The sequence below is a fragment of the Dermochelys coriacea genome, chromosome 19, assembly GCF_009764565.3.
Source record: "Dermochelys coriacea isolate rDerCor1 chromosome 19, rDerCor1.pri.v4, whole genome shotgun sequence".
NCBI lineage: Eukaryota > Metazoa > Chordata > Testudines > Dermochelyidae > Dermochelys > Dermochelys coriacea.
This window is the reverse complement of record NC_050086.2, coordinates 9,596,279-9,738,452: the sequence shown is the minus strand read 5'-3', so window position 1 is coordinate 9,738,452 and position 142,174 is coordinate 9,596,279. Positions and strand designations below refer to the sequence as shown.

The following is a 142,174-nucleotide window of genomic DNA, read 5'->3' as shown; positions in this document are numbered from 1 at the left end:
GTGCATTTATTGAGTGCATTGTATCAAAGCAGAAATGCCGTCATTCCTCTTGCTCACTTCATGTCTCTCTCCCGGACCCGAGTGCAACAGCTCACACTGTCCTTCCTGTGACGGGGGCGAAGCTGCCTCTGAACCCTTCTCACACTCAGGATTATTCTACAGGACACTTTGCTTCCAATTTGCCTAGTTATTTGTGGCACCTGTCATACACAAGTCTCTGCTTCTTCCCGGCCCGAAGGACCTCTGTAACTGGAAGACTATTTACACCAGACAGCTTCATGGTAGGGGCCCTAGTTAGAACAAAGAAGTGTCCCAACACAGCTGGGTCTTGCATGGTGGACGGGCCCAAGCCATGCTTTAACCCTGCTCCAGCCCTAGAGCGGGTTCAATTGACAGTCACACATGGAGTACTGGCTCCAGCAGGATGGTGCTAGCACTGGTGGGAGCTTTATGGCAGACAAGGCTGGTGTCGCTAGCAGAATTCAGTCTGCTTTCCCTGACGACTGAGGGCAGGGGTGTCTTCTGAGAACCGTGCTATGCCGACTCCACCATCAGCACTTAGAGCACGGGTCAGCACCATAGCTGGCAGATAAAAACGCCCAGCCAGCACTGCTCAAGGAAATAAGCTAGAACTCTGCTCGTTCCAACCCTGCTCAGACACCGTTGTAGCTACAATGATTTTGTTCCCAGCATGCACAAGGCCCTAAAGAGCTGGAGATGGTTCAAGCTCTCAGCACTGAATGATCAAAGAATCTCCCATGTCAGAGGGCAACCCCTACACAGATCCATGGGTCCTTTTGGAGTATCGGGCCCCAATTCAGCCTGGAACTTATCCATGGGCATAGCTTTAATGACATGATTAGTCCCATTAAAGCCCATGGGACCAGTTACCTGCTGAATTCCACATGCTCAGGAGCCTTGCTGAATTGGGGCCTTAGCAAAACTTTAAGGGGATAGGTTTCACTTCGGCTTCCCTGGCACATCAGCACGGGGGTGGAAGTCCCCATCGAGCCCATCTGAAATAATAAAGGAGCAATGGGGAGGGAGGTCCGGGTAAAGAAAACACATGATTTGCAGCCTGACCTTTGCTTCCGGCAGGGAAAGTGACAGAGGCAGCTGCATGCACTCCGCTCGCAGGGAAGGAAAGAGATCCAAGTGCCATCGGGAGGGCACACAGTGACTAGCAATGGCTGAGCTTTGAGCTTGCTTTTCCTGCTAACAATGCCACCTCCGGGGGATAGTGGGAGCCTCTATGGACTGTGAAAATACCATTGGTATGTTCCTTCTTAAGGGCTTTTTTACTGCTGTTCATGTAGCAACAGGAGACAAAGTGCTGAGCTGGAGAGCAACTTTCTGCACTTCTTCAGTGCCTTCCAGCATAGGATCTCACAGCATGTCCACAACCTGCAGTCACTGAATCCGCTGCAGCTCCTGAGGGAGCTGCCACCCAGAGCAACGGCCCTGGTCAAGGTCAGTCGGGAAGTCAGTGGCAGAAATCAGACTCCAGTGGTCTGATTTTCAGGGCCCTGCTCTAACTGCTAGACTGCACTGTCCATGTACTTGCAGAGATAATCCTAGCCCCTGACCTGGGTGGGTCTCCATACGAGTGAAGGAGACATAAGCCTGGGAGCCAGGAGTCTTAAGTTCTATTCCTACATCTCTGCTACAGAGTCATCGTACATGGCATGGGTAAGCCATGGGTGGGCTGATTTTCAAAGGTGCGGATCCCCCATGCTCCCATTGACGGCAGTAGGAGCCAAGGGCGCCCAGCACCTCTGGAAAAAAAAATTAAAAAAAAAAAATCAGGCTACTAACTTCTCTGAGCTTCTAACTTCAGGCTATTAACTTCACCCCCATCCCCGGCTGCAGTGATCTCAGCTGGTGTGTGTAAAGTGCTTTGGTATCCAGAGCGGGTGGAAGGCACTTGCCAAGAGCAAAGTGCTACCGTCACTGCAGAAAGCTGGGCAGGTCCAGCTGGAGAACAGGGCAACATCAGACACTGCTGATCCCAGCTTTTTGTGCACAAATCAGATGGGACGAGGTGTGAAAACCCCAGCGAGGTATTTCGCACCAGAGTGCTAGGCCCACTCACTTGGTCCTTCCCATGCTTTGCGGTTGTTGGTCAACAGTTGCATGGAGTGAGAACCGGGGAGAGAGAGAGGGTCACCCAGAGCGGGAAATGAAGAATCCCTCAGCAAACTTTCTGGGACAGGAGGGTCCCACGCTGGAAATGCCAAGCTGGAAGAGAACACACAATGTTAAAAACATCCTCTCTTATCGTTAGCTCTGCAGCCCCCCCACCAGCATGAAACTGGAATTCAACCAGCTATTCTGGTAAAGACAAAAGGTGAGTAATAGCAGCAGCCGAGTAGATGGAGATTGTTCCTGCTATTGTCTGGCCCTTTTACCAAACCTTTGACGACAGCCTGCACCTTCCTGGCTGGCAGAGACACACAAGCACACACAGGAACAGTTCCCAACTGCTCTCAAGAGGCTCCCACCACACCAGCCAGCAGCGCAGACAAACAAAGCATGCTGAATCGGATCATGCCTTAGAGCCCCTAGTCACGATCTAACAGCAATCTCAGTTGCTGCTGGATAAGCCAACATTCCTCTCCAGGTACAACAGCAAAGATTTCTGAGGTCTCATCTGCCAGCAATAACCCAGCCAGCTCCATCTTCCCTTAGCAGACTGGAAAAGGGCAGCTCCCGGGACTGGAGCCTTGGAAGCGTGACTGCTTTTGCTGCCCTACCAAATTAAATCCCTAAGTGCTGCGTCTATTCTCAGCTCAGCTGAGCAACAAAGAACTAGAAGCCCTTTTTACTCCAGCCCTGAGCAGCAGTGGTTCAGGCTTACTGCGCACAGACTGCCTCTCTCCACCTCCACCCACTTTCTTATTGTAAAGCAAAGATAGCTTGGCTCGGGTGTACCTGGCATGATATATCAGATTCTGCAGTCTGGGGGCTGCAATAAGTGCTGCCTTTGTCTGAGAGGCTCCAGGAAAATCACCTCCACTTTCATGTGTCATCCTCTGTTCAGAGGGGACCAACTCAATGCGCTTTCCAAGGGAGAATACCCTGCAATTGCTCCCCTCAATGCATTCATCCAATTAGTCCTGCTTTGTGATAGTACTTGGTAGTCACCCCAACAGACACCTTAAAATCCCAGAAAAAACCTGACAAAGGACCCTATACATGTATGGAACTAGATCCTCAGCTGCCATAAGTTAGCCGAGATCCACTGACTTCAATGGAGTTAGCTGGTGTAAATCAGTGTAAGGATCCAGCCCATTGTAAACACATTGGAAAACAATTTTCCAAAGTACCTAAATCCCCCCTCACTTTCAGCTGAATTGGAAAATGTTGCTGATCTCAAATTCCGCTTGCAGTTTCAATCGGATCCCTAGTTCCTCTATTTCCTCTCCTACCTGGTAGGGTAGGTAGGTACTATTGCTTTGCAGTGTAGAACAGCTACCTTCCTTCATCCAGAGGGGGCTGCTTTCACAAGTGAGCGAAGGGATCCCTGTATATAGTGTGCCAAGCTCTTTGAGGTGAAAGGCAATGCAGCAACAGAAGTTATTATGAAACCTGCACAAGAGGCCACCTCTGAGGCAACAAGCTACCTTAAAAGTCCATCTCAAAGTATCCCCTAATATGCACTGGTGAGTAGTGTCATCCACTCCTGCAGTTTTATCGTGTGGCTCATGCTATCTGAGGGTTTTCCTTAAAGCCCCAGCTCCTGGAGTCAGGTGATCATGTGATAATCTCAGTGGGAGGGAGGGAGGGAGGGTTAAACAAGATCTCCAGCCCTCATGTTGGCAGGAAAAATGCTGGAAAATGTGGATTCTAAAGGCTGAAAAGCCAGGGAGTAAATCAGAAGAACCCAACATTTGTTATTTTGTAAATTTATGATTTTTGGTGGGCCTAACATATGAAACACTTGGGATTGGCAATGCTGACAATAATACATTGAAAGGACTCTCATTTGTATGTATATGTACACACGGATATCTACATACCTACAACCCATAACAAAGGATCTTATAAACCGGGAAGGAAGAAGAATAGAAGAGTCCAGAAAGACCACTAAGGACTTCAGGCAGTTCTAATTTACCCCAGATGATCAGGCAAGAAATAATTTGAAAGGCTACACACTAGAAACGTGGGAGAAGAACTGAAGACTGCTGCATTCAGTCGAGACTGCAGGGAGGGGAAGGAGAATGTGTTTTCCAGAGATGGAAGTTTACCTGGACAGCCAGGCCTACAGCCAAACTCCCACAAAAAATGAGAGGAGATCTTTAATGATCAGAAGCAATCAGGATGCCAGTCATTCCAGCACTTCCAGGAGTACAACAGTCCCTCGCCGCAAAGGGTATGTCTACACTGCAATCTGAGGTGTGATTGCAGCACGTTGACATGCTCACAGTAGCATAGCTAAAAAATAACTGTGTAGACACAATTACAAGGGCTGTACAAGCATCTCCGGGACCCTGGGCACATGCTCATGTTGATAGCCTATGCGGCCTGTTTTTAGCCATAGTAGCGTGCGTGAAACTAGCACGAGTAGGTCTACCTATGCTGCAATCGCATGTCAGACAGCAGGGCAGACATACCCAAAGTGAGACATCCTGACTCCTCTGGAAGACAGCCACCCACTGACTCAACTGAATTTTCCAATTCTATTCAGTTTCCCAAGGATACAGTCTCTTGTGAGCTGTCAGCTTGCTGCATTGATGAAAATGAATGCAACTTTTCTTCCTGTAACTTAGTAAAAATTTTACACATTTAACAGAAGCTTTCAAACTTTCTTGCCCAGAGAGACTGCTGGCACTTATAATGCAACAAAGGTTTTGCCCTAGAGAGCACGAGAGGACAGGCTTATAAGATGTGTGTAGAATATTTTGTCATTTTACAAGGCGTACCCTTAAAAAGATGTACGTGTATATCCATTGTGTTCAGAGCAACATTATATAAGGGGCATGGTGAGGCGGCTTTTCAGGGCTGCATCTATACTGACAAAATCCTGACCTGTAATTCTCCACCAGTGCTAGCAATAGTGTAAGATAGACTTGGTTCTCAACTTTTCCAGTTGCGAGTCTGATTTATCTTGCATACCCCAAGTTCTACCTTACTTAAAAACTACTTGCTTACAAAATCAGACAAAAATACAAAAGTGTCACAGCACAGTTACTGAAAAATTGCTAAAAGAAAAGGAGTACTTGTGGCACCTTAGAGACTAACAAATTTATTAGAGCATAAGCTTTTGTGAGCTGTAGCTCACGAAAGCTTATGCTCTAATAAATTTGTTAGTCTCTAAGGTGCCACAAGTACTCCTTTTCTTTTTGCGAATACAGACTAACACGGCTGCTACTCTGAAACCTGAAAAATTGCTGACTTTCCCATTTTTACCATATAATCGTCAAATAAATCAACTGAAATATAAATATTGTATTTACATTTCAGTGTGATACTTCAGCTTGTTTTTCACTTGTGAGCCTCGTCTGAAGACCAAGCCCCAGGGGACAGAGCTGAAGCATGCAACTTAGCTTCATTTGGCCTCCTTTGGCTTGGGACCCCAGGCATCATCCTGCTTGCCAATCTCTAATGCTGACCCTGCACTTACAATCCCTCTAAATCTGTCCTGTGACTCCCCTGGGGCTGCAACTCCCAGGTTGAGAAACACTGATCTAGATGAGTTGATGTAGCACCGGAAGACCTCTGCATACCCGCAGGGGTATGGGAACCCATGGTTGAGAACCACTGAGCTAGAGCATAAAACAGAGTTCAGGTGTTTTTACTACCATGTCATCTCCTAGTCCTTCCCTGACCAGAGTCTGAGGACTCGATAGTTAGAACTCAAGAACGTTCAATACACCTTGAGAACGCCACATCAGATTTTTCCTAGCATGTAGAACGGCTTGACTGCTCGAAGAATATAGTATGGGCCAAGGTGCAAGAGAAACAAAAGCCATATACGACTCTGCCTGTAGTGGGCAAAATAAGACTGGCGGGATGAAAGTGATGGGAAGCTGGGTGGCAACCACTCATCTGGATTCAGAGATTGTTTTTTAAAAGCATTCGGATGCCACAGTGAGCATGCAACATACCCATCTGTTTCTAGGTGCAATTCTACTTGCTTGTTTTAATCCATAAAAGTCCCTTATGATTGGAGGTCAGTATGACTGTCTCACTGCGAGATGAGCTGATGCACCAAAGCTGCGAGTGTCTAAATTTCTATGCCTGGGTGTTGTCTGCTGTTCATTCTGGGTGGAAGGCCCTCCATCTGCAACTAGAGCTTGGGGAGGGGGCAAGGGAGGGGCAGTACTGGTCTATAAATCGAAAACAAAAAGGATCAAGGCAGTGTTTAAGTATTTGAGATTCAAGGTATCTAATCCACAGTAGTCACCTACAGCTTCTCAACAGCACTGATAGGAAGGGGGGGTGCAGGGTAGGAAAGGGAGATGGGTGCTTGCAGTCAATTTCTAAGCACCTAGAGGATAATAGGGTTATAAGGAATAGCCAGCATGGATTTACCGAGAAAAAAAAATCATGCCAAACCAGCCTAATTTCCTTCTTGCCCAGGGTTACTGTCCTAGTGGATGGGGGTGAGTGGGGAGAAGGGCAAAAGGGGGAAGCAGCAGACATGATAGATCTTGATTTTTAGTAAGGCGTTTGAAAGTCCCTCCTGACAGTCTCACAAGCAAACTAGGAAAATGCAGTCTAGATGAAATTACTATAAAGGTGAGTGCACAACTGCTTGAAAGACTAACCAAAGAGTAGTCATCAATGGTGGTTCACTGTCAAATTGTGTGGGTGTACCTAGTGGGATCCCACAGGGGCCAGTCCTGGGTCCAATACTGTTCTATATTGTCATTAATGACTTGAATAACCGAGTGGAGAACATGCTTGTAAAATCTGCAGATGACCCCAAGCTGGGAGATGTTGCAAGCACTTTGGAGGACAGCCTTAGAATTCAGAAGGACTGTGACAAGTTGGAAAATTAGTCTAAATGTAACAAGATGAATTTCAATAAAAGTGCAAAGTACTCCACATTTTGGAAGAAAAAAAAAATCAAATGCACAACTACAAAATGGGGAAGTGCTGGTACTGCTGAAAAGGATCTGGGATTACAGTGAGTCACAAATTGAATGAGTCAACAACGTGATGCAGTCGTAAAAACGGCAAGTATCATTCTGGGGTGTAACAGGAGTTTTGTAAGACAGACATGGGAGGTAACTGTCTGTCCCACTCTACTCAGCACAGGTGAGGCCTCAGCTGGAGTACTGTGTCCAATTCCGGGCATTGCACCATAGGAAAGATGGACAAATTGGAGAGAATCCAGAGGAAAGCAGCAAATATGGCAAGAGGTTTAGAAAACTTGACCTAAAAAACTGAGCATGTTTAGTCTTGAGGAAAGACTACTGAGGGGGATTTCATAAGAGTCTTCAAATATGCTAAAGGCTGTTACACAGAGGACAGGGATCAACTCTTTGTGAGACAGGGTGGGTGAAGTAATATCTTATTGGACCAGCTTCTGGTGGTGAAAGAGACAAGCTTTTGACCTACAGAGAGCACTTCTCTAAGTCTGGGGAAGGTACTCAGTGTTTCAGCTAAATACAAGGCAGAACAGATTATCATAAGTAATTAACACATATTGTAAGAGACCATTCAAGGTGAAGTGGCCTGTTAACACCCCCCCCCCCACTGCAGTCATAGAACAAAAAAGAAAAAAGGGGGGGCGGGGGAGAGAAGGGATTAGTGGTTACAGGTTGTCATAATAAGCCACTATAACCGCCAGTGTCTCCATTCAGTCCATGATTTTATAGTGTCTAAAAGTTGCGAATTTAAGCCCTCAGGCTCATCTTTTGAAGGTTTCGAGCTGCTTTCCTTTGAGAATGTGGACTGAGGTCAGATATGGAGTGATCATTTTGTGAAAAATATTAGCCCATGGAAGATAGGGTGGTTTTGTCTTATTTTTCTGTGCGAGTTCATTCAAGAGCAGAGTGTTTGGTTTCACCCACATAGTTGTTGTTGGGGCATTTAGTGCACTGGATGAGGTACATCACATGTTGTGAAAGGCATGTGTGGAACCCATGGATCTTGAAAGGTGTGTTTTGGGGGGGGGGGGGTCGGGGGAATTGCTCTTCCAAGCAGTGGAGATACATCTGCAAGCTTTGCATCTGTTTGGCAGGCTCTGCTGCCGCTTTGAGTTGGTGCCTCCTGGTCATGGGGAGCTTGATTCCGATGAGCTTGGTTTGAGAAATTTCTTTCAGGAGTGCTTCCCGTGGAATATGGGTTGTAATTGTTTAATGATACTGCGTATGGATTCCAGTGTGGGGTGGTAGGTGACAACTAGGGGTATGTGATCAGAGGTTTTTGGGTCCCCCCCATTAAATAGGTTAGCTTGGGGGGATCCATTCCCTACTGGCATCTATTTCTTGGGTGGTGTCCTTGTTCACTAAAGACAGTTGTAAGTGTGTTAAAAGGTGTACATGCTGGACTTTCTTCTGTAGTATCTGAGTGCTGGCTGTAGATAATAGATTTCTTGGCGTGCTTGGAGTGGTTACTGGATCTGTGAAGGTAGATGAGGCGATGAGTGGGTTTCTTGTATGTAGCTGTCCATAGAGTTCCATTGCTGAAGCTGATCGTGGTGTCCAGGAAGTTGATGCTAGTGGGGAAGTGTTCTAGAGAGTCTGATGGATGGGAGGTGGTTGTTGAAGTTGTGGTGGAAATCTATGAGGAAGTTTAAGTCTTGTGTCCACAGGATGAAAATATCATTGATGCATCTCAGGTATGTCATTGGTTGTATGGTGTGTTTGTCCAGAAGTTCTTCCTCAAGGTGGCCCAGGAAGAAGTTGGTATATTGGGGAGCCACCCTAGTATCAATGGTGTTCCCATGGTTTAGACAAAATGGTTGTTGTTGAATGTAAAATTGTTCTGGATGAGGATGAAATGGAGGAGTTTGGTGATGTGTTTGGGGTGAATATCTGAGTGTTGTCCATTGCCTTGTAGATATTTGAAGCAAGTAGCAGTGCTGTCATTGTGATGGATGCTGGTGTACAGGCAGGGAACATCCATAGTGGCAAGGATGGTGTTCAGAGGGAGTTTTCAGAGTAGCAGCCGTGTTAGTCTGTATTCGCAAAAAGAAAAGCAGTACTTGTGGCACCTTAGAGACTAACAAATTTATTAGAGCATAAGCTTTCGTGAGCTACAGCTCACTTCATCGGATGCTTGTTGATGTTGCTGAGTTTCTGGAGGAAGGCAGTAGTGTCAGCTGGCTCTTTGTGAGGGGAGTGATTTGAGGATAGTTTCTAGGAGTCCTGATATTCTCCTGTAAGAGTCCCACTGTCCTCTGTGTCCACCAGAGGTAGGATAAGAAGTAATGGGCTTAATCTGCAGCAAGGGAGATTCACTTCTAGGATACCACTTCCCGTGACTTCGGTGAGAACTCCAGTGAGACCCATCAAAATGATTTCACTGAACAGGGCTTCACATCAATAAAACCACCACCACAAGTGGGACCATTGTGGCAGTAACAGAGGCCATAGACTGAATGGGTCACCTTGACTCCCCTGGAAATGGTCTTTCTGTGTCACATTGAGGGACATTAGAGGAGCAGCCTGGGGGAAAGCTTGCACTGCTGTATAGAAAATTTCAGGCTCCAGCGCTCACTGAAAACAATAAGTGTAAGAATTCTCTACATGGCCCCAGGGTTTCTATTTTTTTTTTTAAATCTCTCAGCTTCAGTAGCTAAAAAACAAACACACTTAGCGCTTTTCATCAGATAAAGTAAGAGCTAGATCTCATCACCATCAACACCAAAGTGAGGCAATTCAAACCCCAGGCAGACTGGCAAAAATCATGGTCATCATGTGCCATCTTGTGGCCATGCTCCATATTACTCAGAGGGACATTTGAAAGTTTGAGTTACAGCCAATAGAACATGTTAGTTGAACTGGGTAAATATTAGAGTTGGCACAACTATTTATCATTCCTTACACAGTTACCTTCTGTTTTAGTCAGCAGTTTGCCAGCCAATCTGATGCAGTGCAGCCTAGTGAATGGAGCACTGCACAGGGCCTCTGAAGACGTTCTTACTCCTGTCTCTACCACTGGACAGCTGGATGACCTTGGACAAGTCATTTCACCTTTGCACACATCTCTAAAATGGGGATAATGATATTGATCTCCTTCATAAAGCACTTTGAGATCTACAGATGGAAAGCACTGTAAGAGCTGGGTATTATTATTCTAATGTATTTTCATAAATATTCACCAGATAGGTCAGACACACGGAGGTAATTTGTGGCATCCAATATGGGGTGTAACAAATCCTTCTTTGTTAACTGGTGGGACTGTACCTAGAAGAATAACCAGCACTTTGCATCAGCTGCTCACCCCATGACTGAAAAAGAAATGAGGCACAGCACATGCTACTTGGCAACATCTCCTGTGAGCTGTGGGGCCCTGTTAAAATGGTTTGTGTTTAAACATCTTTTGCTAGTTTACCTTGAAGCAGTATCCTTTGTATTCTAGTAGAAGTTCATTACCCTTTTCTCCTCTCTTACAGCTCTTCAGTACAAGTTTAGAAAGACATTTAATTGGCACACACAAGCATAAAAGAATCATGAACACCAATCCTTGGTAGGAAAGAAAAAACTACACAAAAACCTCCCAAGTTTATTATGCAGATTGCACAAGCTTAAATGGACCTTGTACTAACAGTCAATGTTAAGTGGGGAAAAAAGTGCAGCACTTTAAAAGAAGGCAATGTTCCAAGGGGCGGGGCATAATTACTGTAGGTTTCCTCAGACAGGATTTTATCTAAACCACAAAGGAAACGTCTATCATTACGCTGCAATTTAGGAAGGTGCCCTGATTGGCCAATGCATAGAGAAGAGCATTATTTAAATGAACACAGAAAGCAAAAACAAAAGCAAGTAAAGTTCACAACCCCAGCTTTAAAGAGCAACGCCCTACCAATAAATACAGTATGAGCAAGATCAGACTACAGTCTAACATATTGCAAAAAATTAGTGAAATAAAGTAGCTGTGTTAACTTTTGAAAAATGTGGCCTTCATTGCATCACTCACATTAATTTCAGTTTTAAAAGCATTAACCTGTAATACGCATTTGGAACTGATGTAGGTTTAGCATTTTATTTCGTTTGTTGGATGAAAATTTAGTTTGTTTAAAAATCATCACTCAAAAAAATAAATTAAAAATAAGTCAGTCAAGGAATTGGGACAGTTTTGCCTTGAATTAAATCAGTTTTATCCTGTAGCAAAAATGTATACTTTAAGGACCAGGGGGAGGAACGCATTAGCTTATTGATTTTAGCACACAAGTCTTTCACAACTAGATCCATTTTCTCCACTGGAATAGATGAGGTATCGTAGGTCAGGATTTAGATGCATTGGCAAAGATGAAAGATTTCTTTGGTGGAGGGACAGGGGAGTCAGAAGACAAGGAAATAGAATTTATAAAGTTTACAGCTTGTGCTATTCTATACATTAATCATCTCACCCCAGTTGTACTATCCCTCAGTCTGGAACACTCATACCACTAATTTTTTAAATTAAATCATTGGGAGTATTTCTGTAATATTTCCACTCATCACAACTAAGATTTTTTCATCATAATTAGCAGCATTACTGTTGTGCTTAGAAGCCCTAGCCAAGGACCCCAGTGTGCTAGGGAGTCAGTGTCACTTCACATGCCTCCCCAAAAAGAGTCAATTACATCTAACTGGGTCCAGGATCTGTCTAAGCAAGCAACCAATGCTGCCCTCTGACTGGGGAGGCTTTTTTCCAGCTCCAACTTAAAACCAGACTAATTTAAACAATAAAGGTGTCATCTGGGCATTCTGCCCACATACTATACTTGAGGAAGGAGAAGTGCCAGTTATTACCTTTCTTTAATACTTCTCTCCAATCCTCTGCAGTGAGGCTAATGTTGCAAGATGTCATTGCTGAGCTGGTGACAATTTCTACACACATTCAGAACAGTTTGTGGCATCCTTCTGGAATAAGTCTGACTATTCCAATGCACAACACAGACATCCCCCTAGGATGAACCTCCCATTGGTGTGTATTTGAGCATAAGTTAACAGTACAAAGGTCATTCTAATGCAGTGGTTCACAAAATTTTGTATGTGTGACCCCTTTCACACAGGTTTCAGAGTAGCAGCCGTGTTAGTCTAAGGTGCCCCAAGTACTCCTTTTCTTTTTGCGAATAGAGACTAACAAATTTATTTGAGCATAAGCTTTCGTGAGCTACAGCTCACTGCATCCGATGAAGTGAGCTGTAGCTCACGAAAGCTTATGCTCAAATAAATTTGTTAGTCTCTCAGGTGCCACAAGTACTCCTTTTCCCTTTCACACAGCAAGCCTCGTGTGACCCCTCCCCCACCCTGAATTTAAAACAAAAAAAAAAACAAACAAAAAACCCAGCATTTTTTATATTTAACACTATTATAAATGCTGGAGGTGAAATAGGGTGTGGGAGCAGAAGCCGACAGCTTGCAACCCCCACATACTAACTTCGCTACCTCCCAGAGGTGTCACAACCCCCAGTTTGAGAATCTTTGTTCTAACAGGATATGTGTCAGTGACCCAAAAGGGTTGAGGCATCTCGGTCTACAGATACCCTGCTGGGATAGGCTCAAAAGCTTAACAGGATTGGTAACAAGAGAGGGTCTTTCAGAGATTCAAAAGACAGCCCTGGGTGGCAATGACTGAAAATTGTTGCAATCTGATGCCTTCAGTGATATGTACAAGAACATTTTTGTTATCTCAGGCCACTTCTTAATGGTCTTATGCACAAGTTCTCTTACCACCATGACTTAGATCCTCATTAACAGCCTCAGCAGAGAGACCAGGACTGAATGGACATGGCCCATTTCTATTGGTAAGAAAATTAGCTGTTGATCTTTGTCTCTCATCAGTCCCTGCTGTCAGATTTATGACACACTGATGGGAAACCAAAAGAAAAAATTACTGATGTTGTTCTTCTTCCATGAACATAGATAGAATTGGAAGGATTCGATTTTTAATCAGTAAATGTCAGTAGACATCAAATTTCACCATACACACCTACAAACCCATGAAAAAATATTTTCTTCCATAACAAAAATTTACAGATAGGCAAAGAAAAAAAAATGCTGCTTGAGAAGTTACTAGAGTGCGTTTTAAGGCTATTTACTTTGTATATTTTGACACATGATCTTGACAATTTGTGTTTTAACTGTTCTAAAATTTTAACTTTTTGAATCTCACGGTCTTTTGTCTGACCCCTCCATAACTTCTGACAGCTGTGAAAATTTTTTTAAAAAAAGTAAATGCTTAAAAACAAACTGATATTATCCGTCAAAGTTATCAAAAAAATAAAAAATGAACTCTGTCAAGAATGGAGAAGAGACTTCAGGGTTCAAAAGACATCAATCTAGCACCTTTCATAAGCACTAAGTTCATTTAAGAAAATGACATACTAAGAAACCGATACCATTCAATAGTCCTTTCCTGGCAAGCGACTGAACAAACAAAGAAGTCTGTAGTTTAGGTGATGGTTAAATATATAGCCCAATGACACTGACTAGGAAGAAAGTTTCTCTACAGTCTCCAAAAGGTTTCATTTAAATTCTAATTTTATTTCAAAACAGTCATGAACTTAATAAATTACACAATAATTTTCTGCCTTTATAAATTCTTCATAAAATATATTTTACAATTTTAAAGAAAGATTAGAAAGTCTTCTTTCTGAAGTGCTGATGAATATCTTGACTTTTGTGTCATGCTGGTGAATTATTTTGTAGCTGCTACAATAGTTTGATCAAAGGTTTTACAACAAAGATTCAAACCCCCCCCCCCCCAAAAAAAAAACAAACAAAAATCACACAAAAACCACAGACCTCAAGGACTATCATTCAGTGTTAACCAATGAAAAAACTCAGCTTCACCACCACCACTAGGCTAAGCACCATGCGAGGGTCTTATAGGTACCCCCAGCCTTTAAAGTGGCAATCAGTGCAAAGAAACACTTTGGGAAATCAACAGTTCTACCGTATGATCTATTAACTATCACTTTAAATTAATTTCTCAACTAAAGTTAAGAAGCAGGTTCACTGTTCTCCTCTGAAGAGTTTCAGAGGAGATTAAATGATTCACAAAAGGTAAGTGCTAAATATTATTCCAAGACAGAACAACATTTAGGGTACATTAGTGAACAGATTAGTATCCCTGCTTTGGTATTTTGATATTTTTAAAATCTTCAAGAGTTTGTCGTTCTAGCAGGGCACGATCTTTCATCTTACATAACCCTCAAAGCATCAACTTTTCAATGTTGGAATGTTACTAATACATTGTGCAGTAACACTGAACACACAGTCACAGCTTTACCTTCCTCCTTGCACTGTGACTTTGTCTTTAAAGGCAAGCTGGGGCTTCTGATGTACTGATTCAATTTACAAAACATTAACAGAATGAACAGATGACTTCCAATAAGTTCCATTTATTAATTATAAAGTTTAAATTCCAACCTTACCTTTATAGACAAAGTCGCATGCCAGAAAGACGGTGACATCACGATAAGTCTGCTCAAGATGACCAGGGGCCAATTTTCAGTTAGTATAAATCAGCAAAGCACTAATGAAATCTATGCCAATTTATACCAGCTAAGGTTCTGGCCCAATGTGTTCTATCAACATCTCAACACGACAATACATCATCTTTTCCTGAAATCTACTGCCATCTTGCATTTCTATAGCATCTTCAGATTTCTAAATGCTTTAGAACCAATAAGCCATACAATACACCTTTGAAACATGGAAGTATACTCATTGAGAGACACAGAAGTTAAATAACTTGCCTATGGTGACAAAGCAAGTCAAAAATAAAATCCAGGGTTCCTTGTTCCCTGCTAACCCTCTACACCACACTACACTGTGCAAGGACAGAATACAATTGGCTCTTACAAATTCCTAAATGTTTAGAAAAGTGACCAATAACCCTGCTTCATGGTCCCTTCCCTTTTTGTTTTAGGAGCCACAAACTGTACTTTTCATTTCATAAGCATTCACTTCACTCCATTCATGGGGACAGTAAACATTGACTGGTCAGTTTCACTTTCTGATGTTCACACAGCAGCACTAGGGTGTAATGTTTGGATTGCAAGCATTCCAGGGGAATGTTTAATCCCAAATGAGAAGTATTTCATTTTGAAAGTTTTAAAAATTTTGTGAACTTGGTTTTGTAAAAAAAGTTGTTTAAAAGCCCACTGCAACTTTAAGATTTTACTCACCAATTAGACATGACATTTGGATGAGTAACTTTAGTCTCAGGTCTCCTCCCCCAATGATGATAATTTAAAGGGTAAGCAAGCAAGATCATGCACCTGAGCTAGTGTTCATGACACTACTGCAAAGCAGTTTCAGTCTACCCTAGAATGCATCTGCATGGAAGTTCTCCATTAACATATGAATCAGTTTTTGTGAAGATGGATTAAAAGCCTTGACTATTTCAAAACTTTTAGATTTACCATCCAGGATTAAAAATCAAAATGAATAAAAAACACTACCTCTTAATAGGTAGAGAAACAATGCAAAGATTGGTTAAAGTTTTCCACGTAAAAGGTTCAACTGAAGCTGCAACATTTCATTCACACATTGAATTTTATGACTTCGCTCCCACATTTGAAAATGGAGATGCTCACCATTTAAGAAAATCATGATCACATTAAGTGACATAACTGCATCAATGCCAAGAAGAAAGGAAGCACAAGTGACTAACAGATCTGGGTAACAAACAAAAGGGCAAAGAAAAATTGTGTTTCAGTCTTTTTGCAGGGGGAGGAGGAAGAGAGAGTATTATTTTATCTGCTGGATTCCTCTACCAAGTATCTACATTTTCATAAACCAAGTTCATAAAATAACCATTCCGAAAGTGCTCTAGTTGCTACTGGATTATAGATGCACAAGTGCAGGCATGTTAGGAAACTGTAGCCTAAGGTGTTAGAGTATTCAGTTATCAAAATAAAATGAAATTAAATAATTAACGATCTAACGAACAAGCTAGCACGATTGCATAAATCTGTAATTTGATTCCCTCAGCTACAACCTTACTAGGTGGTAAGTGCTCAGCTAAGAAACATCTCAGCACCTTTAAATCTTCTGATCCCTTTGCATTGCATTTGTCTATAAAGTCAAGTTTTAGGCCCTTTTTGTTTACATTTATAGGATATAAAAATAAAAATGTAAAAAACAATTCATTTGGGAGTGAGGAGGAAAGTATGGGATCTGTGAGGAAAATAAATGAAAAGCAATCATCCAGATTCACACCAAATAATTTAAACAAAAGTGGCATTTTCTCTGTATGGAATGCAAACTCACACGCTCAGTCACTCACATATGCATAAATATATACACATAGGTTTACTTTACAAAGCACAAAGGGTTGCATTACCAGCATGCAAACCTCCTCTTCCATGGGAGTTCCTAATACTGTGAGAGGAAACTGGAATGTCTGCAATATTCCATAACATATTTCTGGAAAGCAAGAATATCTCAAAGCATGAATTTTCTTGGACAACTTATATAAATGATCATCTTTACATCCACACTTGAGTACAACATCTTGGTAATGTACATATAAATGTATTTATAACAAAATGGCCAACTCAAATTTACTTTAATTTATGCAAATCAAAAGAAATTCAGTTGGTAAAAACTAAACCCTGAAGTTCTCAGTTCAGGTTTGTTTTGTTTTTTGTTGCCACAAGGCTGCACCATTGTTAAAAAAACAGAAGCAGCTCTGTTGAGAGGATTATGGGTATTTGAGATCACGTGTCCCAGTTGCTGTCTTTAAAAGCAATTTTGACTAATCTGAGTTCTAGTTCAAAAGCATCAGGACGGTCTTGTGGGTTGGCAGCCAGCATTTCCTTAATCAGCTGCTTCATACGGGCATTCATAGATTTCTTCTTTACAGGGATGAGAAGTTCCATTTTGGGGTTTTCTAGAAGTGCCTCCCCAACTGGCACAATCTCTGTCCCTTGCTTCACATAGCTCCCCAAAAGTTCTTTCTTAGTCTCAGTGTCTACGAAGGTGATCCTTTCTAACATTGCCCAAATTATAATTCCCAAAGCAAAAATGTCTGCTTTTGCAGTATAATGTCCTTCCCAGACTTCAGGGGCCATGTAGAAATCAGTCCCACATGCTGTTGAAAGGAAACATTTATTTACATTGACAGGCTCTTCAGGGTTCTGTCCTAAGGCTGAACATACCTTACTTAACCCAAAATCAGCTACTTTCAGAGTGGGTTCTAAGTCACTAGCATCCATTCTGCTTTGTGAGATCAGAATGTTGTCAGGTTTGAGATCACGATGGATAATTTGATTTTTGTGAAGGAAAGCCAGGGCACTGCTGAGTTGAAGCATGAAACTGGTGTTGGTCTTGCGGCTGGGCTTTCTGGATAGCAGGTACTCATTCATATCTCCTCCATCACAGAAATCCATCACAAACCAAAGGTAATAGGCGCTTCTGGGATCAAAGGCTATTTCTCCTTTTAATGAGGTCTCTACAAGCTGTAACAAGGAAGAGAGATTTCATATACCTGTTCAGGAAGCATAATTCACAGAAACAAAGAACTACTGACTGAAAAAATAAAAGAAAGGAACAGAGAGGGAGAGAGAAGTTACATTCTTATCTATTTCATGTAAAATTTAAAAAAAATTTAAATGTCAATTAATTTGACAATCCTACTAATTCTCTGCCTGAAAAACATAGCTCAAACTCCAATTTAAAACCTAGAGCTATGGGCAGATAATAGTATTCCGAAAGATACCCAAGTATCACCTTCCCATCTATTTCAGCTGGGCAGTGTCCCAGCCATTCACCCACTCCAACAACTTTAATCCAAATACAGTGTTTCAGCAGGTAGCATTGGTACAGCACCAAGGAGTTACTTGTTTCTGCTGATGAGACATTATGTAATGGAACTCTGAAACTTACTTTTCACTGCATCTCCACGAATAAGTTCTAACGTACTATCCATGAATAAATTCTAACAAAGAACAATCAATATGCATAGCTAAACAGCAATAGAAACCAACGAGCTTCTGCTTTTGTTGAAGTTATTTTAAAGTAATCACTTATTAACTAGCTATTTTCCCAGATGCATGGAATATATTTGAGCAGGAATTTCCAGTTACTGATTTACATGAAAACTAATGAAACAACTAATCAGCTTTGTTAGTCATAGTTACACAACTATACATTTGCTTCTTCAGCTTGTGAGGTGGCTTTCAGCACATTCTGGAAACTAAGCATTTCAAACCATGTGCGTTAATAATAACCACCACATATTACCAATACATACTGGACTAAGGATCCTTTGAAAGAATTTTCAAAAATCAAAGCAACTGCTAATAGAGCCTTCTAGGAACACTTTTTGAATAACGGTGAGGCTCTTCTTCTGAAAAGTGAGTGGCAAACACATGGCAGCTTGAAAGTGAAATTGTTAATATAGTTGTGCTCCTAAGGTTGCAAGAAGCAGAGACTGAGCAAGGAATACAAATAATGTTGTTCAAACTACGTATTCACATTGTACCCACACCTCATGACAGTGAAATTGATGCACTGTGGCAGTAGTGAGGAATCTTTAGAGAAATATGTCCTAGCAGTACATTTTTTTCTTCTTCCATAAAGTCCTGCTAAGTCTTCATAGTATTTAGCACCTTGGTTCAGATCATTAGTCCACAAAGTTCAATATCCTACCCCTGACAATGGCACAACACCAACAGGTAAGTCCTCAACTAGTTTAAACTGTCATAGTTCCATTGGCTTCAGTTTATACCAGCTGAATATCTGTCCCCAAATGCTTCCTAAGACGGAACTCCCCCTTTACTACTTGCATACTGCATCTGGCCAATTCTGTAGTGTTCTATTTTTTGGGTAGGAACAGGGCAAGAGATTTGACTGCCTCCATCTTAACATGTACAATTATAAATGTCATTATAAAGTTTCCCAAGCTTCTTTGAAAGTCTAGATACAACAGATAATTCTATACTTATAAACATTCTGGGACAGGTGTTATCATTTGCTGTGTTTGGGCCTCGCACAAATGACCTCTGATTTGATTGAGGCCTGTAAGTGCTACAATACAAGTAATAGACATGTATTAAACTTGAACCCATGCTCTTCATCACTTCAGCAGTACGCTGTAGATCATCCTTATTCCATCAATCCAAAATAGAAAGTTTCCTTAGCTCGCCTAGTTTAATGTCAATAACACTGGTATAATACCTGAATGGTCCCTTTAACAACTGTGAGCTAGGCACTTTCACAATTTTCCCCAGCAGTCATGTCTAACATTGGACAATGATTGAATCAAAGACAACAAAAAGACTGCTAAATTGTGAGGGGCCTTCCTACGTTTGTACAGCACAATGGGGCCTAAATCCTGATTTATTAAATATTTGTTATGGTAGTGTTCAAAGACCTGCACTGGATGCAAAAAACAGGAAAAAGTGTCTGATTATTACATACCTGATCAGCTCACACAATTTATCTTTAATGTGATAACACATGACATATATAAATAAAGTAAAAATTTGGTAAGTGTGACTAGCACATCCAGTGAATACAATGAAGAATCACATTTGAATATAAATATCAATTTACTTTCTCAGATATCTATTCCTATCATGCCCTTATCACCTTTGCTTCTCCTCCAAAAGCTTTTAAAGTTTATTTGCCCTTTTTAAAAAATAAAGGGATCTCTCTTGCACTCTGGTAATGGACTTCCTGGTTACTGGCAGAATCCTAAGCGATGCCTTCCTAAGCCAAGATGGTTACTTCCTCTACTGAGGACAGCTGGCATTTAGAAATCCTTGTGAGTTCTGTCTTAATAAAAGTAGCAAATGTCCATTCATGATTAGTGCTACTGTAGGGCTTTTACCCAGAAAATACAACAGCGTGTATCTGGATTGTGTTTTGTTTTCATTCCCTTAAATTGTCAGAGCTAAATGGGATTTTAGCTGTGTGACTTTCATTAAGTCTGCTGGAGTTGCACGGCTATAAATCTGAAAATCCAGAGGATTCTGTTTAGTAAACCCATTGTATTCAAACATCTCTAGAGAATTCTTAGCATTGTTTACACTGCATATAAAGACAAAAAGCAGGCCATACCTTCCCCACTTCTTCCTGCCCAGCTAGATACCCATAAATTACTCCCATCCTCCTCCCAGTTTCATGTACCTGTACATAAAGGGAAGAACTGGAACCATGGGACATCTTCTGCACCATACCATCTTTCTGCAAGATGCACTCCTCAAGATGGATAACATTTGGATGCTGGCTCTTGATACTGCTCAGTGCCCAGAACTCACGTAGAGCTAGTTCCACATTCTCTGGAGCATGACACCGAATTTTTTTCACTGCAACCCGCGCAGAGGTCTTCCTGACGACTGCTTCATACACCACACCGTAACTACCACGACCAACCTCCCGTATTAGATCGTACTTTGGCTGGCTACTCACCATCTTCAAGGTCAAGGATTCTGGGGGAAAAAAACAACACGGGATTAAATCCTATGAATATTGATTGATCTGCATTTCCTCTCTCTGTATCAGCTAGAGCAGTATCATTTGGGCCAATCATTGTGCTTAAAATCATCAGTATTTTCATTCATCAAATATAAATCAGATTGCAATGAGCCACTACATTCAGATGTTACTGACGTGAAGCCTCAAACTTGTTTAATAAAACCATGACTAATGCCAAGAAGGATTTTCAAATATACACTATATACTAATGTTATCGTCATTTTAGCTGGCCTTTATTATAAAACATTCACAGTTCAGGCATAACAACCACCATCTCTATCTTTCACTTGTATTAGGTCAGGATAGAACTGTCACATACCTCTCTCAACTACTTAATCTGAACATCTTTTACTCTAACCCTGTGTACAGTATCAGTGGAGTATTGTGCTTTCTTTCACCATATATTATAGCATTTTACCAGTTAAGGACTTGGCAGAAGCCCATACTTAGGGGATTTTATACATTGTTTCCAACTGCATTAAGTAGAAAGTCACATAGGACAAGGGTAAACATTTTCTGTTGTAGTTTAACTATTAAATGATTTTCTGGTACTGAGGCAGAAGGAGTACTTTGAGATGTATTTTAATTTTTAAAAATTAAATACAAACAGCTTATTATGAATGGACAGCTTAAACAGGACAAGATATTTAAAAAGACATTCTACATTGTTTACACTCAAATTCTAGTTTTGTTAAGAAAGGATAGAGGCTGGACTAAAACTTTTATATTCCTATTTTTAAAAAAAATCACGGGAATATACTTAAAAATCTTCCTTGCAAGATTACAAACCCAAAAATAGAACAGAATTGTACTAATGCAAGCCAACCAGAAAAGGACACTAATTACAGACAGAAAAACTTTGGCCAAGTGTTTGGCCAAGCAGAGTGATTTGCAAAGAGAAAATAAATGGACTAAATGGCAAAATAGCAAATTAGAGTATTAGAATTAAAATAATTTTTAAAAGTTAGTGACTCAGGTAAGTACATTTACTACAGTAAACCATACACTGAGGAATACTTCACTGAAGCAACCTTCTATCATCAGGCAACTTGCAAGTATCTGCAAGGTTTGCAGCACAAAAGAAATTACAAATATCATCAGTCTCATGACAACATCAGTGCAGATATATGGAGACTTGGCAGCAACATCTTTGTTATGTGAATTTACAATCTTGAATGATTTAAATGTAAAGCTATAAATTCCCCACAGAAATGCCACTACAATGTGAGATTCAGATAGTAATATTTACTTAGCCTGCTCCTATAACACCCTGATATAAGCATATGGAAAACAGTGCAGCCTACATGGTCAGGTAAAGTAACTAGAAAACACACAAAGGAAGGTGCGCACACACACACAAAAAAGGTATCAAGTTCTGATATTAAAAAAAAAAAACACCCAATAAAATGAATGCAATTGTGAAGGAAAGCCACATATTTCCCCAGACATGGTCATCTCAGGCTCAGAGCCTAGAGCACAATTTACCTTTTACACATCAGTTTACTATACACTGTACCAGAAGCACTCCCATCGCTAAATAAATATCAGCTGTCACCTGCCTTCCCCACCACCCTCTTTAAAAAAAAAAAAAAAAAGGGCCCTTTCCAGACACAAGCCCTTCCTCTCATAGGGCATCAGATCATGCCCAAGTATCATCAGGGTCTATGTAATAACCTAACCGAACCAAACCTCACACCCCAGCCGACACACGCTAAATAAAAAGCTGCTCCCCCTCCCCCCTCCCCCTTTTGTAACATCAAACGTCACCTACTCGCTACTCAGAGGACTAGAGAGGAGAGCAGCAGCCAGGTAAAGGGAGGGGCTCCCGATTGACTGACAGCTCAAGTGGTTTTTACTGGGGTGTTTAGAGCCCACAGGTCTCATCAACATTGAGCTCAAGTTCTGGAAAAACTACGGGGGGTGGGAAAGTCCCCCTGCTGCACCCCCCCCCCCCGCCCGTCAAGGAGGCAAACTTCCCCTCCCCCCCCCCCCGCGCCGTTCTCTGGTCCTCCCTGGGGACCTCCAGCAAAACCAGAGCTGGCCCAACGTTCCCGGGGGGAGGGAGAGCGGAGGGGGGGGGGGGGCAGGAGGAAAATAAAAACCCTTCGCAGGCCTGCTCCACACCCCAGAGAGCCAAGCCGGGCACCAGCCCCTACCCGGCAGGTGAGGCCTCACCCCAGCCCCCCTCCTCAGGTGCCCCCTCCTGAGCCTCAGCCCCCGCCCCCCTCCTGACAGCGGGGGACTCGCGCTTGCCCTGCCCCCGGCACGGAAGGAGGCCGCGTTGCTCGGGCCGCCTGTCAGGAGCTCCTCCCCCGCCGCCGGCCGCGGGCCCGCTCGCCCTTTGCTGGGCAGCCGCCCCCGACCGGCCGACTCGATGTTACCTCAGCGCCGCCGCGCTCTCGCCGCCCGGCCGCCATTATAGGGCTCCCTCCTTTGGGCGCCGACACACCCCCCTCCGCGCGCCGCCGCCGCCGCCGGGACTCGACTCCCGCACGCGCCCGGCCCTTGCCGCTTCCCCATTGGCTGAACGGGCGGCCGAGCCCCCTCTCCTTCTTTGTGGCGCGCGCCGCCGCGTCTCATTGGCTGGGCCGGATGCGCGCTGGGCGGGGCTTTGCCTGGGAGCTCGCGCCTCTGTTTGCGGCGCGCCCGCTTCGTTCCCCCAGCTCCGTGCGCCGGGGTCGGGATGCACCATCGGTGCAGCTCCCAGAGCAGCACAGGGGAGACGAGGATGCACCACTTAAGGCAGCTGGGGGAGGGTTGGTTTATGGGGGGAGGGGTGGCATTCGTGCAGCCTACGTTAGGACGCAAGGAAGGGGGGAGAGGGGTGGATGCCCCATGGATGTAGATCATATGGGGGGGGGGATATACGGCACTTCGCGCAGCTGACATAGAGATTGGGAGAGAGGGTTGAGAAAACCACGCAGTCTCCCTCTCTCTATATTATCCACACCCCGTTGCAAATCCAACCTGCAGCCCTGTTCCTGTTAAGTAATAATGGTTTGAATTGCATAGGGTGGACCCATTATCCCACCCCTTCCCCCGCCCACTTCACCAAGGGGACGCTGCTGCCCCCTGTTTGCTGCCGTCCCCTGTGCAAACACCTACCGTGTCTGTCACTCATAGATGCTGATTTTCCTGCTGATTTTTTATGTATTTCTCATTTTTCTCTTCTGCAATTAGATCTTGGCCATTTTAAAAAAAAAATAAATCCTATTATTTTGCCCTTTTTTAAAAGAAAAAGCAGCCCGTATTCGACTGCAGCTTATTGTTTGCCATGCAGGGAAGAGGATTGCACCTTTTGTTATCCCTTGTCACCGTGTGATGGGGACATGCCTTTTAGGGGGCTGCAAGCACATTGAAGGATGCAATCATTTGGTAAGATCCTTCCCCCCTCTTCTCGAGAGGATGCAAGGTTATTGGTATCTTCTCTTAAAGGCACACTCTGCATTTTTCCCTGCTGGGAAGCAGGAATACAAACTCATTGACTATGCAGTGTCACCAGCAAGACATACAATTCAGAAGTGATGCTGGCAGGCAGCTGAGGTCCCATCTTCATTATACCTCCCAGATCAATGTGGGAGCAAAGGCACCATTGCACGCACCTCAGAATGGGTTAACGTTTAGTGTCCCTGAACTTCATAGCACAAGCCTGTCAGGTATCAGTCTTCATTGGAACATTCTCACAGGGCTCACAGGCAGGGATCAGCATTCATTACACCCCTCATTAATATCCTCTAGCACCTGCCTGTGAAAAACAATCAGAGTGGAAGTGCCCTGATCTGAGGCTTCTCAAAAGCCTGCCTCTTCCCAGGAATGGGGCTGCACCAGTGTTTCCCCCAGGAATTGAAATTAGGCGGGGGGTGTTGAATATATGGAAGGGGCGAGAGGACTGACAAGGGTTGAGACCGTGAGGTCGAAGGTAGGCTGTATGGCACCATAGTAAAAATTGAAAACTGTTTCATGACCATTTTATTAGATTTAACTCATGTTTTAAAATCATCACAGAAATTAAAGTTGGCTCTTCAGGCCTACTATGAAGCACTACACCTACACCCTTCTTGTTTTTTTGTTGTAATTTTGCACAACTCTTTGGTGTCTTGTGTGTCTTGTTACTTCCAGTCCTTCATGATATGCTCATGATCAGGCAGAAGGCGACTTCTTTCAGAATACAAAATTCTATTCAGTGAGGAAAAAGATGCTCAACTGTAGCAGTTGTGACTGGGAGTAGCAGGAGATGAATTCCTATTTCGTTCATCCCAGGAAACATATCACAAAGATAGGGTCGAATCACTAGTGATGATAAAGAAGAAATAGTTGAAGTTAAATCTTCATTCGTTCATCGTATGATATTCCACTCTTTGTTCAAATTTCTCTATTCTGCCCTGATCACATAGCAGTGCCATTGCTGGTAGTGCCTGACTCCACTCAACTATAGGTGTGTCATAAGACAGGCATCTGTAAAAGCTACGTGGAGGTTGAGTAGAATCCAGAAATCGCTATTGTAGATTTGTAAGAATCAAGTCTGTGTACTTTTTCAGCTGGCTTAACAAACACTTCTTGTCCTTTTCACTTAAGGAGTGAAAGAACCTTCATTAGTCAACTTCTCGACTGAAGTCTTTGCTTCTTCCAGTACATTATCAATGGATATCTCTGATTGATCCATGGGTAGCTTCTATTGCTGGACAAAGATCTACTATTATTGTAGCAGATGCCTGGATGACATTGTTTAATGACCCAAGTGGTTTCAACAGTAGACTTACAAGAGAGAGAATGGAAATAGTCTTCTCTAAACTTAGTAATAAAAGTAGTCCGCCAGCCTTACTACTTAGATCTGTCCTATCTTGGTAGATACTTTCCAAAGCCAGTAGTAATGGTTGCAGTAATTTTAAGATAACAGCCAAGAATCGCTCATGAGAAAGCCAGCAGGTATTCCCAGGTTGGACTAATTTGAACTTCAGTCCCAAGTTTATTTTCTATTTGTTTCCAAGTCATTCAGTCCTTTTGGACTCTTGCTGAAAGAAGAGTATAACAAACATTACATTTATGGATTTTTAATGTATTTTGAAGATTCTACAGTTCTTACTAGCGTGAGACGATGGCCTCTGCAGTGTGTATAGGAGAGATTAGAGTTACACTTTTCTCTGAGCAAAGCTTGGACTCCACTATGTTACACATATGATTAAAGAAAGGTCTAATCTGGGTCTGTTCTTGTTTTATCTGAGTTGGATCATCTGTCTGTAGTATGTGGTCAGCCCACTACTTCTACCTATACTGTGAGGTAGGAGGAAAGCAGCTTGCCAGAGACAAAGATGCTTTCTCAATGTCATACACAGCCCCTTTCTTTAGTGGGGTTTCCACTGGAGGAGATGTATGAATCCAAGCATATAAAAGTCTATTTCTCCCCCAGAGCATGGACAATCTATTGGGGTGTGGGATGTCAGCTTTTATTATACAGAAGTAACATCTTGCTCTTTGGATTTTTTTTGCCATAGGATGAAGCCTCTCTGATTAGCTGAGACAGCATTTATTTTGTATGGTTTCAAGTATCAGAGGGGTAGCCGTGTTAGTCTGGATCTGTAAAAGCAGCAAAGAGTCCTGTGGCACCTTTTAGACTAACAGACGTATTGGAGCATAAGCTTTCGTGGGTGAATACCCACTTCGTCGGATGCATGTAGTGGAAATTTCCAGAGGCAGGTATAAATACGCAAGCAAGAATCAGGCTAGGGATAACGAGGTTAGTTCAATCAGGGAGGATGAGGCCCTCTTCTAGCAGTTGAGGTGTGAACACCAAGGGAGGAGAAACTGCTTTTGCAGTTGGCGAACCAGTCACAGTCTTTGTTTAATCCTGAGCTGATGGTGTCAAATTTGCAAATGAACTGAAGCTCAGCAGTTTCTCTTTGAATGTATGGTCTGTATGGTTTGTTAATTTGGCCGTTAAGCCCATGATAATAGCTATCAGAAAGCATCAGTGCACTAGTGGCATTAAGAGAGAGGCGGAGAGAGTCAGCAGTAGGGATTGGATAATTCTGTGATCCAGTTAAGCTACACTCTATCCCTCCACATTTGCCACTGCACTGTATGATTCTACTGATGGGATGGGCCAGGGGGTGGGGGAGTCAGGTAGTGCAGTGCTACTCAAAGTGGTGGTCCACGGACTGGTGCCAGTCCGCGAGCCATCGGCTGCCAGTCTGGGCGCACATTGGGGAAAAAAATTGCCGGTCCCCCACATCAGAGAGCTTGAGAAGCACTGAGGTAGTGGATGCTGAAAATGGATGTTACCATGTTGTGGCAAGTCACTTCATAAGCTATCTGTGCTCATGTGTTTAAAAGGTCAGACTTGATTGTCAGGGTACATTTATAAATGGTTTGTACAATGATTAATCCATATTTTAATAAACAGCCAATTGTAATAGATTGCCACACAGTCTAGGAGGTCAACAGTTTGCTTAGAACCAGCTATAACACCATCTACCAATGTGCTTAACAACCATCCAATATGTACTATTCACGTCTAAATGTCTTCATAACATCTATTAGTAAGTTATTGACCCTTTTATAAACGATAGCTATACCCTTCATATAAAGTATGACCCAGCACTTTGAGGTTTGACTTCAATGGGGCTTAAAGTTGAGCACGTACTTGCAGCTGTAAATTACTACTGGTATTAATAATAAGAAAATAAATATTCAGATAATGATTTTTAAATGGATAATGTCCCTTTAAGTGCCTCAGATTCCTTGAGTGAAACTGTATTGACATCTAGCGGCCAACTGGATTATAGATGGGCTCTTAAATTCCCAAAGTCGTTACTGCAATTTGTAAGGGAAGATCAAGTCAACAAGTTTTGTTTAATTTTAGCTATTTGAGGGTATTTAAAGTATTGCAGAATAACTGACTGGAGCCCATCATATAACGGGGGGGGGATCAAAGGTCATGTGATTAACTCAGGCCAGGCTGAGGGACATAAGGGAGAGGCTGGATTAGGACAGTGGGGGGCTTGAGTGGGAGCCAGTGACACTCTAGCTAGGCAGGAGAGAAGCTTGGGAAGCTGTAGCTAGTTTGAAGAAGCCGCTGCAGGTGAATAGTGCAAGGAGCAAGACTGGCTCCTGCAGGGAGGGACTGTTGGATTATATCCCACCTCCGGGAAGGAAAGCTGCAGGCTTCTGATTCAAGTGTGCCAATCACAGACTTGTGAATTTGAAAATACGGTTCTGCTCCTAGCTTTTATCTTCTGGCCACCCTGCTAGTATTGCTCTCTAGACTGGATGTCCTTTTCCGTCACCTCTTTGATTTCCATCAGCTTCCCTGTTGGAACTGAGAGATAGTGTAGCATGTTGATGGAGTCAATATCCTGAACCTCTAACTTGCTGATGCTGGGTATCTATGCCCTGCTCAGTGTGTCAGCTAACACCAGTAACTGTCCTGGACAATATCTGATCACTACCTGGTATTGCTGGAGACACATCAACAGGCACTGCAATCTCTTTGGAGCACTAAGAAGGGGCTTTGACATGATTGTCTCTGGGGTTTGTGCTCTGATTGCACTTGAGTGGCCACAGGTGAACTGATGGAATAGCTCCACTCCAAATACCACAGCCAGAAGCTCTTTTTGTATTTGGGCGTATCCCTGTTCATCTCTGACATGGTTCTGCACACATAAGAGACTGGCTGCTCCTGGAAAAGAGCCACACCCAGTCCTTTCTCCAAGGCATCACACTGGTGTGAAAGTGACTCTCCTGGCGGATAGGACTTCAGGCAGGGTCATCCGTGCTCCTTTGTTTCAGTGCATCAAATGCTTGCTGTTGGGAACTGCCCAGTCCCCATTCAACCTCCTTAGGACTGATGTATGGGTTCTGCTGCTGCAGCCAGGTGTGGACAGAAAATGTATCATTTCTATGGATGTAACTCTTTCTCGTCCACAGAGCTGGCATGTCACTGCCAGCCTTGATCTTGTTGGGATCTGCTGACAGTCCCTCTGCTGCGAGCAGATGTCCTTGTACGCCACCTCATACTGTTTGACTTGCCTTTTTCCTGGGTTGAGTTGTATGATCTTGTCCCTGCACTGCTGCAGAAAAGCATGTCATTTACTGTCATGATCTCGCTCAGCTTCGGTATCTTTGCTCCCTTCCCCTACAATGAGGATATCACCTGCCATTATTTTTATCCCAGGCAGCCCTTCGGTGAGTCTTCTCTCGAACACCTCTGGTGGTGGGCTTATTTGAGGGGGGAGGGATAGCTCAGTGATTTGAGCATGGGCCTGCTGTTAGCCCACCGTTGTGAGTTCAATCCTTAAGGAGCCATTTAGGGATCTGGGGCAAAAATTGGGGATTGGTCCTGCTTTGAGCAGGGGGTTGGACTAGGTGACCTCCTGAGGTCCCTTCCAACCCTGATATTCTATGACTCTATTCCCATTGGCGAGCACAGCCATCTGTAGAGATCAAATGGTGTTTCAAAGGTTTTTAGCATGCTGGCCTCTTTATCCAAGCTTATGTGCCAAACCCTGTTCCTCACATCACAGACTGTGGGCAGTGCATAGTGGAATTTTTCCATGCCCATTTCAGTGGCTATGGGTCTGTCTCTGTGCAGATGTGTAATTTGCCTGGTGGCTTCTTTAGCGTGCTGCTTACCCAGGCTATACTGACCTTTACAGGTGCTATGATATGCCTGCTCTGTAGATTTTTGAGCACCTTGCATACCAGATGAAATAGTGCCCCTGGAATTTCCCTTCATGGTAAGAACACAGATTCCACAGTAGGGTACACTTCCTGTCACAGGTTTCAGAGTAGCAGCCGTGTTAGTCTGTATTCGCAAAAAGAAAAGGAGTACTTGTGGCACCTTAGAGACTAACAAATTTAGTAGAGCATAAGCTTTCGTGAGCTACAGCTCACTTCATTGGATGAGCTGTAGCTCACGAAAGCTTATGCTCTAATAAATTTGTTAGTCTCTAAGGTGCCACAAGTACTCCTTTTCTTTTTCCTGTCACAGTTTCCTTTCAATGCCACAGCTTGTATGGCTGTATTCCCCAGGAGGAGTTGGTGGGGTTTATTGTCTATTACCACAAACTTCAATTGGGACCATCTGTTATTTTTCGGGTTAGTTACTACGGGCTGCAATATACTCTCAACATTATTAGATTGTGACCGCTCTTTGTAACGGGTGTGTTCAAGTTTAATTCACCTCAAGGAATCATATCCCTGGAGGCCCCGCTGTCTTGGTGAAATCACACATTTCCTGTCCCAACAGCCTGAACCTGATTGTCTCCATTCAGGGCAACTGCACCCCCTCATGGTCCAGTGAGGGCACCCACACTCAGGTTTCCAGCTCCCCAGCTGTTGCATCTCTCAGGCAGAGACCAGCTTCTCTCTCCCTCCTGGGCGAGGTGTTTGCAGGCTGCCCAGCTCCCTACTTACTCAGTGAATTCCTCGGCAAAGTCTGGCTGCCTATGCTAGCTTGCTTTATTTTCCTTCTCAGAGACGATAAACAGTGTAATTGCTACAGGTAAGCTACCACACAGCTCTTTCTAAGCAGGAACATTTATTCTTAAGGCAAAAGCATTTCAGACAAAACATTAAAAACAATAAAAGAACCTACACACATGCCGATAAGCTTACCAGAGATCAATGCCTGACTCCAACAGGCTCTGGCTGGTAAACAGTCATTCGAACCCCACTACGGGGTTTTCCTTTGGTCACAAGTTCATGACAGCTTTCACTCAGAACAGGCATGCTCATGAATCTGGGAGTCACTCCTTTATTCAGATTGGGTCTTTGATGTGACCTTGCATAGGGAATCAACCAGACAAAAGGTCCACACCTCCTCGCAAAGCTTCAAAGACTCAGTTCTTGCATAACTGGAATAGGTGCATTTACATCCTCCTCCTCCTCCTCGAGATTTCTGGGAAACCTACTTGACTAATTGTTCATTCATGTCTTAGCCCTTTGTTTAAAAGAGTTCTTTGAAGCTCATAACATTTCCAAGGTTCACATTAGTCGTCTCCTAGACCAGTTACATACAATCCCACAATAATACACAAATGTTTGCATTTTTAATCCAATAAACTCCTAAAATACATCTATTAATTTAATAATTTTGAACTTAATTCAGTAAAGTTTATGCAGGCTATTGTAGGAAATTGCCATCTCTGTCACACTGCTCTGCTCTTGGGCTCCAGGAGAGACTCCTGATGCTATCACTGCTGTCTGATGTGCCATCCCCCTCTTGTACAAGGCTGACTGAATCTTTGAGAGATACTTCTGCTCTTGCCCACGCTGCTGAAAGGGTTTGCCTTGCCACGTTCCTTTGCAACACTGTCCTAGCACAAGCATTTCTCCTTTAGCCACTCGTGCTGTCTCCCACAGTCACTGCATCTCAATACCTTTGCAGAACCCTGGCCACAAACTCGTTTTGCCGTTGTCTCCCTGTATGTACTTCTGGGGGTTTTGTGCCTCCCCTGGCTTTCATCCTTTCTCTTGAGGCTTTCACTGAGATTGGCAGCTGCTCCTGCAGGTGGGGATCCCAAGTGCCACAGATTATGTTGTCCTGATCTCAGAAACAGAGATCTTCCAGCTTTGCTCTCTTTATTCCTGTTGCATTAAGCTAATGCAGGAATGTTATTACAGCCGATTATACTGTGATTTGACACTTGCTTAGTCAACATATGAGAACTTTAAAGCAGCGAATGTTTCCTCTCACTGCCTGTGCCCGGTTTAATCCTGGCCATGCTGTCACAGGGAGCTTTTTCCAAAGTCTGCAAATCCTCAATTAAGGATGCAGGACTGAGAATAGCCACAACAGCTGTCATTGGGCACATGTGAAAAAAATCTGGCTTTTATGGCACTAGGGGGCACCCTGTGATTTCAGATAGAAGGTCTTGTCGGACTGGCATGTGCTCCTGAAGAAGGGGATGGGGACAAATTGCCTTTATGAGATTCTCCCAGGAACAGGACAAAGTGGAAATGTTCTGTTCAGTGGAAATCTTCAGTCAATCAGGGGAGACGCCTCTTCCAAATGACCAGCTGCTGGAAGTCGTTCCAACCTCCGTCAGCCCATTTTTAAACATATAACTTCAAATACAGTAAAAACAATGAGGAGTCCTTGTGGCACCTTAGAGACTAACACATTTATTTGGGCATAAATTTTTGTGGGCTAAAACCCACGAAAGCGTAAGCCCACAAAAGCTTATGGCCAAATAAATTTGTTAGTCTGTATCAGCAAAAACAATGAGGAGTCCTTGTGGCACCTTAGAGACTAACACAGCTAGCCCTCTGAAACCTGTCGCCATTCAAATACAGTGTGCCGGGAAAGGTTCTGGATCAACAGCTTTTGCGAGTGAAGCCCTCTGTTTATCCACAGAACAGCCACCGTAGCCATGCATGCTTTTCCCATGCTGCTCTGAGAGGGGATTCACTGCCTGTCCAGTCTTTGGTCTCCAAAGGTGCTAGCTGGTACAGATAGTGGTGTGTAATCGAATGCTAAATTGTGTTACACTGTTCCGCAACTACATGGTGCTGTGTATAAAATACTGTATCTTATTCAAGCTAACCAGAGCCATACCTGGCAGAGCATTAAAGGATTTTATAGTGAACACATCTGGTGTTCTCTGAGAAGCAAGCTTGTAGTCTGTAGCTCACGAAAGCTTATGCTCTAATAAATTTGTTAGTCTCTAAGGTGCCACAAGTACTCCTTTTCTTGTAGTCAGTGTATATCTGATACAGAAGCTTCATCTGCTAGGAGCAGCCCTGCAACCTATCGTGTACAAGCAGTACATGACAAAGTGGACACCCAAAGTGGACTTGGGAACTGCTACTCCATGAGTAAGAACTCTTAAGTCACTTCTGAGCAAGGCTGGATTTAAACCAACAGCAGAGATTAAAGGTTCCATATCCCTTTGCCAGTCCCTGGAGGCCACCAATCTTCCATAGAGCCTTTGACAAATACGTCTTGGAGTTGCTTTTCAAGATTGTTGAATGAAATGAGAATCCATTCGCAAAGAACAGCAACATTCTATGAAGTGATGCCTTTGGTTCAAGAGATGGCAAAGTAGAGGGGAAGTGTTTACTCTGTCATGACTGGAAGGGGAGGGCTGTATAATCAAATCAGAGGATTTGTTTGACAATGGGCAGTTTAAACCTTTTTAGAAGCTTCAAGAGGATTTTGTCCATTAATGCAAATAATCAGATATAGAAATGCAACTAGTATGGATCCAGGCTTACATAACTCCTCTGAACCAGTTCAAGCACAGAATGTTTAGATCAATTCAGGAATTGCTGGGTGAATTCTCTGGCCTGTGTGATGCAGGAGGTCCAACTAAATGATCATAATGGCCTTTTATAGCCTTAAAATCTATGAATCCATGAATTCCAGCTGTAGATCTGCATTTTATATCGGTATGGTGGGCTGAACCAAACCCATCCTTCCAAAGCATGTTAAAAGTACAGGGTTGAAATGCAGATCAGACTCTGAGTGTTTGGATTTAGCTGGTTATCAAGAGCAGTTCTAGCTGTAAACTGCAGTCCCCTCTCAGTTTGAGGTTTGGATCCAAGGTTTAAGTTTGGGCCCATCTCTGCAATCAAAATCAAAATTCAAAAATGGTTACTGAGAAAATGATTATTTTCATTGTGGTAATACCTAGGAACCCTATTCAACCAGGCCCAGCTGGGCAAGGTGCTGTTCAAACACAGATCAAAAAGACAGATTACAAGATCTTTGGGACAGGAACTTAGTATAAGACAAAAGAGGACAGGTGGATATAGACAGGCCTGCACTTTGAGTTTTCTGTGTATGAGGTACGCTGTAGTTCATTGCTAATTTTGTAGAAAAAAATTTGAGCATGAGGGTCAGTCTCACAAATTCAGGGAGTTATTTAGAGACTTTAATAATGCACTTAGGTTTTGGGATGGTCACTTCCTGCTCCCCTTTCTTCAGCTGTGTTTACACTGTTCCTAACTGCACTGAAGTTCTGAATCAGTACTCGCTGAGGTTGCACATCCCCACAGTGCCCACCAGGGGTGCTGTTCTTCACAGTTATAGCCAAATTTAAAATGCAATGCAAAATAACTTGCTTTTATGAAAAGTTATAAAAGGGTTGGGAGTGTGAGGGGAAATACATATGATCTCTGCTCCTACATTATATATGCTCTGACATTAATATAATTTCCTTGGATCTCTCTGCTATGCTAGCATTTATTGGGGCAGGCTATTTCTGGAAAAAGCCCCCATGCCTCTCTTCCTAAACTAATATATTGATTCCAATACACTGCTCTCCAACCTTCAATTTCTCTCTCTTCTTCTCTGGGTTTGTGCAAAAGTAGAGATGAGAATGGAAACCTGATGTTTGAAAATCAGGAGTGGGCTGCAGTGTGGGCAGCTACTGCCAACAAGTGGTGATAACATCATTTTAATAAGGGATTTCCCTGAATAAAGCAGTGCTGTTGCAACTCCATGACTAAATCATCTAACTGGACCTGATTAATTTTGGACCTTGTTAAAATCATATAGTTCACTTTAGATTTCCCTGGCTGATGGAAGGTTTATTAGTTAATTTCAGACTGGATTGATCAACTCTACCCATTAATCAGTGTGAGACCTGCAGGGATCTATCTTGTGCTGATTAGTGCATCTCACTTAACTACCTAGAGCCAATTAGAGGCAGGACTAGACACTTACAAGCCTGCAGCCATGAAGAAGCCGATTAGTGAATTACAAACCTGACTAGTCTATCCAACCTTCTTAATCAATTTCACACTAGACTAGTCCGTTCAGAATCATTTATTTTCAGAGGCAGCCAGTTGGCCTTAAATTAATCTACTCAGGCCTAAACTATTCGATCGAGAACTAATGAGTTTGGCTACCAGTATGATACACAGATTAGGATTCAGCTCTGCCTGATTAGTCACTTTGGAGGGCTGGTTGTTAAATCTGATTTGAGCCTAATTGTAACTATTAACCTCACCTTTGGTTACAGCAGGTAGATGCTGTGATTAAATAGCCACAAGGAAACGCTGAGGGATAGAATTTTGTTAAATTATTGAAAGTAAGAGAGGTGTGTCTATTTCTTCTCCACTAGCATTAACCCTTCCCAGTCTGCAGTCAAGTTCTTACTGATACTATTCTTCCCATATACTGAGTTTTTTCTTACCTTTTTCTCTGTTGGTTGCCTGGCAGGTTTGAATCAGGAGACCCAGTCATTATAAATATCAGCTAAAAGGTGAGGAAGGGCAGGCTGACTCCTGGTTTCTTCAGGCCAAGAGGTGAACATTAACTGTTGGGTTTAAATACTCTCAGTGCAGAGTTGACAGAGAATAGCTGATGAGTGGAAAGTGGGAAACTTTCTCAGGCAAGTACTATGGCATGAGAAGAGGGTGCTGAGGATCCGCTGTTCAGCTCTGCATTTTAACAACTCCAGTCTATAAATTGTCTGAGGTAGGCTGAGCTGCCAGACTCCAAGAGGAAGCCAGGAGATGTGCTGCATGCAATAAGGGAGGTACCTGAATGTAATCTCTCATTGCAGGAGATAGTGCCTTTCATCTGAGAGGATCCCTGGCAATCTCTGTGCTGACAGGGATTAGGGCTCACCTTCCCAAAGGTATTTAAATGCCTAACTCCCATTGTGATTTACCTTTGAGGATCTGGGCCTAGGTCACTCTTGAAATACCACCAGATTTGGAGGGGGCAGCAGCGGCTGGCTGGACAGTGATGTGGGTGTAGAGGAGACCCTGGCCAGGGATACTGGGAGGAAGCCCCTGCTCTTCCAAAAAGGGCTATGAGAGCCTTAATACCTAGACAGAACCTCATTTAAGAGCTCCTCAGAAGGCTCACATACACTTAGAGCCCCCTGCCCTTTATTTACCTGCAGCAGAAGGAAGCTGGCCTGAAGCTGCAGGGAATCTAGATACATCGAACCTGCTACTCGGGTTGCTCAGCCATCCCTTAGACTCCTGGCAAAGAGCCAGAGCCTGAAAGCAGCTGAGTTGGAACTCAGTTACCACAATACCACAGTTTGGCCTTGTTTCTCTCCCCCCGCCCCACTTTTCTGAGGCTTTGCCTGGTTCTGTAGTAAAACAATGCACCTCGGTGAGTACTGTATTGTTTGTGGCGGGTCCACCATGCTGCCCACAAGGCTCCTGTGTTATGCATGATGATTCTTCATGTGCCCAGGAAAGCCACACAAACTACCTTCTTGGGTGGCACAATAATGCAGCTCCAGAAACACTGCCTAGATGGGATTCAAGATGGTCGCTGTCCCCAGGGAATGGATGTGTTGTCTCCACAGTTCCCCCAGCCTCAACCCTCCTGGGCACCTCAATGCCCGAACTCCCATATCCAGGACATGCACTGCCATTAGATCATTGATCAAGTTGATAGAGGAGAACTTGTATTGACTCTGGCAGAGAAGGGTCTGTCTGGGTTTTCCCTGAAATACTAGGGCTCAACCTTTTGGCAAGTCACTGAGCCTTTGTGCCTCAATTCCCCACCTGTACCATGGGGTTACCAAAACTTCCTTACCACACAGGGGAGCTGTGAGGATAAATATCTGAAAAGACTGTGAGATGCTCTGAGAGATGGCCCCACCCTTACTGCAGCCAGTACCAAAAAAGGTGTCCACAAAAATCTTTCTAATGTGAAAGGAGGAAAAATCCTTAAGGTCTGATCCTGCCAATGCTTATGACTGGGCATAGAACTTACGAACAGGATGCATGCTACTGACTCCATGGTAATAAGCATCATAGGACTGGAAGGGACCTAAAGAGGTCATCTAATCCAGTCCCCTGCATTCATAGTAGGACTAAATGTTCTCTAGACCATCCCTGACGGGTGTTTGTCTAACCTGCTCTTAAAAAATCTCCAGTGATGGAGATTCCACAACCTCCCTAGGCAATTTATTCCAGTGCTTAACCATCCTGACAGGAAGTTTTTCCTAATGTCCAACCTAAACCTCCCTGGCTGAAATTTAAGCCCATTGCTTCTGGTCCTAGCCTCAGAGGCTAAGGAGAACAATTTTTCTCCCTCCTCCTTGTAACAACCTGTTATGTGCTTGAAAACTGTTATCATGTCCCCTCTCAGTCTTCTCTTCTCCAGACTAAACAAACCCAATTTTTTTTTTTCAATCTTCCTTCATAGGTCATGTTTTCTAGACCTTTAATCAATTTTGTTGCTCTTCTCTGGACTTTCTCCAATTTGTCCACATCTTTCCTGAAATGTGGTGCCCAGAACTGGACACAATATTCCTAAGGCCTAATCAGCATGGAGTAGAGCGGAGGAATTACTTCTTGTGTCTTGCTTACAGCACTCCTGCTAATATATCACAGAATAATGCTCTCTTATTTTGCAACAGTATTACACTGTTGACTCATATTTAGTTTATGGTCCACTATGACCCCCAGATCCCTTTCTGCAGTACTCCTTCCTAAGCAGTCATTTCCCATTTTGTATGCGTGCAACTGATTGTTCCTTCCTAAGTGTTCTTATTGAATTTCATTCTATTTACTTCAGACCATTTCTCCAGTTTGTCCAGATCATTTTGAATTTTAATCCTGTCCTCCAAAGCACTTGCAACCCCTCCCATCTTGGTATCATCTGCAAATTTTATAAGTGTACTCTCTGTGCCATTATCTAAATCACTGATGAAATTATTGAACAGAACCAGACCCAGAACTGATCCCTGCAGGACCCCACTCGTTATGGCCTTCCAGCATGATCGTGAACCACTGATAACTACTCTCTGGGAACGGTTTTCCAACCAGTTCTGCACCCACCTTATAGTAGCTCCATTTAGGTTGCATTTCCCTAGCTTGTTTATGAGAAGGTCATGTGAGACCATCTCAAAAGCTTTACTAAAGTCAAGATATACCACATCTACTGCTTCCCGACATCCACAAGGCTTGTTACCCTCTCAACGAAAGCTATTAGTTGGTTTGACATGATTTGTTCTTGACAAATCTATGCTGACGGTTACGTATTACCTTATCTTCTAGATGTTTGCAAATTGATTGCTTAATTATTTGTTCCATTATCTTTCTGGGTACAGAAGCTAAGCTGACGGGTCTGTAATTCCCCAGGTTGTCCTTATTTCCCTTTTTATAGATTGGCACTGTATTTGCCCTTTTCCAGTCCTCTGGAATCTCTCCCGTCTTCCATGATTTTTCAAAGTTAATCGCTAATGGCTCAGATATCTCCTCAGTCAGCTCGTTGAGTATTCTAGGATGTATTTCATCAAGCCCATAATAAAAGTTTGTAGGGTCATTGCATGGACGTGTCTTGAGATCCTCACTGTCTCACACGCTCCATAGTGACTTCATGTTGTCTCTTCTTTTGCACAAGGAGCAAATCTAACTGCTGCTGGGAAAACTCCTCGCTAGTGGAGGGCCTGGAAGGACTCGCTAGCAGGCAAAGAGGGATGCTGAGAAAGCCTTGTAGACTTGCCTATGCACTGGCAGAAGGATTGGGAAGACTGTGGGTGTGGGGGGGGAGGGGAGGGGCAGGGGAACCATGTTGTCCCTTAACACCTCCCTGCCTTACTTTCCCAGTGTGTTGAGACGCTAAGAGGGATGGCGGAACAGCCAGGTAAAGTGTTATACTTCCACCAGTGTGTTGTTTCAGTGGGGAATTGAGTGCTGTTAACTCATCTGAAGTCCTGGCTAAACACACAGGTTGTACCTTTTTCACTGCAGTGATTGACAAATGGCCTGGCCACACCTAAAACTGGCTTTTTAAATCATTTAGCTAAACCGCTGCCAACTCCTTTGTGGACACTCTTACAGCGGATTACAAGTGGCTAATTTCGATTTCACTTCAGCTGAATCCTTAAACTAAATCAATATACACTAGCTGTAGACCAGGGCTAAGCCTTTGCAGGAAGCTTTGCTTCCAAGCAACTATCATCTAGGGTCAGCCATGAGCCCAAAGCCAAAAGCAAGAAAGTGACTGTGTTGCAAGTTGTGTTTTTTAAAGGGGGGAGGGGAACTCATTCACCGGCCTGACATGTGAGTCAGATACAGTGACAGTGTGCTAAACAACAGCTGTGCCTTTCCCTGACCACAGCATGTGTTCCTGTTACTTAACTCTGTGCAAAAAATAATAATAATAATAAAAAAAATAACAAACAGAATGGCTCATGTCCTGGCTCTCTTCACCAGGGGCTGCCGCAGGAGATAGGATGACACTGTCAGTGCCTTCATATCCCCAAAAGATCACAAGAGTTCCATCAGGCTGCAGTTGCTCCACCGATTCTTTTTCCTGGAAGCTCTGAACCTTGTAATGGTGCAAACTGTTTCTGGGTTCAAACAAACAAACTGCATCAGGCAATATGATCCTGTGCTGAAAGCAAGGAGTGGGAGCCTGGATTCTGGGCTTCTATTCCTGGCTCTGCCACTGACTTGCTGAATGATCTTGGGGGAATCATTTCTCCACTCTGTCCTTTATCTGCCTGGGAAGTAGGTAGCATTATGCTTCATTATTTGTATTATTGTAGCCCATAGGGATCTCAGCCCTAGATCAGGACTTTGCCGTGCTAGGGATTGTAGAAACACACAACAAAAAGATCCTGCTTAAATGGAACAAACAGATGGTATCTGCTCCAAGGAGTTCAGTTACTGCAGGGCTGTGGTACCTCAATAGGTTTCTGTTCATTGTTGTTGCCATTAGGAGATGTATTGGAGTGCGTAGTCCTGCATTGATCCCCGGGGATGCTGTTGCATCTCTTAGCTGCTGGCACCTCTGACCAGTGTTTCCTCTAAGCTGCATGCCTGTGTGACCGCAGAAAAGGCCATCAAGGGGTACACACTTGATTAGTGCAGGTGCGCTCACGGGCGTAGCCATAGATGGGCCTGGATGTGTTGGTAAATGGCAGTGAGTGGAGATGGGTGGAGGGCAATGGAGTGAGGTGCAGGGCAGTGATGCGGGAGCTTGGGGCATGTGGTCTCTTCCTCCCCTCCCACTTACTGACTGTTGCTGAACCTGTCCCAGACTTACCAGCTGCACAGGCAGGAATGGAAGGCTCTCCTTCCAGCCCCGGGAGGAGGTTGCTGCCCCCTCTCCCTATCTGGCCCCTGGGGAGAGAGGACTCCCCCTGCTCTGGGACTGCGTCAGGGAGAGCCGCGGGTCTGGGACTCTGAGTCCTTGGGAGTCAAGAAACTTTGGGTCTCTCCCCAGCTCTTCATTGAGTTTCTGTGTGGCCTTGAAAAGTCACCTCATCCCACGCTGTGCCTCAGTTTCCCCATTTTCCAGAGGGGAATAATGCTATTGACCTTCTTCTGTAAAACACTGGGATATTTATAAATGAAAGGGCTTTTAGATTTCTGTTTTAAATGGAAATTACCAAAACTAGAACTAATGGGAATGGTTTTGTGACTGTTTTTTCTCTGATTTCCAATGACAACGACTCTCTGTTGTGGATTTAAACCTCCCCTAGCTGTATTTGCAGAGGCTTTTGTGGACATGGTTTATCTAGGGGCCTGATTCTGTGACGTATTGCTCAAGTAGCTGTTACTAATGTGAGTGGCCTCCTGGAAAGAAGTGGGAGAAGTTCATGTCAAGTGAAAATTTGTCTGAGCCCATGTGTTTGTAAAGTGCTGTACAAATTGATGGAGTTTGTGTGTTTCACTGTAATAACCAAAAAGAAAAGGAGTACTTGTGGCACCTTAGAGACTAACAAATTTATTAGAGCATAAGCTTTCGTGAGCTACAGCTCGCTAGCAGTCTCTGACCCTGCCTTCTGTCCTGCCAGCATCCGACACGCTCCCATTCTTCAGCAGGAGAGTTATGGCCAAGGCTGTAGGGACCAGATGGCTTTGGGGATTGATGAGAGGAGACAAAGCCTTTTTGCTTAGAGGTCAAATCTAGCCCTGGTAGGTGGCTAACTAAAATTACTGGGATCTGATGGCTGTTGGGTGGCCTGCATGCAATTAGCTTGGAGGGTCTCAGTCCAGTCCCCAGCGTATTGCAAAGAAGCATGGCCACAGCATTTGCTAATGGACAGCGCTCTTGTTGCGTTCTCAGCGGAAAGTCTAAGGCCTTTAAGAGCTCCCCTTGCCTCTGGAGGTGGTCCAGGGTGGACTCACTGCTCATGTGTGCAAAGCTTCCACCGCCTCTCTCTCCCCGCTGTACATGGATGCATGTCCTGTGACTAAGCAGAGGAGTTGGGTCGCCAGGGCTGGAATGCCAGCCCTATCGCCCCTCTCTCTCTCTCGTGCACACACGCATTTAAATATGAAAAGACGTGTCTCCGGAATGCTAACCGCCATTTAAAACCATGCTCTAGCCTGTCCCCCATTCATTTACGGGCAGCCGCACTTGCAATGAGATCTCTGAGCTCAGCAAAAGAGGCCCCATTTCCTCCTGACATTCTAGAAACCCCCTGCTCAATGCTGTAAGGCTCATGCTTCATGCTGTGATAGCTGGTCTGGAAACCTTCTGCTCCCTAAATTCCCAATCCCCTCTCCTGGTGCATCTCCATTAAAGCATCAACAACCCAGTGCAAATCTCCCCAGATCTAGGTAAATGGCCTAGAATCTGGTTTTAGAGGGTTTCATTTATGTTCAAAGGATTGCAGGCTATTTGATAGAATAAAGACTTGTCTGCACAGGGAACTTTACTAAATCAGAGTGAATTAAGCTACACCAGACCACGGCCACTATTATTCCAGTATGGGGAGTTATACCAGTATATCTACCACAGTACAACTCTACCAGTACATTTTCCCCACGTACACAAGGCCTGAGATGCTGGCAGCTCAGGATCTGAGCAGGCAAAGAGCAGCCACTTGGTACTCAAAGGTTCCTGTAGCTTTGTAACCAGCTATGTACCCACTGTTGTGGCAGGACGCTGTGCTATAAGGTGGTAATGCCCTAGCCAGGTTAGAATGCAGCGTGGATGGGACCGGGCTCAGTTATCCCCATCTGAGTGAGCCAGGCTGCAGCCCAGGGCCAAAACTTTCAAACTTGGGTTCCTAAAATTAGGTGCCCAGCAGCGTGATCTGACTTTGGTGCTGAACTCCCACTGCTCCCAGTTAAGGGCGGAGCCAGGTTTTTCCCCTGGGGGTGCTGATGAGTTGATGGTGAGCTGGAGAGTGAGCCTGCCCTCGCACTCACCCAGCAGCAGTGGTTCCTGTCCCACAGCGTGGGGCTGGGTTTGGGTCCTCCCTCCAGGTCTTGGGACCTGGTGCAGGGGATCACAGCCCCATTCAAGTTTAGCCCAGCCACCCTTCCCCCTGACTGGGAGGCAGCTGGGCCAAATTTGAGTAAGTGGTATTGTGACATGGTGTATAGGGTCACCATGCCACCCCATGGGCTAGGTCCCAATGCCTGCAGCGAGGAGCTGGGCCTAGCCTCACGGGACACTCTCCAATCCCATGTGAAAATTCAGGTTGTACACCTCCTTTTGTCAATTGCATAATGTGCTTGAAAAGGCACCACACATCTACCTACAGGTCTCTGGTGGGGGGCACAGTCACCACCCCGCATCCTTCCATTAGCTCTGCCACTGCTCCCACTGACTTCAGCGGGCTTAGTCCAAGCCGAGGTGCATGCCCAAACAAAGATGGGCCTGACTGGCATGTTCTGAAGGGCAGCAAACCTTAGCTCTGCTAAGCGGGAGCAAGATTTTGGATCTGGGTGAGCTGCCACATCTCTACAGATCGAACCGTGTTGTCACACACAGCCAGACTCAGGCTGTGACCACAGGTCATCGGCTACATCCCCATGGGAGCGTTTCCCCCGTCCCCACCATGATCTGCGTTGACCTGTCCTCCCCTGTCGCGCTGCACGGCCTGTTTTGTGTTGGTGCGTTCTGGGAGAATCTGGGTCCTTATCCCAGCCTCCTTCAGTGGCAATTGTTATGGGTGTATTTTTCAGTGAACTGTGGGAGGTCCTCTCCTACCGTCATAGGGCAGGTAGCGGGGCCACTTGCACAGACCCAGGGGAAGCAACAAAGCAGAAGAACCATGGTAGAATTTAGGATGACCCCAGTCCTCACTGCATGTGGACACCCCCCTGCACAGCGTTAACCTTGGTCCCAACTAGTGTAAGATGGGCCCTTTTAACTGTTGCTAGCATAGTTTCATCCTCAGTCTAGGCAGCATTAAGGGAGCTCAATAACTGTCAGTAACAAATCGCCAACTGTCCGGCCCCCCTTGAGGACCCACTTACATGAGGCTGGAATGCCCGCTCTGGGAGTTGCCTGCATGATAAACACGAGGCTAGCTGTCATCATGACACCATGAGTCAAGGTGCTATAATTAACCTGGCCTCCACTCGCTTCCCCCCTCCTCCTCCTCCCATGCCAGTGTTTACAGGTCTCTGTGTGGACGGGTGCCGGAATTTGCAATAATACCCTGCTTATCACTTGAGTTCCCAGATGGATCTGGAAGCAACACCCTGATCATGTGGGCCAGGTTTTTGGCCACCTCAGAAATGGCCTGAACTAAACCCAGCTCTGTCCTTGTTCTCTTGAAGATGTTCCACCCCCAGCCCCTCCCCGTAGAAGCCCAGGAAACAAACCATGAGTAGCTGGGCCAACTGGGGCCATATCTGGAAAGTCAGCTGAGCTTTCTGGTAATTCAGATGAATCCTGGAAAGTTCCAGGAGATGCTGGGAGATTTTCATGCCTGTAAATTGGATTAATAAGGGATATCTCCCACCCATGCCTGCTGCTAAATAATAGAGAGGCTGCATTGGGCGGTGAATAGGATACACAACTGCAAGTCAGGAGACCTGGGTCCTATTTCTGGCTCTGCCACTGATCTGCTGGGTGACCTTGGGCAAGTTACGTCCCCTCTGTGAGCCTCCGTTTTCCCCATCTCTAGAACCCACCTTTTGTAAATCACTTTGGGTGGGATTCACAAATCAATGGGAGTCAGGTGCCTAGATACCATTGTGAATCCCACCATTTGATCCGTAGGGACGGAATGCACCAGGCTGGTGCTAATCAACGATTAAACGCTATTAAACCCTCTACTGCTGAGGTGCCTTTTATCCAGGATTCGGATTCCTCTGAGGAACTGAGAGCATCATCGTCTGGAGCAGGGGTAGGACGGGGCGAATAGTCCCACTAAACCTTACAAGAGTTTGGCGAATATTTCTGCCAAAGCACCCCAGCTGGAGGGGGGATTGTGATGGGGCAGGGGACAATTGTAGAGCTTGGTGCTGGAGGGAGTTGGGAAATAGCAGCTGAGTGATTGTCTTATGGTCTTGCACCAGGGAAAGGTTTCTCTCTTGGGACTCAGCGTCTTCCCATCTAACCCAGCAGGGCAATGCATTCAGGAACCTGTTGCACCTTCCCAGTGCCAACCAGAGCTGGGCTATTACAGTTCAGTGCCCAGGGCGGCAGGTGTTCTGTGCCGGGAGTCACTCCACTGTAGAGAGGAAAGGAAGCTTCCTTCTCCTAGAGGACATGTCTGACAGCCCGAAATCTCTCCCACTGGGACATGGACAATCGGGGTGGGCTCCTCATAGGGGCCACCTGCCATCTGTCCCGTGACCCTTTGTGTTCTCCTAGCAGGTGGCAGCATCCAAGAGCAAACAGGGACCTGTCTGCTGTCCTGGTCCTGCACTCAAGGTCAATGAGTTCAGAGATAGGGGCTGATCAGGCTAAGAGGAGAAGGAACAGCTCATTATTACACTCGTTAATTTGGGTCAAGAAACTCTCCCACAGCCCTCACCCCCAGGGGGCCAAACAAGCATGAGAACCCTGAGAACAGGCGCTCAATACTGGCACCTCTTCCTCTCCCAGATGGAGAGTCCTGCTTACTGTTTCACTATGGTCAATACAGCCCTTTATCCTCCCATGGGAGAGAAATGGAGTTCCCTGCTGGTTATCATGTGTGTGTCGAGACCCTACAAAAACCAGGGTCCTATCCACTCGCCACAGACTTCAAAGACCCTTTTGCATAGCTGCCGAGGGTTTTATCCCTGCGTCCTTGCAAAATGTAATATGCAGTGTCTGGCTGTGGCCCTCCACCCCACGGGTGACTGCATTTCAGCAGTAAGCAGAATGTTTCTGTGGACACAGTTTATAGAGTGCTTTGGGAATTGTAAACTGGGCCACTGACTCAGGCTGAATGAAGAGATCCCTGGCCTGGGTGCCTGGGAAATGTATTGTCTGCACACAAGTATATATGCATTATCTGTTTATTTGTGTATTTAATGCTAAGACACTACAACTGTCCCTAGGTAGGGAAGGCAGCAGACACTGGCCTTTTAATTCCCACTGTTCTATTTTTGATTCTCTCTTTTCTAGCCTAGTAAAGGTCTCTCCATTCCAGTCTTTCTGCTGATGAGTTTGCAGGGTGCTGAGCAGCTGGGACAAAATTAGCACTCTACTTCTCTGCCCCATGGAGCAGTTACTGGGTGGAGCTTCTTTTATTAACACTTCTGCCCCGGAGACTGGCAGCCAGTGGAATCTGTGCTTAAAAAAAAAAAAAAAAACCACTGGGGTTTGATCTGAGCAAAACCCCAAAGTGTCACTGATGCAGCTACATTTTATTTGGGATAGCACAGCGTCTGCCATAAATGTTTAGGGCTCTCTGAAGGTGGAGGGCATGTGGCAGCTTGCTCACCCCCACATTTATGTTGTGACATCAATCAGAGGCTAATGCACCGTTTGATACTGTCCACTCTGCTAAAAAAATAATCTCTATCGCCTTCCATCTTGTGGATCTCAAAGCCCATTAGCACTTCACACACAGTAACGAGTCAACCCTCGCGATCCCTCTGTGAGCTGGGGAAGTGCAGTATGTATCCGAAGCAGGGCAATTTATTGACTAGAACACTGTCTAGGGATGTCCAGGGATGCAGGAGACTTGCATTCTCTTTGTGGGTCTGTCACTGACCTGTTGCGTGACCTTGAGCAAGTCATTTGCCCTATCTTGTCCCCTCCCGCCTTCTCTCTGTCTTGTCAGTTTAGCCTGTAAGCTCTTTGGGGCGGGGACTGGCTCTCGCTATGGGTACGTCTACACTGCAAGAAAAGATTCGCAGCACAGCTGGGGCTGGCCTGGGTCAGCTGACTTGGGCTGCGGGACTAAAAACTGCAGTGTAGATGTTTGGGCTGGAGCCTGGGCTCTGGGACCCCGTGAGTGGGGAGGGTCTCAGAGCCCAAGCTCCAGCCTGAGCCTGAATGTCTGCACTGCAAACTTTAGCTGTACAGCCTGAGCCCCACTCAATTGATCCAGGCTCTGAGGGTTTTTTATTTCAGTGCCTAGCAAAATGGGGCCATGATCTTGGTTGGGCCCCCTGGGCATTACTATAATTCAAGTAATAAATAATGATCAATAAAGGTAGCCAGTGTTAAAGATTCAACATCCCTGCAGTGAAGGCGAGATTGCTCTGAGACCTCGACAAGGTCATCTGACAAAACCAGAGTATTTATACGGCTAAAAATAAAAACCTTTCAGCTCTGATTTATTCATCACAAAGAAACGGGGGGAAGGGGGCAATGGCGCCTCGGATTTTAGTTCCCCTCTATGGGTAGGGAAAGGATAGTCTTGCAGTAAATGCACAGGTCTGGGAGATGGGAGATGTTCATGACTCTGCCCTGGATTTCCTCTGTGCCTTTGGGCAAGTCACTGTGCCTCAGTTTCCCCATGTGATAAATGGGGCTCATCCTATGTCACTAAGCATCCCCTGGTCCAGCTAACAGTTGACGGAGCATCTTCTTTACTTCACAGCAGGTAAGGAGAGGCTCCAAGCAAGTCAATCTGAGTTCTTTATCCCTGCTGCTGCCGTGAAGTTCTGCATGGCCGTGCCCTCCTACCCAGCACTGGCTGGGAAGTCCTAGGTGCCCATTACAGTATTGTAGCCTGTAATGAAATAGAAGGGAAGGCACACGAACCCTGCCCGTGTCTGGCTCAGGACTCATGCGCTAATCTTCCCTCCTGCCCTTTCTCCTGTACCGCTCCCAGCACCCTTCTGCCGCTGTCATCAGCACTGTTCATCTCTGGACGCTTCCCAGATTTTGGATGGTCACTGAGTCAGGGAACTGCTGCTTACCGGCTGGTAGGATTCCTGGACAGGCTGCAACTAGACGATCTCCGAGTTCAGCCTGATGTCCAGCGTACGGAGACTGTGGGTGAGGGGAGCACCACCCCACTGAGTCAGCTGCTGTTTTGGAACCAGAAAGAACCCACTTGGTCCTTGCCCCCCCAACTTGCATCAACTGATTAGTCAGCTGAGGAGTGTGATCTCTCTGCCTTTCACAGCTGATAGAAGAAATGTAAACGGGCTTTTGAGCAAAGACAGCCCGTAGCTGTGTGCAATTACAACCAACTCACCTTCTATTTCTGAAAGGGTGGGCAGGAAAGTTAGCCAGAACAGAAGCTAAGAATGCAGTGGAACCTTCTTACTTTTTGTCACGGAGTCACCGGGCGATGCCCTGGAACTACTCCATACGAAGCCAGGCAGGCCTCTGCGGGAGCCTCCTCTCTGAGCAGACTGTCTCCAGGGGAAGAAGTTTACACAGCTCCAGCCTTCCTGGGGCTGACCTCGGAGCATTCAGCCTCCCCTTCCACACTGTCCGCTTCCCACAGCCAGTCCACCCAGGCGGGGCTCCTGGGGAAGCCAGAGGGCCCTGCCCCGCAACTCCGCAGTCAGACGGGACTCTCAGCCAGCCAGTAAAACGGAAGGTTTATTAGATGACAGGAACATGGTCTAAAACAGAGCTTGTAGGTACCGAGAACAGGACCCCTCAATCAGGTCCGTCTTGGGGGGCAGGGAGCCCAGAGCCCCATCTGGGCATCCCTCCATTTCCCCAGCCAGTTCCAAACTGAAACTCTCCAGCCCCTACTCTGGCCTTTGTCTCTCTCCCGGGCCAGGAGGCCATCTGATCTCTTTGTTCTCCAACACCTTCAGTTGGCACCTTTGCAGAGGAGGGGCCCAGGCCACCAGTTGCCAGGAGATAGGGTGTCAGCCATTCTCTGTGCAGACACCATCACACTGGCCCTCTAGGGCTCTGCAACAATCACACACCCTTATCCCACCACCTAGATACTTAAGAAATGCCTAGGGGAAACTGAGGCACCCACACAATGTTCAGAGAAAATGTTAAGAACTTTCCCACTTCATCCCACTTGTAGTGATTCAATTCTGTTTGGGTTCTTTTTCCATGCCCATCATTGTGATATCAGAGTACCTCCCCATAGCGCATTAAGGAGCAGGACTAGTGTCTGTCATGTGTGTGTCTGGTTGGGTACTGATTACTCCTGGGGGAATTCTGTGCCACTGCGCATTCGCAGAATGTATGTCCCCTGCAGATTTCTTTGCTTCACCACAGAAAAATGACTTTCTTGCTGGGGAAAAAAAGGGAAGCTACAAGAACGGTCACGTGACCCTCCCCAGCAGTATGTTTCAGGTGCCCAGGGGAGGATGGGATTTCCAGTTCCCCTGCTTGGCATCCGGGGCTGGGTCAGACCCACCCCCAGATTTCTCCCCCAGCTGCAGAAAGCTCTGTAAACTCCCCCTTCCACTTCCTGCACCCATCGCTCCTCAGCTGTAACGTGAGGGATCCCTGTACAGGGAGCTGCTCCCCCATCCACCCAATCCCCGTGCATCCAGTCCTCCTCCATACCCAGACCCTCCTGCCAAGCCTCACCCCCACCCCCACTCACAACTCCCCCACCCGATGAGCCCCACTCCCCCTGCATCTGGACCACCTAAAAGAGCCACTCGTACTCAGATCCCCACCCCACTGAGCCTCAACCAGATGCACCTGGATCCCCACTCCACTGAGTTCCACTCCCCCAGCATCTGGAGCCTCCCCTGAACCCCCACACCCAGACCCCCCTGCCGAGCTCTATCCCCCCCGCAAATACCTCCCCGCACTGAGCCCCAACCATCTTCATCTGGCCCCCCTGCAGAGTCCTATTTCTGTGACACCCAGAACCCCCAACAAGCCCCTGTACATCCAGATTCCCCCCCGCCCTGCACCTGAATCCCTGGGTCACTGAGTCACCCGCACCCAGATTGCCCCACACAGAATCCTATCAGCCCACACCGTGATACTCCCCACATTAAGCCTCTCCACACTTGGATTCTGCCTTACTGAGCCTGCCTTCCCACACAGAGGGGCAGGGCCCTGGGGTGTTTCTGGGGCAGGCTGGATCCTTGCACTGTGTCAGGGTTGGGTGCAACCCGTGTCCCGGAGGAGCGGGGGGAGCTGCACAGTGATCTCCCACCTCTGTGCACCCAGTGGCCTGTGCTTCCCAATGCCATGCTGGAGCCTCCACATTTATTTGACAAATAAAATTAGCAGAATTTTAAAATATTGTGCGCAGAATTTTAAATTTTTTGGCACAGAATGCCCTCAGCAGTAACCGATAAAGAACAATGCTTTATGCTTCTACTGTGTTGTATTAGAGGATCTGAGAGTACTTTGTAAACACTTACCCTTCCTAGCACCCCCCTCTGATAGGTAGAAATTTATCCACCTTAAATAGAGGCACAGACAGTAACTCACGAGAGGCCCCGTGCTAAGTAAGTGACAGAACGGGGAACAGATCCCAGATGTCCTGACTCCCAGCTGCCTGGCTGTGACCACTAGACACCCTAGCCCTGATCCTCCATTGCCCTGCACCTTGTGCAGTCACTTACACCCGTTCTAGTGGATGTCCGAGCCCCACCATTCTGATCTGCGAGCGTCTTTCCCTCCCTTTGCCCAGGTGCGTGTAAATGACTGCACACAGTGCAGAGGGGATCATGGCTCACTACCTCTCCTCTAAAAACATTACCCTGTGGTGGGGTACCCATGGCCAGCTGTAATATGGTGCCCTTTAGTTCCTCTACATTTGCCAGCACGGCCTACTTGTGGAGGGTTTTATATTGCATTGAAGGCCGGATTATAGAACCCGAGTGGTTAGGGATAGAAAAGCTGACCCAGCCCATGCCCTGGCAACAGGCCTGCTCCCTGCAGTTCATTTCCTACTGCTTTGGCCAAGATAGTTCTAAGCAAGGGGGCTTCCATCAGGAGACTATTCCATAGCCCAGCCCAGCCGAAACATTCCCCTGGTTAATTTCAGCCATTTGGGCCGAGTTCTGCCTCCCTGCACCACACACAATAATTCCTCTCGCTCCTCAGAGGGAGCACCCCCCAGTCATGTCCCCCCTAGGGTTACCAACTCTGACTGAAGCTATTCCTGGAGATTTCCCCCTTCCTCCTCCCCCCCCCCCCCGCCAACATGACGTAATGTCATTTTCTTAAAATCTCCTATTAAAATCTCCTGGATTGCTTTCAATAGTCGCTGGGAGATGGATGCTGATTCCGGGAGACTCCAGGCCAATCTTGGAGGGTTGGCAACCCTAGTCTCCCCTCAGCTGTCACTGAGCCGAGCTAACCATAGTCATCATTTTTAATCTTGCCTCTTAAGTCAGGTCCTCCCACTCTGTGCTCATTTTTAATTGTCTTCCTTAAGGGTGGCCTCTTACTTCCCCAAAGTCGTGTGCCAATGTGTTGGCCCTGCGCTTTTATCAAGTGTAATGGCCAGATTGGTTTGTCTCTTCCCCCCCGCTGCCCCCGCCCCCAGGCAGGAAGGAATTTATCTTTGCACTTCTTTCAAGGGCCCCTCAGCAGACATGCCAAATCTGTGAAAAACACTCAGACATTGGGCTTGTTTTGGGCTTAATTGGCTTGTGAGTTGCTTGTTGGCTAGTTTGTTGCTTGTTGCTTCTTCTTCTTCTTTTTTTTTTTTGATTGGCTCCCAGCAAGCAGGGGCAAGCGGGGGAGAGAGTCAGGGGTATACAGCGGGCCCACCACGGTCCCAGACTGCAGGCCGGGGGGGATCTAGACACATGGGGTGTTAGGATTCAGGGATTGGCTTGGGTTGGCCTTGTTTTGAAATGGGATTTGCTTGATTTTTGGCTTACTGTTAAAGTTGGGGTGCTTATTTACCGCGTGAAAGTTGGCAACTGTGCCTTTCAGCTGCAGCTAAAGAATGTCCCAGTTTTCAGCAGTGCCAGTTAGGCCTTGGCAACACAAGCCTTTCTTGCCATTAAGGTCAGCGGTGCCGCTCTGCCAGTGGTCGGAGCCCTAGTGCAGACTGGGTGCTATTTTAACCACTGTGACATGAGCCAGATGCATGGGGGCCGGCGGTTACAGTGCCAGTGGACGGGCTGCTGCAGTGAAATTGCGGTTGCCATCATGCCACCCAATCCCTGGTCCCAGCTATCCCTACAACAACTGCTGCTTGTCCCGGAGCAGAGCAAGAGCTTAGTTTCACCTGCCGTTGCATGAGGCTGGTGGTTTGCACCTGATTTCAGCATGGCCGGAACGTCTGCGAGGAAGCAGGTAGCTGCGGTTAAATGCACGTCAGGGAATCGATCCAAGATTTTCAACCTGCAGACGACTATTCCTGGCCCACATGCCTGCAGTCCCAGTTAAATATAGTTTGTTTTTCTCGTGGTTCTCCTACCCATCACTCTGCCCTGGGGACATTTGGCTTGCAACAGTCACCTGGCCTGCCATGTTTTCACTGAAAGGTAAACAGGATGTTTTTCAATCCAGAGCTGTGTGGAAACCTGCAGTAGGACCACTCACGTCTCTGGATTCTCCTTAGCGTCTTTCCAGTGGCCTGCCATGCACAAGCCCTTCTGCTAAAGAGCTGGGGATACTCACAACAGCCCTGCTGTCCTTGTTAGAGTTTCCTGGGAGTCACTGATAAGTACATGCAGATTTGTTGCTATTTACCCAGAGGAAGTGGACTATGTCGTGCTAGCCAGGCACTTTGCTGATGCCAGGACAATAGAGTGATTGGCACACTAAAGACAGATGTGTCTAAGACAAGACCCTAAGTCAGGGTGGGCAAACATTTTGGCCCGAGGGACACACATGGGTGGGGAAACTGCATCCAGGGCCATGAATGTAGGGCTGGGGCAGGGGGTTGCGGTGTGGGAGGGGGGGTGTGGTGTGCAGGAAGGAGCTCAAGGGGTGGGGGATGCAGGAAGGGGTGCGGAGTGCGGAAGGGGGCTCAGGGCAGGGGGTTGGGGTGTGGGAGGCAGTGCGGGGTGTGGGAGGGGGTGTGGTGTGCAGGAGGGGGCTCGGGAGGGGGTTGGGGTGTGGGTTCCGGCCTGACGCTGCTTACCTTGAGCAGTTCCCCGTTCCTGGCCAATGGGAGCGGTGTGGGACCAGGGCAGGCAAGGAGCCTGCATTAGCCCTGTGGTGCCATGGGGTGCAATCCCACAGGCTGGATCCAAAGCCCTGACGGGCCGGATCACCACCCCTGCCCTACATCTAAAGAGCTTGCAGTCTGTTATGTATATATAGAGAGAACATGACTAATGACAACATGAGCAAGTTTCAGAGTAGCAAGATATTCAGGGTGGGAGACAATCAACGTGGTGACAAAACCCAGGGAGAGTATGAGGGGAGCGAAACTCAATGGTTTGAGCATTGGCCTGCTAAATCCAGGGTTGTGAGTTCAATTCTTGAGGGGGCCATTTAGGGATCTGGGGCAAAAATTGGGGATTGGTCCTGCTTTGAGCTGGACTAGATGACCTCCTGAGGTCCCTTCTAACCCTGATATTCTATGATTCTATGAAGAGGCTTGGAGGAGCTGTAAACTTGATGTTAATAAGGGTTCCTGGTGTGCCGAACAATTCAAATACACCCTGGGTAGTGATCATTTGTAGTGTCGTGTTGCATTAATGATAGCAAGATTGCAGAAGATCTATAATGCTGTGACATGCTTAATTAGCATTACGAGGCTTAACAGAACTTAGAATCCTAGAATTGTAGGACTGGGAGGAACCTTGCGAGGTATCAAGTCCAGTCCCCTGCACTCATGGAGTACATGAAGATGCCCGAGGAGCAGAGAAGATGCAAGGCCCACTGGAGCTGAGCAGGGCTGGGTGGCTGTGAAGCTCGGAGAACAGCATTCAGAGACGGGGAGTTGCAAGGGGGCTGTGTGGAAATCTGTGATGTTGAGCAGGGATCAAGACATCCTGCCAGAGGCTGAGCAATGAGAACAGGAAGCGTGTTGGAGCAAGGGGGGCTTTCACGGTTAACCCTTCGTGATGCAGAAGGCTGAGGACAGGCGAGGGCTCAGAAAGGTGATGACTCTGTTTACAGCTATGACTCCAGTTTCTTTGTTCTGAAAGACACCACAAAATCCCTGGAAATGTAGCTGCGGCCAGCCCCGAACAGGTTGTCCTCGGCCCTGTTTACAGCCCTCCCGCTCTCTGGAGGGCCGATTGCTCATTCTCACATGTGACAGGCATTTCAGCTGGAAACTCGACCCCTTCTCAAGCACATGTGACCCTGAGATAAATTATAAATAGACATGTCATAGGAGACAAAGACAGGAGCCTTTAGGAAAGGAGCAAGAAGCTGAGCTCAGAATGTGGTCCCGTTGAAGAAGCCAGGAGAGAGCCAGGACAGTTTACTGAGAAGCTGCCAACGAGCCAGGAGGAGCCAGCAGTGGGATATAACTTGGAGAGGTCGGCCAGCACAATGGATTACCAGTCCAGCATTATCCGAGACTCAAACCCCATGGAGAACCTGGAGAAGCAGTTGATCTGCCCCATCTGCCTGGAAATGTTCACCAAGCCCGTGGTGATCCTTCCCTGTCAGCACAACCTATGTCGGAAATGTGCCAGCGACATCTTCCAGGTCAGTGCCTTGCAAACAGAACCTGTGGTATTTAAACAGGCTGCTTCCTGAAGCCTGGTCGCAGGTGGGAATACTTGGACAGTTGTGTGTTAAACCTACAGCACGTTCAAAGGGGATCAAACCTCTAAAGCCAATCTGCTTGTGGGAGAACTGAGAGAGGGCGGGAGCTGGGAAGTGGCTGGAATGGCAAGTCTTCCATGTGTGGTCCCTGCCTGGGGATGTTCCGAGTACTGGGGATACCGATGCTGGGTTGGGACAGACCTGATTCTAGGTAGACCAGAAATTCTGGCTCTAAGTGCAGTAGATTGTCCTCTTCTAGGCTGTGCTTGTCCATCAGAGGTGGGTGAGGCTTTTCGCTATGTATGCTGGTATCATCGGGCTAGAGCCACCTCCCCTGGGAAAGAATCCCCTTGACTTCAACGGGAGTTGGATCGGGACTATGGCATCTGAGCCTTGCTTGGCAAATGGTTCCAGAATGGACCCTTCTCCCCTGCTGCAAGAGTCTGCTCTCTCTGCTTAGACGGGGGAGGAGCCAGCTGATAAAACTGACTGCTTGGGCCCCATCTTGCTCCCTCACTTGCTGAGCTATGGCGTTAGTGTCAAAGGTTCCCAGCAATAAAGAGAAAGCGGGAGAAAACCAGGCCTGGAGGGTGAAATCAGACCCTGCTTGCTGGAACGGACTCGAGGGATGCAGGTTCCCCAAAGCCCCGTACGGGGCCAGGGGCAGCTGTGCAGGGAGCTGGGGGCTGTCCCAGCTGGTTTCTAATTAATTTCAATTGGTTCTTGAAATGGACAGAAAGGGCAGTTCCCCCATGGGCAGACTTCTGTTTACTGGTAAGAACAATGGGCAGAATGTCGGGGTCTCAGTTCAAACCCCTCATTGAGAATTTTGCCTCTGCAAAAAAAGAGTCGTCTTCTTAGCTGCCACACCTCTGATGTGCCTGTTCACACCTGTGCATGGTCAACGTAGCCTGCTCCTGCTAGTGCAAGAGGGAAATTCTGATTGGATGGCTTTTTTCCCCGCAGGTATAAGCAACCCCAGAAAGCGCAGAGCAGTGGAGAAGTGGGCACTGGGGGTCAGGACCCTGAGATCTGGTCCATTGATAAACCTTTTAACACCCCATGGAGCAAATTTTGATCTGAGGATCTCAAAGCATTTTTAAAACGTTAATAAATTAAACCTCACAACATTCCCCTACGCAATAGGGAAATATCATTTACATACTAACATTGCTCTTAAAGCGTTTTCTAAAGGGCAGGGGTGAGGGTGGGAGTGTCTAAAACAGAGGTCTAGGACTCAGGACTCCTGGGTTCTATTCCCAGATCTGCCATGCACTTACTGGATGACCTTGGGCAAATCTCGTTAATCTGGTTTTGCCTCAGGTGCCCCAGCTGTACAATGGAGATGATAATTGCCTCCTTCACGGGACTTTTGTGAGCCTTAATTCATTGATCATAAAGTGTTTAGCGATCCTCTGATGGAAGGGGCTTATATGAATGCAAAGCATGATGGGCTCTGAGACCCTCTGGTGATGGGCACATCAGGGATGCATGTTCTGTCCCAGGAGAATGCTGAGGGGACAGGGTGGTGTTTAAATGAGTCCATGTCACTGTCTCCCACGACTCAATGGTGGGTTTTAAGGATGTTGCGAGTGTCTGTGCGCCTGGCGAGACACTGACCTTTGACCTTGTGCTGGTGATTCTCACAGGCTGCTAACCCATACTGGCAGAGCCGGGGAACCACCCTCTCCGGAGGGCGCTTTCGTTGCCCCTCCTGCCGTCATGAAGTGATCCTGGACCGGCATGGAGTCTACGGGCTGCAGCGAAACCTCCTGGTGGAGAACATCATTGACATCTACAAGCAGGAGTACTCCAGGTTAGCCACGCTCCCCTCTGTCTGCATTGTCCAGCCCCAATATTTCTCAGTAGCTGGGGTGGAATGATCTTCCACAGTTTCTCTCCAAAACCTCCTTTTCTTTCTTGGTGAGTGAGTTCCTTGTTGTTATTATTTATTAGCACCCTGGTGGTAGGCACTGTACAAACACATAGAGACAGTCCCTGAAGACCACACAGCCCAGACAAGCTAAACAAAGAGTATTTCTCTCAAACAGAGGTGTAGAGTGGTGAAGAGACTTGCCCAAGGTCACATCAGTGACAAAGCTGGGAATAAAAACCAAGGGTAACATCTTCAGAAACATGTCTTGACGCCCAGGCCAATGTCCTGCCTACTAAATCACACTGTCTCCACTATTAAAACACAAGACCCAGGAGTCAAAAGAATTAGGTTCTGTTCCCACCTTGGCCACTCTCTTGCTGGGAAAATTGCTTTAATTCTCAGTGCCTCAAATTCCCTATGCAGATAGACAACGAGGAGTCCGGTGGCACCTTGGAGACTGGCAGATTTGTTTGGGCATGGGCTTTTGTGGGTAAAAAAATGAAGTGGGTCTTTTTGCCCACAAAAGTTTATGCCCGGGTAGATCTGTTGGTCTTTGGGGTGCCACCGGACTCCTCATTGTTTTTGTGGATACAGACTAGCACGGCTGCCCCTCTGATACTAAGCAGATAGGGAATTTCTGTAACTCATGCACAGTTGCGAATATTAAGTGATGTCTTTAAAGTGCTTTGAGATCCTCAAATGGAACGTACAAAGTATTATTACTAATTAATAATCGGTAATGTAACATAATTCTTGAAATTTTCTCCCTATTTTTAACGTCTGGTTCCTATTTCTTTTAAAGATGAAGGCTGATGTAGGGATTTTCTGTAGGCATGGCTTCCACCAAATTCCCAAAGTGTGTGGGGTGGGGGAAGGGGGAGTGACCTCACCAGCAATTCTCCGCATGCTCTACCTTAAAAGTTACCCTATTAATTTGCTCAAGAAGTCTGTCTTTCAGCGGAGGGGTAGCACCAAATTTTTTGTGGTCATTATAGATTCCATGCACTTTTCACAAAAGTAGAGGAGTAATTATGCCTACCTAATTCCCACTGCTGTTTCAGCTGGACTCAGTGGACCATTTTCTCTGTGGGTATAAATTAGCACAATTAAAATCGATGGCACTGTTCCAGTTTACACCAGCAGAAAACTTGGCCTTGTATTTTTCTTGGCTCATTGCTCTAACTGAAGTGTATTGGAACTGTGTGCTGTTAAATAGCTGTTCCTCCCATTTGAGAGGTGGCTAGATTGCAGACAGCTTCTAAGAAGAAACATAAACCTAAACCTTCCAAATTATACAATTTTGTGTCAAACCATTTCCTTCTGTGCTCTAGTATTATTATTTGTATCACAGGTGTGCTGTGGGGGCAGAATCAGGGTTCCGTTGCGCAAGGTGCTGTACATACATGTAATAACAAGAAAGTCTTTGTCCCATATGTAACTCACTGTTCAGTGTGTGCTACAAGTCTCCATCTGAGCCTGATCCCTGGAGAATATAATTGTGACAGCTGTCAGCTAAGGGACTTAGGCCTTATATATGCACAAATTTGCAGTGGTTTACTTAAATCAGTTTAGCTCAATTGGTATGGTTAAACCAGTGCAAGCTCCTGTGTGGACACTCTTATTTTACAAAAAGAGGAGGAGTGCTTGTGGCACCTTGGAGACTGGCAAGTTTGTTTGAGCGTGGGCTTTTGTGGGCTGCAGCTCACTTCATCGGAATGCATCTGATGTTAATGCGGTTTTGGGATGCATCAGGAGAGGCATTTCCAGTAGGGATAAGGAAGTTTTAGTACCGTTATACAAGGCACTGGTGAGACCTCACCTAGAATACTGTGTGCAGTTCTGGTCTCCCATGTTTAAAAAGGATGAATTCAAACTGGAGCAGGTACAGAGAAGGGCTACTAGGATGATCCGAGGAATGGAAAACTTGTCTTATGAAAGGAGACTTAAGGAGCTTGGCTTGTTTAGCCTAACTAAAAGAAGGTTGAGGGGAGATATGATTGCTCTCTATAAATATATCAGAGGGATAAATACAGGAGAGGGAGAGGAATTATTTAAGCTCAGCACCAATGTGGACACAAGAACAATTGGGTATAAACTGGCCACCAGGAAGTTTAGACTTGAAATCAGACGAAGGTTTTTAACCATCAGAGGAGTGAAGTTTTGGAATAACCTTCCAAGGGAAGCAGTGGGGGCAAAAGATCTATCTGGTTTTAAGATTCTACTCGATAAGTTTATGGAGGAGATGGTATGATGGGATAATGGGATTTTGGTAAGTAATTGATCTTTAAATATTCAGGGTAAATAGGCCAAATCCCCTGAGATGGGATATTAGATGGATGGGATCTGATTTATTATAGAGAATTCTTTCCTGGGTATCTGGCTGGTGAATCTTGCCCATGTGCTCAGGGTTTAGCTGATTGCCATATTTGGGGTCGGGAAGGAATTTTCCTCCAGGGCAGATTGGAGAGGCCCTGGAGGTTTTTTTGCCTTCCTCTGTAGCATGGGGCATGGTTGACTGGAGGGAGGCTTCTCTGCTCCTTGAAGTTTTGAACCATGATTTAAGGACTTCAATAGCTCAGACATGGGTGTGGTTTTTCATAGGAGTGGGTGGGTGACATTCTGTGGCCTGCGCTGTGCAGGAGGTCGGACTAGATGATCAGAATGGTCCCTTCTGACCTTAGTATCTATGAATCTATGAATCTATCTATAAGAGCTAGTAGGGAAGACTTCCCAGGGATGAAGGATTTTCAATTCCTGTTCTTCCTGGCACTCAGGCAGAGCGCCCTCATGGCCACATTGAAACAGATCTCACACATCCAGCCTGCACTAATCCAGATCATTTCCCCCAGTCCATGTTCATCCAAACCACCACAAATCAAATGTCACATGTTGACCGGACAGTCGTTTGACACCACCAATATTTGATCCCTGGATCCCAAGCTTCACTATTGACCCAAACCTGTGAAAGAAATTCTCCTTTCTCCAGCAGCCAGTCAGTTTGCTTAAGCAAATAAACCAGATGAATGAGAACTGGGGGCAATAACAAAGCTTGGTCCTACTAAGTTCCTGGGATCTCCCCCTGCAAAGGAGTGGAGTCAGAGAGAATGGCGGTGCAACACGGTTGGATTTCAAGAGAGCAAATTCTGGGGATTTCAGAAAACTGATGACCAGGGTGGATTTGGAAGAAGCATGACAATTCCCTGGCCTAATTCTGCTTTCACCCCAGTGTAATCAGGAGTAACTCAGTACTGCCAACCCCAGTCAAAAATCATGTGTTAAGCCTTGAAAAGCCATGAGATGGGCTTAACATTCATGATCTGGGGGGCGGAATGGAGGAAATAGATGGTTGGTCTTTGTTATTTGCCTGCTGTGTTCAGAGCTGTTGGAATGCACTCAGTTTTTCTCCACAATCGCAAGCTCTAGACATCTAGTGGCGGGGCAGAGGGGTGTTAATAAAAGCCAAGATTTTCATGCTATCTCTTGATTCCAACATCCAAAGCTTTAAGAAAAACACCAAATATTAGCTTCATTGAAATCTCACCAGCCTTACACCGCAGCAGAAGACAATCAAGTCCTGGGATTGTAGAAGAAAGCTACACTTCTATGATTCCTTATTATTTGTGTTACTTTAGCACCTAGAAGTACCACTCAGAGATCAGGTTCCATTGTGCTGGGCACCGTACGGATGTGAAGTATAAATATAAGCTTCACCCCAGACCACATGCAACCTTCCCCTGAAAAGGAATAATATAAAGCATGAGAAATTGCCACCGGAGCTTCAGCAGGGATTGCTCAGTGGTCTGAAGGGAAGGAAAGGTTCTATGCTAGTTGGAGAAGTGGGGAGGAGACCAACCAGGAATGTAAATCACGGTCAGTTTGTAGGAGAAAAAATAAGGACAGCAGGTTTATAGCTGGTTAAAGGGAATACGATCAGGACTTACAGGAGAGAGAAAATAGATCCATTCATAAACAAAGACGGGTGTGAAATCAGCAATGATTCCAGGGACCTGCTCTTCATTTTTAAAACTTGATCTAAACCAGAAATCAAGAGCAAGAAAGCATGAATGACCAGGAAATGATGACTCAGTATGTAGGTGCTGATAACACACGCAGGCAGGGGAATAGGAAAAAGAGAGTATTTATAAGTCAGCAGGTGCAGATATGGATTCCAAGGCCTTAAAGGAATTAACAGATGAATTTATTGAATCACTGGCAATATTATTTGGAAGTCATGGAGACAAAGACAGGTGCTATATGGGGGGCAAATATGGTACCAGTGTTTTTAAAAAGGGGTTGGGGGATGTCTGCTAAATCCAGTTCCAATCGTGAAGTAATGGAGCTAACGCTATGGATAAAGAACAAATCATGCCCAGATCAGCTTGACGGTGCCTTTTAAAATCATGTTGCAGAGAGGAGGGAGTTAATGCAGCAGCTGTTAGTGAAGCATGGGATATCCTGGGCCAGATCCTCAGCTACTGCAAATTGGCATCAATCCATTGCAGTCAATGGAGCAGGGCCGATCTACACCAGATGAGGTGTAAAAAAAAGGTGTATCTGGCCCCTTACCTCAAGCTCCTCCTTGAGAAAAGAATTGAGATTGGCTTGGATATGAGCACTGTTGCACAGATAATAATTGGCCAAATGAGCATAAATGTATGGCCATGGTAATAGGCTAGGTGATGAGGTGGAACAGCATCAGGAGCAATGCCACAGTGATAGGCTCTGTTATTTGTTGCTGTCCCTTAAGAACGCAAGAACTGCTATAGTGGGTCAGACCCTCTAGCCCAGTGTCCTGTCTCTGAAAGCAGCCAGTACCACAGCTTCAGGGAGAACAGGGCAATTTTGGAGTGATCCACCCATCTTCCACCCCTAGCTTCTGGTAGTCAGAGGTTAAGGGTCACTCGAATAGGGGGTCTCATCCCTGATCATCTTGGCTAACAGCCACTGATGGCACTAGCCTCCATGAACTTATCCAGTCTTTTTTTTTTTTTAACCCAGTTATACTCTTGGCCATGATAACATCCACTAGCAATGAGTTCCACAGGTTAACTGTGTATGGCATGGAAAAAAATACTTCCTTTTGTTTGTATGAAACCTGCTGCCTATTAATTTCATCAGGTGACCCCTGTTTTTTGTATTGTGGAAAAGGGTAAACAGCATTTCTCTATTCAGTTTTTCCACAACAGTCATGAATTTATAGACCTCTGCCATACTCCCCCCCCGCACCCCCAATGCTTATTATTATCCTAGTACTTCTTAGCATATGCACAACATGCCTCAGGTGGCACGTGTCCAGGATTCATCACTGAATTTGGTCCGCTGGTTGGATCATTAGCTTCCCCCACCCCGGGCTGGGCACTGACGGGGAGTGCGACGTGAATGCTGATCCATGCCTCCCATTGTAGCATGTAGAAGCCTCAACCAAGACTGAGTTCCCGTTGAGCCGGCCGGGAGCTACAAATGGAGGCGGGGAAACAGGCATCAGAGATGGAAAGTGACGTGTCCAAGTTGCAGGGTTGCTACATCTCAGGATTGTATCACAAGTCTTGCATTATTCGGTAGTTTTCTGAGAGGCCCAGCTCCTGGAGCCAGGAGATTACAGGAGACTCTCAGCTTTCATTTATTTTTAAAAAGCGAGTCTCCTTCCTGGTTGCAGAGAAAAGTTTGAAACTGTGACCCCTAAATGCTCAAAACTCAGACAGGCAACAAAAGCACCCTACGTTCTACTCCAGCGGTTCTCAAACTGTGGGTTGGAACCCCAACATGGGTTGTGACTCCATTTTAATGGGGTCGCCAGGGCTGGCGTTAGACTTGCTGGGACCCGGGGCTGAAGCTGAAGCCCAAGCTCCACCATGCGGGGTCAAAGCCTGAGTCCCACTGCCCAGTGACGAAGATCGAGGGCTTCAGGCCTGGGTGGTGGGACTCGAGTTACAGGCTCCCGGCCCAGGACAGTGGGGCTCGGCCTTTGGCCCCCCAGCCTGGGGCAGCAGGGCTTGGGCAGGCTCAGATTTCAGTTCCCCCGCACCCTCCTGGGGTCATGTAGTAATTTTTGCTATCAGAAGGGGGCCACTGTGCAGTGAAGTCTGAGAACCCCTGTTCTAGTCTAATGATTTTAAACCAAATCCATGACTTTTGGCAGCCTGACTCGTGATTTTTGGCTGCTCTGGATTCTCCATCCTGAAGTTGGTCCGAGCGACTTTATTTAACTTCTCTTTTAAAGAGCTGACAGCTGCAGCCACCCTGCCTAAAAAGGAGGGGAAGCAGGTCAAAGTTCCTGGCCAACCGTCTGTGTTTAAATGTACGGTAGGTTTCTGCAGAAGGAAATAAGGAGCCAGCAGCACCGGAGGGTTTGCCTTAAAGAGGAAAGAGTGAGCCTTTGCATCATGTGTCTATAATTAGGGTATTCCACATCATCCTTGAATCCTGGATCTAGCCATTAGTGGCTCAGTAACCCTGATGGACCCAGTGGTTTCTGTGGTCATGGCTGATGGGAGCGGGAAGGTCCCCAAGCTTAGAGGGCTCCCAAAGCTGTCTGTAATGTCTGTGTAAAGAATGTAACATGGAAGGGGGTGGGGCCCCAGCAAACATGATGCACTGGGGCCCCAAATTTCCCTTGACAGGTCTGTCTGTGGTCCCAGTTGCCACGCTAGTGTATGGTGGGGGGACAGAGTGATGCTTGCTGGAAAGTGGCAGTCAGTGAGAGTTATCTGTTTAAACAGATCACCGTAGAGAAGATGGGGATTGACCCCGAGCAGTAAAAATCTCTCCGGGACGCCTGGACCAGAAACGCTCTCCGTGCGATGGAGTGAAGGTCCTGGAGGGTTCGCTTGCTGTGATTAAATACAGAGCTCTGCCTGGACAGAGCGAGCTGATCAAAGATCCTGGCACATACAGGCGCTGGCTCTAAACATTACATCAGTGACAAGGGTAACATTAGAGACGGGTTGGGAGTTGATCCAAACTCCACTGTACAAAGTGAAGTCCAGGTTCTGGTCTCCATTACACCACTGTAAATCCAGATTAACTCCACTGAGCCCAGTGACTGCCCTGGAGCTATTCTGGGTTTGCACTAGTGTAATTTAAATCAGGATCTGTCCCTATAAATCAGAAGGCCAGTGCCGGTCGTTCTTCAGCTGTGTAGACCACAGCCCGGTATCTGCTTCCTACCATCGTCTGGTGGGTGTTTCAATCTGTATCTGCCACAGCTCAAATGTGATTAAATGCCACTCAAGGCTGTTTAACCCTGTTCGGTTTCTTGCCATCTTCAGCAGGCCCCTGAAGAAAGGAAACCACCCCATGTGCAAGGAGCACGAAGACGAGAAGATCAACATCTACTGCTTGACCTGTGAGGTCCCCACTTGCTCCATGTGCAAAGTCTTCGGAGCTCACAAAGACTGTGAAGTTGCACCCCTTCAGAACGTCTTCCAAGGGCAAAAGGTACCGAATGTTTTTTGTACACTGTACACTGAGTTCAATGTACACTGAGTTCAGTGGGTCACTGCTGCTTCCCTCTCCCTGGGGAAAGGAGCCCATCGGCCAGTACCCTGGCCTGGCATCAATTGGATGCTCCACAGCGGGGCCAGGGGCTGCGGCTTCTTGACCTTAGCTGGGGTTCACATCCGATCACTTGGAATGTCGATGAGGTCTCTGAGGGGATGGTCTCCTCCTGCCTGGCATCTGAGATGTGCTGAGCTGGGCCTTTCAGGAATAGCTTCTGAGGTTGAGCACTGGGGTATTAATAGAGGCTGCCGTCGTGAAGTAGTAACCTGTGTGTATTTAGAGTCACTTGAGAGCTGGGGAGCAAGGGCCAGCACCAGTCCCCCAGGGAGCAGTGTCTACAGCTGGAAGCAGAACCATAAGAGCTGAGGTCTTTCCCAGGGTATCTTGGGTGGGATCCATGGATGGCAAGATCTCCCCCAGCATGCACCAGGGCACCCTCCTCCTTGTTGAATGGGATAGAAACCCGGGAGCCCTAAGCAAACAGATGTCCATTTTTCACTGGAATCCAGACCATTTGGGTAGGTTAGGATGGGCCCTTGTGTCACAAACTCCCAGAGTCAAACCTTCCTCCTTCTCCCCACATGCACTTCCATGGACTATCCTTTCCTGCCGTTCAGGATTCCCTCCCAGCTCCAATGGTAAAGTTCCTTGATCATCTAGTGCCATTGCCCCACCCACCCAACAGGACCAGAGGTGCCCAGCACGGTCCAGGTTGCCCATCTGGCTCCACCCCCACCACATGGAGACAGTTTTGAGGCTCTGCTTGCTGTGCATCTATCCCCAGCCTTGAGACTGTGTTCCTCCTCTCTAGCCCCATCCTGCAGACGGTGCCAAGGCCTTTCCCCCTTCGCCTACCTCTCCTCTTCCTGAAAAGGGATTAGCCTTCAGTGTAGGGGCCCACCAACGCCCTCTCTCCCTCTCAAGAGAGCACTACAGGCCTTCACCCATGCCTGGAAGGGTAAGGGTTAAATCTATTTCTGTTCCCCTCTCACAGATGGAGCTGAGCAACTGCATTTCCATGCTGGTGGCTGGGAACGACAGAGTCCAGACGATCATCAGCCAGCTGGAGGACTCATGCAAAACCACTGAGGTGAGGAATGGGAAAAATGACCGAGCCCTTCGAAATCTGAGTGGCAGAGACGAAATCCAACCCCCAGCAACGTCCTTGAACGGCTAATGCAGGTGTCGGGAGCAGCTTCCCTCTTAGTCCACGTGACTGAGAATCCTGTTTAATTCGATGGGAGGGCTTTTACACGAAAGAGATGGGGACTGGGGGAGCTAGTGGTTAGAGCCGGCAACTGGGAGGCAGGACTCCTGGGTTCTCTTTCCAGCTCTGGGAGGGGTGCAGGGTCTAATGATTAGAGCAAAGTTTTGAGAGTTGATACTCCTGGGTTTCATTCTCAGCCCTGCCAGAAACTCACTGGGCGACACGGGGCAAATCACTTAACCCATCTGTGTCTGTTTCCCCATTCAGATAATAATGCAGCAGGATTCAATTCTTACCCACATTTCATTGGACACCCCAAATTGTTGTAAAACAAGGAGAATGGCCAGAACCTTGCTCTTAGGATGAGGAGGTCAGAGGCACTTTAGACTATATATATATATGAAGTGAGCTGTAGCTCACGAAAGCTTATGCTCAAATAAATTTGTTAGTCTCTAAGGTGCCACAAGTCCTCCTTTTCTTTTTGCAAATACAGACTAACACGGCTGCTACTCTGAAATATATATATGTGTGTGTGTGTATATATATATGTATATATACACATGGTGCAAACCATGACACCACAATGAACAGCACACAAGAGCCATTGGCTATCAGTCTTTCTCCATATTTTGTGGTCTTCACACAGCCATGAGACTCATGCCATTCCATCCAGGCATCCACATCATCGCTCTGGCCCTTAGGTCATATAGCATTTTGCAAAATTTGAGTTAACAAAACTGCAGTTTAATTTAATGATTCTCTGAGATTCTCAGCATGATGGACATGCAAAGCATTATTCCAAAGGGTCCAGTTGATAAAATAGGGGATGGTCACACTGTGGTCATCATCTGATATTTGGAATTGGTTAAAGTAATCCTACCAGGCCCCAGGGGGAGGGTATCTGCTGACATTAACAGGAATATTTTGCATTCTGTCTTCCATGTGATGTTCACAAAGCCATTTACAAATATTTGTTAACTGATTTCAGAGTAGCAGCCGTGTTAGTCTGTATTCACAAAAAGAAAAGGAGTACTTGTGGCACCTTAGAGACTAACAAATTTATAGTTTCTAAGGTGCCACAATTACTCCTTTTCTATTTGTTAACTGAGCCTCCCATCTCCCTGTGAAACAAGTATTATTAGCCTCATTTTTCAGACAGGGAAACTGAGTCACAGCCCTGTTCAAGAGACTTGCCCAGGATTAGCCAGTTGTTATTTCTTGCGTTATGGTAGTGCCAAGGAGTGCCAGGACCACATGGTGCTCAGCACTGTGCAATCACAGAACAAACAGATGATCTCTCCCCCAAATAACTTAGTCTTGAGTCAGTGCTGGAGCTGAGGGTAGAACCCCCGAATCTTGGCTTCCAGTGCCGTGCTCTCACCACCAGGAACATGGCCTCCACTAATAACAGGTAAACTGGTTTCCATTTCCGCTGTTGCTAGTGCCAATATATTTGTACCATCGGTGAGAGATTCGGGATTGCCACATGGCAGGGAGCCTCTGGAAACTGCCGTGCCCAGAGAGAAGGGCTAGGTCTGAGTTCTGCTGGGGGCTCCCTGAGATCTGAGCTCTGTGCATTTGTAATCACTGAATGCCTGCGGCAGGGATCGTTCAATACGGCTGTGATGCCTCTGGGGGAGATCTGGGAGCATGCCTATCCCCTTTGCTTCGAGATGCTCATGCCCTTTGTCTGTTGGCAGGAGAACGGCCGGCTAGTGAAGCGGGAGCTGTGCGAGAAGATTAATGACCTCATTGCAATCCTGGAGGAGAAGAAGAGCGAGCTGCTGGAGAAGGTCACCAAGGAGCAGGAGGAAAAGACTAGCTTGGTGCAGGCTCTGATCCAGCAGTACAAAGAGCAGCTGGAGGAGTCCACCAAGCTGATGGACACAGCGTTTCAGTCCCTGGAGGAGACAGGAGGGGCCACTTTTCTCACAGTGAGTGGCTCCTCTCCAGCCAAGGGAGGGATGGAGCCTGGATCTAGCAGTGTGGTTTGCTCCTTACACAGATCGTTGGGTCCACCCTCCTGAACCCCACAAGATTCTGCCTCCCAGTCTCCTCCCATCTCAGCCCAAATCAGCTCTGCCCCCTCACCAGCCTTGACCCTCCACTTCATCCCTTTATCCTCACCAAGGATCCGGCCTCTGTGTGTCCCTGGGTGGACTGGGTTTCTAGGGAGAACAGTGGGCTTCCAACCCAGCAAGAGGGAATAACCTAGAGTTCCCAAGAGCGGCTGGCAAGGGTGATCTAACTCTGGCAGAGGGGGCAGCGGCTTTCTAGTCAAAGCCCCCAAATCACAGCCCCGCCCCCACTTGGTATGACAAACCCTGCTTAGCGCTGGCTACACAGCACCTGGTGCCAGCTTCATACTAACCTGAACTGCTGCTTTTATCACCTTCTTGGTAACTTGCTACTTACCTTGTTCTTTCCCTCTCCTTTGCTCTCTTCACAGAGTGCCAAGCAGCTCATTAAAACGTAAGTCCCTGTGGTTGCATTTTTAAATTGCTGCTTTAGTGCCATGGTCTGAGACTCTACAGCAATGTCAAAATCCACCTGAGGATTGTTCCCAGAAAATAACGGGGGTTAGCACCCTGACCCCTTCCCAATAGCAGCCCAGTTCCAGTTTCATGCTTAAATACCCGGGTCCTTTAAAGAAATATCCAGGGGAAAGCAAATTCCGAGCTGCTGTAAAGTTTCTCTGTTACGATCGCCTCTGACCAGCAAGAGACTGGAATAGAATGGCAGGTTCTCGGGCTATTGATAGGGTCCTACTAAATTCACGGCCATGAAAAACGCGTCATGGTCCACGAAATCTGGCCTCCCCCCGTGAAATCTTGTCTGTTGTGTGCTTTTACTCTATACTATACATATTTCACGGGGGTGACCAGTGTTTCACAAATGAGGGGTTCTGACCCAAAAGGGAGTTGCAGGGGGGTTGCAAGGCTATTTTAGGAAGGTTGCGGTATTGCCACCCTTATTTCTGTGCTACCCTCAGAGCTGGGCAGCTGGAGAGTGGCGGCTGCTGACTGAGGGCCCGGCTTTGCAAAAGTAAGCGTGGCAATACCGTACCATGTCATCCTTACTCCTGCACTGCTGCTCCCGGCAGCTCTGCCTTCAGAGCTGGGATCCCGGCCAGCAGCCGCTGCTCTCCAGCTGCCCAGCTCTGAAGGCAGCCCCGATGCCAGCAACAGCACAGAGGTAAGGGTAGCAGAACCGGAACCCTGCCTACAATAACCTTGCCCCCACGCCCACGTCCCCACCCGCACGCCCCCACACAACTCCTTTTTGAGTCAGGACCCCTACAATTACAACACCATGAAATTTCAGCTGTAAATAGCTGAAATCATGAAATTTATGATTTTTTTTTAAATCCTATGACTGTGAAATTGACCAAAATGGACCATGAATTTGGTAGGGCCCTAGCAATTGAGTTCACTGTTGAGCCTGTCTAACTGAAGTGTGTGAACTCCACAAGAGGGGGCAGTACAATTACTCCAGAGTCACACCGGTGGGTGGATCACATGAGCTGCGACTGGGATATAAAAGAACGTCTCCGGGAAGGCTCAGCCATAGGAGAAAGTTGTGCGGGTTTAACTTAAATGGCTTTTTTAAGCTGAACTAGTTAAGCTGGTGCGAAAGGCTGTGGGGACGCTAATTTCACTTTAACTTAAACTAATTCTTAATTGATTTAGCTCAACCAAAATACACTGAGTTCAATCCAGAATCAGAGTGTCCACACAGGCAGCTGCACCAGTTTACCTAGGTTGGTTTAAAATCACACCTTAGTGAAATAGGCACAACTGGAGACAAGTCCTAGGTAAGGAAGAGTCTGGATAGAGCTGTAGGGAATGCAGGACCAGCTCAGCTTCAGGAGAAAGCTATGGCTTGGGCTTGATGCTGTTAATTGAGTTACCAATAAAGCCAAAAGCCCAGAAAGGGATAAAGTGTGACCTCGAGACAGGGTGTGTATCCTGTTGAACTACACCTGCATCCAGGGCCAAAGAGTCAGGAGTCAGCTGGGAATAGGCATTAATACAATGCCCTGTGGCAGAGGTCAAAGGGAGGGTGGGAACATCTCTCGAGCACCTTGTGTGAGAGGGAGGATTTCAGAGAGGGCTTTCCCTGGGTCTTGCTCCCTGGATAATAATCTTTTCCAGCTGGAACATGCAGTCACTCTAGCTGGTAATTCTCTCCTCTGGAGGAACAGCGGGTAAGGAAACGAACCCTATGTCTGTCGCCCCCAGAATTGTGGAAGCCTCAAAGGGCAGCCGTCTGGGGAAAATCGAGCAAGGCTTTGAAAATCTGGATTACTTCACCCTAGACCTGGAGCACATAGCAGAAGTCTTGAGAGCCATCGACTTTGGAACAGGTATAATAATATTGTGCCCTTCTTTGGCTCCTCCCATTCGAGCGTCTGAAAGCACTTTACAAGCACTAGCGACTTAAGCCTCACAACCCACAAGGAAACTGAGGCACGGAGAGGGGAAGTGATTTGCCCCAGGCCACACAGCAAGTCAGGGTCAGGGATAAGAAACCAGATTTCTTGTCTCCCAGCACTGTGCTTTACCCACTAGACTCACTTCCCCTCTTTGATAGAGGAGACTGCTCTCAGTTACAGCACTAACACTTTCAGCTCATTCCAGTTAGTTAGCTGGCGAGATTTGAGGTCTGTTATTCATTTGGGACTTGATCCAACAACACCTGTTGAAGTCGATATATTACCAGAGTCAGTGGACACTGTGCTGGGCCCATGGTTTATAGCAGCTGGGAATGCTCAGTCTTGGCACCCATTTACCCGATAGGGAAACTGAGACACAGAGCTGCAAAGTGATCCACCCAAGGCTGGGACTAATACCCTCTAGTGCTGCTGACTCCCTGGGGTGCGTACTCAGCCTTAGACTTGCATCCTTCTCTCCTACTTCCTAAGTGCACAGACACTATTTTGCTGTGTTTGGAGGTTGTCTTTTATAAGTGGCCTCCTGGGTTGAATATACAGTTTTGGGGGTGGGGCTTCAGCTTTCATAGAAATCTCGGGGTGGGAAGGGACCTCAGGAGGTCATCTAAGTCCAACCCCCTGCTCAAAGCAGGACCAATCCCCAATTTTTGCCCCAGATCCCTAAATGGCCCCCTCAAGGATTGAACTCACAACCCTGGGTTTAGCAGGCCAATGCTCACACCACCGAGCTATCCCTCCCCTGTTTCTAAATTGCATTACTTTTGCTTGGAGATGAGGAAGAGGAAGAGCTAAATGAGGAAGAGGAAGAGCTAAATGAGGAAGAAGAAGAAACAGAAGAAGAGGCGTCTAAGAAAGGAAAGTGGATGGTAAGGGAAAAATGCAGTGGGTTTGTGATGTGAAGGGATCCTAGAAATCCATTGGCCACAAAGAAACACGGATTTTGCGTTTTTACAGAGAATCTTTAGTTTTTACATTTTGTGAAAAAATAAAAACATATACAGTAGAACCTGTTGATCTGAGCCTCCATTATCTTGCTCTCTGTATTAACAGATCTGCGGCTGACAGCCCGAGCCCCACCACCTGGGGCTGGAGGTCTCTGGATTATCCCAATTTTTGATTATCCAATTTGTCCCAGTCCCAATTAGATCGGATAAATGGGGTTCCTCTGTACTGTGGCTGCGGAAACTAAAGTTCAGCATTTCATTTTAATCATGGAAAAATGTAGATTTTTATGTTTTTTTTATCAGATAATTTTTTTTTATCACGAAACGCGAGGGTGTATTAGCAGGAGTGTTGAAAGCAAGACACAAGAAGTAAATCTTCCACTCTGCTCTGATTAAGCTTCAACTGGAGTATTGTGTCCAGTTCTGGGCGCCACATTTCAGGAAGGATGTGGACAAATTGGAGAGAGTCCAGAGAAGAGCAACAAAAATGATTAAAGGTCTAGAAAACATGACCTATGAGGGAAGATTGAAAAAACTGGGTTTGTTTACTCTGGAAAAGAGAAGGCTGAGATAACATGATAACAGTTGTCAAGTATGTAAAAGGTTGTTACAAGAAGGAGGAAGAAAAATTATTGTTCTTAACCTGTGAGGCTAGGACAAGAAGCAATGGGCTTAAACTTCAGCAAGGGCGGTTTAAGTTGGACATTAGCAAAAATTTCCTAACTGTCAGAGTGGTTAAGCACTGGAATAAATTGCCTAGCGAGGTGGTGGAATCTCCATCATTGGGGATTTTTAAGAGCAGGTTAGACAAACACCTGTCAGGGATGGTCTAGATAATTAGTCCTGCCACAAGTGCAGGGGACTGGACTAGATGACCTCTCGAGGTCCCTTCCAGTCCTATGATTCTGTGATCCCTGGTGATGAGGGATGAGCATTACAAGAACCCAGACCACAGTAACAATCCTTCTGAGTTAGATTAGTGGCCTGGTGCCACAGTCACTCGTGCTGGATCTGTTCCCTTTGTGTGATTATTATCCAAAACCTCATAAACATCATTAAAATACCTGTGGCCTCTATGTCTGCTCCCCAGCATTGCTCCCACCTTGACCAGGGGAAATGAAAAGCATATAAGGTGTTAACTCTTTGTGCTCTGGTGTGGCTCTCACCAGAGAGAGACAGAAAATATGTCCACAGCACAAGGACCTGATCCAACACCGGTTGACATCAATGGGACTAATCTTCCATTGACTTCAATGGGCTGTGGATCAGGCTTCAGCTGAGCACCCATCTCTCTTAGGAAAGAATTTGTAGTGTATGTTTCATTGAGAGATTTAAAATCTTGCTGGCTCAAACTGATAGATCCTAGCTCTGCACTAGAGAAAGCTCCTCCACCCCCATTCAGACTGATGATCCTCTCCTGCTTTCCTTGTGTAATTAATGTATGCCCCACTTCCCTGCCCACCAAGAAGCTGCAAAGGCCTACGGTAAACAGGACACTAAGGTGAAGAGCAAATTACATAACTCGAAAGGACATGTGTGCATGTTCTCTCTCTGAGGGTCAGGACTGGAGTGGTGTTTTGGAGCCAGCATAGCTAGCTAGGTACCACAGCTCACCTTCAGGATGCACATGGTGCTGTTCACAAATATGGGACAGGTATCCAAGAGCAAGAGGATAACATATTTAGGGGCTATCACTAGGAGCAATGGGATGCAGCTGAAGGCATTTCCTGACAGTGAGATCTGTTTCACAATGGAAGACTCTCCCCAAGGGAAATGGTGGAAGCCTCAAAAGTGGTGAAAGTGGTGGAAGCCCCTTAAGTGGGGCATGTGCTGCCTCAATGCACAGGGAGACATTTCCCCTCAGTCCACATCTCCCAATCTCCTTCTCCCATCAGCATCACTGAAATTCTTCTCCTCCACCTCTCTTTCAGCACCTCAATAACAGAGCAGAAGCAATTCCCAAGCCAGAAGAAACTCCCTAAGTGCCCAAGGGCTGAGTGATTGGGGGCAATGGGGTGGGGGTAAATGCTCTGACTTCGTGGGAGCTACGGGAGGAGTGGGCCGGGGGCCCAGCTGAAGAAGAAAAGGTCAGGCACCACCTGGCCATACGACAGTATTGCTAACTCAGGATGAAAACTTGACCGAAGCACATAGAAGCTCACTTTTATACATGGGTGCAAACTAGAATATTTCGTACATTTTATATTGTTCTATTATTTTGTATATAATTGTAACAGGACTTTGAATTTTGTGTATTTTGAAAAGAAAACTCTTTTGCTAACCAGTTTGTCGTGCCCTGAAGATGTTGACTCTGAGAATTGAAGAGTTTCTTTGCAACCTGTAGGGGATACACTGAGGGGAGTGCCAGACCTCGGCAGACAGAAGTAACTTTAGCTACAAGAAAGGGTTTTGGGGGACTAGAAAGAGGCAGCTGAAGAGAAAGTTCTGCATTGCCATGCATAGTCCTAACTCACAAGAGATTTATTAGGGTTGATGTTGCACTTTGTCACAATAAAGTAGATCTGGTCTTATCTGTGGTTTGTACGAGTGGAAAGTTCTTAGCATGGTTTGACCCCTGGATGAATAATGATCTGACTCAGCTTCCGTGAAAATCAGCCACCATTGGCAGAAGGAAAGTGGGCTAGTCATAATCCCGGCCACTCATACACAGCCCTGAAAATATACAGCACGTTTTTTTCAGAAATCCCAGAATGACTTCAGGCCAAGACGTGGAAAATATTTTCACTGCGTTCCCCCACCCTGCTCCTGTTGCCGCCGCGCTGCCCTGCCAGGGGCACCATTCCCCGCGTTCGGGGCACACGGCAATGGCCTGGTCTGGAGAGCCAGCCGGGATGTGTCATGGGTCTGCTTGTGCACACATGCTCACACTAAGACATGCAGGCACGCATACACTGTTCAATGTGGCACACGCACACACATCCCCAATCCAATATCACACACACACCTGATCTACTGACTGGTGCAAGCACACCTCACATGCACTCACACACACGATCCAATATCACACACACCCTGGATCTAATGATTGATACACACACACCCCGGATCTAATCTCTCTCTCACACACACACACTCACACCCCAGTTCCAATATGACACAAACACACCCCAGATCTAATCTCTCTCTCTCTCACACCCCCCCCAGATCTGACATCCCCCAATCTAATATCACACACACTCATGCCCTAGAGCTAATATGATTGACACACACACCCGCTCGCATATGATTCTTATATACACACACACACACACATCCCAAATCCAATGAGACACACACACTTATCTAATATCAACACCCCCTGCACCCCGATCTAATATCACACATACACACACACCCCAGATCTAATATTGCACACACACCCCCACTGCAGATCTGATATCACACACACACACACAGAACTAATATCGCACATGCACTGAGGTGTTACGTTCATGGTTCAGGGCCCCAGGAGGATCTGGATTGGAAATCGGAGAATTATTCGCACTCATTCTAGCGCTGGGTCCCTGAGTGAGTTCAGCCACTGTGCCCCTCTCTCTCAAAGGGAGGTGCCACCATCCTCCCTGCCCACAGGTTATTGGCTGGGATGTCTGGCTTCTCAGACCCATCCGCTGTTTGCGCATGCATCGCGAGACATGCCGGCTGCAGAAGAATGGGAAGCAGGGCGGTCTGACAGTCATTGCTAGTGCAAACGGCACAGCTGCCTAACATTGATCGTGCAAAGTGTGGGCACGCTACCCATGGATCATGGTGACTGCAGAGCCATCGCTCACGCTAAGCACTGGCCTCCCCAACGACAGCTGCTGCTCATGCCAAGTGCTGACTGTGTCAGTTGCAGAAGCATATCAGCTTCTGACATACCCCAGAGCTGTGACTCCTGCTGGCCACTGAAAATCACAGGTATGCCAACCGCGGAGCATGCCAGCCACTGACCAGGGTAACTACAGAGCCGGTGATCATGCCAAGCACTGGGTTGTACCAAGTACGGTGGTAAACTTCATGTCCAGCGCAGACCAAAATGTCTCCAGAACATGCCAGCTCCTGGTCATGAAAATGAGGGTTGTGCCAACCCTGGACTATGCCAACCATGCAGCTGCCAGCTATTGCTTATGCAACTACCAGTCATGCCAACTGCAGAGCATGCCAGGCCCTGAAAACCAGGGAGCTCCTTGAACACACCAACCACAGAACTGCCAGCTATTGCTTTTGCAACCACCATTCATGCCAATCACAGAGCATGCCCAGCCATGGCACATCATGCCACGCTTTGAGAATGTCAACCCAAGACGCCGCCAGCCAGAGCTGATAATGATGCCAAAGCACTGAGCTGGCCAGTCACCTCAGGGCAGGATGCAGAGATAAAGTTTCTTGACATCTTAAATGACTGCTTCTTGGAGCAGCTAGTCCTGGAATCTACAAGAGGAAGGGTAACTCTTGATTAAGTCCTAAGTGGAGCACAGGATCAGGTCCAAGAGGTGAATATAGCTGGACCACTTGGTAATAGTGACCATAATATAATTAAATTTAACATCCCTATGGCGGGAAAAACACCACAGTGGCCCAATGCTGTAGCATTTAATTTCAGAAAGAGGGACTACACAAAAATAAGGAAACAAAATTGTCAGACACATAGATGAACATAATTTGTTGGGGAAGAGTCAACATGGTTTTTGTAAAGGGAAATCATGCCTCACCAATCTACTAGAATTTTTTGTGGGGGATCAGCAAGCATGTGGACAAGGGGGAATCCAGTTGATATAGTGGATTTGGATTTTCAGAAAGCCTTTGACAAGGTCCCTCACCAAAGGCTCTTAAGCAAAGTAAGCAGTCATGGGATAAGAGGGAAGGTTCTCTCATGGATTAAAGATTAAAAGATAGGAAACAAAGGGTAGGAACAAATAGTCCATTTTCAGAATGGAGAGAGGTAAATAGTGATGTCCCTCAGGGTCTGTACTGGGATCAGTCCTATTCAACATATTCATAAATGATCTGGAAAAGCAGGTAAACAGTGAGGTGGCAAAATGTGCAGATGACATGAAACTACTCAAGATAGTTAAGTCCAAAGCAGACGGTGAAGAACTACAAAAGGATCTCTCAAAACTGTGTGATTGGGCAATAAAATGGCAGATGAAATTCAATGTTGATAAATGCAATGTAATGCACATTGGAAAACATAATCCCAACTATACATATAAAGTGATGGGGTCTAAATTAGTTGTTACCACTCAAGAAAGAGATCTTGGAGTCATTGTGGATAGTTCTCTGAAAACATCCACTCAGTGGGCAGTGGCATCAAAAAATTGAACAGAATGTTGGGAATCATTAAGAAAGGGATCAGAGTAGCAGCCGTGTTAGTCTGTATTCGCAAAAAGAAAAGGAGGACTTGTGGCACCTTAGAGACTAACAAATTTATTTGAGCATAAGCTTTCGTGAGCTACAGCTCTAAGAAAGGGAGAGATAATAGGACAGAAAATATCATGTTGCCTCTATATAAATCCAATGTATGCCCACATCTTGAATAGCGTGTGCTGATGTGGTCGCCCCATCTCAAAAAAGATGCATTGGAATTGGAAAAGGTTCAGAAAAGGGCAACAAAAATGATGAGGGGTCTGGAACGGCTGCGATATGAGGAGAGAATAATAAGACTGGGACTTTCATCTTAAAAAAAAGGTGACTAAGTGGGGAGATGATCAAGGTCTATAAAATCATGACTGATGTGGAGAAAGTAAATAAGGAAGGGTTATTTACTCCTTCTCAGAACACAAGAACGAGGGGCCATGAAATGAAATAAATAGGCAGCAGGTTTAAAACAAACAAAAGGAAGTATTTTTTTCATGCAACACACAGTCAACCTGTGGAACTCTTTGCCAGAGGATGTTGTGAAGGACAAGATGAGTTCAAAAAAGAACTAGATAAATTTGTAGAGGCTAGGTTCATCAATGGCTATTAACCAGGATGACCAGGGATGGTGTCCCGAGCCTCTGTTTGCCAGAAGCTGGGAATGGGCGACAGGGGATGGATCACTTGACGATTCCCTGTTCCGTTCATTCCCTCTGGGGCACCTGGCTTTGGCCACTGTCAGAAGACAGGATACTGGGCTAGATGGAGCTTTGGTCTGACCCAGTCTGGCTGTTCTTATGTTCAGTCAAGCCCTCACCACCCTTCCCAGGCCAAAGGAGCTGTCTCTTCTGGGGACCGGGGCAAGGAATGCCTGTGTCTGGAATGCCTGTGTCTACCAGCAGAGATCCTAGAGCAGATCCTACAGTGCAGATCCTAGAACTCGTCCCCCATCATGGAGGAGGAACTCTAGGATCTGTTTTCTCTAGGGCCTGGGAGGGGAGACAGAAAAGCAGATGGATGGAGGATCCCAGTCCTGGTGGGGGTGGAGAGAGCAGAGTTGTGGGACCCCAGGTCCTGGTACTGCAGGGAGAGGGAGCCCAAGGCTGGAGAGCTGAAAGGCAAGGAGGACCCTGACGCAGGGGGTAAGGGCTGGGGGTAGCATTGGAGGACCCCACCCAGTGCTGGGAGAGGGAAGAAAGGGCGGTGGAAGGGGGAGATGGGGTACTGGGGGGATATCAGTGCTGGGCGACAGGCGAGGGATGATGGAGACTACTGGCTGACACTCAACTGTGTTAGGGGCGAGGGGCCCCACTGCACTGGTAGAGGGTCCTTCCAGAAAGGGGAAGGGTCCATTGGAGGCGGAAGGGCAGGATCAGGGTCAGCCTGCCATGGCACTAGTGCTTGGGGGGAGCTAGGACCCTGCAGCGGCAGGCGACTCTGGGAGCTGGGCAGAGTGGAGCCAGCTGGGGAGGGGTCACTCCTTGCTGCTGCCACAGAGACTGAGCCAAACCCAAACCCAGGGGGTGAGTGCGGGGTGCAGGCCTGACCCCTGCTGCTGGCACCAGGCCTCCTGCTAGTCCTCTGTGCCGCCCTGCCCCCCCATGTCCTCCTGAAGCGCTGGGCCCCCTCAAAGCGCAGGGGCTGGCACGGTTGCCCCAGTCTGCCCTATGGACGGGACAGCTCTGGATGGATCTATCCTCCATGAACTTATCTAGTTCTTTTTTGAACCCTTCTATAGTCTTGGCCTTCACAACATCCTCTGACAAGGAGTTCCCCAGGTTGACTGTGCAGTTGTATGAAGAATTCTTAGACCATGGTCCTACAGTAAACAGAGCCAAAGAGCTTGACATAGAGGGAGATTAAAAACAGCATGTTGGTTCTTGGTGCATCCCCAAGTTACATTAGAGGAGATCACTTATTTATTGAGCAGAATCTGTACAGTTAATAAAGGAAAGGGGATCTGTGCTCCAGAGTTTACAGTCCGGGGCCCTATCCTGCAAAGCTTATAGACACAAGTCATTTTATGCAGGTGAGTTGGTCCTATTGAATTCAACAGATGTTACTTACATGCATACTTTTTTGCAGGCTCAGTGCATTTCAAACACAAGCTACATTGGATGGCTACGTGAATATCCCAAAAGCCCTACCACTGTTTCTGTTAGGACTGTCTCTATTAAAAGAGTCACCAGTTTAACTAAAGATATGCTGTTAAACTGATTTAGTGAAACCCATGTGGACGCTATTGAATGGATTTAAACCAGTTCAAATTTGAGCCAGGTTTAAACTCTAACCCCCTTAGTTTAAACTCTAACCACCTTAACTTAAACGATCTTTAAATTAAATTCAAACCACCTTAATTTCAATCACGTCCATTAAAGGAACTAGGTTCAAAACCAGTTTAAGAGGGTTCACACAGGGATTTGCACTGGTTCAACGAAATCGATTTAAAAGCAGATATGCATTAAACTGCTCCAAGGTCTAACTCAGTCAAGACTTCCCATTCCCTTTTCCTCCTGGCACTGGGGGCGAAGATGTGGGGAAGGGGGGATACAGCAGGAACTGGGGAGGGATCGCAGATGTTTCACACGTGGCTGGGGAGTTCGCTAAGCTCCTTGAGTTCTATGTGGCAGGAGGTTTTCAGTTTGCCCCATGGCAGTCTTGCTGCCTGGGTGCCCAGATGCCAGGACAGGTGACCGGCTCAGGACAGGATGGAGCTGCGGGACCAGCTAGCTCCGCATTCCTGCTGCGGGTCTAGTGCTCAGTTGCCCCGTGGAGTGAGCCAGGCTCCAGCCGGGGGCGGGTGGGAGGCGGTAGCTGGGCCCCTGGCTCACACTGGGAGGTGGGGGGGCTGGCACGGCGGGACCCACTGCCTTCTCATTCCCGAGCCCGACCTCCGAGAAGGGGGAGACTTGGGGCTGGAGCATGCCAAGGGGGTGCATGGCCAGACCCCCTCCCCCAGGCAGGGCTGGGCCCGGCGGGTTGAACCCCCCTCGCCGTCCCGGAGGGAGGCGCGCAGCCTCTCCAAGTGCAATGCGCCCCGCGGGGCGCACGGGAGTGGCCAGCCGGGGGTTCTCTCGGCTCCCCGCCGGGCGGGCTGCCGGGGTGCCCGGCCCCCGGGGAGGGAGGCAGCTCTGCAAAGTTTGCAGCCGGCCTGGCCGGAGCTCGCCGCCCCCGCCGGGCCCTTTGCACACGAGCCCCCGGCGCTTCACACGGGCCGCGGCCGGGGCCGGATAAAGAGGCAGCTGCGAGCCCGGCGCGGGGGGTGGCTGGAGCAGGGGGACCCTCGAGGAGAACCGGAACCGGAGCCGGAGCCGGAGCCGAGCGCGCCCCGGCAGGTGAGGATGGCGCAAAGGGACGGGGAGGAGAAGCGGCACCTGCTGGTGGAGCCCGGAGCCAGGTGAGAGGCGATTTCTGCCCCTTCGGTTACCCTCTCCATGGGGCAATCGTGTGTGTGTCCCCCCGCCCAGCCTCCTCCCAGTAACAAACCCCAGTCCCCCCCCTTCCTTCCCCCATAGCACCCTCCCCCTACATTGTCCCCTGTGTCTCCCCCATCCTGCCCCCATCTTTTCCAGGGGATCCCAGTGCTTCCCCCAGCTCAGCTCTGCAGCTCCCCAGGCTGGCCTGTCTCCCCCCTGCACTGTGGGACCCCAGGGAGAGAGCCCAGCCTGGCTGCAGCCTCCTCTCCCCCATTCCAGGCTGCCAGGCCCAGCTCCCCAAAGGTATGTAGGTGCCCAGCTCCCATCAATGCCAATGGGCATTAGGCACCTACCTAGCTTTGAGGATCTGGGTTCCAGGGCACCTGCTTCTGGCTCAACAGGTTCCCTGGCTCTGGTGTCTCTCTGCCCTTCTGAGAGGAGAGGGTGTCTCTGGCACAGAAGGGCCCCCCAATAATTTAGTCTGGGGGACCAAACCAATCCACTCTCTCCATCTGGTGCCCCTTATTGGGAGGAACTTGGAAATGGGGGCTACAGCTGGAATAACTGTGGTTCCTTTAGTGTTAAGGGGGGAAAGAGGAGGGCTTGCCAGACAGGGAATGAGTGATGGGTGGAAGAAGGAAGGGGTAGGGATCTCCTGCTTTAGAGCTTCCATTCCTCCCTGGATGGAGGGGAGTTTTCAAGCAGGGGAGACTAGCTAGACTTGGGCCAGGGCTTTCATGAGTGACTGGTGATTTTTAGGGTGCCCAGCATGAGATGCCGCCAAGGGGTCTGGATTTCAGAGGGTGAGTGCTCCAGCACTGTCTGAGAATTGGGCTTCTCAAGGTGAGCACCCAAAAATCCCTAGCTTCTCTTGAAAACCCTGGGGCACATTTCCTTTGGGGGGTGGGAAGGGAAGGGCCTTGGGCACAAAGGGGCATCATTTTAATTTCATTTGGAAATCTCCTTCCCCCTTTCAGACCCTCTCCCCGAGTTTCTCAGCCAGCAATTCCCAAGAGTGGTCAGTAACTGTGACTCTCTGTCATTCAGGTCCTATCTGAGCGTCTCCGAGAAGAACTTTCACAATTCCATGCTCAAGTACATTCCAGACACGTCCTCCATCGAGCTGAGCCTCCCGGGGAACCAGCATTGTCATTCCAACTGGGCTGCTGGCAGCCACTACGATTCCGAAAAGCAGCGGGCTCGAAGGAAACTCTACATCGCATCTGTGATCTGCCTAGTCTTCATGACAGGAGAAGTCATAGGTAAGATGCCAAAGTAGCCTATGTTGTATGGCTTCCTTGGCTGGTAAGAGCCAAGATGCTGGAACAGCTAGACTGGACAAGAGATTTGTCTCCATCTCCTCCCTAAACTGTTATGTGCAACTATTAAACAGCTGTCACGGTCTGCCCTAGAAGTGGTTGCATTTCATTGTTCAAACAGCTAATCCCAAAAATATAATTGTGTAAGGGCTTCGTCCCGCAAGGTGGGCACTTGGAAGGATCAAACTTTAGGGCCCTGATCTTAAGCCCATTGAATTTGGTGGCAAAAACTGCCATAGGGGCCCTGGGTTAAAGTGGCAGACACAATGAAAACCCAGATGAGTATTTTGCAGCAGGCTCCGTTTATAACCAGGAGCCCCTCTGGTCTTGGGAGCCCGCCATCACGTGGACTCTGATCTTTTTTCAGGGTTTCCTCGGCACTGGTTGCATGCCCCAGCTGTGACAGGCATAGGGGCAGCATTGGTGCTCCTGCGGGCTTCCATCCTTTCACTGACTCATTCTTTCTCCTCCACGACTTCAGGGGGATACCTGTCCCACAGCCTGGCCATCATGACAGACGCAGCCCATCTGCTGACGGACTTCGCCAGCATGATGATTAGTCTGTTTTCCCTGTGGATGGCCTCGCGGCCGGCTACCAAAACTATGAACTTTGGCTGGCACCGAGCAGGTAACTTGCTGAGTGTATTCCCCTGCAGGGCAGGATATGAAGCCCAGGTGCTCAATGGAAGAACAACACTGGGTGTGGTAACATCTAACGATGCTCCTTTCTGCTGCTGGGTTTATCTGAAAGGAAGGGAGTTTCCTTGGTGAGGGGTTTGCAAAGGCTCTTGAATGGACCTGGGAGGGAGGGACACTTGCAGAGCAGTGGGGGATGGGGAAGGTGTCCAGATCCCACACAAGTCCCATCTGATCAGTGCAGGCTAAGAACTGGGATCCAACAGACCCAACCCTGCGGAGCACACACCTGAATGCACAGAAATCGGCTGCAGCTCTATTGCAGTAGCTCTAACTGCAAGCTGTTTGCTAACCCCATTCCACCGAGCAGGTGAGCCTTGTGATTGTCCCTTTTTACTGCCCCTGTGGATCCACTGTTCCAGGATCGTTGGCACCTCTGGCTCTAAGATCATTAGTTACCCCTGTGGGACCCTACCCCAGCAAATACCCATGCTGAGCCACTGGGCCCTTCTGGCAGCAAGTACTTCCCCATCACGTTGGGTCCAGTCGTAACCAGCCCCGTGGCACTCCTGCTGGAATGGGATGTTCCCCTTTCCTTGTTCTGACCTGGTATTTGGGTACAGTAATTCCCTCCCTCCTTTAAGGGCCGCCCCTATTAATTTCCATCTGAGGACAACCCAAGAGTTAGCTCATCACTTAGCTGCAGTTCTAACCAGGGGAACAGGTTTGCTGAAACGAAGCAGAGCCTCCTGCGAAATGCAGCAGCTGAAAGCCCACATGCTGGGTAGATTTATTTCAGTCCCACTATCTGTCCAAGGGCGGGGAAACCGCCAGCTGCCTTTGCTCTCTACATTCTTACAGAGGCTCTTTAGTGCTGCAGTTGTTAAAGGTCTGTTAGCATTCCCATTACCAGTCTCCCTTTGTCTGTCTCTCCATCTGGCATTGGTGAGGCCCCCAGTCCCCTTCTCCCCTCTCCATTCCCGGCCATCTCCACCGTGTTTTTCTGCTGTCTTTCTGCTGTCGTCATCTTGACATCATTAATTTTTTCCTAACATTGAGCTAGTGCTGTGAAAAGTGCCGGACCGCAAGCCTTGCAGACTGAGGCCTGGTCTCTAAATAGATGTTGTACTGCTATCGTTATTTCAGTGCGGGGAGGCAACATTTAATTGAAATAGTTACATCTGTACCACTCCTAGCACATATGTAGCTCTGTTGGGGTAAAGGTCCATTAGGCAGTGTCTAAACTCAAAAGTTGTATTGCTTTACCTATCCTGGGATAGTTAAAATGGTATCCGCTTAGTATGGATGCAGTTTTACCCGTATAAAGGTGCTTATCTAATAAATAGCTCATTTCCATATGGGAAGGTATAACTGCCTCCACACCAGCAGCTGTACCAGAGTAACTAGGTATAAAAATTACACTTCTGAGTGAAATAAACTGGTACAAAATCTGAGTAGATCAGACCTTGTTCTGGTATAGCTTATGCCCCTTCCCTTACAGGTATAAATGATACAGGGGTACGCACTTTTATACCAGTGTCACTGCATCCACACTAGACGGGGTTATGTAGCTTTAACTAGACTGGGAGAGTAAAGAGGTGCAACTTGTGCCCAGAGAGCTGAATTCAGAGAGGACACGTCAGCTATATTTCAGTGGGGGGCACAAGGGAGGGTAAGGTGGTATGATTGACGAGCCGAGGGGCTGGAGGAAAGGTGTGGATTAGAAGCAACTAACAATGAGGGGGTGACTTAGAATTGTTAAACATAATTAGGACTAGTCCACCTGGGGAAATTGACCAGTATAGCTAGAGTGGAAGATTCATTATTCTGCTAGAGCTATGCCAGTATATTTCCCCATGTAAACCAGCCTTTAGGGTTCCTTCCAGCCTTCCAGTATATTTCCCCATGTAAACCAGCCTTCTGCACACCCAGCTCCAGCCCCTATATGCTGCTCCAGTGCTGTATATGGACCATAAAGGAGTTGCAGTTTCCCCTGGTGCAGGAGCTGCATAAGGCCAATGGAAGTGGCTCACCACAGATCCCACTCTCAGTCCCTGGCGCTGGGGGAATCTGGGATTCTGTGCAGCCCTGGGGAGGCAGCCGTGAAGCCAAGAAGTCCTTGCCTAAGGCTCTGTGGCCGCTGTCCCACAGAGTGGCGAGCGGGTGTCTGGAAGAGGATTTGCTGTGTGTTTCTTGCTCGCTAACCCTTCGGGTGCCGGGCTGTCTCTGCAGAGATTCTGGGGGCTCTGGTCTCGGTGCTGTCGATCTGGGTGGTGACCGGAGTCTTGGTTTATCTGGCCGTGGAGCGTCTGCTCTCAAACAACTACAAGATCGAAGGGGACACCATGCTCATCACCTCTGCCTGTGCTGTGGCGGTGAATATCATGTATGTCCGGCAGGGTCACTGGCTCTTGGCTCCTCTGAGAACGCTCCGAGGCGATGGGGCGGGAAGGGTCATTCATTGCTGGTCAAATTGCAAAGGTTAATCCCTCACACTAGAATGTTTCTTCTGGCCAATCCGAAAGGCCTGCCAGTCCAAACAGGCGATTAATCCGGGGATTAGCGGTCTCCCGAGGCCCGATCCCTGCTCCCATTGGAAGCCCCTGAGAGTCTGGCCATTGATTTCCATTGGGAGCAGGAGCAGGAGCAGGCCCTTGGTTGGTAGAATGCCTGCAGGGATTTTGCAAGTGAGTTTGGAAGTGACTGTGAAGGGCTCTGTGCTCCTCTCCTCTCCCTCCCACCCCCCCCCCCCCCCCGCTCCCTGGAGCTAGTGTCTGCTGCACACGGCTCGCACTAGAATCCAGGGCACCAAGGGGGCTGCGGGGTTCTCAGCTGTCTCCTCGGCCTCTACTAGGAGCTACCAGATTGGGGTTCTGTTGACCCGAGCAGTGGGGCATAGGATTGAGGATCTGAGCCTCCCTCTGTGCCAGGGTTCCAGGCTCTCTGTTACTGAGCCGGAGTGATGCAGGCCAGAGTGTCTGTGGTCGGCGCCGTATGTTGCAGCCTGGATCGGATGCTGGCAGCGAGAGCAGTGTGGAACCTCGCACTGCACCCTGCACGGGGAGATGGAGGGAAGGTGGCGTTGCCCCTCTGCAGGCAGGGCTTGCCTCGACTGGTGCAGAAGGCATGGGAGCAGGCCGTGGGTTGAGGCGCCACGCTCGATGACCTTGCTGCTCCTTCTTCCCCTGCAGAATGGGAGTCGCTCTTCACCAGGGGGGTCATGGGCACAGCCACCAGGGCCACAGCCACCACAGGCACAGCAAGCAGCGGAACACCAGCGTCCAGGCCGCATTTATCCATGTGGTCGGGGACCTGCTGCAGAGCGTTGGCGTCCTGGTAGCTGCATACATCATATATTTCAAGGTACAGGCTCTGTTGCGAAGAGTGTCTAGGGGCAGAAGGCTGGAAACTCCCCACTGTGTGATGTACAAGGGATCTTTCATTTGTTGTGGCATAGACGCTGGAGCATGCAGCGTGCTGTCCCAGGTGGAGGAAGGAAGAGGTGTGGTCAGAGCACAGGACTGGGAGCCAGGAACTCTTGCGTTCTTATCTTTTCTCTGCTGGTAATTCCTTCTCTGTCCTCGAGAAAGTCACTTAACCTCTCTGCCTTAGTTTCCCTGAATGCCTTGCCCAAGGACACAGAGGACGTTAGTGGCAGAACACAGATTATATATAGATTTTTTTTTTTAAATTGCATTTCACTTACTTCACCCACCACAGAAATGCAGCCACCTCTGGAATGGCATGCAGCAGTTGCCTAGCAGCATTGCACAACCATGTAGGATAGGAAATGAGGAATTCTGTGTGAACTTGAAACTTCAGGGAAATGCAGGGATGCAGCTATCCAAGTTGGAACTTAGCGGAGACACTAAAAAAGAAAAGGAGCACTTGTGGCACTTTAGAGACTAACAAATTTATTTGAGCATAAGCTTTCGTGAGCTACAGCTCACTTCAGCGGAGACACGGATGCTGATGCCCCAGCTCTGTGCTATATGATCCTTATTGTTCACACATGGTCAGGATCTCTGCTTCTCTTCTCATCAGCAAGGAGGCAGGAGGTCCAGTGATGCTATGCTGGGGCATTGGGGTCCACACTCAGGCCAGGTCTATACTGAAAATTTTTGTCAGCATAGTAATGTCACTAAGGGATGTGATTTTAATTTGCAACGTTACTACACTGCTCAGAGTTTCATATGTACAATTATGCTGCCAAAAAAGTGTTTGTGTCAGGATCTCTTATGCACTTTTTTGACACTATAAATTGCTTCTACACTAGAATCCTAGAATATCAGGGTTAGAAGGGACCTCAGGAGGTCATCTAGTCCAACCTCCTGCTCAAAGCAGGACCTAATCCCCAACTAAATCATCCCAGCCAGGGCTTTGTCAAGCCTGACCTTAAAAACCTCTAAGGAAGGAGATTCCACCACCTCCCTATGGAACCCATTCCAGTGCTTCACCCCCCTCCTAGTGAAAAAGTTTTTCCTCATATCCAACCTAAACCTCCCCCACTGCAACTTGAGACCATTACTCCTCGTTCTGTCATCTGCTACCATTGAGAAGAGTTTAGATCCATCCTCTTTGGAACCCCCTTGCAGGTAGTTGAAAACAGCTATCAAATCCCCCCTCATTCTTCTCTTCTGCAGACTAAACAATCCCAGTTCCCTCAGCCTCTCCTCATAAGTCATGTGCTCTAGCCCCCTAATCATTTTCGTTGCCCTCCGCTGGACTCTTTCCTATACCAGCAAACCCTTACTCAAAGGAAATAGTGCAGCATTTTGAATTATTGGCACCTGGATGTTCTCTGGAGGCCTCCCATCCAAGCAGTGAGCAGGCTGCACCTCTGCTTAGCTTGTGATCTGTTCAGCTCTCACAACACACGGTACAATTGCAGATGAAAAATGGAATTTTCATTTGGAATGAAGCTCAGTAGCCCAGGAAGGAAACCATTGAGCATTGTGTAATGAGATTACACGGAGTCTGAGGGCCGTTGTTTGAGTATGAGTTATTTGTGAGCTTTACATTAAATACACCGAGTAACCGCTTTCCTCCTCCCATCAGCCAGAGTACAAATACGTAGACCCCATCTGTACCTTCCTGTTCTCAATCCTGGTCCTTGGAACCACACTCACAATCCTCCGGGATGTCGTCCTTGTGCTGATGGAAGGTAAGGAGCTCCACAGAGCAGGGTGGTTAACCCAGTCCCACCCCTGTGGTATGTTCTCCTGTGGGTTACAGGCTACCTCCCTTTCCTGCTGATGTGGGGCTCTGACCCTGTGTGCTTCTTGCTGTCTTGAAGGTACCCCAAAAGGGGTGGACTTCAACAACGTGAAGGAGATCTTGCTGTCCATCAATGGTGTGAAAGCTCTTCACAGCCTCCACATCTGGGCCCTGACTGTGTCGCACCCAGTGCTGTCAGTCCATATAGCTATCAGTAAGTATCTACCCTGCCTGCCCATTAGAGAGACAAGGTGTGGGAGGGAATATCTTTTATTGGACCAACTCCTGCTGGTGAAAGAGACGAGCCTTCGAGCTCTTCTTCAGGTCTGTGTCAGCTCGAAGGCTCGTCTCTTTCACCAGCAGGAGTTGGTCCAATGAAAGATGCCACTTCACCCATTTGTCTGTCTAATATCCTGGGACCAACACGGCCACAACAACACCGCACACATTTAGGACCTGATAGAAGTGCTCCCATTGCATCAGTGGCATTGGATCGGACCCTGGGTGTAGAGCAGCGTGCTCCCAGAAGATGCGCTTTGGAGGCGTCAAGCGCTCTTGGCAGAAAAGCTGTTGGATGTGGAGGATTATGGGAGATTCCTCGATGCTGCACCGGCTTTGCCTGGTTTTGCGTCCAGCTCAGAGCTCTGCTTAGGTTCACCTAGAAGCTCATGATCCTTTAGTACAAAATTGGGGCTTTTTTTTTTTTTTTTTTTTTTGGTGGCTTTGCACAAGTTTCCATCCCAAAAGACCTTTGTGGTTTGGCTGGGTTTTGCATAGGTTTCGCTTAGATAAGAGAATGTGATTCCCTGTCCCCCCAGATTATACAGTTTAAGGCCCTGATCCTGCAAACTGGTTGGTCTAGGCAGACCCGACTGGACTCTGGATAGTGACTGTGTCCTGAAAAAAATCACTTTTAGCTTTATTTATTTTTATTTAAAGCCAGAAGGGACCATGGTGGTCCTCTCCTCTGACCCCCCCGTATGATGCAGCAGCTAGCCTTTCACCCAGCGATTCCTGTCACTTGTGACTGAGCTGGAGCACTGGTATCTGTTGGCGAGACAGTAGATCTATCTGGGTCTATGGATGTAGTGGACCCTGGCAGGCTCAAAAGCCAAGTCTTTATCCCATTACGTGACCTCTCCAGCTTCCATGCTTTTGTTCGTTCCAGATGAAAACACTGATGCACAGACAATCTTGAAGGAGGCTAGTTCCCAACTGCAAGGGGCGTTCAACTTCCACACCACCACCATCCAGATTGAGAACTACTCTGAGGACATGAGAGACTGCCGGGAGTGCCAGAGCCCCTCCGACTGACCGCCTCTCTGCAGGGGGCGGGGGAATTGACGACCGACTGTGGACCAACAGTCCTGGAAATGCTGCTACCTCAGAGCTTTTTGCTGCCTCCCCGAACAAGGACACACTGTGGTCAAGTGCCCGTTCAGAGGCAGCAGGGTGCCAATCCCTGGGGCATTGGGATGAGGTGATATGACCGTGTTCTCTCCTGCGCTGTGTTAGAGAGACAGTAACATTTTCTTTTCTTTTCTTTTTTTTTATTTCACTTTCATCCCATCCCAAACAGGGAGCATCACTTTTTTAATATTCTGAAAATAAAGCAGATCAAACGATTCTGTCCCTCTGGCTTCATGCTCTGTGTGAGAGAGACGTGCACTCTTCAGCATGCTCTCGTCTGCTTGGTTTGCCATAGGAACAGTGGGAACGTCTAGTCTGATCCAGGGGCGCCATTTCACATTTTGGGGGCAGTGCAACATTGACTGTTATTCCAGGGGCTACTTAGGCACCTGAGAACTCTAGGTTTTTTGCAACTAACAACTTAGAAATTAGCTGACAGGAACACTGTATCTAATTCCTATATAAAGAAAGAAAAACATATATATACAAACACCACCTAAAGCCATATTTTAAGTGTATATGTAAATTTAGAACAATCAGGAGATAATACAGCAAGATATTCCCAATCCCAAACCTTCAGGTATCAGTTTTGGAGCCTTAACGTAGATATCAGAAACACACGTGTATACTTTGTACACTCTCTTTAGTAGAGATAAATAAAATCTGCTTAGTTTCTGTAACAGGCACTGTTATTGTCATTACCTACTCTATTTTAGTCGATTGTTTTTCACTTCACTAAAAACACAATTTTACTTAATTTTAACTGCACTTTTTAGCCCAAGCCCTGTGAGCTCAAGTCAGCTGACAAGGGCCAGCCGGCAACCCTGTTACAGGTCGTTAATTTCAGTGTAGACATACCTTAAGGCATTGCTAATGATCTCCACCAGAATAAACCCAGACACCAGTTACATTGTTGCTTCCCCCAAAACCAGCTGTCCCTCTCCATTTTCTTTCCTCTGCAAACTTCCACTTCAAAACCAACAGCACTAAAAAGCCCCCCTAGAAAGCACTGCAAACAGGGACAGATGTCTGCAATCCATCGCTGAGAGCAAAAGCCTTCCAGTCCCCGCACGGCTGCTTCCCCCCAGCTGACAGATGTACACACAACCCCCAGCTCTACATGAGCCCAGCTCATGTGATGCTGCTGCAGGCAGCTGCTGGCTTTTTGACCTTGCTAGGATTTCGAGCAGCCCCATTCCCCCTGAATGAGGAAGTCCTCTGTGCTTCACGAACCTCTGCACCTTTCCCCATTTTTTGCACCCATCAGTCATTTGCACACACTACAGGAGAGAGAGTCGTTGGGGGCCTCACGCAGAACTGGCAATCTTACGTGTTTCCTACAAGATTCTCTGCCTGGATAAGCAATGGCATCGATATCCAAATGCTAAGGAAGTGAAACCTGATGGACGGATGGGAAGTGATTATTATTTAAATGCTGAACACTGACAGACAGAAAAATAAATTCCAGTTCTTAATAAAAGGGGGGGGGCATAATTACATTTGGGCTTGGGCTGGAACCCTAGGCTCTGAAACCCCATGCGGGTCTCTTGCTGAGTCCAAAGTAGCAGTCATGTTAGTCTGTATCTGCAAAAAGAAAAGGAGGACTTGTGGCACTTTAGAGACTAACAAATTTATTTGAGCATAAGCTTTCGTGAGCTACAGTCCACTTCATCGGATGCATACCTCAAATATGCTCAAATAAATTTGTTAGTCTCTAAGGTGCCACAAGTCCTCCTTTTCTTTTTGCTGAGTCCAGGCTCCAGCCCCAGCCTGAATGGCTACGCTGGAATTTCTAGCCCCACAGTCCAAGTCAGTTGCCCTGGGCTCCAGGACTCCATGCTGTGAGTTTTTTATTGCCGTGTCAACACGCCCTTAGAGGCACAGCCCTGACAAGTGGGTGCTGCATTACCCCAGTGGGCCCTGCAGGGGGCACTAGAGAGACCAGCTGCAGCCAGGCTGGTGAGTTGGGTCTCCACGCAGGTGAGGGGGCAGTTTCAGCACCGCCAACTCCAACGGTGCAAACCTCACGAGTCAGGCCCCATCCTGCCTTCACTGGCACTTATGACAACTCCTTCTCCCACCCCTCCCTTCCCAGCCGGGTTTTAACAGCTCACACCTGTTGATGAAGATTGCCCGTGACCATGCAGAGCAGAAAGGAGGAGCGGAGGGGACTGACTTTGGGACGATGGACACTTTCAGCAGCTCATCTCTACTACGCTGCTTTTGCTAGACTCAAAGAAACTGAATGTGGCTCCGCTGCGAGCTTCCTCACAGCAGTACCACATGAATGCCAGCAACAGCCAATGAGGTGCATTGCAGCCAGTGGCAGGAAGGATATGGACAGTGCAGTGGGTTGGATGCCTCTGGTCAGTCGCTAGTGGCAGGCGCTGGCAGCAAGATCCATCAGGTCAGTTCCTTGATGCCCAAGCGACAGATTGATTTAGTGCGTGCCAGGCATTGACATCTTTGGAGTTATGGGTGCTCAGCACCACCTAGAGAGAGCTAAGCCCCCGCAGGGAGAGGGAGCCTGTGCCCATAGGCATGTTTTATGGGCAACGAGGCCTGCTCCCTTGCACAAATGATTGTCCCAAGATTATTTACGGTGCCGCTCACAGTGTGGCTTGGAAATAAAACCAGGGTTATTTATGCAGCCGCGGTGGAGTGATATTTACGACACAGAGGTTACGAGCCACCCTCTTTATGAAATAATCACTCCTGACGGGCTTGGCTTCCCATTGTTTATAGACTGCTCGGAGATTTTTAACGGCTCTCTCGGGCGATGGGTGGAGCTGTCATTTTTCAAAGCAGCGAAGGCAAAGAAAGCCCTGGCCTTAATGACTGTGCTAGAGAAACCACTTTCACCTTGTTGGGCCAGATCCTCAGCTACAGTAAATCAGCATAGCTTCACAAGGGCCTGGCTGGTGTAAATCAGCTTAGCAGCACTGCAGACAGTGGTGCTCCATCCATTTACACCTGCTGAGGATCTGGTCATCAGTCTGTAGGAATCTCCATTCATTTCTCACAGTCAGACTGACCTCACCAGAGGGTTTTAATAGGTTTGTGAGTCAAATGAGTCAGTGTCAGATGTGGATTTTGAGTAGCCTTCCCAAGCTAAGAAGATTGGGCTTGGTTAGGACTTGGCTGGGAGACTTAAAAACAAGTACTCTTATACAGAAAATTACTCGATATTAACTAATTAATCTTCACATACATCAGTTATGAATGAGCTATTACTGTCCCCATTTTACAGATGGGGAAACTGAGGCACAGCAAGGTACCATGACTTCCCAAGATCACCCAGCAGCTGTCCTGGGACTAGAACCTAGGTATCATTGGTCCTAGTCCTGAGCTCTACTAGGCAACACTGTCTTTCTAAGTAGCCAGCCACCCTGACCATTCATAGCTAGTTACACACTCCTGGACCCCTTCTACAAGAATTACAGGATGTTAACTCCCATGCCCTGGCTAAATTCCAATTTGGGCATCTGCCTCCCTAAAAGCTTGCCAACAATTTCAGTTCAGTTCTTCACTTCCCTCCACAAAATCTTGTGTGCTATTGGTGTGTGTTGCTCAATTACTGCTGCATTCCACCCCAGAGGAGGCTGAATTTCAGTGGTGGGTGAGGCAATTCCCGTTTGTGGAACCTGGCAAAGGAGAGGGATAAAGGCGAGATATTTGTATCATGGGGAAGCAATTAAAGGCTGAATGATCAGAAAATACACTGTGGGAGCCCTGTAGCTTTCTCAGCATGTTCAGCTATTTCCTTCAGATCACCCCAGCTGAAATTCCAGTGGGAAATCCACTGTCGGGCTTTCTTTATGATTTCATTGTCTCCATCTAGCCTCGCTCCAGCTTTATTTATAAGCATCATTTTCTAAGCCCATAATCCTGAGAACCTTAACCAAATCACTTCTGGAGACCCCGGCAGCAACCTAACTGCCTCCTCGCAATATTGCTTCAAAAGCAGCTGCTGTGTCTCATTTATCTTCTTGTTTGAGGCTGGTCCAAATCCATGTTTATGGCTGTTTAATTAGGAGCTAATGACTTCTGTTTGGCCTTTCTTTCTTTCTCTGCCATTGACAGGTTCTGCTCAGCAAGCGCTCAGGTTGTCGGTTTCATCACTAATAATGCTGCCTTCATTCAGCCCAGAAACTGAGCAATATGACTCTGCTGCAAACTTCCCCACAGCAGTGCCACAAGAATTCTGGCAACAGCTGCTGCAGTGCTTTAACAGCGTGAATTCTGCACAACGGTGCCCTGTCTTGATGAGTCCGCAGTCCCGCATGAGTTCTTTGTAGGCCAAAGCACACAGAGCTAACGCTTTGTGCTCATGTAACCATGATAGACCCTGGTCGTCAGCGGGTGGGATTGAACCTGGGACCTCTGGAACTTAGTGCATGAGCCAAAAGCCAACTGGCTTTTAGCTAATCAAACATTAGGCCCTACAATACCACTCTGAGCAGAACCCATCATCAGCATGTCCCCTGGAATGGTGGTTGAAGGTAAGGAAGTATAGCTAGGGAAAAGTAGCTTTTACCGATGGGAAACTGAGGCACAGAGCGGCCAAGGCCTATGTTTTCAAAAACATCTGCTAACTTGGGGTCCATTTGCCAAGCACCCAACTTGTAACACTAGGGCCTGAGCTGCAGGACCTGTTGCTCCCCTTAGATTCAACAGGATTTGGGGTGCTCAACACAAGGTGAGAACCAGGCCTGAGGTGTCTCAAGCTGGGCACCCATAATTAGGCCTACATTTTTAAAAGGGCTCACTAAGTGACTTCGCCATGGTCACAAAGGCCAAAACCTCAAAGGTATGTGTGGGAGGGATAGCTCAGTGGTTTGAGCACGGGCCTGCTAAACCCACCATTGTGAGTTCAATCCTTAAGGGGGCCATTTAGGGATCTGCGGCAAAAATTGGGGATTGGTCCTGCTTTGAGCAGGAGGTTGGACTAGATGACCTCCTGATTTGATGTGAGGTACCGGAATACCTTGAGGAGCTGGACCAAAGTGAGCCTGAGTTAAGATGAGAACGCAGGCATTCTGCCTCATTGTTCCCTACTCTGATTACTCAACAGCTTTCCCTGCTAGATCTGGAAGTAGAAGCCAGGTGTCCTGGTTCCCATTGCACAGCTTGCAGTACTTCCATCCTTTGCTTAATACAGAACGCTGTTATGAGACATTTTAGGGGAACACGTAGAAACGATACAGGCTTGGAGGTAATTGCTTTGTCCCGCCAAGAGCCTGAGCTAGGTTTCCATCAGGAAGAACAATAAAGTCCCTCTTGAGTGCACACGATTGCTGTGCGAGGTGATTTAACCCCACGAGCCTTACACTAGTGACGCTGTATTGAGCAGAACATGCCTGGTAACCATTGTTGCCAACCCTAGCGATTTTAATCAGAAATCACATGATAGTTGATGTTTGTCTTAAAGCCCCAGCTCCTGGAGTCAGGTGATTATGTGAGACTCTTGGCTTTCACTGGGAATAAAAAAGTACATTTTTAGCTCTCCTGGTTGCATAGAAAAGCTGGAAAAATGTGACCCCCTAAATGTTCCATCATCCCAAGGCAAAGAAAAAAATGCACCGTTTACTACTTTTTTACATCTCAGGCTTAAAAATCATCTCTCGTAATTTTGGTGGCCTGATTCATGATTTTTGACAGCATGGGTTAGCAAGAACAGGTAGACAAGGCTAGTCGCAAACACAGGCGTTTTCTAGACATCTCCCTGGGCCCTTTGGTGGCACATCCAGAACCGAACACAATAGTTGTTCTGAGGCACATCAGACTGGACCCACGGTTATTTTTATCTGAGGACAATAACCAGTTTTGTCTGCTGATGGGAGGATGACTGCGTTTCATTCTCAGCCTTGTGCTGAGTCTGAGCTGCTTAATGCATGGGTATAAAACAGACCCTTGATGCCTATTCCAGATTAAATGAGTTTGGATTCACGGAAGATCAAACGCCTAACAGGGCAACAAACATTACAACAGCTCCCCAGTGTGAGTATCACAGACAGGTGCTGACCCCTAGTGGCAGCAGAGGGAGGGACTGGATTGTGTTCCCGCACTTCCACAAGACCCTATTTCTGCTCCTGCATTTCTGGTGAGTTGAAGTAGGGATTGTGGCTGCGACCAGGACAATCAATGGACTATACATTCAAACCCAGCTTCTTTTTCTTAAGGCAGACAGGCTGAGACTCCAGAGGCAAGTCAAGAAATGGAAGAGCCCGTCGTTCCTGCAAACCTTTATTTGTACTGGTAAAACCCAATAAAGACCGCAATTCCTTCCAGTATCTCGCCAGCTACTGTTAACGTGAGTGTATCCCACTCAGAGCCCAGCATTAGAGAGGTCTAAGCAAGGAATGCTTCCCCAGGCCCCACTGGGATTCCCGTTCGCGTGGCTGTAACGGCGGCTAGATCAGTAACGTTAAAGTCTGTAGCACTGGAATCCCAGCTCAGTCCGGTATCCTAGGAGCATGGGAATAATACGTCCAGCACAGCGGCTGCCTCCTCTCCAGCTCTGCTTCCCAAGGGCTCTGCTGGGCTCTCCCTGGCGCTAGGGTTTCTCTAAGTGCCGGTACTTCTTGCGCAGCACGGACACCTGGTCCTTGAACAGCACAGGGTCCAGGCGGAGCTGCGAGTGCACCAGTGGCATGTAGCCAAACCAGGCTGCGAACTGGTTGAGGCAGTCCTGGCGCTGGGAGAACTGCAGGTTCCCGCTGGAGACGGCCACACTCTTAGACCTCTGCGGGGTGCAAGTGGAGAAGAGAGCGCTCAGGGCTATTGTACAGACTTAGGGACTTATCCTGCTCCCAAGAAGACAATGGTGGTTTTGCCATTGAATTCAGCAGGATGAGGCGCAGACCCTAAATTAAAGGTATTTGACCCAATAGCTCATTTGTAAGCCCCCAAGGAGGGAGAGGGGAAGCCATCAAAACCACAGAAGGAGGTGGACAGAACACTGTGATCAGAACACATGGGTGAGCGAACTGCAGGCAACGAGAGAGGAGAAGTGGAGGTGAAGGAGCTAAGGGGCTGATAGCTCAGAGGGAGAGGTGGGATTTTCCACAGCTTTCCCTTCTCCACCTACATCTTGGGTAGGCCCTAAACAAGCCGGAGAACCAGGCACTCCCGAGCTCTCTGAGAGATCCCACCCCGAACAATGAACCCCCTGGGGGAGCCGTGTTGCAGCAGCTCCTGTTATTCGTTGTAGGGGATGTGGCATAAGACCAGGCCCTGGAGGAAAGTAGAAGCAGTGGCCCGTGGGGTCACCCTCTGATAGGAGCCTTTCCCAGAATGCCTTTCCTGGAGCTGGCCCTTTAAATCTGGGAGAGACAAGCTGCTGCAGCTCTAGGGGGAACGTTTTGCACCTAACAGTTACAATCTGTGCCTCCCGCCCATCTGGTAAGTATCTGTCTTTTATTTCGCTGTCTTGGCCTGAGGGGACTGCCCATCTCCAGTTCCTTCCCCCTCTCTCTGCCCTACATGGCACAGCTGAGCTGGGACTGGTTCCTCCAGGATACACACAACCTGCCTGCTGCCAGCCCTGTGCTCTGCACATAGCTGCAGGCCCGGGGATGGGAGCTATGCTGCCCCAGGAGGAGGGCTCTGAAGGGAGTTGGCTGGGTGGCACGGTGGGAAGCAGACCGAGCTCTCTGCGGGTGCTGGAAGGGGGTAAGCCCTGAGGATGTAAAGGAAATATTTAGGGTGGCCCCTGGGCATATAGCACTGAGCAGCAGAAAGAGGTTAATATGTAAGGCCTGGATGTTTTAGGCTATTGGGAAACATTGCCTAGTGGTGAGATCTACCAGGGTGCGGGATGGCTTCCTCGGGGACAAGGCAGCTCTGTTGCTTAAATCATTAAGGATTGAACAGGGCAGGGCACTGGGGCCCAGGCAGCAGGACCCATCTGCACTGTCCGAGGGGTCCCAAGAGGACCCTAACTTTGAGAATTCTATGCTTCCCCCCCCATGCCTGGTACACTCCTGACTCAGTGGCCCCCCAGAGCACCACTCTCAGCTCCCTACCTCCTGGTGCTGCTTCTTCTGGGTCACTTTGATGGGAGGTAGCTTGGTGACGGCAGACACTAGGAAGTTCATCAGGATGTCTTCACAGTTGGAGAGCTGATCAATCAGGCTCTTCAGGCTGGCAGGCAGGTAATTGGTGAAGAGACTGTGATAATACCTGGCGGGGGGAGGGGAGGAACAAGGCAGAGACTGTGATCATATCTGCGGCGGGGGAGCGGGAAGAGACGGGAGGGGTGTCTCAAAGAGCATAAGCCTGCTGGACATGCCTGTACATTTCCGCTGTGCTTGGCTTTGCCACCAAGGGACCATCCCGTTCCCCAAGGCTGGGGGTGGCCAGAGCATGTCCCACGGGCCAAAGGCCTCCTACAGCCACAATGCAAGTCCCGGCAGCTCTCTCCTTCCACGTGTTGGCACAGGCCCTGTCTTCACTTTGTGTTCCTTGCCTCTCCTCTATTCCAGAGGCCGGCCGTGGCCGGGATTTTCCCCAGCCATGGATGCTTAGGCTAATGCCACTTGGCTCGGCAGCTTCATCCGTGGCACGGATGAAGGCTGCTCTTTGTAAGCCGAAGGCAGGAGCCACATTCTCCTCCCGCCCTCGACCCTCTGGCCATGACTTTCTAAAATGGGCGCCAGTCGAAGCGCTTCTGGATGCACAGGGCTGGGTGCTCAGCACTCCCTGCACCCCAGCCACTTCTTCAGGTCCCTGCTTATGGATTTAGGGAGCTACCTTTAGCCTCCTCTTTTTCAAAAGCTTGGCCTAGGTCTCCCCCCGCTTCACTGTCCTGGTGTCCAAATGGAGGTTCATAGAATCATAGAATATCATGGGTTAGAAGGGACCTCAGGAGGTCATCTAGTCCAACCCCCTGCTCAAAGCAGGACCAAAGCAGGTTAGCCCTACTGAACTCCTTACCGGGGCATGGGGCTCGATTCCTCCGTTATTACATTGTAGGACCACTTCCAGCACACGGCCAGGCCGGGCCCTGTTGTCCTGGACGCTGCACAGACACGTAGCAAATGGCAGCCACCATCTCAGTTTGAGATCCTCAGCTGGAAGATGCTATCTAACCCCAGGCCTGTTATGACTGAAGCCTCCATGTCTGGGCAATAGACGGTTCCTACCACTGGGTGGCTTCAAGCTAGTTCATCTTCCAGTGGAGCTTTTGGGTGGAAGAACAGAGTCCTCCAGCGTTCACTCTGCCTGGGACCCTCAGGCCGGAAGTTCTGGAGAAGGTGCTTTACCTGTGATAGAACGCAGCTGCGGTGAGAACCATGGAGAACTCGTTGGTCCACTTGGAGGTGTAGCCCCACTGGCTCTGGCTGGAATCCCAGAAGTGACTCCGCATGGGGAACCCAACAATGCGGTCAGGGAAACTCCTCCACACCACAAAGGCAAAGTCAACCTGGGGAGCCAGACGGAGAGAGTTCACCACCAGGACAGGGCCGATTAGCCGCAGATCCAGAGTCAAATGCCTCCATCATTTGGAAGAGAACACTGCGGAGAGCAGAACTACCCTGGCTAGGACAGAGCACATCTGGATTTGACCCGCTCAATCTTTACCACCATCGCTACTCTCTGCAAAGAACAGGCACATCTTCAAAACATCCTCTGTACCTCTCTGAGCCTCGACACCATGTGCCAAGCAACCTGCACCTCCCTATTCCCTTTAAGGACATGACTCCTCTCCCCCAAGCCACACCCCAACCAGCTAAGAGCAGAAACGCAATGCCTCAATCCTCGCCTGCAAGCCAGGCTGCCTGCTGCCATGTGATCCTGCTGGATCACACACGGTAAGCGCCCTTGGGTCGGGCGCGTACTTGGGTGGAGGGCCTGCCGGGCACAGCCAGGTGTCTCAGCGAGAGACGTAGGTGATGCAGTAGGTGGCATGCTGCCATGTGATCTCTTATTCAAGTACTCAGCCAGCCCAGCCCTGCTTAGCCTGGGAGATCTGGTGCCCCAGTGTGGTAGGTGCCAATGACCTGGCAGGGGGTGCTGTGCTGGAGAGATGTAAAGCAGAGCTTCTGGCTGCTCAGGGGCCATGGCACTTTTTGTAAGAGGGGGGCATTAACCCCAACGTCCTGGCCAGATTCTAGCTTGATTATTATTACAGGGTCTATTCCCACCATAGTTTATTTGCCCCTCCTGCCCTCAACTCAGGCCTGCTCCTGCGATGGTGAGCATTCTTTAGCAGGCCTTGGGAGTTGAGGGCACTAGGCACATCACACTATCTGTAGAGTTGCTGCGCCCTGTTGAACACCTGCCACGTTCCAGCCGAGAGGTGGCTGCACATTCCATGGTGCTCTGGGTGCAGAGGTGGATTATGGTTTTATGGGGCCCTGAGCCAGGACAAGTGGGGGGGGCCCTCCCACCCATTCTGCCTGCAGCCCCACCCCCACCCCCACCCCACGGGGTCAGAGCACTGGTTGCGCTGGCGGAGCCGGGCAGGACAGGAACACCGGGCGGGCAGAGTGGGTTGGGGCATAGGGACGCTCATTATTCCAGGGCCCCCCAATTGGCCGGAGCCCCTCGGGATCGGCTCCGTTGGCCCAGTGGCTAATCCGTGGACAGCTTGTGAAGCCCCTTGAGACCCTGCTCTCCCACGAGGCGTCTTTATCTAGGTCCCTCCAGCCCCGGGTCTCACCTCGCTGGTCGACAGGCTGGTGTGTTCATCCAGGCTCAGCACCGCATCTGTCCCGATGGCCGAGTACGGGAAGAAACGGTCGCTTACCTGGAGCGAGAGGGAACAGCAGAGTCAGGCAGAAGGCCAGAGCCCCTCCCGCCCCTTCCCCATCCCCATGGAGAGTGCAGGCTTGTGCAGAGCAGCGGGCACCTGCCGCTGAGTCCCGGCTGGGCCACCGCTGAGCCGCTCCCTGATGCACAAATCCGGGCTGCGGTTCTTTGGCCGCACGTTCCCCTGGCCCTTGGGGAGGACCGGGCTGCCCCAGTGCGGAGAGCGGCAGCCCCACCGTGCACTGGGGGGGGGTGCACAGCCCCTTCACTGCCCTCCCTATCCCGTCCGAGAAATCCCGCAGCGGGAGGCCCACAAACAAAGCAACCCAGCAAACCGCTTACTTTCCGCCGACCGTGAATGACTGTCAAAGGCACTGCTGGTCTGGGGCCATTTCCCCCTCGGTGGGGGAGGCTTCTCGCAGCTCCACAGGACTAGGATCTAAACCCAAACCCGAGGGCACCTAGGTCAGCACATGTGGGTGGCTCTGTGTGTCTGGGAGGGGGGCGGGAGGGTGTGCCCCAAACCCACAGCCTCCCTGTCCTCCCGCCCAGCTGGAAAGTTTGAGCCTGACATGGAGCCACCACCCTCGCTTTAATCAAACAAACCCGGGCATCACGAGGGCGCCCAACCGCTCACCTGTGGTTGCTTTTAACTTCTACTTGCTATGCACATAGCTTCTAATTGGGGCCTGGAAGTGCTCTCCCAGCTCAAAAATTAAAAATCGTAATGCCAAGGCTGGATGCTCCTGCCCAGGGCTACGGGCATGGGGCAAGGTCTAGTTAAAGAGGGTGATTAATAAAGGTACGTAAAACTCTCCCCTCTCCCATCTCTTTACCCCAAATAAACCCTTTGGGCCTGATTTTCAGAGGTGCTGACAATCTGCAAATCCCCCGGGGCCAGCTCCAGAACTGGTGTCACTCCATTGAAGCAATGGGCCCGATCCCCAGCTGGCATAAATCAGTGTCACACCATAGGTGTCAGTGGAGTCAGATCCGCACATGGGGTGATTCGCAGCATCGCTCCATTGAAATCAGTTGGGCCAGATCCTCCGTGGGTGTAAATTAGCATTGCTCCGGCGGTACGAATGGAGCTATGCTGACTTCCGCCAGCTGTGGGCTGATTTTCTGGTGGAGGTTCGGGGGCTCAGCACCTCTGCTGATCTACCAGGGCCTTTCCATGGCTTTCTGGGACTCTATGTGCCACTGTCAGAGGTGGGTCTAAGGCACTGTGGCCCCAGATCCAATGCCTGCTGGAGTCAATGGGGGCCTTTCCAGTCATTTCAGTGGGAGAGGGGTTCAGATCCAATCCAAATGTTCCCAAAGCCCAGGGGTATCTGGTTTTGGCCTGTCTCTAATTCTAACAGGGAGAACAAAACAATAGCTTGAGCCCTCGCCTTCTCTCCCGCAGCACTAGAACCCGGGAGTGTGGCCGGGGGGGGGGGGTGTTAACCTTTGACCCTGACCTGGGCGCAGTGCTGGGATCTGGAGACAGCCTGGATGAGCTTGAGGATGGGCTGGGAGAGGGAGACCACAGGGGAGACGGCCCGGATGAAAGCTGTGAACTTGCCAGAGGGGCTGGACCCTGAAAAGGGAGAGATCGGATCATCAGGGGTTCCCAAGGACACGCCAGGGCACACCCGGGGTGGGCGGGGGGAGAGCGGTCCTACCATGCTGCAGATGGTAGAAAGGGAAGTCGCCGAGGTGGTGGAATACTCCGGCAGAGCCAGCAGTCCCCCAGGCAGGGTGTCCACAAGAACTTGGAGCGGGGATTCTCGACGAAATACCCGATCCTTATTATCTGGTGGGAGATAGAGACTGCTTTCATCACCCTAGCAGCAAGCAGGCACATCAAGCCAGCAGTGCTCAGCAGAGGGAGACAACATCCAGTTGCAAACCCGGGGCTCGGGAAAATGCAACCCAGGCCCCACCATCTCACCCAAACACTGCACTCTGCAGTGCGGCAGGACCTGGCTGGCCAGGGAGTTGTGCAAACAGAGTTGGGGGGTGGGATTGATTTGGGAGGGAGGGATCACACCCCTGAGTTTTTGCCCTGAGATTCAATCAGCATGAAACTGATTCAAATCCACCACGTTTTGCCTGACTTTGTCACTGAATTTTGCCTGGCTTCCATCTGAAACCATCCCTCAGTCCTGAAAGTTGGGGTGGTGGGTGGGGTCCTGCTTATACTGTATGGTGGTCAATGCATAAATCCCTGATTCTCTTGCCGCACCAGCTTTACCCCAGTCTAACTGCACTGACTTTAAGTGGCGTTCCTCCTGATTTACACCAGAAGTGGAAGCAGAATACAGGCCTAAATGCATAACTAGAGATGGGTTGAAACCAGCCCCCGGCTCTAGAACTGAACGCTAGATCTCCCATCTCTATCCTGAGATAACCAGCCCCCCAAGGATTTCAGGGCCTTTGGATCCAGATGCTGAACCCTTTACTCAGGCTGGCACACTGACTTCAATGGGGCTAGCTGGCATCTCCCCAAGGGTACACAAATCTGGCCCTGAGCTCATTCCCTATTTATAGCAATGAGCAAACCTCAGAAAGTTAGGTTTTGCTTTGGATGAGCGGCCAAACGTTCTGCTTTGAACTATCTCAGCCTTGCTGACAGCAACAACAAGGCTGGAAATGGCACAAACCAGACTTCCTGGCACTCTCCTTCTTCTGACCCAACTGGAATAACTTGGAGAAGCGGCCTCCTGCGGCCCTGCTGGCCGAAATGATGATGACAGATAGATGTCAAAACTCTTTTCTATTATCGGCGGGGGTTGAGCCCTGGGATCTTGACACGATCACGCACCTCTCCTTTCTGATGGGAGGCTTTGTGTAAAAGATAATGATGAGTCCGGGTCTTGCCTCCCCAAGGGGAAATGCCATTCGAAAGACTCCACAGCCTGACAGCTTTGCTGTGTGTGAATTTAGCATTCAGCAGAGGGGCGGCATGGATGGCCCTGGGCCCTGAAGGCTCTGTTATTATTGTTACTATGATTATTTGATTAGTTGGGGATTGGTCCCACTTTGAGCAGGGGGTTGGACTTCCTGAGGTCCCTTCCAACCCTGACATTCTATGATTTATTTTTATGTACTGTGCTCTGGTAGCACCCAGGAGCACCAGACCCTGGTCTCCACTGTACAAAACAGAATGAAATATATCCCCGGCCCCAAGAGCTCACCGTGCAAGTGTGAGCTAAGAGACAACAGGGGAAGAAAAGACAGAGAGGAGGGAGCACTGCACAGTTCAAGGAAACAATGAGATGTTGGCCAGCGATCCTCAGCCCACCAGTTGCCTCACCATAGGGCAAAGGCAGGGCAAGTTTTCCCCGCTCTGCCCTGCCCATGTGTCAGGGGCTTGTTGGGATAGATAAGGAGAGCACCAGGATTCCATATTCATCCCTGGTGCAGCATAGAAGATTAGGTTGGAAGAGACCTCAGGAGGTCATCTAGTCCAACCCCCTGCTCAAAGCAGGACCAACAACACAACATTGATTACAGTGGAGTTACGCTGACGATGACTTCGGCCCTGGGTCTGCTTAAGTTCCTGGCCTTGCTGAGATCATCAGTTTTTGGGATGGTCTCTCTGGAGTGGAAACCTGTCCACTGGGAGCTGCGCTGAGACCCCCCCAGGCTCATTTCACAGGTGCCACTGATAGAGCCAGCAGAGAGTCAATTTGGTCATAACTGAGCTGGGTGGGATTTGAGCCTGTGGTCTCGAGGGGAGGAGAACAGGGTAAAAGCAGAGAGGGAGACAAGAGAAGGAGCTTGGTACACAATGAGCTAGAGAACCTAGTTCTTTCTGCTTATCCACAGCCATCCAGTGATGCCTGAAAGGAAGAGGATGGTCTCTCTGCAGGCAAAGAGCTAATGGCCCATGTTCCACTCCAGGGAGAAACTGGGGTTAGAAGCCAACCACGGGGCAGAGCTGGGAAGCCCTGGTAGATGCTGTGCGGCAGCTGGCTTCCGTGGTCAAGGCATCCTGCTTATCATGTCCCAGTTAAAGTCTTTTCTTTCCTTGAGCGACTCAGGAAAATGTGAGTTCGAGTGCCCAGAGTGGAGACAGTAGGATTTGAATTGCCCTGAAGCCAGAAGGCAACAGGTCCATGGACAGCATCTGTTTTGTCCCTTCCACTTAGTGAACAAATTTATCTTTCTGTCCAATCGCAGCTGTTAACACAGGGGACCAGAGCTCTGAGCCTTTCTTCCCAGCCCTTTGTAGAAAAGTCCCAACCAAATATTGCCCAATGAGGCTGACACAGGGCACACACGCTCCTCTATATAGCTAGGCAAAGCCCATCAGCCAGCACCCCTGCACCACACCCTGTTGGGAGAGGCTGGGACCGGAGTAGCTAGGCAATCCCCCACACCAGCACTCCTGCCCATTCCCTACAGTGCCCCCCTAGTGACTGGCACTGCCGTAGCTATAAATTTCCCATCCGTCTACTCACTCCTGCATGAGCTGGTGCCAACCCCTCTGCCTTGATCTGCTCTCTTCCTCCCACCACCCTGTTGTTGTTGGTCCCAGCTGTTGTTGCTGCTGCTTGCCTGTTTAAAAAAAACCCAAAACTACGTGAATGGTCACTGAGGGAGCTGCTGTGGGAGAGATACCAGAAGCTTGTGGCTCACCTCAAGGGTGGTTTGCACTATTTTCTCCACAGAGGAGAAATATGCTTCCCACAGGAACTGGGTTTGCTGCTGGAACGCCAGGATCTTGTCACTAGGGATACAGCGCACGGTGGAAGGGAACCTAGCAGGACAAAAACCACGGAAAGGGGGGAGACAGAGAGAGGGGACGGGGTTAGTAAGGTTTATGCAGCCAGCAAAGTGTCTCCTTCTGATTGTGGCGCTGGGGAGCCGGGCCCTAACCCTGGCCAGAGCATGTAGGGTTAAAACATTTTAAGCAAAACAGGCCTCGATCCAGCCACCCCACCACCTCCAGTGGAGCAGGTGTGGGGGTAGGGGTTAGGGATCTTTGCTTCTCCCCCTCAACGTGCCAGCCCGCACAGCTGAGCTGTCCTGGGGCTCACTGGAACTTGCTGCTGGTATAGGCCATAGCAAATTATTACAACCCAGAGCAAGGGGGAAGGGGTTGGTTCCTCCCAGGGCTACTCCTGGCAGGGGGGAGCTTAAATGCCAGCCGTCGCTCAGGACTGAGCCTAAAGGTACAATCTAGCCTTTAATGTTCCGTGCAGATGTGCATAGCAGGCTTGTTATATAGGGCACTACACAATCCACTGTTTTGCGCTGACAAGGGTAGAAGCCAGGCACCATTTTCCATTACCTGCAGGCAATGCATTTTGCAGCAATGAGCGAGTTTCTCTCGTGTCCTGTCAGGCCGTCAGGCCTTTGATTAACGTCTCTCTAACTCTCTCCCTTAAGCCGCCCCTGTGGGGTGTTAATGATCATAGAATCATAGAATCATAGAATATCAGGGTTGGAAGGGACCCCAGAAGGTCATCTAGTCCAACCCCCTGCTCAAAGCAGGACCAAGTCCCAGTTAAATCATCCTAGCCAGGGCTTTGTCAAGCCTGACCTTAAAAACCTCTAAGGAAGGAGATTCTACCACCTCCCTAGGTAACGCATTCCAGTGTTTCACCACCCTCTTAGTGAAAAAGTTTTTCCTAATATCCAATCTAAACCTCCCCCATTGCAACTTGAGACCATTACTCCTCGTTCTGTCATCTGCTACCATTGAGAACAGTCTAGAGCCATCCTTTTTGAAACCCCCTTTCAGGTAGTTGAAAGCAGCTATCAAATCCCCCCTCATTCTTCTCATCCTTCCAATCCTGCCTGCCCTTCCCGGAAGTCAATAGCAAAGCTCAGCCTGACTTCAGTGGGAGCAGCACGGGCTCTAAGCCAGCTGTGGGAGGGTGAGGCAGGACACATCTGCCGCGCGGGAGATGGGGGACAAGGGTTGGGAGAGGGAATGACTGGTCGGCCAATTTCTGATGGCTGGCTGCCCTGTCCGGCTCTGTTGCAGCCGTCGGCTAACGGGTGATCCCCCATCCATCACCAAACAGGGAATCCGATGCCAGTAATTCTCCAGTGCTGTGAGCGAAAGGCACTTCACACCATGGCGCTGCCAGCTGTGCCACCCGTGCCAGGCGCTGCATTACCTGCAGGAGGAGCTCTCGTCCCCGACAATGGCCGATTTACTCCAGTCGATCACTTCGGAGAACGGCAGCTCCCAGCCGTTACTGAGCAGCACTGGGATGCAAGCAGCCTGGATGGATGAGAAACACCAGACAATGGCCGCTCATGAGACCCAGGCCAGTGAGCCTTGTACCCACCAGCTCAGGGACCGACAGCCCGGCTGCTGGGTCTGACGGGGGGTGGGGGAAACAGCAGGCCCGAGGGCCAACTGCAGCTGGCTCGTGGTATTGAAAGCCCAAATAATTTCTAGAGAGCCCCCTTTCAAAGACTGCTTTCGTCCAAGACCTAGGAGCATTAACTCTGCTCACGGCCAGCCCGAGGCAGGCATGATTTCCTGTGGGACCCTCCTGCTGGCTGCTTCTCTACCAAGGGAATAGACAGGAAGGGCTAGTGGCAGAGGGAGGGGATAGGGGTGGGGGAGTGGAGGGTGTCAGGAAAGGGGATGGAAGTGGGAGAGGAGAAGATGGGTAGAAGGAGAGAAGAGGAAGAAGGAGGAGGAAGGGGCACAGATCTCTGAGGAGCAGAATTGGAGAAGCTGAGATAAGTGTGTGGGGTGGGGGAAGGCACAGGCTCTTGCCCTGCTTCTCTCTCTCCATTCTCAGAGGCTCCTGTGCCCTGGGATTGGGGTGAGGAGGGAAATTCATGGACTGACTACAGACATTTCCTGCTGTCTTGCCCGCAGCGGTACCTGCAGTGCTTCCAGGAAGCGGAAGGAGCCCAGCCGCCTGCCGCGGGGGATGATGCAGAAGGTGGAGTTGTGCAGCAACTCCTGATAGTCAAACCTGGGAACAAAATGCAGCTCTGGTTAGAAACCTGTGGTTAGAGCTCTCTTTTCCTGCCATGTGCCACAAAGCTCCCCCACCTGCCTTGTCGACTTAAGTGTCCTCAGCGCTGTTGTTGTATTTCAGTGGCAAAACCTCGAGGATTCATATACGTCACTCCTAGAACAGAGGTGGTCACAAATAGCATACAGGCATCCTCTCCGTCACAAATCTGAGCCCAAATTATCAAAGCGCTGTTGCCAGGGAGCCACCTCAGCCTCCAGAATTGACTCCAGCTGGAGAGACTAAAGCAGGGAGCACCTTCCCCACTGCTTGCTACAGCTCCCCCAGAAAGAAACATCATCACAAAACACAACACAGTGGTTTCTTCCAAGACTAAACGCTTGTCTGCCAAAAAAAAAAAAGAAACTTGTAAGACTACATGTAACAGCACCATGGTTGACCACTGCCATAGTAATATGAAGGGGCATTAATGAGATGGTTACATTTATTTAGGATGAAAATGTTTGGCGCCATGTTGGTCTTTTGTACATTGTTGAACAGGGAGCAGTTGGTAATGTGCCATCTATCAGCCGGGTGTCACGTAGCGGAGATGCTTTGGGGCCACAAAGATCTCTTCTAGAGGCATGCCAGCCAACCTCATGTGCAGCTGGTTCTCTGGCCGGAGCCGATGACCTCAGTGTGGTGACAGCACAAATGCTGTAAATAAATACTCAGAAACCAAAGCCAAGAAAGGCAGGGCTAAGCATTACATTATTATGATTGTATTACCATAGCTCCTGGGTGCCCCAGTGATGAGCCAGGACCCCAGTGCACTAGGCACTAGATAAAGAGATGGTCCCTGCCTCAAAGCTCACAACCTAAATTCCATTCTTATCCCCAGAGGGGGCTGCCTCGGAAAACTTAATATGTCTTAGTGATTGTCAAACCCTCAGGATTCCCCCCCTCCATGCACCCACACACAAAGCCACTATCATCGTCCCCAGTTGACAAAGGGGGAAGCTGAGACAGAGGTAGAACTAAGTGACTTGCCCAAGGCTAAAGAGAGGTGTCAGTATCTGAGCTGGGATGAGAACCCAGGTGTTCCTGGGTCTCAGTGTGTTTAGATCCTCCAGCAAGACGGATCATCCAGGCATATGACCACAGCATGTTGGAGAGGAGATGGTTGTGTGGAAAAAGCATTGGCGTGAAACTCAGAGGAGCTTGATTTAGTGGCTGGCTCTACCATTGACTCGCAGGTGACTGCAGGCAAGTCTGTGCCTCTGTTTTCCATCTGTGAAATGGGGCTAATGAGACTTTCCTACCAACCAGGGGTGTTGTGAGGTTAAATGCATCAGTGCTTGTGAAGTGCTCAGACACCCCTGGTGTCGGGGGCTGTGATAAATGAAGGGGGCTCCCTTTTATGACCACCCAGCCAGCCAGTTAGCTATAAAATCCCTGTTAGTAGCTGTTCTCTATTTGCTTTACCTATAAAGGGTTAAAAAAAGTCCATAGGTAAAAGAAAGGGAGTGGGCACTTGACCAAAAGAGCCAATGGGAAGGCTAGAACTTTTTAAAATTGGGGGGAAACTTCCCCTTTGTGTCTGTTGTTGTTCTCCTGGGAAGAGGGGAACTGTGAGAAGCTTCAGAGTAGCAGCCGTGTTAGTCTGTATTCGCAAAAAGAAAAGGAGTACTTGTGGCACCTTAGAGACTAATAAATTTATTAGAGCATAAGCTTTCGTGAGCTATGTGAGCTGTAGCTCACGAAAGCTTATGCTCTAATAAATTTGTTAGTCTCTAAGGTGCCACAAGTACTCCTTTTCTTTTTGTGAGAAGCTTGGGCCAGGTATGAAATCATCAGAATCATACCTAGAAACTGCTTATTTGAAAACTCAGCTATGTAAGTCGATCAGGAAATGTCTAGGAAGATGCGATCAGGTTTATTTCTTATGGCGAGTGGACTCTTCTGTGCTAACCTCAGATGCCTTTGTTTGTTTGTAACCTTCAAGTTGAACCCCCAAGAAAGCTAGTTTCGGTGCTTAATTTTTGGAAATTGCTCCTTTAAAATCTAGCAATAGCCTGAATTTTCAAATGTATTTTTCTTTTTTTTTTAAATAAAATTTACCTTTTTTAAGAACAGGATTTGAATTTTTGTGTCTTAAGAGGTTTGTGCATATTTTTTAATTAGCTGGTGGTAACAGCTGATATCCTTTGTTTTCTTTCTCAGCTCTTCCGGGGGGGGGGGGAGGGGGGTGAAAGGGCTTGAGAGTACCCCACAGGAAAAAATTCCCAGGAGTGCCTTCCTGGGTCCTAAAAGGGGTCTTTTGCACTTGGGTGGTGGCAGCATTTACCCATCCAAGGTCAGAGAAAAGCTGTAACCTTGGAAGTTTAATACAAGCCTGGAATGGCCGGTATTAATTTTTAGACTCCTTGCAGGCCCCCACCTTCTGCATGTGAAGTGCCAGAGTGGGGAATCAGCCTTGACAGGGGCCGAGTGACCAGATGTGACCTATTGTGCCTATCTCAGCTGTATGTTGCTTTAGACAGGAGCTGTGGAGTCCCATTTATAGTGGCTGGAAGCACAGATTTTCCTCTGCAGCCTGACCTGCCACCAGCCCATGAGCCCGTACACCCACCCCCTCTACATTTGCATGAGTGGCATTGCCCCCTGGGGCACAGGGTCACTCTGGTTTGGCCCAGACAAAAAGTGCCCTCCACCGCCCCAGCCCTGCAGCCTATGGCATGGGTTCTCCACCTGAGGGCTATCCACCCTCCCTTCCTTTTAGCTAGATTTAACAGGGAGGTCCTGTCACAGTCTGGAAAGCTTTGAGAACCCGGCCCTCCAAGGACCACCTGCCAATGGAGTGCCCCCTGCAGCAAGGGTTGCAGAAAGGATGGCATTGAAGCCACTTATGCTGGCTATATGCACTCCCGGGAATGCCCACCCCTCCATGCCCGGAAAATCCCTAGAAGGGGAGAGAGTCCAGAACTCTCATCAGACATCAGCGTCACTTGGGCCGCGTTTTAAGAACCGGTTTGTAGTTGTTTGATTTTGTGTGGTGAAGAGTCGGTCGAAGGTCAGCCCTGGAGACTGAAGTACTTTATGTTTCCACAGAACAAGCACAATATGAGCTGCATCAGGCCAGTTTCCCCTCACTGCTGCATTTCTCTCTCCCCCCCCCCCCCCCCCCCCGCTACCAGCATGCCTCAGCTCTGAGCTGGAAACAGACCACCCTTGGGGGATAAAAGGGGAGTTCATTTTTCATGGTCAGATCAGTCCTCAGCATCACCCCTGAGCCTGCCAACCAGAGGGGGACAATTAGTGCCAAATGCTAGGGTGGTTTCTGTGGTGTGGAGGTTGTGGCGAGTTTTTACACTGGAGCGTTTGACTCGGATCACATCGCCTCCAGCAATGAGCAGACGCATGCAGAAAGCCAGCCTGGCAGCCCATTTGTGTATCAGTTAGATGCTGCTGATTAAAACCCCAACCAGTCTTGGTTGTACGGTTGTCACCATTACACAAACAATGGCCTGGCCGATTGAAGCCCAGAGTTTAGGTTTGTAAAGCCTAATATTAACGCAAAAGTTTTCATAAAGTTTGATTTTTTTTTTAAATACCAATGAAAACAATATTTTGTCTGAGCTAAACATTCCTCTGCTATGTTGGCAACCCAGCTGGCCCTGCAGCCTTGTGCTACTGAAAGTGCAATTGACTTAAACAGGAGTGAAGTTGACCAGGCTATTTTCACAGTCCAAGCTGAGTAAAATGCAAACAGTAAAGAACTGGAATCGATTTGTCAAAGTAAATCCAATTAGTACAAATTCTCTCAATTTCCATAATCTCTGGTGTCACTGAGAGCACAAGTGACAGTATTCGTATTTCTTAAACCCTTCTAAGTTACTCTTGGAGCCCAAAATACGGGGCCAGATTTTCTGCTGTGCTGAGTTTCCAGTCAGTGCAGTGGGTGGTATAGTTGATTACAGTAATCAACTCCCTGATCCTCTGTTGGGCCCTGTGAGTCTCCATAGGTTAGAGCAGCCTGGGGACTGCTCCAATTTGCACCATCTGGCAACAGTCCTCAGGGGCCCTCTGGCAACAGAGTGCCTGCATGGTATTGGAGCCAACTACGCTGGTTCTTTGCCCACTAGGGAGTTCCTGCCCCCTGTGCCAGGAGAATCCCCAGCAGGGGTGAGAGGGCCAAATGCTGTCTTCTCTGTGTCACCATGGTGGCATGCTGGGGTCGGAGTAGGTGCAGTTCATCTGACCCTCTATCTCTTGTGATGTTTTTAGTAGAACCACGATCAGGGCCTGATCCTGCAAGGTGACTATCTAATACAGGCCAACAGGGTTGAGGCCATTCAGTCCCTCTCAGGAGACACTCAGCAACTTCCAGGTTCAGGCTCTTCAAGTGGCATCAGTCCCTAAGGGAACTTCCAAGTCCCACCCTATTTAAACCAGACTCTGCTCATCTTTCCTAACTCTCTCAGCGTTGTCCTGGCCGGAGTTTCTCTCCTTCCCAGCCCTGTTCCCACAGAGAGGCCTCAGATCTGGACTGTGATATTACAGACCGCAAAGAAAGGTGAGCCCTTCTTCTTCCATGTGACGCTGAATCCCGGGAAGCTGCTCACCCAACGGACATACGTCAACAAGCTGAGTTGCGAGGTGTGATACATGAGGAAACGATAGAAGACATTTGTCAAGCAGGAGGGGATCATTTATCGGAGGGTCCTGATCTCAGTGAGCCACAGGAGAGCATGATCCTCAGTGTGATGTACAGTTCTTTGCAAAGTGCGGTCCTGGTCCATGATTTGGGGGAGGGGGGAGCTAACACAGTATAAAAAATAATAACGTGTGTAGAAAGGGAGATGTGGCCTGCACTCAGAGGGGCCAAAGGCACCAGGGACAGCATCACACAGCTGTCCTGTTGGCTGCTACTGAGAAAAGTTCAGACTGTAACTGGCCCTGCCTCCATGCACAGAGAGGAGAGACTCAAGGGTCCCTCTTTGCCCCCCTGTCAGCTGCAATACTGCACCTGTGGGACAAGGAGATGGAGAGTCTGTGCTGCCAGTGGCTCCAGACCCCCCCATTCCTAACCAGCTGGGGGTCAGAAGCAGGCATGGCTTCAGGACACAGAAGTCTACGCTGCCCCCTCTGTAAACCTGTTGCAGTGATAGCTCAGGAACTGCCCCCTCAATGCCCTCCCCCCCGCACGGTGCAGTGGAAGGGACGAGACACACAGTAGAGGGGAGCGTGTTTGCCTTTTCCACTTCCTGAAGGGGAAGGGGCTGGGACGGCTCCGCTGCAGGCTCCTGCCCATTGCTGCTGCTTCCTGGAGGGCAGCCGTGTTTGTAAAATGTAAATCATAGGCTGTATTTTTTTATCTTAGGGATGCTGGGGATCCCAATCCTTGTTTTGTGGCTGGAGGACTAGCGGGAGATAGGCCCAATGGCCTGTGATGGGATGTTAGATGGGGTGGGATCTGAGCTACTACAGAGAATTCTTTCCTGGGTGTCTGGCTGGTGAGTCTTGCCCACATGCTCAGGGTTTAGCTGCTCGCCACATTTGGGGTCAGGAAGGAATTTTTCCCCAGGGCAGATTGGCAGAGGCCCTGGGGATTTTTCGCCTTCCTTTGCAGCATGGGGCACAAGTGACTTGCTGGAGGATTCTCTGCACCTTGAAGTCTTTAAACCATGATTTGAGGACTTCAATAGCTCAGACATAAGTTAGGGGTTTGTTACAGGAGTAGGTGGGTGAGATTCCATGGTCTGTGTTGTGCAAGGGGTCAGACTAGATGATCATAATGGTCCCTCCTGACCTTAAAGTCTATGATTCTGTGATTCTATGACTTCAGCAACACCCCCGAAAGGCAGACAGGATGCAAGCTCACTGTGGGCCAGCGTGCTTGGTCACACCCATCACCTTTAATAATACAATGATAACAGCGCTGAGAGGCCCGGCTGAAATAATGGCCCTATTGGGCCAGATGCTGAACGCACGCAGGAAGCCAGAGTCCCTGTCCCAAAGAACTCAGAGGAAAGAGACAAGAACAAGGAAGGATTAAGAGTAAAGCCAGATGGGAAGTTTTTGATGAAATGTTTTTTCATAGGAAAATGCCACTTCATTCAGAAGGTTTCTCAGGTCCAGGATGGAATTGGTGGGCGGGGGAGCAAGAGCACCACCCCAGAATAGCTACGTGGTCAGGGCAGTCGCCTGGAATGTGGGAAATCCAGATTACTTGTACCTCAACCTTCTGCATCCAAGGGAGTGCCCTAATCTCCAGGCAACTGGCTATTCTGAGGTGACGCTCACTCGCTCTCATTAATTTTGTGAAAAATTTCAAAAGGCCTTGTTTTCCCTCTGCCACGGAACTAAAATAAAAGTCAAAACCTCAAATTTTGTTGTGAAATAGAATGTCTTGTTTCCGACTGACCCTGCTTATCAGCCCATGTTCCGGGGGGAAACTGAGGCACAGAGAGACTCAACAACCAGCCCAAAGTGACACCAGGAGTCTGTAGGAAAGCCAGGAAATTGACTCCAGATCTCCCAAGTGCCAGTCCACAGGACGGCCCTTCCACTCAGCGGGGAACATCAGAGGAGTCACTGGATTACAGCAGTGTAAAGTGGTGAGATCAGAATGAGGCCCGTTATACACCTCGCAGCCTCATGCCACTGGGCATACTTAACCCTCGCAGACAGAGCCATGCGGGACACATTGTTAAGCAGATGCAGCCAGGCAGAGATCTCAGCACAGTCCTGTTCACAGAGCCGTGCGCTCCCCTCCCGGAGCCCCGTGCACGGGGGCACAGTGCAGCTTTCTGCTGGGTAGGCCCTGGGAATGTTCCTGACAGGACAGCCCCATAAAGCAAGGTGGTTTCTCCGCCCCCCCACACGTGGAAATGCCTAGATCGGGAATGAACAAGCGTCTGAGCTGAGTTTTCTTGCAAGCTGGGCACATGCTCCTGACTCTGTTCCCCACTCCAAGGACTCAGACTCGGAGCCAGGAGTGGGACCCAGTACCGGGGCCCCTGGGTCGGTGGGAGGTGCAGCGTGGCATGGGGAGGAATGAGGGTCTGCCAGCTGCCTGCTGGGGTGGGCGGGGCTGCCTGCCTGGGCAGGGAGATCTAAGGCACGGAGCAGAAGATGAATTGATTCTGGGGGGTGGCAGAGTGTCTGGAGCAGACGCAGCTTTGGAGGAAGAACGTTTCTGGCGAGGGCAGGAGGAAGGAGGCCAGAATTCAGGCTGGTCCAGGCCCCATTTACTCTGATGACGTTTCTTTACCCAGCACTGCCTGCCTGGAACAAAACTACCCCAGGGGCTCCCTTGTCCCACCCCGAGCCCACTTCTCACACCCCAGGTTAAACACCCACCTCCCTGCACACTCACCTTCCAGTGCTCCCCGACTCCTCCGTTCCCCATTCCTTACAGTCACTCCCCACCCTGTCAATCAGCCAAGCCGGACTCTGCCTGCTTATCCCAGTGTGAATCGGGAGGCACCCCCTGACTTCAGCAGAGTTACCTTCCGGGTGACTTGTACCCGGGCATAACCCCAAGCAGAAGCTGCCCCGTGTGAGAGCCGGCACGGCAGCAGCGAGGAGGGGAGGAGAGATTCCGGCTGAGGATACTGGGGAAAAAAAAATCCCTTTGTCCCAGGATATTTAATGTCCACGCGAGGGCAGAGGCAGAATTGGGGGATCCCTGCTCCTCCCAAGCCCAAGGCAAACTCTTCATTGCTTTCGATGAAGGCAGCAGGCCTCTCCTCAGACCTCACTGGCTTACGTCTCATGTAAGACCCTCCACCCCCCTCGAGCAAGCTGGGAGCCGACTGTGGGTGTTCCAAGGTGTCTAGGTGTTTCCAGCCTGCTGCTTCCATCTCCCAAGCCTTCCCCCCGGTCGTTGTTTCTCTTGGATCCTCATGTATCAGTTCCAGGCATCGACGCCAGCCTCTTGTCCGCTCTCTCTGCGTGCTCACTTCCCTGCGAGCCCTGGAAAAGGTAAAGCACTTCCCCAGAGTGATCCGCCTCCCCCACCCCCGGCTAATTCCTTGGAGGCCGAATGCCGGTGCCTCCTCCAGGTGACTCCCCCTTCATTAATGTGCCTGAAGTGCCCTGGTTTGAGGGTGACTGTTTCCCCTTCAGTGTTTCATTCTCCAAAGCTCAGCCCCCTCGCTATGAAAGAGGTTTCTGTGCAACTAGCCTGTGAGAGGCACGTTCATGGCTGGGTCCCTGCAACCGCACCGGAAAATCCAATATTTATGTTCCTTTTGGACAGACCCACCTTTCTGTTTCTTCTCTAAGCTCCACCAACAAGGAGGGAAGGGGCAGAAAGAACAAGGAGCCACTATTTCCCGGGCTGCGCTGAGCTCAGCTCCTGGTAGCTTGGGAAGGGGGGAATACACCTCTGGCATGTAACATCCAGGGGTGTGTAGGATTGGAAGGGTTCTATGGGACCGACTCAAGGACCTGCTCTAGCCTAGCCAAAAAAGGGCTGGGCTCCCGTTTAGGGGATCAGCAAAGACATCACACCCTTCTGAGCATTCCACATGTCATGACATCACACCCACACCAGCACTGCATCGAATGATGTCACACCCAGCTGAGCATTCCATAGGGATGACATCACATGCATCAAATGATGTCACACCCATCTGAGCATTCCGCAGGGATGACATCACACCCACACCAACGCTGCATAGAATGACATCACACCCAGCTGAGAATTCCATAGGGATGACATTGCACATAGCAATGATGTCACACCCATCTGAGCATTCCACAGGGATGACATCACACCCACCCTAGCACTGAATAACAATGACGTCACAACCATCAAGAATTCCACTGCGACATCATGCCTGCCCTAGCATTGCCCAGCAATGATGTTGCATCCACCCAAGCATCGTGTGCTGATGTTATGCTCCACCGTGAGTATTGGATGACAGTGATATCATGCCACTAACTGAAGCATTTCATGGTGATATGACACCTGCTCAAATATTAGGGGATGATGTCACAGTGGCCTGTGCAATAGGTAGTGATGACAGCACACTGGCCTCAAAATCATATATCTCTGTCTCACCTAAGCAAGAATAAATAAGTCAATTCTCTCTCTCACACACACACCCACACACACAATCAGACCTTTTTCTGTTACGCCGCTATGTTATCCCAGGTCTCACTGCAGGATCTGAGCAAATCACACACCACGATGGCTTGTTCCACTGCTCCTGTTACACTTGCACCAGTGACCCCCCATCACCTTCAATCTCCCGTGTCCCTGGAAATCCCCACTGTCTTTTCCTGCCCCTTCCTAGGACCCCATTCTTCCCACTCAGGCCCTGTCCACTCTGTAACTGACCCCAGATTCTCACGTTGCTGGCTGGGCTTGAGTGTGGGCAGGGCTATTTTGAGCCCTCTATGCTCCCCATGCTATAGATCAGAAGGGTGGATTGAGGCTCCAGCTCGGCTGGGTGAGCACAGGTTTCAGCTCACTGAGCTAGCAAACAGCATTGCTGTCTGCATTCACTGAACCATGCTGGGATAACCCTGTCCAAGCACGCTGCCCAGAAACCCGCATTATCTCTGCCGTGCTCATGAGAAGCAGGGCTGAAAGATTCCCCAACCCTCCCCAAGTCCTGCTGGGGCCGTCCCTTTGCCTGAGAGCACTGGGCAGGCACCAAGACATTGCCCTGACTTTGCAGCAGCTTGGCGATTTGGTGCAGCGGCAGAGAACGCCCTTGGCTGGTCCTCGCTGCCTTTGCCCCCGCAGACTGCATGAGAAAGGGCTCCAGGCTGGAGGGCCTCCAGCTCCTACTGCGGCTGCCAGTGCTTTACCTGGTGTTCTCATGCCGCTCGCGTCAAACAGTCGCAGCACTGGCAAGCCCAGCAGTCTGCTCCTCTTGGCCTGGCTTGTGGGTTTGGCTGGAGCCTTGCTCAAGGAGGTTTTCCAACCCTGATCAACAGTTTGCTTTCTTTAAATCCATATGGCCCTGGGCTGCCTTTTGGATTGCAGCCAAGAGAAAGTCACTGGGTCCTGTCAAGGCTCCTGTCTCGGTGATGCACAGAGCCCTGGATGGATCCAACACCTCTGAGCTCTGAAGGAGTTTGGAGCCACCTCCCAATGTCTGTCTGTGCAGCAATCGCAGGGAGCGACTGCAGCATGAGTAGATGACCACCGAACTCGCTTCAATCTAGCCAGCCCGGGTACCAGAGCATGAAGCCACAGCTGCCTCTGCTTCACCCTGGGCTATCCCGCGAGCAATCACCCGGGGCTCTGGGCGGGTTTGTCCCACCTGCTCCAAAGCGCACTTGGCCATGGCTTCACCACGCCGGGACTCTAAGTGGCTACATTAAAGCTAGCTCTGGAATGTCAGCCCAAGCTGTCTTTACATCCTGTGATTGCAGCCCAGACCATAGGCACGGACTTCTATTGGTGTTCAACCCCGCTCCACCATGAGGTCCCACCCCCACTCTGCCCCTTCCTCCAAGGCCCTGACCTCACTCTGTCTCTTCCTGCCCCTGCTCCACCTCCTCCCCAAGGCCCCTGGCTTGCACATGGCTTCTCCGCCCTCCCCCAAGCAACTCCCACCAGCCGCAGAACAGCTGATTGGCGGTGCCACGGAACAGCTGTGGCTGGTGGTGCTGAGCACCCACTGTTTTTTTCCAGGGGGTGCTTGAGCTCGGAGCACCCATGGGGTCGGCACCTCCGGTATAGACATACCTTTTGTTGCTAGCCCTTATGGGTGATGTCACAAGGGTGACTGGCTCCTTTAAGGGGAGATGGGGCCAGCCACATCTGTGTCATAATTATTTAGCTGCTTCCCAGCCTGAGGGGGTGGGGTGAAGGAGGGTCAGGTGATAGCTTAAGGGATAGCTGGGCCTTATAAAAGGACTGAGGGAGCAAAGTTTGGGCATTAGCACTGCAGAAGACCCTGAGCTAGGTAGGGGCTTTAGGAAGCTGGATGAGAGCCGAGCCGAGCCGAACCGAACCCCAGGAGGTAAGCAGGCCATGGTCTGAGAACACCGGGACTCCGGGAAAACTGGGCTTGGGGGCTGAGTGCTCCATACCAGAGCATGGGAAAGACTCACAGAGGGCCCTGAAAGAGTTTGGTCCCAGCGCCAAAGACCCACAAGGACCTTTATGTTTGTTGGGGCTGTTTTTTAGTTGGCTCTTTGCTCCCCAGGAGGAAGTTTGGGGTGTTTGTGACTTGGCTGGAGGGCTAAGCCACAGCTCCAGCTCCAAGTCATGTGTGGAGAGCCAAGAAAAGCCACTTTGGGGAAGGAAGCTGAGGCAGGGAACGCTGGCAGGACCATGCTCGCCCAGCAGGCGTGATACAGGGCAGGGAGATTTTCAAAGTCACAGAAGTGACTTATTTCAGAGTAGCAGCCGTGTTAGTCTGTATTCGCAAAAAGAAAAGGAGTACTTGTGGCACCTTAGAGACTAACAAATTTATTAGAGCATAAGCTTTCGTGAGCTACAGCTCACTTCATCGGATGCAGAAGTGACTTAGTTGCACAAGTCCCCCTGAAAGCCACACTGGTGCATCTGAAAATCCCCCCTTCCTGTATAACAGGCCTGAGCTCCCCTCCAGATACCCCATAACTTAGGATTCAAAGCCCCCATGGGAATTTGGAAGCCTGGCTGTTGTGCACTTTTTCCTGGGGGATCCAATAGGGCTGTGGGCGTTCTCTGCACACCCTGTTCAGCTTGGAACCGCACAGCCAAGCAGGCTTTCACAGACCCAGAATGCCCCCACCCTAACACAGCGGAGGGGTGCTTCCCTCTGACAGCCCAATCCATTTCACTCATTTAAATCTGCATCAGCCTAACCCTTCCCCGCTCATGGCTCCTGTCAGCGGGTCCCAAGCACATTCTGCAGGCAGCTGGCTGGATTTGGTAAATTAGCCCCAGCTGGGAGTTGATGTATTAACAGCATAAAGTTTATGAACAAAAACCACCTCCAGGGAATTCAGTCAGACTCCTCGGATAGATGCTGAAAACCCCATTGGCTCATTTCAGCTCATTAACATCCCTGTTCTTACTCGAGCTACCTGCAGAGATGGGGAGTAACTTAAAATAGGCTCTCAACAAAAATCCCATTCCCATGAAATGTCATTAGCAAAGACCAAGGTCGATGCTTTCTCTGGTGATTGCCCCCTGTTCTGCTGCAGCTCCCAAGCCAGGGCGAAGAACAGCTACAGCCTCGGGAGTGAGAGTCTCTCTTAAACCCCCGGATGCATCTTTGTGCTTACAGCTATTTTCCCTCGTCGAATGCTGGGACTTACGTGGCAAACTGGCTATCTTACGTCCTGGGCCAGTTGCACCCGTGTCATTCTGGAGCTGCTCCATTGAAACGATCCCAGTGTAACTAAAAGCAAAATCCATCTGGCTCCCCAATTCTGATCTCTTGTGTTAGAAGAAATGTCGGTGCTGCCATTATACGCCAGTGTGGGTGACAAGTTCATTACTGAGCTCAAGGCAAGTTCCAGTGTAAATACTGATGTGTCCAGTGGCATTTCTGCCCAATTCCCTGAAAACACCAGGCATGATTTTTGAGGCCCTATTTTAATTCACTTGAGCCAAATGCTCCTCCACTGCCTGAAGTCAACAAAGTCACGAGGAATCTCAGAGTATGTCTGCATAGCCATAGAGCTGTGGCAGGCCCGGGTCAGCTGACTCTGGCTCGTGGCACTAGAAAATGGCAGCGTAGATATTTGGGGATCGGGCGGGAGCCCACAAGTGCGGGGGAGTCTCCGAGCCCAGGCTCAGCACAAGCCCAAATGTCTTCACTGCTGTGTTTAAGCTCAGGCTGCAGGGCTGAATCAGCTGCTCCAGGCTCTAAGACTCGGTGCTGTCGGGTTTTATCACTGTGTAGACACACCCTGGGGAAGCACAGAGGGAACCGTATCCCCTTCAAAGCGGGTTTGGCGTCCCATTGATGCCCCTTTCAAGACAGCAGCAGAAGTCACGTCTTCTCGCTCCAGCCCCGTCCCAACGATTCTGTGGTAGTTGCACCTCTGCTCAGCACAGAATCTGTCCCCTTGTGTCCACGCTACACCCGCTCCCCGCTTGGCAGAATGCTGCTCTCCATGAGCCCCGTGTAAATCAGAATGATCCCACTACAGTCTCTTACCAAAGAGGAGCTGAGACCAGGAACTGGCTATTTAAAAAGAGATGCTAATGCCAGGCTGGGGAAAGATGCTGGTGTAACAGCCCTGGAGGTCTCCTCAGAGCAGCAGCAGTGCTTTGTACCCCGCCAATGTGCCTCGGCACAACTGTGGGGCTGAGCGGGGAGTTCAGTTTCCGTGGCGCACGCTGCCCGTTGGCCCCAAGGCCTGGACTGCCAACAACACAGCCACTTTGAGCCCCTTGTGCTGGTGGCGGCTTTGTGATGACGTTTGTTCAGATGAAACTGGCTTGCATTTTACATCTTCCATTCCAATAGGCCACTAAACAGCTATCCGAGGGCAACAACTTTTGGCTGCTGCAGAGGGAGATGGGATTTGAACCAGTGAGCTGGGGGTGAAGGCTGTGTAGACAGAAGGATGAGCTTGGGGTTAAGGCTCTCAGGTGGGGCTTATGAGGTCTGGGTTCCAATCCCAGTTCAGCCCCAGACTCCCCCAAGAGGGGAAAATCATTTAATCTCTCCATGCCACAGTTCCCCACCTGTGAAGCAGGACTAATACAGCTCCAAGATAAATCACCCACGTTTGTCAGGTGCCCACCCACTGTGGGGATGGAGCCCCTGGATATAGAGTGTCGTTCCTTCTCATCCTGCCGCCTGGACCCAGTAATCCATAGGCCAGTAGCAGTGGCTAGTACCCACTGCTTCAGGCAGAAGGTTCTGTGTAGGTGCCGGCGATTACATTTCAGACGGTGCCTATCACGGAACTTGTTTACAAGGCTACAAAAGTGAAACTCTTCCCTCCCTCCCCGCAAAAAATGATTGAAGCTTAAATGCCAGCTGCAGTCTGTTCAGACAGGGCTGCTTCTCTCAACTCCGCTGCTGGCGCCTCCAGGGGAAAATCCTAATTAGCTGGTAAATAAAACCAGTCAAAGCGCTGCCCCTGGATCCACTTTCTCTTTCAGATCCTAAAACAAGCTGGCAATGTTCATTTCACTGAAAAGCTGAAGAACTCGGTGGAATTAAAATTTTGAATAAAATGACAAAAAATTTCCATTTTGTTTAAAATTGTTCATAGAAAATACTTCCAGCCCTATTATTCACCTGGCAATAGTGCCTCCATCAAAGCCAGGGCCTCATTGTGTTAGGTGCTGTAGAAACACACCATCAGAGACAGTCCCTGCCCTGACGAGTTTGCAGTGTAAATGGATACAATGGCATGAAGGGCATAGAGCAAGTTTGTAGCAGAACTGGGATTAGAACCCAGCTGTCCTGTCACCTAAGCCACTGTGCTAGCCATCAGACCAGTGGTTTTCAACCTTTTTTCATTTGCCGACCCCTAAAACATTTTTGAATGGAGGTGCAGATCCCTTTGGAAATCTTAGACATGGTCTGCGGACCACAGGTTGAAAAACCACTGCTTTGGGCCATACTCTTTCCTAATGTTAATTTAAAACCCTCAAAGGAGGAGAGTTCAAGCTTGCGATTCTAGCGATTGCAAGGTGTCTCGCCGCTGAAAAGGAATGACCCCAACAAAGGTGACATTTCAGCTCGATGAGGAAAGGGTGCTGGGCATGAATCAACTGTTGCTATAAACATGCAAGAGCCAGGGCGATTTCTGTAAGACCTGGCATCCAAACCAAATGTTCTGCCATTGCCATGCTTTCAATTTGTGGCATAACTCAAGATCCAGGGGCTCCGTGAGTCTCCAGAGAAGCAGCAGCCAGCTCTGGACACTGCTGAATTTTAACCAAAGACGGCTTGAAAGGAACCCAGATTCTTTCTCTGCACTCTCAGAGCCCCAGGAGACTGGGACCGAGGAGACTGCAGCCTGTGGTTTACATAGCCGGATTAAGAAGTAAAAAATTTCCCCAGAAACATGCAACTAACTTCAGGCCCTGGCTCCAGCAAAGCGGCAGGGAAGAGCGGTTTAAGTTTCATTTGGAAGCGCCAGGTAGGAAAGTGGCAACTCAGGAGTTGGCTGTTACCCTCATTCCCATCCTGCTGGGAATTTATACCATGCAAAGAAGAGAGAAGGGGAGATCTCAGGCTTCTACAGGGCCAGAGGAAAAAGGGTATTTATACCCAGAGAGAGAGTGGGAAAGGGGGCATTTTGGGGGCTGTCAGAGGTCAGCCTTATCAGCCAGGGAAATGAGAAAGTGGCAGCCGATGCTGGCAGGGCTGAGGCCTTAGGAAACACTTTGCTCTTGATGTTCTGTGGTTTCCAAGCAATAATATCCCTCAGTTGTTTCCCTGTTTCCGTACAACCAAAAGACATAAACTCTCTGATCTCTGTTCATCTGTTCCTGTCATTCAGAAGCAAAACAGCAGGTCTGGGATGAGGGGCTGGGGGTGTGAACGACGGTGGGTTCACTAATTGGATCGAGAAGAGCTTTTCCAAAAGCATCGATTTTTTGATTTTTAAACCAGCATTCTTCCTGCAGCAGAAAAAGATGTTACAAGACGCACTTTATCAGGGCACAGAACCTGTTTGTGCAGGCAATTCCCTGCGGCAGAGGGGAGCCTGAGCTGCTTGCAAGCCCTTCCTCTGCTTGGAGCGTAATCCGGAGGAGGCAGGTTACATGATACATGCATAACATGCATGTGTTACTGCAGTTGGAAAGTTAGAGCCAGGCAGCTTGTTGCTGCGCTAGGCCCATGTTTCCCCTGCTAACAACGGAGCCGCCACTTATCTACTCTTACTTCGCTTGCAGGGTGAAAGGGGAAATACTTCAGACCTCTAGGGTAGGAGACTGAACCAGGAACGGGTCTGTCCCTAAATGAGTGACGGCCCTGGTACAAGCCCTCTCCAGCCTCTGGGAGCAAGAGCACTGAGCCTGGATTGTTAGTTCTGAGCCAGACTCACCAAATTTGGGGAGATGGGTGGGGTGTCCTTGATGTCACTAAAAGAAAGCCAAATGGGAGGGACCGAGGATTACTGACTAGCACCCCAGATTGGGAGTCAGCTAACCTGGGATCTGTTCCCTGCTCTACGACTGACCGATGGCATGACCAGGGGAAACTCGCTTCATCTTCACGTCCCCTCCCACCTATTAAGACTGTAAGTTCTCCAGGTCAGGGACTGTCTCTGCACAGCACCTAGCACAATGGGGCGCTGAGCAAGGTTAGGGTTACTAGGCCCTCCTATAATGGTGCTGATCTGCTTTTGATCTCAGCCTCCTCAAAAATTTGGGGATGTTTAGAGATGGAGTTCTGGCTTGGGTGCATCCTTACCATGTGCACGTTCCATATGAATTCTAGGCACTATCCACTCACCTGGAAGAGATCTCTTCTTCCCTCCCCCCACCCTGCTTTGAGGAAAGCCCATATTCTTCTCATCTTACTGATGGAGAAACTGGGGCAGGGAGCGGGTTAGTAGCTTGTTCATGATTACATCAGTGCCACAGCTGAGCAAAGGACCCAGGTCTCCTTGTGCCTTTAAGACCATTGCGGGATCAGTGGTTGCAATGAAATGTGCTTAGCTAGCTAATGAAAACAACATCACTGCCGACTGAAGAAGTGCCTTGCAGCCCAAGAGCTGGGAGCACTTTACAAAGGTGGGTGGCCAGGTACCATTATCTTCACATTTCAGATGGGGGAAAACGAGGCCCTGCGAGGGTCCTCATCACTTATTAGTACAGGAGCACCCAAAATGCACCAGGCGCTGTACAGGGATCTGGGATGGCCTGCTCTGTGCCCTGGAACGCTCCCATTCTAACCATCCCCCCCAAGTCAGGGGCAGAGGCGAGTGATAGGCATGGTGGTTGGGATGCTTGCCTAAGACTTGGGTTCAAGTCCCTTTGCCATTGCTTTGCTGCCTGACCTTGGGCAAGTCACTTTGCTCTGTTATATCGTCCCTGTTGTACACTGCCCTAGCTCACTGGGGTGTGGCAAGGAGAAATACATTAAAGACAGTGAGGGGCCCAGACACCATAGTAATAACGGGGACCAGATGAGTACGTGAGCTAGAGGAGAGCCCAGGTGCTAGGCGCTAGCCCAGGCTGGCTGTTTCAGCATTAGTATTTCTTTCATCCTACCTGAACAATTACTGGGGGCTCTAGGGGTGTGAGGGTCTCCAATCGTTCTCCGAGCAGCTGCTGAGATCACGATGACCAAGCACCCCAAGGGTTTTCTGGGAATCATGCAAACGGGAGAGCTGTACTCGTTTCCCTGCTCTGGGCTCATAGCTTTGGGGAAGGGGGACTGCTCTCGCATAAGCCCATCCACATGCAGCAAGAGGCAGCTCGGGCGCTCCCCCACCAGGCAAAGTGGACTTAATCACCTCTCCAATGGTTTGACAGCCCCGTGGCGCCAGCCGCAGAATGGTTCTTGGTGCGGTTTTGTGCGACAGGAGAGGAGAGGGTTTGCACAGAGGTGAGGTGTCTGTAGGCAATGGAGCCTTGAGTTGCTAATTCTTCCCACTCACTCCCATATGGCTTCCATAAGCTCCTCCTTTCCCCTGTGCTGTGCTCCTGCTTGCGTGGCAGCCAGTCAGTGCTGCTCCATACAGGGAACGGAACGAGGGCCAGAGCAATGATGGAACCCTGCTCTTCTAGGTGAATGTCTGATTGTCCCAGGGTGGGTGACTGATCCCTTTAAGCGACTAACGAGCACCTGGCCTGATAAAAGGCTACCAGAGGCCAGTTGGAGGAAGATGCCCTTTGAGAGAAGATCCCTGAGACTGTAGGCCTGGTAACCTCTCCAAGCTGATGGGTGAAAGGATTCCTGGATCTGAGGCCTGGTTAGGGTGACCAGGTGTCCGGTCGAAAAGGGCCCCTGGCGGCTCTGGTCCACACTGCCGACTGGACCGTTAAAGGTCTGACTGGACTGTTAAAGGTCCAGTTGGTGGTGCTGTGGCGCTATGGCAGGCTAATCCCTACCTGTCCTGGGGCACTGCATTGCGCCCCGGAAGTGACCAGCAGGTCCAGCTCCTATGCAGGGGGGCTACGGGCCTTCGTGCTCTGCTCCTGCCCCGAGCACCGGCTCCACACTCCCATTGGCTGGGAACTGGCCAATGGGAGCTGGGGGGCGGTGCCTGCGGGCGAGAGCAGCGTGTGCGTAGCCTCCTGCCCCTCCTCCCCCACTAGCACCAGACCTGCTGCCCACTTCCGGTGCACGTGCAATACAGTGTCAAGGTATCTGGGCATTACACTGGACTGAAGTGTGACCTTTCAACGGCACCTCGAGAACACCCGCAATAAGGTCAGGTCTCGTGTCACGCTTACCAGAAAATTGGCTGGAACCTCATTGGGCTCCAGTCCACAGACCTTATGAACTGCAACAATTGCCTTGGTATATCCTGCAGCTGAATATTGTGTGCCAGTGTGGTCTCACAGCAGCCACTCTTAACTCCTGGGCACTCAACTCAATAATGCCATGCGCATAGTGTCAGGGGTGCTCAAATCGACTCCAGTCGACTGGCTCCCAGTCCTATCGCACATCCAGCCTCTACAGGTTAGAAGAGCTGCTCAGACGTCTCTTTCTCCACTAGGTCACTGCAAATGCGAGGATCCCGCTGCACCATGACCTGCAGAACCCACCAAAGATGAGATTAAAGTCCCACAACCCTTTATGGAACTGTATCAAGACCCTTACCCCCAACTTCAATGCTGAGGCTCTGTGGAGAGTCACATGGAGCATTTCAACAGCTCAAAAACCGCTCATTGTTGAACCTGCTGAGAAACTGCCAGGTTTTGATTTGTGCAGATTGAATTGCATCAGGACGTCTCATGGGAGATGTGGACAAACCCTCTTTAAATGGAAAACGAGGCAAACACCTGTATGCGACGGTGGTCACCAGGTACAAATGATGGAGCACATATCTGAGTGTCCCCTTCGTTCTTTTGCTGGGGCCCTGCAGGACATTCACCATCTCACTGCTGCGGCAATATGCTGGCTATCAAACTTAGATATAAATTTGTAGCTGTTGCTACCTACACAAGCTATATGGAAGAAGAAGAAGAACTGTAGAAATGCTTTCTTTGTAGATGATGGATGAACCCCTGAGGTTTTATTATGGCGGGGTAAGTGTCTGTAACAAGGAGCACACATACATTTCTACGACGTAAAACCTAAAACAATTCTTGGTAAACCACGGAACCTGCTCAAGGAAGATCTCTCCAACCCCGGCACCACCCGATTCCAGGCCCAAGGTTTACCATCATGCTGGGAGGTGTTCAGACGAGGGGTAAGAGGAGTCTAAGGCTTGGTCTACACTTAAAAATTACATCGCTGTCGCTACATCACTCAGGGCTGGGAAAGATTTTGCACCACAAGCGCTGTAGCTAGGTTGTCGTAACCCCCTGGTGTAGACACAGCTAGGTGGGCAGAAGGATTCTTCTACTGACCTAACTAATGGCCAGATTTTCAAAGATTTATATAGGGATTTTCAAAAGCATCTAGGCACCAAACTTCCATTGATTTCAATGAGGGGCATCTGAAAATTCCACAAAAATCCCACCTTTAAATGTCTCTGTGCCTTTAAAAATCCAGCCCCAAGGGCCCAGATCACTTGTGAAAATGGGACTTAGGTTCCTAAGTCACACAGTCGCCCTAGATCAGGTGTGAGCAGCTGAGGCCGGCCGCATCCAGCTTGCTAGAGCGTTTTATTTGGCCCGCCAACCAGATGAGGCAGAGGGGAGGAGGCCTCCAGCCGGGAGAAGAGAACGGTGAGAGGTGGCTCTTCCCACTGCCTGGGGGAGGTGAGGGAGCAGCTTCCCAGTCTCACTCTGGGATGGCCCTGGGGGATGGCACCTGCTCAGGAGTTACTGAATGGCGGTGGGGGGGCTCTGGCAGGGGGCACAGACTCATTTGCCTTAGGGATTATGGTCAGGCAGATTATGGATGTCACACGGTGCAGTGGGTCAATGCAGGACTCGCTGCTCTGGCATGTGTTCTCGCAGCAGCAGTAGCCGCCAGGGCAAGCTGCCCCAGGACAACAAAAGCGGCTTCTTCCTTGACCGCCAAAGGGTTCTGTGGATTTTGTGGCCTTCTGTTACCTTAAAGTTGCCCATCCCTGGCTGATTATGCCCCATACATAACTTCATTCAAATTAGGGGGACTAGATGTTCCGATTTTTATAGACACAGCAGTGATATTTGGGGCGCTTTCTTATATAGGCTCCTATTACCCCCTACCCACTGTCCTGATTTTTCACACTTGCTATCAGGTCACCCTAATTCAAATGACTAATTAAGGGCCTGAGGATCCTTTGCGCATCTCTGGAAGCCTAAGAATGCCTTCGAGTAGGTACAAATTACACTTGATTACTCCTTTACGCTGCCGAAGAGGTGTAAAGGGGCCTTAGCATGACTCAGAATCTGGTCTTGTGGGTTTTGGAGAAAAGCCTCAGAATCAAAAGACAGACATGAGTGGAAAATCTGAGATCTTGCTGCTAGTTGATGTAGGCAGTTGAGGTCAACCCTATATTCCTTCCACCTGGGCTTTACCATGACTGGCTACATCGAGGTAAAATAAAGCGCCTGTCTCCACTGGGCTTTTACATTGAGTTCACTGTCTCGCTGTCAAAGAAATACATCTGAGACCACTTGCCCGTACAGACCAAACGTACATTCCCACAGCCATTTCCTGCAGTGGCAGCCAGGGTGTTTGCCCCTCTCTCGTACCGATCAGTGGGTTGTGAGAGCTGGGCTGAGAGTAGTTTCTGCCATGCTTGCAGAGGTGGGAATGAATTTCACACCTGTCTGGGTGCCCCTCGGCTGCAGATGAAGGACCTTAGTGCCTCCGGGAGCTGACAATCAGAGCCAATTATAACCGGACTGACCTGCCGTGACATTAAAATGCCCAGCAGAGCTCATCTGGTCCTGGCAGGATGGTGATTTTGCATGGCTATGTGTGGCTGATGTGGAAAGATCACTATTTTACAGCTCTGGAGGTGACAATCTGTTGGCTCTAACGATCAAACTAGCAGTTGCCCAAATTAACTCTTATTACCCAATTCGACTGTATTTTCATGTACAAAATACAAAAGGAATAACACATCTCCCATTGAGAGTCTGTGGACAGTAAATTCTAATAGGCTCAATAACTGGAAAGTGGTTTTTTTTTTTTTCTCCCATATCTCCCCTTTGCCTTGTTTTTCTGACCACATTACATTTTCTTCTCATTAACGGCCATGAGTCACGGATTCTAGGTCATCCACTATCAAGCACCAGGTTAATGAAGCTATTATACGCCGATGGTCTGGGGCAGGCAGCTGTTCAATAAACCAAAACAGGTTAAGGACCCAGTGGTGCCTTGGTGAGTTAAGATTTGTTTGCAGAAATATTGGTGCTGATACCATGAGAAAATTGAACCGAAACAGCCATGGATGGACCTATTCTTGTGGGAGGGTTTCAGCCTGGTCCCCATGACCTCAGTGGGAGTTTGGCTGCTGATTTCAGTGAGATCGGGATTGAGGGCTGAGAGTTCATGGATAGGCCACGGGTGTGCTTCAGAACGCACATGTGTGCTCTGTGACCACTTTTGGGGAGCCCTGCTGAAAACGATAGGCCAAAACGTCCACCGTCTGCCAATGCCAAGAGACCAACAGTGCTCTAGTCCTGCCTGCAGAGGGAGCTGCGCAGGGTGGGGAGGGAGCCCAATAGAAGATTTCCAAGCAGCTATGGGGCATCCAGAAGAGAAATGCCGGTTTCTGTGGCTGTCACGTCATGTGGCCACTGTCCTGGTGGGAGTCCATGCAGAGCCCACCATGCCCCTGCACTGGATATAGTCTGCTATGAGTGTCACCAGACACAGCCTCCCCTTCCCCAGAGACTGAGTGTGCTGGGCCCAAAGTACACCCATCTCTACTAGCTCAGACCTCACGAGCCCTGGATCAGGACTCAAGCCCTCATCTTAGGAAGAGCTAACACTGAGCCATCAGGCCAGCCCTGGCTCTTGTTTTTAATCAGTGTTTTCCTCCTGTAGCTGGAGATTACCAGCTCCTGATTTGATACCGCCTGCCTCCTCAAGCAGCACAGCCGGGCCAGTGCGTGTCCTGCCTGGATCTAATGGAAGTGATATTTTCATTAAACGCCATATGGCGACTGTTACTAATATCCTGGTTTCTGCAGGTGGCTGGGCAGAAGGTACATAAATCTGGTACATTTCTCTTTTTCAAAGGGGCCAGCTGCCAGGGAAGTGTTATCAAGCCTTGTGCCTAGGACAGGCTAGCAGTAATGAGACGCGTTTTATCTTCACTGAGTACTTAACCACTCAATAGCAACCCTCCAGCACCCAGTGATCCCAGACCCCCCGACCCCAATATCACCCAATTACCCCCAGATACAGCCAGCAATGATCATGCTCATATGTCCAGGCCATAATGTGACCAGTAGCCTTAGAGTTTATGGGGCACCAAGCTGCTGAGGGGCACCGAGGAATAGAGCTTTTGAGGACCGGCTCTTGGCTTCCCTGCACTTCCAGCCCTACAACTAGCTAGAACACTGTACAATAACCCCTGGGGGATGGAGAGGGACCCTGGACAAGCTGATTGCTAACTGCCAGGATTTTAGGGTTACTATCTACATTTAACATGTGGGGAAACTGAGGCAGGGAGCCATCAAGTGATTTGCCCAGGGTCACAGAGGAGCATGTCAGACCCATGATTAGGATTCGGGAGTTCCTGGCTCCCATGTCAGCATGCAGCCTGCTATATTATGCCTCTCTCACCGCTCTTCCTCACAAGCCAGGCTCTGGATCGATGTTTCACTTTGAAGATTAGCCTCCAAAGAGTTTTTTAGGCTCACTCAAACCAGGGCTCACAAGGCGTGTACTGATGTTACGTCAGCCAAAGGGACAGCCCGGTGCTTTCCAGCACTCACGTGCAAGGAAAGACCCACTTTTCTTCTTGACGCCGATGATCTGCGGGTGTTTAATGACATATGAATCTGTGCTACGGACAGTGTCTCTTTTCAGAGTGCAGCGTCATTGCATTCCCAGCTCAGACAAGACAATTGCTCATCTTCCCTTTGTAATGGTCCTGGCCTCGTCTCAGCTGCTCATGCACAGATACCCTAGTATGAAAAATGCATTGCCAGGCGAATTTATGTGTGATGTGCTGGGTGGGGAGGGGTGGTATCAGGATGAGGACGTTTTCATTAAGCAATTTTGTTAGCACTGCTACAGGAGCATGGCAAAATTCCACCGGCATTGACCTGCCTGTTCCCACCCATCCCCACACGGGGAAGGATATTTTAATGAGGTGAGTGCAATAGAACTGATTACTGGGAAGCAAAGATGGTCTGGCTGCTAGTCAAAGACAAGGGGACTGGGAAGCAGGAAAGCTGAGGTTTGTTGCCTGCTCTGGGCAAGCAAACATGGGTTCAAAGGCCACATAAGCGTGTGTGTGGATGGTGGTTGGGGAGGTTGGGCCAAACCATGTGTAAGAACACACGGTAAGCATGCAGCACAGACATAGCCTGTTTTACCTTGGATGACTCCTACTGAAGTCTGTAGGAGTGGAAGATGGTAGGGATTGATTGAGCCCTACATTTTGCAAAGCAGTGGGTCAACAAAGGTGCTACCACAATCTCTTTTTAAATGGCTACGAATACCCAGCCTCAGGCACCTGGGACCTGATTTTAAGAATCACTGAACCCTCCTTCTCCTCTCCCCTGGGCCCACTGGAGTCCATGCAGACTGCGGGGGCCCTGCACCTTTGAGAATCAGACCCAAGGGATGTCAAGTTGGACACCCGGAAATGAGGCTATCAGATGAGGCCACTTTGGCCAGTGTAGCCCTTGAACTCCATTAATCAGCTGTAAAATGGTTGTAAGCTTCTTATTCCAGGTAGGCATTAATTCATTGATCACAGAAATGTAGTGCTGGAAGAGACCTCCGAAGGTCATGGACATCCATTCACCCACCCTGAGGCAGGATCAAGTACATCTAGATCATCCCTGACAGATGTTTAACCTGTTCTTAAAAAACATTTATCCCCACCAGCTAGAGGGCAACGACCTTTTTTTTTTTTTTTTTTTTTTTTTTTTTTTTTTTTTTTTAAAAGATGAGTGAAGTAATTCCAGTGAAGTGCTCTGAAGTCCTCAGGTGGAAGGTGCTAGAGAAATACAGTGTGTTAAGGGGAACCTGATTCTCCTTTCCAATAGGTGTAAATTACACTGATGTCCACTTTAAGGCCCCTTTACACTGGCAGAGTGGCGTAAAGGAGCTTTGGTGTAAAAGAAATCAGGCCTGTAACGTTTTCATCCCCCGCTTCTACCTGGGCTAATTGGCTGCCACGATGATTTTGCAAGGCAGTGCCCAAAGAGTTGGCAAAGTGCCATGAGAGCCTTTGGGATTAAAGCGCTGCATAAATGCAAATTATTATTGTTAACAGAAATACTTAAGCATTATGGGTCCAATATTGTCCTGCCGAGACAGCAGCAACTTGTGAACATGTTTGTGCCATCACTGGCTTTCAATGAGGATCAGAAAGGCTAGGGTAGGATTAACTAGATACAGCTGTGATTGAAATAAAGCTCAATCAATCATTTCTCCCAGGGCCTTCTCCCAAGTTGCCTGTTTAGTTCAGGAGGCTGCAAAATGTTTGTCTTTCTTTATGTACATTGTTTTTCCCCGATGGTTTTGTTTTGTTTTTTGAAAGGATCTGGTTTGGGTTAAATTGGGTTTGATCCTGCAAAGCGCAGAGCTGCTCCTAAAAGGTGCTGCGCCCCCACAGCGACTAACGGAAGTTGGTGGGGGATGCTCAGGATTGGGCCCTAACTTTTCACATCACGAAGGTCCAGAGTGGTGCTGCCACAATGAGCCCTCACCCAGTGGGCTGGCAAATCTGTGGGCCATCCCCCATTTGGCACAGGCACCGATAGCGTTTCCAGCTGTTCCCCTTGCCTTGTGCCTCCTTTGAAAATCTGGCTCTCCATATCAATGTGAAGATTTTACTTGCTTTGCTTTGCATTCACATAGGGCCTGCTGCGGCAGTTGAAATGAATAGAAGTCTGGCCCCGTAAGGAGTGCAGGATCGAGCCTACAGCTCATCCGAGTCCTAGGATAGCTGTTGGATAACCCTGTTAAATAATGTAACTCTTAGACATTCCTCACATGCTCAGCCCTTCATCCTTTCAGGGTAGATCTGCATTCGGTTCCAGGCAGCTTACTGGGTGCAGATCTTTCCAATGAAACCTTTAAAAACTAAGCTCCCATTTGCTCTACATGGACTTTAAAGATCCCAGGGCACTTTTCAGAAGAGCAGGGGGGTTGCCTCAGCTTCCTTAGTCAAAATCTCTCCTTTCCCTCACATTGTATCATTAGGTGACCCTTGCGGTCCCTTCTAACTACTATGATCCTATGATTTCTTCTGGATTGACACCAGAATCTGGCCCACTGTTGGGGAGGACTCAGGGAGGAAGGGTGCAATGCAAATGTAAATTCTTAACCTTGCCAGTTTTTAAAAGTGTGCAGCACAGCAAGGGTTACTGTTGGCTAGGGAAATAGGAAATGTATCAAAGTTTTCTACCTTCTACTCATTCTCAGAGCCCTTTGTCACCTTGATCCCAGCTATGGAGTGAACCCTTCCACTCTATCCCATTTGTCAGTCTGCCAGTCAGCCGGGTTCCCCATGTATCATAAATCTAATTCCATCCTCTGTTCAATGTAAATCTTCTTGTGCTTGCAAATCATTTTACTGGATTACTTGAGTATGGGGAGAGGAAGGCATTTCACTTTCCAAAGCTCCTTCTGTTGAAGATCTGACCTTGGTCCTTTCCAAACGGTGATTTTTCTCTTTCTGTACTAACCCTAGCACTTCTATGATGCCTTTCATCTGAGCATCTCAACGTGCCCTGCTCAGACTAATGAATTAAGCCCCTATGAAACAGGGAAATACTACCTGCATTTTATAGGCAGGTGCTTAGTGTGGCTGAAAATCAGGCCTACATATGCGTTTAGGTAGCCTGGTTTGACAAGCTTGGCTTAAAAGAACTGTCTCGGATCAGTGATAGTCGTAAACAGAACCCAGGAGTTCTTGGTCAAGATTTTTAAACAGCAGATGCCTAAAGCCAACTTCCTAAGTTCATGTTCAGATGCACAAATAAGTGGCCTAGTTTTTTCAAAAGCACTGAGTGCCCAGCAGCTCCCCCTGAAAACAGCGGGGGCTCAGTGCTTGGGGAGATCATAGAATTGCAGGGTTGGAAAGGACCTCAGGAGGTTGTGAAGTCCAACCCCCTGCTCAAAGCAGGACCAATCCCCAATTTTTGCCCCAGATCCCTAAATGGCCCCCTCAAGGATTGAGCTCACAACGGTGGGTTTAGCAGGCCAATGCTCAAACCACTGAGCTATCCCTGCCTGCCCCCTATTTAGGCCTCATCCAGGTGCCTAAATATGGACTAACCTTAGGCACCCAGGCCCAGATCCTCACAGGTATTTAGGTGCCTAAAGCCCACTGAAATCAATTGGCACCTAAATACCTTTGGAATCTGGGCACCCAGTCTGTAAATGGGGGCCTGCGTGACTTGCCCTGTGTGTTCGAGCTTACTGTTCTCAGGAAGGAAACAGTAACAACTCCCTTCCTTCACTGGGACATTCACATTGATGCCATATTACTCTTTTGGCCTGTGTCCCAGCTTCCTGCGGTCTCTGCACAAACGTTCGTTCTCATGCTCTCAGAAGCATCTCCCCAAACCAATGCACATTAGCTGCTACCCACATGCCCGCTCTCCTTCTTCTACCGAGGACGCTTCCTGCCGGGCTGGCATTTTAATTCCTGGGGAACTGTTCCTTTGTGATGGATGAGACATGAAGAGCGCCTGGCATCTGACAGGAGGTGAAATCCAGCAGGTGGCTGGGTAGTTAAACTAATACACCATTTATTTTGATTCTCGGGATAGCAATTACTGAGCCAGAGGCACATTTAGCGCTCCAGGGCAAGGGGTGTTTTAATTATGCACGAGGCAGAGCTCTCCAGGCTGACAATGCCTCTGTCACGTGCACAAGAAATAAACCTTCACTTTGTCTCTTGGGAGTACGAGGGATCCTGCAATAGTTGCAGAGAGAGACGCTTGCCAGAGGTGGAAGACACAGACACGCTCAGAGGGGGTGAGTACCTAAACCTTCTGTGACTCAGGATCATAGAATCGCAGGGTTGGAAGGGACCTTAGGAGGTCATCCAGTCCAACCCCCTGCTCAAAGCAGGGCCAATCCCCAATTTTTGCCCCAGATCCCTAAATGGCTCCCTCGGGGATTGAACTCACAATCCTGGGTTTAGCAGGCCAATGCTCAAACCACTGAGCTATCCCTCCCCCATCTTCGGGAACATCCACGCTTTGAGCTGTGGGTCTGATTCCCAGCACGAAGCGACCTATCCAAGCAGTGGGGGCAGGGGGCTAGCCCACCGTAGGATGTGCCTCTCCGAGACCACAGGTATCCTCAAAGGCATCCCGACCCCAGCCCCTGGAAACGCACATCACGGGGTGACCTGTCCTGATTCTCCCTAAGCTCCCCTGACGCAAACACTCTTGACCTGATTGTGATCTCACGTGCACTGGTGCAAATCCATTGACTGCAATGAGGTTCTAGTGAGCACTGTCTGTGTTCAGAGAGGGAAGAACCATTCCTTCCTTCTGATTCTCAGCTGGGCTTGGCAGTGGGTCCAGGCTGCTCCTATTCCCTTCTGAGTGGGAGGCTTCACCAGTCATTTCTGGACCCTGGGGCGAATCCTGGCCTGGGTTGAGCTGCTGCAAGGCCCCAGTGCACACCCTCAGGGAGTGTTATTGCTCCCATTTTACAGAGGGGAAAAATGAGGCAGAGAGATGGTAATTACTTGCCCAAACTCTCACAGGGAGATTGTGGCAGAGGCAGGAACAGGGAGACCCAGCCCTGTCCAGTCACAGCACCCCCTTTCCCATGGGGACCCCTTCATGGCGACTCTCCATATCCACTTGCAGGCTCTCAGGGCCTTGGTCATGCTTTACTCCATTGTAGTGGGTTCTCCTTTTCTGGGCCCCTTTCCCTTCTAGTCTCTTCCACGCAAGAACCCTGATCAGGGCTGCCCTGTGCTCCATGGTCCTGTTTCTCAGTGAGGGCTGCTTTCCTCTTTCCCTCTGCCATGCCAAGCCGCAGGACCTGGTAGCCTCACCAGGGTGCACTGCTCCGGGGACCTGACGTAGCAGCTCTCGCCACCCGCTCGGCGAGCAGGATCTCACGCAGACCTGGACAGGGGCACGTCTCTGCTGTTCTGACCCATCCACGATCTCCTCTCGCCAGTCCGCACGAGACCTGGGAGGCTGGGCTTCTGGTTGCTTTCCAGTTAACAGAACCGGTCGCCTCGGCCCTCCGAGGCACACAGGGAAACGCCCCACACTGGGGCAGGCTACGGAGAGGCTTTCCCGGAGTTAATGCTTCAGCTGCTGCGTCCTGCGAGGCTGGCGAGACTGCCAGGGGCCTTTGTTATTCTGATGATCTTTTCTCATTTCCCTGACTCCTCGGAGTCTCCCTGCAGCCCCTGATAATCTGCTCCACCTGCTGACACACGCAGGCCACATATTAACCTCCCGCTACCTCCTAATGCTAGCGGCCGATGGTGGCTCTAATGCTGTTGTCCTGAGAGGCCTTTCCTGTTGATCCGATCTCCCTGCGAGATGGAGATATTACGAATCTATTATGGGGCTGCCGAAGGGCATCTATCACTGAGTAGAGAAGAGCAAGGACAGAAAGCCTTGGTGGGCTCTGGAGAGAGTCATCCTCTCTGTCCGTGTTGGTGCCTCATGTTCTCAGTGAGCGCTGCCTTCTACCCATTGACAAAAGAAGCTAGAGCACTAGCAAGTGCCCACTTCCCAGGCTAGCTGCCTTCACCCTGATCTGGACAAAATCTACCTTTCAGCCTGGGAGGTAGCTCAGTGCCTTAAGGCGTATTCCAGCCTTGGCATCTTCTGAGACTGCCAACAAAGGGGGCTCTGATGTGGAGACTTGGCCACTAGGGAGAGCTTGGCAGCGATTAAGGTGCCAGCCGGAGACTCACAAGGCCTGGGTGTGATCCCCAGCTCTGCCACAGACTCCCTGGGTGACCTTGGGCAAGTCACTTCCTCCCTCTCTGCCTCAGTTTCCCATCTGTACAATGGGAATAACAGCACTGCCTTGCCTTACAGGGTTGTATGAAGATAAACACAGGACAGATCAGGAGCTGTTCGGATATGACAGTGATGGGAGCCATGTGCGTACAACAGCTAGGAAGCTCACCAGCCCTTGGACGATTATGGGCTTTATCCCTGCCAACTAGTGATCTAGAGGCAAAGGAAGACACTGTATCCTGTGCCCATGGCAGCCAACCCCCAGAATCATTGTTCTGAACCCAGTCACTACTTGAATGCAAGATCCTCAATGTTTGAAAGAGCCAATAGCCTTATTATACCTTAGCTAGAGTCGGCTTGAGGAACTAATGATCTTTAATGAAACCATATTGAACAGACCTTTAAAAAATACCAACATGTATATCTTCCCCAGGGCTTTGCAGCCATAGTGTGGCCCCTGGGAGCTGCCACTACCAAGACCCCTATGATCTGACAAGCACCAACTGTCCCCTCCCCTTGGGGAAGAGAGAGGAGAATGAATGGAACCCCCCCCACACACACACACAAAAACTCTTCCCAGTGCTGCACTAAAGGATATAATTGCTGCGGACGGGAGGAGCCATCCCTGGGATGTGCAAACCGAACACCAGTCTAGCGATGCCGTTATGATCCATAATGACACCCCAAGCCCGGCTGGAGGAGTTAGTTCAATAGGCTACGTGTGCAGTTTGGGATGGCAATACTCCCTGAATGCTCATCTTCACACCTTACCAAGGCGGTCTCAGCCCTTCTGCCATGGGAGGTAGCTATACTGAGTCCAACGCACCTTACTGTGTGAGGGTCTTTCAGACGAACCTTGAGAACAGAGCTGGCAGTCAAAGGTCCCCAGGCTATTTCTGAGAGAGGACGGGGGTCTTTAACCAGCGTTTTCCCTCCCCCCAGCCCTGCATGGCACACCGGGTGCTGCCCCCTGCCTCAGAGGGGGCTGCGTTTCTGGGGTGCTGTACATATAGGGTTTCATCCCGTGCTAGCTTTGTCCTTGGCTTCAAGGAGAGCAGGCACTGACCAACGCAACTGCAACCTAGGTGGGCTCAAGTGTCCGCATTTGGCATTCGGTTAGATTGTGTCCACCCATTAGGACTCTGTGCAGAGCCCCGTGACCTCTACTAGGTGCTGCTCAGAGTGGCATTGAGATACTCCAGAGGAAGCCATTGCATCCATCCCGCCTCAGCCATCTAAGGTGCCCCAGCAAGGGCATGGAGAGGAAGCATCATGGGGAGCTGGGTGACGGTTTAGAGAAGCAGCATAGCAAAGGCAGAGATGGAGGCAAAGTAAAAGGATGGGGGGAGGCTAGAGAGAGAGAGAGAGAGCGTAGCAAGGGGACCACTGCAGTGATGCTACCAAGAGCCACTGTGAGTAGCATGATGTGGGGACACCCTGACGGACGATGCATGGAGAGAACACAGACAGGGAAGAGCAGTGCAGGGAACATGGTCAGTGCAGATGTTTGTTGGGGACCCAGAGCGCCAGCTCAGTGGATGAGGTACATTCAGACTGCAAAGCCGGGTCTAGATGAGAGTTACCCACCCCTGGGACAGACATGGCCTCTCAAACCCCTGGAGCTGATCTGGAGCTACCCACAGCTGGGGCAGGCGCATCCTGGGATCCATCGCACACTTTGATCTGCACTGCTGTAATGGTCAACCAGTGCCAGAAGTTTGTTTCCTATGTGCCTGGCTGCCTGGGAAGTATAAAATGCCCACTCAAATCTACTGGGCAGAATTTCATCCCTTATATTTAAAACTAGAGGCATCAGGACTTCTGACTGAACAACTCCCACTGGGATTCCTGATGATGGAGTATAAAAGAAAGGGGACAAAACAATCATTATTCTCCTCTCATTATTCCACTATGTCTAATGACTCCCTCTGCTGGGTCTCATCTTGCTAACTGATAGCAACAGGCTTGAACCAAAACCTTGGATCGGAGTGTGCACACACATTGACCGTCAGGAAAGTGACTCATTGTTGACAACCATCATCAATAACAGCTCAGAGGAAAATGCAGGAATTGTCGGACTGGAGCAGACCAGGGGTCCATCTAATTCAAAATCCTGTCTCTAACAGGGACCAGCGCACCACTGTGGGGCCAAGAAACTCCAAAGTGAACAATTATAGAATTACCTGCCCGCATGCCTAACCACCACCATCGGTTAGTGGGTGGCTCATGCCCTGGGGCCAATCGCGCCTCACCTGAATGTTCCTGCTGCTGGAATCCTTCAGTCAGTGATCATTTGCAATCACAAGAATGCCCACTGGCACTGAGCTGAGCCTGACACCACAACACGGCCCTGCTGGAAAATCCCACTTGGACTAGTGCATGCTCAGCTACAGCCCTTCAAGGAGCTGAGCGGCTCCGGAGAGATGCTAAGCGCTCTCAATGTAAAGTCAATGGGACAGGTAGCTGTTCAGCACCGCTCAGGATCAGACTCTATGGCTACATCTACATTGCAAAAAAAAACAAAAAACCATCACCCCAGAAACATGGCAACGAGTCTCAGAGCCCAGGGCTACAGACTCGAGCTCGCGTTATGACATCTAAGGTGTAGATGTTTCTGTTTGGGCTAGAGCCAGGCTCTGAGACTCACTTCCCTTGCTGGGTTTCAGAGCCCGGGCTCCAGCCTGAGCGGGAACGTCTATGCTGCTATTTGTAGTGCCATTGCATGAGCCCAAGTATGTAGACCCGGGCTCTGAGACTCACTGCTGCTAGGGGGGTTGGGGGTTTTTTTTGGCAGCATTGACGCACCTACGGGTACAGCGACACTCAAGCTGAAGGTGGAATTTCCAGCTTGGGTAGCCAGATGCACACAGGACAGACCAGCCGCCCGAGTAAGTCCCTAGCATCCCAGGCAAGATTGTACTTGGGGCAGCTAGCCATCCTGCTACCTTCACCCCCATGGCTATGCTTCTATATTTAGCCACGAGGTCAATTAAAGCTAGCACACATATGTCTACCTGAGCTGGTAATAACACCTCCAGCTTGAGTGTAGATGTGATCTTAGTGAGTAAAGACTCTAACAACCATGGCATTGCAACAGCTCAGCAGTAACCCCCGTCATTAGCAAGCTAAGAAGTTCCGCCTAGAATCAGTATTCCGATAAAACAACCTCTCCACCAGCCAAGGCACTGCTATGGGCCAAGGGCCGAAAGGCTGGATCCAGATTTCAAGCACCAACACGTTAGGGGGTGTTCAGCTCTGAGGGTTTAGTTTGGGCTCAGCTCCAATAAAAATATTTATGCTGGGGCGGGGGACGAGGGGAGAAAGTGTCATTCCTCTCTGCCGGAATTCTGGAAAAAAGCAAATCTCATATTAGAGGGGCAGCTGCGCTGATTGCAGATAAGAACAGCTCTCACTAGATTATTTGAACTTTAATACAGAACAGGCAACCCTGCATTTCACTTCCCATCACGGAAATTAAGCAGTGATTTATACAGCAGGATGGGAAGGGGGAAGATGACTAGAGAAATTACCCCTGTCTGTTATGTGACTCAAAATGTTCAGGGCCAGATCTTCAGCTGGTGTAAATCATCACAGCCAGTGAAGCAATGGCCATTCACATCAGCAGAGGATTTGATTCTCAGCCAGGAGAGACATCTTTTCCTCCCCTCTTCCTCTGTCTTTGCATTTTCATTGGCTAACTACATTCCAGTGCACTATTTATCTTGGTCCAGAACCTCGGCTCGTGTGGAGTTTCCTCCATCCCCTAGGGATTTCACCCATAAATCACATCTCAACATCAGTAATGACTGGAGTACATCTCAACATCAGTAATGACTTACTTTTCATAGTCAGAGTTATCCTTGTCACAGCGTATGTCCTTGTGTTTCTCCCAGTCTTTGCCATGTTTGCAGGTGGTCAGGGAGATGATATCCTTGCCATTATGGATATGGTGTAATGCATTCCTGGTGTCAGAACCAATGCCAGTCAGGTACCTTTTCCCTTTAAAAGCCAACATGTACTTTTTCTTAGGAGGCACAGAGTTCTGGTACAGCCAGCCCCTCTCTCCACCCTTCTGAGGATGCTCCTTCGAAAACAAAGGGATGGAGATATCAAAGCCGGGCCTGAAGTTCTCAACATAAAAACTTGCCTTGGCCAGGATGGCCTGGCCAATGTCGAAGCCCAGATCCTCTGTGTAATTCGGCCAGGTGCCTGAGTAAAGATTAAATATCAGATGGTTTTGGCCGTCATTCCATAGAGGGAAACCTTGGATTTTATCGTTGATGCTGTGAACGTACTGGATGGAGAGATGATCCCTATCCAAAGTATCAATATTTAGGATAAAGAGGCAGGCTTCTTCTGGGTTGGAGGTGTGGTATTGGGACTCCTCAATGGATGTGATTATTTTGAGATAACTTTCTGACACCGAGTCCTCTCTCTCCATGGGGTAGACAAAGACCTTGAAACCATGTTTCTCACACCTCGAAAAATCAAAGCAAGTTTCCATGCGGCACCTGCTGTGCTTATAGATGTTCATTCTTGACTCCCTTCTGGCTTTGGCAGATTGTTTGTGGTGGCCTCCATTGCTCTGAAGTTCTTCGGGATCTGCAAAGCTCTTGAGGAGGGACCTGTCCGTCCAGCGGGGCCAGTTCTTCAGCACTGCGGCTTTCTTTCTGGTGAGGAAGGCCAGGCGTCTTAGTTGGTCTCCTCCAAAGAAGAAAAGCAGAAGCCAAGAGGCAAAGAAAGTTATGAAAATGTATTTCTTCCTGGTCTGCATATGTTCACCTGGGCCCCTGACTCCTCATTTGAACCAGGAGTAGGTGAACTTAGTCAGCAGGTAGATTCAGAAAGGAAGATCATTCCAGTGGGCTCAGTTCGCACTCCAAAGTCCACTAGCCAATGCCAGCTTCAAACTGGAGTGGGAGCAATTTGGAGCATGTGTTTTGTAACCTGTCTCTTTCAGGACTTCGGAGCACTATATTAACCTGTAGGCTCTTCCAGCATTTCCAGCACCACACACGTCAAATTGGACTCTTCTTGCTTTTCTTATTTAAAATCTGTTCTCCTCCCATGGAGATTTAATAGCAAAGCTTCCCCAGCACCATTCGGTTCTGAACCCTTCAATTTCTTAACGCTGTACAAGATTTCCAAACTGTCTGATTCTGTCTTCTACAATGCAATATTTATTTCAGCATGAAACTGTGTTAAGCAATAATCATTTTTCTACCACTGGTTGGCCTGGCTCTTAAACCCCTGGAGAGAAAGGTTACACCATTCCTTTCTCTTGGGTTAATACTCTGTGTCATTTTAATCAGCTCCCCCACATTTTGCTGTTTTAGTTCAGATGTAGGATTTTTTGCCCTAGCCCCTTCAGACTTCTCTATGTATCAAAAGTTTACACTTTCCTGCATGCAGCAGATAAATGTCTCTCTGAGTGGCTCACTCTAATGCTCTCATTTAGAAATCTTTTCCTTTCCACTTCTGACAGCTTTTAATCTCAGTCTCCCCTTTACCTTCAATGGTCCATAGATAAAGATCACCACTTCCACTGCCATTGAAGAGCTTCAAGAGAGCAGCCGGGGCTCCAATCTGCTATCCTTCGATTGTTCTGTCTGTGGAGCTTTGACTTCTAGCTTCTTGCTGTGTTTGGGGAGCATTTCCAGTTAAAGAGATCGCAGTGCTGAAGGCATGTCCCCATGCCCTTTCCACAGATAATCAAACCAGCTCTTGGTCACTAATTGATCAGAGTTATACTGACATCCTCAGTCTCATTAGAGTCTTTTGGAGGTCTTTTAGGAGTAAGCTCTCTGCTCTTTCTGCCTCTTATTAAGCTCTCTCTTTCTCTTTATCCCCTTTGGTTAGCCCTTTCTCTCTGAGTGGAGAGTTATTTCTGTGTGTGTATGGGGAGTTTTTTTTCTCCCACTTCTATGGGTGTATGAAGAACTATGCTCTCTAGTCTTATCTTATGTAATTAGCCCCCTCTACCTCTGTGTGCCTGTATGGCATGTACATATTTATACAGAATATGTCCTAGTTACTGTACCCAGTCACCTTTCTCTCTGCCTGCCTATTTTCTCTCTGTTTCCGTGTCCTCCTCTCTACTCCATGATTAATTTCTTCTTGCTCTCCACTCACCTCCTCTTCTATCACTCTCTATTAAACTACATTAATATCTTTTTCTCCCCCAATCCTCTATTTTTCTCTTGCTGACTTTCTTTCTGGGTACATATCTGGCTTGATCGCCTTTCGTCTCTCAGTACTTCTATGTTGGTCTCTTTCTCTGTGTGTGTCTATCTTGAGCTCTCTCTTTCTCTCTTTATTTTGATTTCCATTTCTTTCTGATCCCTCTGCGCTTATTTCTAGCTACCTATCTGGGTCTATTCATCTATTTCTCTACTTGTGTCTCTCTCTCTCTCTCTCTCAGGCTGCCAAGCAGCAGCTGTTACACAGCGTTCTAAGGCCACTTTCACAACATTCCATCCCGGCCCCGCCCACTCGTCTCTCATTCGTCCCCCAGCCCCTCAGAGGGCGGGGCTTCTACTTAACTCCTTCCTAACCGAGCCGCAAAAGAGGGGCGGGACCTGGAAAGGTCCGGGGCTTGCGCTCCGATGGGCTGTTAGGCGCCCGCCCGCAAGAAGGGGCTCGGCGGGGCTGCGTGTGCGCCGAGTCCCCCGGCAGCCGGGTCTTCTCTGCTCCTGTCTCATCCCGTCCCAGTGGGGGTGCAGTTGCCCCCTCCAGTAGGAGCCTGGGAGGGGAGCCTAAGCCTGACCAATGCATCGTATTGGTAGGGACTCGGGAGAGAGCCTATAAATCGCCCCCCACCACACACGCACCGGATAGTCGTAACAGTGATTCATATATAGGGGGAATCCGGGTGATTCATTCCCCACCTGCACCCTTTACAGTGATGCGATTGGCATAAGGAAGTGCCAGGGGGATCTGCTCTCCATCCCCCGGACCCAGCATGGAATCAGACCTGGCTTTATTTAGAGAGAGAGCTAAATAACCCCCACCGCCTCCTAGGTGACTTAATAGTGATTTGCTTGTAAGGGGGATTTTCCCCACGCCTTGCCACCAAAAAGTCCTGGCAGCGATTTATTCCTAGAATCGGATGAGCAGGAAAAATTCACACACCCCGGGCATCTTCTTAGCCGTTCATTGTAGGCAGGAAGAGGGAAAATATCCCCGTGGCCTCTGAGTATTCAGAGCAGAGATCTGGTTTTTAGAGGAGAAGCAGGGAAGTCCCCATAAGATGTCTTTTATCAGGGAGGGAGAATGCCAGGAAATCCAACCTTCTTCCCCCCGCCCCATTGCCCCCACCACACAGACACTCCTGTAGCCTTGTCAGTGATTTCTTTGCGCTCCCCTCAGCCAGCCACTGTGCCAGCAATTCAGTTTCCCTTTTGGAGCCTGATGCTGATTACAGAGCTCTGGGCACAGCAGGAGGGAGGAAGAATCAGCTCTCAAACTTTCTGGAAATTGATTATTTAGAGATAGGAGCCCTGAAAGCACTGGACCTAGTGAACTCCATTGAATTCAGTGCACCTGATTCTCCTATCTGACCAAGGTGATGTCATTGACCTCAATGGAGTTGATCCAGACTTGCCCCGGTGTAAGTGAGAGGAGATTCAGGCCCAGGGCTGTGTTTAACACACTAAATTCTTCGCTGATCAACTCATAATAACATTTCTTTGGTTCAGTGTTGTCATTTGGATTCCCACAAAATCCTGCTGGGCCAGAGGGAACTATTCTGGTTTATACTGGCTTGGCTAGCTGCCTTCCTGACTGGAAAGTAATTTGATGAGAGACCCCCAGTGGTGTCTCACCAGGTTTTCCTAAAGTCAAGGTAGCAGCACCTTGTTTGCTATGTGGGAGCACCAGTGTTCCTCACGGACTTTAACTGGGAAGAAGCGGACTCTAGTGAGCGTCAGGATCCCTGGGCTATTTTCCAAGCTGTGCCACTGACACTTTAATCTTTAACCCACCTTAACCTCAGTTTCCTCATAGATACCATGCATATATATTTAATACCCACTGTCGCCGCCTGCCTCACAGGGCAGTTGGGAGAATTAATATTTGTAAAGTGCCTTAAGAGTGTAGCCTACAGGTAGAGGTATTTACAAGGGTGTAAGTTAAGGCAGTAATGCAATAAGCCTACAAGAACTTAGCTAAACAAGGCATAAGGCTCAAAACCCTTAGCATAAGCAGCTAACCAGGAGTAAGATATCACAAAATAGGATGTTATAATGACTAAACTGCTGGCAGGTAACCACAAGATGCTAGTTTATACCAGCCTGGGATATTTTACATTAGGAACATGTGCAGACCACAAGCGTGCCGTGGTAACCGAGGTATGTGCTGAGAAGCTTGAGTAACCTGAGGGAGAAGGGCACCCCACCACTACTAGGGAATGGAACAACAAATCAGGGGAAAGGGCTGAACTCTCTACTGAATGTGCCTTAGGCAGAATGACATCAGCATTATAAACGCGTTCTAACAGTTGTGTCCCGGCCTGTGTGACTTGGGAGATGTAACTCTTAGGAGATGCCAGGATGATGACCACTGGTGATGATGATGTTAAGGATGAGGATGACGGACACTCTGGGTCCTTTTGCAAGGGTTGGTGGGAGGATGTGGATGCTCAGACACACATGCTGTGTGATTTCTATCTGCCTTGCTGGGTTTGGGACTTTATTAATTGTGTTAATAAGACAAGATTCAGATTCAGAAGGTTTCTCCTAAGTGTGAGTGTGGCAACCATGCAGGACAGCAAGGTTCCCAGCTA

At 48.7% G+C, this 142,174-nt stretch overlaps 4 protein-coding genes across 7 annotated transcripts; 2 read left to right on the top strand and 2 right to left on the bottom strand.

Moving 5' to 3' along the window:
- Window positions 1-13,628: 13,628 nt before the first annotated feature.
- PDIK1L (PDLIM1 interacting kinase 1 like) lies at window positions 13,629-23,116 on the bottom strand. 2 transcript variants are annotated; one of them, XM_043506075.1, is made up of 3 exons: window positions 23,047-23,116; window positions 20,250-20,551; window positions 13,629-17,575 (listed from the first exon to the last, which is right to left on the bottom strand). In XM_043506075.1, exons 2-3 carry the CDS (start codon window positions 20,532-20,534, stop codon window positions 16,835-16,837), a joined length of 1,026 nt encoding a protein of 341 aa, XP_043362010.1. In that variant the 5' UTR covers window positions 20,535-20,551; window positions 23,047-23,116; the 3' UTR covers window positions 13,629-16,834. The 2 variants fall into 2 exon arrangements, with proteins under 2 accessions (XP_043362010.1, XP_038233786.1); XM_038377858.2 differs by having other exon boundaries at window positions 22,979-23,115.
- A 29,779-nt stretch (window positions 23,117-52,895) lies between these two features.
- Window positions 52,896-71,727, top strand: TRIM63 (tripartite motif containing 63). 2 transcript variants are annotated; one of them, XM_043506074.1, is made up of 9 exons: window positions 52,896-53,181; window positions 54,891-55,057; window positions 62,386-62,554; window positions 63,612-63,707; window positions 65,525-65,758; window positions 66,274-66,296; window positions 68,066-68,190; window positions 69,070-69,143; window positions 71,153-71,727. In XM_043506074.1, the coding sequence occupies exons 1-9, from the start codon at window positions 53,023-53,025 to the stop codon at window positions 71,201-71,203; spliced, it is 1,098 nt and encodes a 365-aa protein (XP_043362009.1). In that variant the 5' UTR covers window positions 52,896-53,022; the 3' UTR covers window positions 71,204-71,727. The 2 variants fall into 2 exon arrangements, with proteins under 2 accessions (XP_043362009.1, XP_038233789.2); XM_038377861.2 differs by having other exon boundaries at window positions 52,900-53,181; window positions 69,049-69,143; window positions 71,153-71,726.
- A 5,370-nt stretch (window positions 71,728-77,097) lies between these two features.
- SLC30A2 (solute carrier family 30 member 2) lies at window positions 77,098-86,792 on the top strand. 2 transcript variants are annotated; one of them, XM_038377686.2, is made up of 9 exons: window positions 77,870-77,976; window positions 78,755-78,838; window positions 79,043-79,257; window positions 79,796-79,942; window positions 82,183-82,336; window positions 83,142-83,313; window positions 85,009-85,114; window positions 85,247-85,381; window positions 86,336-86,792. In XM_038377686.2, exons 3-9 carry the CDS (start codon window positions 79,083-79,085, stop codon window positions 86,479-86,481), a joined length of 1,035 nt encoding a protein of 344 aa, XP_038233614.1. In that variant the 5' UTR covers window positions 77,870-77,976; window positions 78,755-78,838; window positions 79,043-79,082; the 3' UTR covers window positions 86,482-86,792. The 2 variants fall into 2 exon arrangements, with proteins under 2 accessions (XP_038233613.2, XP_038233614.1); XM_038377685.2 differs by lacking the exon at window positions 78,755-78,838 and having other exon boundaries at window positions 77,098-77,976.
- A 5,998-nt stretch (window positions 86,793-92,790) lies between these two features.
- On the bottom strand, window positions 92,791-139,957 carry EXTL1 (exostosin like glycosyltransferase 1). Its single transcript, XM_038377981.2, is given in 13 exon segments — window positions 92,791-93,322; window positions 94,605-94,761; window positions 95,844-96,004; window positions 97,244-97,330; window positions 97,675-97,710; window positions 97,712-97,771; window positions 98,796-98,914; window positions 99,000-99,038; window positions 99,041-99,122; window positions 101,944-102,082; window positions 103,452-103,558; window positions 104,177-104,270; window positions 137,232-139,957. Coding segments are annotated over 13 exon segments (2,205 nt in total). The 5' UTR covers window positions 138,167-139,957; the 3' UTR covers window positions 92,791-93,133.
- Window positions 139,958-142,174: the final 2,217 nt, after the last annotated feature.

Excerpts from the sequence above, each read along its gene's own strand:
- PDIK1L (XM_043506075.1), bottom strand. The coding sequence starts at position 20,534 with ATGGTGAGTAGCCAGCCAAAGTACGATCTAATACGGGAGGTTGGTCGT. Across the intron at positions 17,576-20,249 it reads GTTCTTCCCTTTATGTACAG|CTTGTAGAGACCTCATTAAA; the intron begins GTACATGAAACT and ends TCCTTGTTACAG.
- TRIM63 (XM_038377861.2), top strand. The coding sequence starts at position 53,023 with ATGGATTACCAGTCCAGCATTATCCGAGACTCAAACCCCATGGAGAAC. Across the intron at positions 53,182-54,890 it reads GTGCCAGCGACATCTTCCAG|GCTGCTAACCCATACTGGCA; the intron begins GTCAGTGCCTTG and ends TGATTCTCACAG. Across the intron at positions 66,297-68,065 it reads GCCAAGCAGCTCATTAAAAC|AATTGTGGAAGCCTCAAAGG; the intron begins GTAAGTCCCTGT and ends TGTCGCCCCCAG.
- SLC30A2 (XM_038377685.2), top strand. The coding sequence starts at position 77,288 with ATGGAGCTGCGGGACCAGCTAGCTCCGCATTCCTGCTGCGGGTCTAGT. Across the intron at positions 82,337-83,141 it reads GCTGTGGCGGTGAATATCAT|AATGGGAGTCGCTCTTCACC; the intron begins GTATGTCCGGCA and ends CTTCCCCTGCAG. Across the intron at positions 85,115-85,246 it reads CGTCCTTGTGCTGATGGAAG|GTACCCCAAAAGGGGTGGAC; the intron begins GTAAGGAGCTCC and ends GCTGTCTTGAAG.